The following is a 144,179-nucleotide window of genomic DNA, read 5'->3' on the forward strand; positions in this document are numbered from 1 at the left end:
GATGGAAAAAGTTGATGCAGAGCAGTGAGTTTCTTTTTCACTGTGCATAATAACCATATCTTTCCTCCCTTTAAATTCAGTGAGTTCAGTGCCAAACTTTGTAGCTAGGAAAAAAAGGAAATGGTGACGTGCTGAAAAAAATTGAAAACAATTCTCGAAGTTTCATAAAATTCAAGCTTTTTCTCAAAAGTAATGAGATTATGCCCTGGTTTTACACAAAAAACATAGGTTCCATTTATTTTGGTTTATTTTCATGGATTTGTGTATTTTTTGCAGCCTCAGCACTTCCTGAACCAAATCATCCATAAAAACAGGAAGTGCACATGTGACCAACAAAAGTGGAAAATTTTCCAAACGAGCTCCTAAAAGCTGGCCGAACTATTTTTGGCATAATATTATAAAGGGTATAAATATGTTTGAACATACAGTGTAAACTGTCTACCATCCTGGCACAAAGCTGACTGGCTTCTGAAGGCAATTATTCTATTTAGCTCAGCTCTATATTCTGCTCAGGCAAAGGCTGCCTTTGTAGTTTTAGGCTAATCATGTGTAACCTCCTTAGTTTTACCTGTTGTAAAACAGCTCACATTGCAAATGATTTGTCTGAGAATTAGGAGGGTGTTTGGTATATAAAAAATTTCTTATTATTGCTGGAAGAAAGATTTGGAAGGGAGTAGCTGAGCATGAACTTAACTGCTGGTTTGTTTATTTGGGAGAAGGAGCTCTTCTGCAGGCAAAGAACTTGAAGTGCTGCATTTTAAAAGGAAAGAAAAATTTTGCAGAGTTTATTCACGAGTCTGATGCCCAAGGTGGCCAAGAACAAGTCTAGTCCCTGGTGATAGTTTGAGAACCACCAACATACACCCACTTTGTCCTTTTGTTAAGATTATCCCTTAGCCCTAGAATCCCACTGGATCTCATCACCAAAAATACCTTGGCTAGTTACAACTAGAAATCTAGCTGGCTTCACCTAGCCAAGGCAGTGTTCTCAGGGAAAGCCTCTCGCTCCCTCGACATACACGATGTGAGGTAGCTAGTGTTAGTATCGTTGCTTTCATTCCCATAAAATAAAGTAAGCAGATGCAGACTAAATATTTCTCTCCTATATTCAAAAGCCAATCCAGCTGTCCTTGAGAAGCCAAATCTTGTGAGAGCCATGATGACTTACCAGGTGGGACTTACTAGGCCTAACTCTGTCTGGTTTCCTGACCTTAACTGAACCACACCACCTACACAGGATTTGCAGTCATTAACATACCTTCTGGTGAATCTACCAATAATTTTAATGCCATATATTCATCCTTTAGAATTAATTTAATTTTATGATAACATTAAAGAAAATACAGAAATACTGCATGTAAAACAAGTTATGTGGTCTAATGCACTGGTAAAATAAATTATTACAAAGCATATTTGTTTTTAATAATGTTAGACAGCTTCTACTATGTGACATGAATATTACATATAGTTGTTGAGCGGACTCTGTTAAGAAAGATTTAGCAGACATGCTGAATATATATTTTCAATAGACTGGAATGGAGTGTAGAAAATCAGAACTATGTTTTTCAGTTAAGTGCATCTTAATTAATACACTTTTCTGATTTCCTTCAGGATTTTTTGTGTTGTTTGAGACCTGGAGTTTTTCTTGTGCTTTCGGTTACAGGATAAAATCTGCTTCTTTATAGATTTCTAATGTGTAGTGAATGCAAATTATTTCAATGAGTTTGGTGAGACTATATTAGCCATTGTAGCTGTTACTGTCACTCAAGGCTCCCCAGGTTTTTCTTGGAGATTCCTCAGCTTCTGATCAAGCAGATCAACTCCTCAAAATCAGAATCACACGTCTCGTGCATGCTACTCCGTTTCCATGCAGGAGGAGAAGAACTTAGACCCAGGTCTCATCTCAGAGAAGAGATGTTTCCCCTATATGTTGAATAAAAATATCAGCTTAGAATAGGCCCAACTTTTAAGTAAACTCAAATAATTTATTCTTTCTAAAATAATGTACATTATCAATTGTCTTTAAATTTTTTAGACTTGAGTTGATATCCTAAAGAGTTATTGCAGTGAATATGTGCTTGTATTTGGTGAACCTTAAACAATTACATTTTTTAAAACTTATTTTAATTTTTTTTCTGGTTTTGAATTATAAAAAGTACACTGTATTCCGAATAATGGCTGCTTTGCTTTTAAAGCAAGATTTATGACAACAAGGATATTGTAATCCATGTAGTTATATTGTTAACCAGTAGAAGAAGATAGCTGACAAAATATCCCCTCTTTGTCATGCAATTCGAAAAGGCTTTTCTTAGCAGCCTGAGGGTTATTTGGTGTAACACCCTATTTACTAGGAAACTTCCATAATTTCCCAATATTTTCATTTCTAATAATGGCCTAAAACAATTATAGTTTTAGGAGTTCTATAACCCTCACTGCTCTAGAGGATTTCTAAATATTTTCATTATCTGATATAAAATGGCTTTCTGCTCAGTATACCATACAAATCTGACCATGAAGTTACTTACTAGGGTAAGTGAAAGGTGTTGGTCTGTGCTTTTATTGCCCTATTTATGGATTGATTGCTAAACCCGACAGTACCTTATAACCTCATGAATAAATCATGGAATCAGTCACTGTATTTATAAAAATGTCTGATACTTCTTTCCAGTTTCCAGCATTTGAACATTTTTGGGTGACTGAAATATATAATTACTACATGGTGAGCAAATAAAGTTATCAGGGTTGGCTTTTGTTGCTCAAAATGACTGCAAGCAAGGGTTCCCCTGAATTAAGGAACTCTGAATGTCAAAGCTAATTCATCTGTGTTTACACGTACACCCATCTATATTCTCGTGCACGTCTGACTAGGAAGAAGTTTTTTTCAAATGCGGACGCAGCCTTGCACTGAGGCAAAAATCTCATATTTGAAATTGTGTCACAGTGCTATGTCTCCTTTCTAACACTTCCCTTCCTGCACAGCCTTTTGGACCAGAGGAATGAAGCTTATACTCATGAGCAGTGAAGGCCGTTCCCTAGGCAGGCTGTTAGAGCAACAACACAGTACTACCATGGGGCAATGACAGCGCTGCTGAGTGCAACCCTGGTCCCACTGCTTGCTGGCTCTGCACGGTGGTCCTCGGCTCCATCCTGCTCCATGACATCAGGGGATGGGGACTAGCAGGGACAGCAGCAGGGCTGCTGCACAGCAGTACTGAACTGAGTTTCTGCTCCTCTTGCCTCACTGAACCTGGTTCTATCTGAGGCTTGAGGAGGTAGCAAGATCTTGTTAACATGTAAAGGCAGAATCAGAAGCATGGCATATGTGCTGGGAAATCTAATGGTGCTGCCAGGTCCTGAATGCTTTATCATGCTTCCTTCAACAGTTAGGTTGATATTGTCAGCTATTTCCTATTTCATGGTTGAGTACATCAAGAAAATGGCTACAGCCACTTTGTCAAATGCTATACAAAGATAATGCTGCATTAATGTTCCATAGACCCACACATTTGTTCCAAGCTGTATTTTGTATCTTTTATTCAAAATTCCATCACTCCTGTTGATGACTTTACTAATGTGCTCTAGAAAGCTGCGGCAATGATAGACAGCATCTCAATTCCAAACAAATTGTTAGTGCTACCTCTTCCTAGAAGACAAGCCCTGAACATTTAGTGGTCCTGGAGGTCTCACTGAGCCTGTACTTGCTAGTGAGTCCTGCAGATGGTTGAAAGGGTTCTGTAAGAGATGTCATTTGTACTTCAAATAACCAGTGGATCCTGGGGTCTGCATCACAAAGCTATGACCATGGCTGTTCCTCACAAATTGCATATTTGAGCCAGTCACCACTTACACTGTCTTTTTGACACCAAAGTATAAGAATATTGCTAGTGATTCAGTTCCTTCACATAACCCTGTTAACTCTCCTGTGCCTAGTAGTAGTTTAAACAGCTGATTTTGTTGATTGAAAGCAAGTGAAAAACTCTCATAACAGAGACTGTTGCTCTAAGTGGAGAAGATTTGAGCTGGTTAATTCTTTGTTATATCTTTGTTATATTTTTGTGTGGTACATATTTGGCTGTAGATAGGTACTGTAAACAGTAAAATGATAAGTTAGTTTTCATTTCAGTACAGTAAAAAATAAGTTTAGATGATTTATCTTGAAGGAAATGTAAACATTTCTATGCAAATTGGGTCGACCTGGGACTCATTTGAAAAGGATATGGGAACATTTATTTCTTTGAATGTCAAAGATATCTAACCTAACAAAATGTAGATTCAGTGCTTCTGACAGGCACAGACCGTTCCTTGGAGATCTTGTGAACAGTTTCTCTCTGTGTCTGACTTGCCAAGAATAATTCCTTATCTATCTCCAGCACTTGCTGCATTGTTTCATTCCTCGTGAAACACTTGCTCTGGTCCTATTTTGAATTTTTTTATATCTTCTGTATTATTTTATTGTAGGTTTCAGGTTGCTGAAAGTAAATTTCCAAATTTACTTAATATTAATATACGAAAGTCTGGATAAATAGATAGATAGATAGAGTTAAATTTAGATACACAGATGGGTAACTGAAACTTGGACTTTAACATCATGATATTTTTGTGCACTTCTGTCATTTTTTCAGTCTTCTCAGATACGATTCTCTGTATTTGTAAGTAAAACAGGTAGAAATTCATTAAAAAGTCCACATTTGCCATCTTTCCCTCCCCACACATACTGTAGTGCTATATGTGTACACTTTAATATTAAATCTAATGACTGATTATTTTTGGAAGCATTGGCAGCATTCATCCTCCACCTGCTGGTATCTTTTCAGTGACAGTTTCTGTGCTATAGGCATTTTTTAATAGTTCCTGATACATGAGAACAGAATGGACTTCAAATGTAGACAGTTTAAAATGTAAGATTTGCCTTCATATGTAACATTCACTTATAAAAACACCAGGATTATGTAAAAGGCACTTCTCAAGTAACTGTAGTAATATATATAGGCATAGTTTTCCATGTAAATGGAGAAAAAAATCCTTCTGGTAGTCTCAAGCTTATTCTCAGAGAACTGGAAGTCCATTTTCATTTACATAATTTCAATTACTTGTTAAGGTTCTGTTAATATTTGGTGGACAGAACCAGTATAAAGAACAAATATATTTTTCTTAGGGTTCTTCATTGTTACTGTTTTTCATCTGATACAAAACACCTATTGACAAAGGCAAAGGGAGATTCAGAAACCAAGCATGGTTTATACTGCATTTATCTTAAAAGAAAGAACCATTGTGTGCCTATATGAATTTTGTTATTAGTTTCTTCCAATGCTAGTGTCCACGCACAGCATTTGGGCAACCTATTATTGCTTTTCGGATGATGGTCACCTATATCTGCAGTGTCAGTGGAAATATACTAAAATTAATTAATTTAGGGGCTAAACAAGTCTGTCTCCAGTTCAGATTTAAAAGCATATCATTATTTAAAGGCAAGGTAATGTGGGAACTCCCTGAGGCAAGCAGAAAGTATGTATCTCATATGAGGAAAAGAAACTCCAGAAGATCTGAGTTTCAGATATGCATTCAGGACATTATTTGTACACTTAGACATAAGATTGCAATCTTTCAGGGGAGTTTTTTTCTGCCATGGAAATACAGATTCATGATCAGGTTATCTTACCTGTAATGTGTCTGATTTAGTCTCCTCTGAATGTGGATGTAGAGCTATGTGATTGCATAAGACTATTGGTACTCTCTGAAACCTCTCAACCTTTCTGATGGTACCAGACCTTTGGAATATTGGATCAAACAAGATGAATAGTGCCCAAGTAAAACTTATAGTAGGAAAATCACTAAGACTAGGGAAACCCAGATATACAGTAGCCTTGTTAAAGTTCTTGTTTTTCCTTCAGAATGATTCTGCTCAGATGCTCTGGTAAGAAAAAAACGTAAAGTGAGATTAAATTTGTGGTTAAGTTTTATTTTTGCAAATCTGTGTTATTTTAAAAATAAAATACCTTTCTATAGAAAGTTAACACGTGTTTCCTGTATTGTAAACTCCTCAGTATTAGCTGTAATTGAAAAATTGGTTTCTCTGAGTTTAACTTCTTTTCTCATATTTAGGGTCAATAGAAAGCCAAAAGTGTAGTTATTTTCCTAATATGTCTTTTTACTCTACCCTGCTCTCAAAATTTGTAATTCACATTCATTTTAAATAGCTAAAACTGAATAAATATATCTTCATGTGACTTAAAGAACATTAAAACTTCCATTACCCGTGATTTATGGGAGCGCTGGCAATCTACAAAACAAAGTTACTATAATGTGATGTGGTACTTCATTTCACATATTGAGAATATTTAATGAATAGCTTCATAGAAAAGAACTTTTACATCTTTTTAGATACTTCCTCTTGTGATGAATCTTGATTAATATTTCTGTGGTCACTGCAAGAGTCAAAATGGTTGTAAGGAAAAGCCTGTAATATATGTTTAGCTATCTTAATGCAGTGGCGCTGCAACACATGAAAAGAATCAGGCTGAAAAATGTAAGTTGTCATGAAATAGTATTTCAGGTGTGCAGTGGTCAATTATATTTACTTTAATTTATCTTAGAGCCACTTGACAATCTCTGTGAGCAACTTGCTTGTCATATGGAAGGGCTGTCTGTGCTGGAGTGACAGAGGCCCTCCACTGCTGGACCAAGCCTGCTGGCTACTGGGGTGGGTGCTGAACCTGGAACTAATGGGTGCTACCATTCCCCGTGTACTTGTGCATGTGACCACGGTTGCTTTCTGATCACAGCAACGGCTGCCTCCTTTGCTGAAACATTACTGGCAGTGTTTTATGCCTTTTGTTTTTCTCTAACAAGCCAGCAGACAGGTTTACAGACTGATCAAAACTTAAGACATGTAAAGCAGATTTAGGTAGTTAGTCAGTGGTCTCTAACTGGCTCCATTTATCAGCCAAATAGTAAACAAATAGCATGCTGTGGGCAATGTTTTGCTGATGGTTTTGGTTTTACCTTTTTAATATATGGCATGAAGCACACTAGAAGACCTTACTGCCTGCCAGACTGTGAATTACTGACCTAATGGTTATAACAGAGATTTCAGAAAAAGGACGTCTGGTGCTTCTTCCTACTATTTTCACTGGCTTTCTGTATGACCTTAACCAGATTGTTTCTCTCCTCTTTGTTTTAATTAACTCACCATCTCTATTATAAAGATATTCATTCCTATCCATCTTGGCTAAATATCAATTATTATTATTCAGTGGTTTCATATGAATGTGCATTTATTAAGGAATATTTCATAAATAAAATTATTTTAATTACTTCCTTTTGTTTTGTGCTATGTCAGTTAGATGCTCTCTTCAAATTTGAACATGGATGACTGTCTCCTATATCTTAAATAATTCTTCTGTCTGACAATCAAAAAGAGCTGTTTCAATAATGATAAGAACCCCTCCATTTATCTCTAATAGGACCATTTTTAAAATTGGAAAAGCTGTTAGTCCAATGCAATCAAACAACCTTTATATACCATTTTGTATGAAAAGTAGTGGTTTTCTTTATTTACTGGGTGCCCAGAATGCACCCAACATCTTTTAGTACAAGAAAGGAAGTTGTTCTGCCTTTTTCCTTCATTTTCTCTGCTTCATTCTCACTGAAGGAATGGGTGGGATATGCCCTTTTTCTCACAGAATAGGATGCTGTAGTGCCTGAACTTTTTATTCCTTTTTATTTACAGGTGATTGCATAATTTCTTCCATTCAACTAAAATGGGACAGTGCACTTAGGTTTTCATATGACCATGATATAGACTGGCAAATAAGCCACAGGATTTTTATTTTCCTTTTCCTATTTCAAAGTGATCAGATCATCAGAAACTCAGTTGGCAGATTTTGCAAGGGGGCTAAGAACATTTATCAGACTGTTTCTTCAGGAAGACAAAAGTTAACACCCATTTTTTTGTTTTGCTGTGGGTGGCCAATTATGAAGACCTGTTTTTGGATGAAAGAAATAGGGAGAGAGAGGCACCTGCCTACTTTCATCCATTTTATGCAGAAATATTTTTCAGTGTGGATCCTCAGCTAGGTGTTCGTTAGCTGTGCAAGTACCTAAGTTTCAGCCATTGAGCAGGGTGGGGTGCTGATGCCCCTGGGTCAAGACACCTGTCTAAATACCAACAGAATTCTCTATCTTGAGTCCAAAACACAGATTCAAACTTCAGAATTGTTCTCAGACCTTACAGGAATTGGACATTGCAACAAACAATATCTGAAAGATACGTTGACTTGGCATGTGTCTCAATGCACAGGGCAGAACCTCCTTAAGATCCTGTAATTAGTGTAACTTGAAACGGGAATCTGAAGCCAAATCTTCCAAATCTAATGCCCTTAATGTTCTTAACATCAGGCTTCTTGAAAGGAAGGCAGAATTTCCTCAATATTTCCTGTTAAGGCTATTAAATGTGTTAAATGACTAAATATGGATTAGAAGAAAGGTTAAAGGGAGAGGAAGTAGTATTTTCCTGGGACATAGTAAACTTATATTTACGTACCTGCTCCAAAGAATACTTAATTATTTATATGAAATGCTGGTCACTTGGTAGAGAGACTGTAACTGTCAGTTAAACATACAGAAAATGGGAAAACTGATTAGGAGACAAATACATTGCTGTTGTGACTTCAGACTCTGTGATATTTCATCTGATTGTTTGGTAGGTAATTTCCTTTTGATTAAATGGAGAAAAATTAGTCTTTTCATATTACTCATTTGAGATGGAAATGATTTATCCCCAACCCCTTTATAAAACAAAGTCGAATGTCATCCTGGTGTTGCATGGAGGGGCAGCAGGAGCTGCGATCTGGTAAACTAATTTTATTTGTCTAATTTACATTTAGCTGCAACCCCTTCTTATAGAACCAGCACTCCCAGTGAGTAATCAGGGAAAGATGGTTTACCTTTGAGTTTATACCAGTATGGCTTAGACTGAATAAATGCTAGGTGTGCAGAGTATCATTTAATTGTCTAGTTTTCCCTACGGGGGTCTACCTCTGTTAGGCAAACGCTGTGCCAGCCCAGCAATGGCTTGAACCTAACCTGGGTAATAAGTGCACGTGAAATTTAGTAGCTCAGCAGAACCCAAAGCTTTTGACAATCAAATGGTTAACCCTTTCACAGATCTGTTTCTTGGGAATTGAATAAATGAGGGTATTGTAATGTAAAGAACATTTGTTGGCTGAAGGCCACCATGAGGGAGATTAGTGGGGGGTATTAAAGATGAAATTATAAAGTCTCAGTGAAAGAGATTCAGTTGAATTCAATGATAAATGACAGTGAAAGGAAGAGAGGGATATTTCTGAGATGAGCTGTATTTCCCTAAAGAAAAATACTTGTGAGATCAGATTTTTAAAGAAGGAGTATTCTTTTTTTATTATTGAAAAGGTTAGATTATATCATTTTTGAGAGCTCTGTTCTACTGAATGTAATAAAAATTGGCATGAAATGTTTTAAGTTTGTTGATAATTCCATACTATTCTGACCCACTTTATCTGAATATCATAAATTCAATTTCACTTGTAGAAGGTATTCTCATATTATCCTGCTATATAGGCTACAAAAGGCTGGTAAATCCATAGATGTTCACGACCACTCATGCAGAAATGAAATATTTAACTACAAGGGTATCTTGTATTTCAGAAGTTATTTGCTGACACTTCATTTTCTGATCCTTGTAGTCCATACAAAATGATTGCACGTAGGAAATATAAGTAAGTGCCTTACAAATTGACTTTTTGAATATTTTCTCACTACTTCTAATAGATTTTATTAAGTGCTTTCTACTCTAAAATGTTTCAAAAGTTGGGGAGGGGTTTATCATTTGAAAGCACATTGAATGTATTAATCTTCTTAAAGGATTCTTCAGTTTTCCTCAACAAAAACAATGAGAAGATAGGGGTGTACATATGAAAGCTGATGTGTATTTATTATGTTTATTAATTTAAGTTTGTTAAAAGAAAGATTAATTATAATGATTTCATTATAGGAAAAAATCCTTACGTATTTCACCTAAGTCTAAGCAATCAGTGATTTCTAACAATCATTGATTTTTTTTTGCTTAGTTTGAGTGGTTATGAATATAGAAATCTAACTAATCTTCCTTCTTTAACATTTAGAACAAATTACAGTGCACATTTTATCCAGGAAAAATGCAGCCTCATGTCATTCTAAATCACATTAAGAAACAGTTGAAGTTGGGGAGGTGGATGTTGAACTGTCAGATTTTAGAAAGAGTAGAAAAACTTGAGATCAGATTTTCAGCCTACAGATTCGGATGGAAGAATTTAATCAGCCACTTTCCATGTGCTTCACTGACTATCAGAAGTTCTGTCTGTCACATACAGATGTGGATGTGAGTGTCTGATGTGTGTTTGCCAGCTCTACCTAATTGGATAACTACAGAACTAGTATTAGAATAGACAGTTAATAGTCAGCACTGCAAACTGGACAACAGTCAAATTTGGAAGAAAAATTATATCTTTTCAGTGTACCTTCTGTGATAATAAACTGGAAAAAATATTTAGCAATGGGTCAGCCTTTTCACATTAGATTTTAGGATACAGTTTCTATTATAGAAAATAGGTTTTGATTGTTTGAAAGAAAAATCTTCAATTTTCATGGTATTAAATAGCCTTTATTTTTATTTTTACACCCTGGAATGGAAGGAGAATAGAATGACCCTTAGCAAATATTAGGAAATGCCTATCTCACTCCAAAGATTTCCATTCTTAGTCACATGCCCAGGTAACCCATAGGGAGTCCCAAAGAATTAGTAGCCACTGTCATGGGCGGAAATGTGAGCATTACAAATTTTACCACTGTAAAACACTTTCTGAGCCTGCCTCTTGTGTTATGCAAAGGCTATTACCCCATCCAACTCTGCAAACAGACTGTCCTTTACTATGTGTGTGATAGCATTAACATCACAGACAGTGTTCATTTCCTTACCGATGCCCACTACAGCACATGAAGAAAAAAGCTTCATGATTGAGGCAGACGCTGTTCAGCAGAATTCGAGCATTGACAGAGCAGGTTAAATAGTAACATACATTTGAGACATTGTATTGTAAAATTCCTGTAACACATCTGGTCAGCGCTGTTGCTAGAAGTCATAGCCTGACTCCACCGGGCACACTGTTTTGCCTCAGTTCAGTTACTTCCATTTAAATACAGCCTAGGCAGAATGGAAAGGCAATGAGATTTTTGAATAATTTGCTGGAGGGCTTAAAATATCTTAGTAGAACAAGACGACTATCTAAAAAAAAATAATTCTCCTGGGTGGCACATTCACGGCTTCATGACTAATTTGAGATGGCATAATTTTAGAGATACTATGACGAGGACAGAGCTGCTGCATCCTAAGACTTCAACCTACTGTCATAATGTGAGGCTATAAGGACTCCTGAAAGGGCACAATACTTGTCATTCAAATTAAAAGTGCCAGGATGGTTGTCCTTGTTGTTGAGTTTCTGAAAAGGCAATATCTCTTGGTTTTTTTCAGATGTCACCAAAACTCATGCTATCATCAATTCAGCTATGGAGCATTTCATAGTCTCTCTGGGGAGATACATTTTAAATCAAATTGTTAAATAAAGCAGGATATTAATTGGTTTATGGTTCCTATTTAATTTTGAGTAGAATTTAAACTTTTTGGTTATGCAGATCTAAACAGTTTGAAAAGAAATTACTTGTGAGGATATTATTTCTCTGTGAGACATTTTGCCAAAACTGCAGTTGAAAGGATCTTTAAAAGTTTATTCATTTGAGCAGGGGCTCTGGTACATGGTATTGGAGAACCAAAGTGGTTCTTCAAACTAATTTGTTGCCTTGGTCTGAAACAGTGCAAACAGATCAGTTTACAGGGAACACAGAAAAATCAGATCTTAGTTAAGTTCTGAGGAAGGCAAATTATGATGTGAAATGGCACTTTAAGGTATGATGGAAAACTGGTAGGATTTTTCCCCCTTTTCCTTTTTTTTTGTTTTTCCCTATTGTAGAGGAAGTATCTAAAGAGTTTTTCCTTCAAGATCAAAATAAAAAAGATAAAGAAATGTGTAATTTAGGTGAGGCCCTCAAATTAATTTTTTTAGAAGTTAATTTATTAAGGGGAAGAGGAGTAAGAGGGCTGTGTGCCTTCTTCACACATTTAGTGTTCATATTCAGTGTCATGGCTGCGTCTTGAACATATTCACACTTTACTAGTTGTAAAACTAAACAAAGAAAGAATGAGTCTTTTTAGGAATTTCCCGGAAGCACGAAGTGTTTCAGATTCTGAACTTTGATATCATTTGAGAGTATGGTAGGTCTTATTAAACTACTGATATTACAGAGCATGTCTGAAATCTTGATACTGAGAACTTCCAAGCTGCAGCTATATTTATAGTGCAAGATAATAATAACAATAAATTAAAAAAATATTAAGCAGCATTGAAATGTAACTTCTCTGGTAAACAAATCCTGGGTTTCTGTTGGATTATTACAGCTGTTCTTGGGATGAATGTATTGTTTTACTGCCTTACCAACCACCAGGACACAGCAATGCCAGATGGTTGGGGTTTATAGCCAGCAATTTTTGCATATTAAAAATATCTAATGATACTCTAATCATGCTCATGAGTAGCCTGGATTTAGAAATAATGTCTCAGCCACCAATCACCTGCAAACAACGAATAACCCCTGAGAAAGAATGCCAGAAAAAACAAGAGAGTATGTATACTTTCCTGGAATTATGAACAGATTTCTAACTTGATGGAAATTCAAGTAATGTCAAAAGTTGTGCAAAGAAAATGTGTAGAAAGGCTATACATATAAAAACCCAGAAACACAGCTATATTATATTTCAGTTTAGCATGACAAGAAGTATAAAGAAATTGAGTTGAAGTGTAGCTAGATATGGAGATAGTGTCTCATTGAAATTTTTCACCTCCTGCCTCGAAAAGGAAATTTAAATAAGAAGAAAATGACACAAATATTATAGTGCTTGAGTCACACCAGATTTAAAGATGACATTTTCATGTTTCCTGAAAGTGTTGGAGATCTTGAGTGCAGAGAAGTAAAGACAGAAGAGTAAGGTAAGTACATGGAACATAAGAAATTAGGCAAAAACAGTTATTAAAAAAAAAAATAAATTCTGTCTACAACCTCTTCATGCTCAAATAGAGAGAGCTCATCAGTCATTAAAACTGATTCATGGTTCCCAAAACAAGAGCCTGTTTTCTTTACTTGTAATTTTGCCAAGCCTGAAACTTCTGTTCTAAAATTTCCCATACAGACTAAATTTTTGGAAAATTTCAATCCCAACAGATATGTTTCTTCCAAGAACAAGATTAGACTGAAAAATGTGATGATTTATCCAGGGCAACAATGGAAAATTGAAAAATATGAACTAAGCCTGCACCTTATTGGAGCACAGTGGCTCAGTCACAAGTTAGCTCTTCTTTACAGATCGACATGATATGTATGTTTCATAATTGTGTGATTTACTAAAAGTCTGCACCCCTTGAGAGAAGCACTTGCCAAAGTCATTTTGGCTTTTTTGTATTAACCTCTCCGCACTTTAAACATGTAGTCATGTGAAATTGCAAGAACACAACTAACTCTCATAACTAAGTGGTATCTCTTGGCTGCTATATGTTGCTACTTATCAGGATGTGATAATGTGGAAGCTATAAAGGAGGGAATTGATCTTGAAGGTTTTTTTTCTTCATATATTTCTCATTAATTACCATGAATAATACAAATGTGTTTTCAGTTGTGCAGTGTTGGAAAAATACAAACTGTGTCAGAACATGATGGAGCTGCAGAATTACTGCTGAGGAAGGTTTTATTTTTTTCACAAGAATGGTAGTTACACCAAGAGATTTCAGTTCAGTTGTCAAAAGAGATGACTAGAGTTCACTGCTAGTGGAATTGGAGAGGAGCCCTATGCAAACCCCAAATTTAGCCACCTCTGTTAGGAGGAAGCCTGGATCATGAATCTGGCTTCACACTTTGGGCCCATTTCCATAAAATTCAGAGGGGTTTAGTTCAACATACACTGTTTAAGATGCATCTAATTCAAATAGCCTTCTGTAGAGAATCTTCAGTGCATTCATTCTTCCACAAAGAGGTTCTCCATAAAAGCTCTCTCTTTCAAGCCATATAGCTCCTGCACATGAATAACTTTCACCATAGGAACTCACTGAGGCAGCAAACCCTGATCTTAGTGTCTTTTCAGAAATAACAGGCTCTTGGAACAATATTCTCTAAGACCCCTTCGGAAGCAATTAACTGCTTCCAGTACACCTGGAGCGTATTAAGCCTGAGAGAGGCTTTAAAGCTACAGTTCACATTTCACTTCAGCCTGGTAAGAAATCAAATAAAAGAGGGAATTTAAGAAGTCAGGTAATGCTTATTCCATATTTCTGGCAAGCTAAATATTCTATAGAAGGTACTTGCTTCCTTTGGCAAGAGAAACCCTATTTCCAGTCTAGGAAGCTTCATATTGTATGAATATTTAATTTCCCTTCACCTTAACTAGACAAAATATACAATAGGACAATTTAAAGGCTTTTCTCAGTTTCCAGCTTTTTGTGATCTATACATCCACAAAAGATCTATGGCATCTGCTGTCTGCTTTCAGAAATGACACAGGTGTAACTATGGTCATCAGCTTGTCACATATGAAGTTATTAAGTGATAATGATATTTAATTATATACATTAACTCAAACCACCAAATTAATGACACCCGTGTTTCTCTAAATATTCCCCCTTTGGCTTTGAGTCTATTCTCAGCACATGGATGATTTGCAGAAAAATATAATGAAATTATTTGGTAACCTCTGTAAAGTGCATGTACATTCTCTGCTAAAGTTTGTGTCCTCTAGACTATACCAATTCACAAAGGGTGGCCATTACCTGGATGTGAATTTCTCCTTCTCCGAGAAAGTGAAAAAACCCAAAACCAACCAAACAAAATTCTTTGGAGAGATGAAAAGCAATTAAAGAATACCTAGAGCTCTAGCCTTTTTTAAAAACTAGGATAAGGTGTTCCAAAGTCCTGATAGCCAAAGAGGACAAGAAATGGCAAGTAAGCACACATGTGTATGTGGCACTGAGCAGACAGTTTTCATATGCTGATCATACCAATCATACCCTTTAACGTTTGATCATGCCCTAGGTAAAATCTCAAAGATGTGAATGAGAAAACACTGAAAAACACTTTTTGCTTTGGTAAACTGCAGGAATCTCAGACAGCTAGAATCCATCTAATAGGGATCTAGCAGAAAAAGTAAAATACTGATTCCTAATATTAAAGAGCTATGACTTAAATGCAAGCACAATGCACTTCAGAATGAATGTGTTGACCCAATGTGGTTGGCTTTATTAGCTAATATAGGCTATAGACAGCAGATCAGCTTCTTCCTGGTGAATGGATGAGAACTGATTGGCATTTCATTCTTGTTCTGTAGCTTTCCTTGCAACTGGTTAGGAGCATTTATACCTGTTTAAAGACTAGTAGGGTTTTGGTTTTTTTTAGTTTAAAGGCTCCATGTAAGGTCCACATGGTGTTCTGTGAAGTGGAAAATAATACATGATTGAGAAGCCAAAGACACTAAAGGACATTAAACTGGGAGAAGCTGTTGACTCCCTCAAGAGCAGAGAGGCCCTGCAGAGTAACCTCAACAAACTAGAGAGATGGGCAATCACCAACCATATGAAGCTGAACAAGGGCAAGTGCCAGATTCTGCACTTGGAATGGGGTAACTCTGGTTGCATGTACAAACAAGGTAACAAGAGGCTGGAAAGCAGTACCACAGAAAGGGATTAGGGTTCCTGGTTGATGGCAAGTTGAAGATGAGTCAGCAGTGCCCTGGCAGACGAGGGGTGGGGGGGCCATCAGGCAAAGCATCGCCAGCTGGTCGAGGGAGGGGATTGTCCTGCTCTGCTCTGCACTGGGGCAGCCTCACCTTGAATATTGTGTGCAGTTTTGGGCACAACAATATAAGAAAGACATTGAGCTACTAGAGAATATCTGAAGGAGGACAATCAGGATGGTGAAGGGGCTGGAGGGGAAGCTGTACAAGGAGCAGCTGAGGTCACTTGGTCTATTCACCCTGGAGGAGACTGAGAGGAGACCTCACTGCAGTCTACAACATCCTCACAAGGGGAAGCAGAGGGGCAGGTGCCAATCTCTTCACTCTCATGACCAATGATAGGACTCAAGGAAACAGCATGAAGCTGAGTCAGGGGAGGTTTAGGTTGGATATTAAAAAAAGATTCTTCACCCAGAGGGTGGTTGGGTACTTGAACAGGCTCCCCAGGTCAAGTGGTCACAGCACCAAGCCTGACAGAGTTCAAGAAATGTTTGGACAACACTCTCAGACACATGGTGTGATTGTTGGGGTGTCCTGTGTAAGGGCAGAAGTTGATGTGATGATCCTGAGGTGTCCCTTCCAACTCAGCATATTCTATGATTCTCTGATACAGATATATATGAAATTTGGGTAGATGAACTTTCATCTGGAATTCCCTAATATGTAATCTTGTCTGAAAAACTGGCTATTCAACTTTAATGCTCTTTGAACATATTTTAAATAGGCACAATATAAATGATATTCCCTTCAATTGGCACTTCTCCTGGGATTTGCATGCCTTACAGCATTTTTAATAACTTACAGACATTATATGAATGTAATGGAAAACTGTCTATTGTTCTTCCACTGGCCAAGGAACATTTTACCTTTACAAGAGTACCAGGATATTTTGTGACTCTCTCAAAAAAAAAAAAAAAAAAAAGCAGCTCCAGAAGGCTAAGAGTAGAAAGAAAGATTAAAAAACCCAAATGGCATTGGTTTAATCTCAGGCAATTTTTCAGACTGGGCGAAGGGACACATCACAGTATGCACATATATGTCAACTAAATGAAACTATCAACTTAGCTCAAAATGAGACGTACCTTACCATTACCAGTAACTTTTCCAAGGCTGGCAAGAGGTTGCTCTGTGTGATTTCAGCATGCTCAGGAGAAAACAGAGTCAGTTTGGGAACATTGGGGAGAGTGAGTACCTGGGTCTCAAGGGTAAAATTGGGAGGTTGTTATCTGAGCATGACTGGTAGTTTGAAGAGTAACATCAGGCTTTTATTTAAATGTTTTCTGTTCTCATCTCTTTTTCTGCCTTTTTGATAATTAGCTGAACACTGCCATAATGAAAGTGTCCTGGAAGTAATGCTCTGCTGACTCTTCAACTCAAGCCTTCTCAACATATATTATGTCCTAAATTTAGAAAGGATTTTTTTCACTCAACAATCAAATAAAAATGCATAACAATTTCAAAAGGGGTTTTTCGTTTGTTTCTGATATATTGGGTAGATAATTTTAGAGACTTCCTGTAATCTTTTGGAAGTTCATACTTATAACGTAACAGGAATACAACTAAATAAAATAGGACTGGAAAAGAGAAGTTGTGTAGGAAAAAGAATGGTATATGAACAGCACAAGAGACATAGGAGAAACTAGAAGAAACTTGCAAATTCATTTCACTATGGCTTTGTGAAAAATGCATGTTTTTGTGGGATTCTGTATTTTATAACTGACACAGAAAAAGAGAGCCTATATATTTGACAATTAACTTTATCAGCTGTATATGTTTGCATTTATAACTTTGAAGAGAACTTCTCCTTTTGGAATTGTTCAACTACAATAATTGCTAGAAACTAGTTACGGAATAACTTTATGTTCAACTATAGCAATAATTTTACATTTCCCATGTAATATTTCTTTCTTTTTGCATTAGATTTTCTGACTCATTGTCTCCCATTCCCTCAGATTAGTTTATTTCTGTTTTTTAAAGAGACTTTAATAGAAGAGGAGAAAGTAGTTTAGATCTAGTCTCTGAGAAAGCGGTTTCATTCAGTAAGAAGTTGTCTTCTTTTAGCTTGTGTTTTTATACTTATGCCAAAAAGGAAAAGGATGTGGTGTTAAGGTTTGAAGATTATTGCTTTCATTTTGTCTGCTTCATATGATGTTTTGTAGCATTCTCAAAAAATCATATACAAAATAAAATTGCTTTAGCACTTATTTTGGGTACTGGTTTTATGCTTTAAGAGTACCTAGAAGACACTTTTTCAGCACACATGGATTTTTCACCAGTTTTAAGCTTTAATGCTTCTGGAAGATGGTCTCCAGGTAAGACTTCAGGCCCTGTTTCTGTAATTAGATTCACTGGAGTGAAATCATACCAGGCTTATTCACTTTAAATAACTTGCAGGTGCCTAATATTTTCTGTCAGATCTTCAAAGTTATTGTTCTACTACTGTTGTATATGTTCAAGGTGCTTCCTATAAAGTACTTGGACCACAACCAAACCAGGCCAAGGATTTCACAAATTTATCTTTTTTCCTCTTATATTTAATCATGTTGATAACCTCAAATTGTACTTACCATATACTTTCTTGCATGAAAAAGACCTGCAAAGAGGTTGGTTTTGTTCTCAGTTGCTCTAACAACTCCAAAGACCTGAGAGACCACAGTTCCTACCTCAGAGGTAGGATTCAAGTGTGAGTCTTGTGACGGTGAATGTTCTAGTTAAGTCTAGTGCATTACTTACACTTGCTAACTTCCTACTCCTGGCTTTCTGCTCTGCCATAGGGATTAACCTGTGTTAAGTGCCTAAAAACTGAAGGGAGTTCACATCTGAAAACCTGAGGAGGGAAAAGAGTCAATCAGTGTCCAGCCAGGAGATGGGTGTTCCCTGCCTGGGAGTGCTGATAGATAGCCTTACTCACATTTCCTACTTCGTGTCATTTCCCACTTTGTGTCATTTCCCTGCCTTCAGTGAATGCTATTCTCACAAGCCTCTTCCTTCAGGAGCTTCAAGGTACCAGGAGCCCATGTGCCTGTCACAGAGTTACAGATTCCACCGAGCAGCAGGGTAATTAGGTTCAACATTGCAACAATTTACTTTGAAGTCCATTATGTGGACATAGCCTTGTTAGTTTATCTCTGAAGACTGGAGAATGGAATACAGGGATAATTATCGGGAATGGTAGAAAAGACGACTCCAAGAAATACCATCAGGAAAATTAGGAGGTCTCAAAATAAAGGAATTGACCTTGTAATCTATAAATAATGACAAACAGTGGGACAAAGGTTGTGCTTTTATTTTGAAAAATGTGACAAAGGACCTGACAATACTCACAGATAAATAGAAGCATAACATCCACAGGAGCCCCAACTGTCAAAGGTCATTCTGGAGTTACATTTTACAAGTCATAGGCTTCAAGCCTTCTTTGGTAATATTTCACCAAATAAAACAAAACCGAACTTCCAAGATTTCTCACTAACCGTAGCAGCTATTCATCATTCTAAATCTCTGCCGGCACTTTCAGAGCTTTTCTGTCACAGTCACTGGAGTGGCAGGAAATTCCTGTATGGAGCTTGTCTTTTTACCCAGCAGTTCCAATTACTTCGGTCCTTGACTGCCGCTTTGACAGCATCAGTTCTGAGCCATCCAGCAGTGTGATAAAAATTAGGAAACAACAAAAACAACACGCGTCTTTTGAATAGGATATTTCTTTAAAAAGTGTTTGAATATGTGTCAGTTAATTACCATGCTCTGTGGTCATAAACCAGAGTGGATTTTACCATTTGTATTTCTTTCATCTATAGTCAAGCGTCTCTTCTTCAAGACCTGTCACAATAACTGATACAGTTTCCCTGTGTCTTCGTTGTTAAGCAGAGTTGGGTTTTTTAACTGTTATTGGAATTATCCTATACTTCATAATGAGAATAAATGGATTTTAAAAATAAACGAGTATGGTTAGAAATTCCTTGATGTTTTCATTCATCAACACTATTACATTTTAAGCGTGAACAACTTCAAGTACATGTATAAAACTATTTTTAAAGTATTAAAAATCTGAAATAGAAAATAATCTCATTTTCATGAGAAAATGCTGTAACTGTTTCACCACACATGTGCCATTAATTAATAGTCTGTGTTTTGAGTGTAATCATAACCTTAGTATTCCTTGGGAACAATTTTTGCAATAATAAAATTTATTCATGTATTTGCGTCCACTGGGCTTGTAAAGACCAATTTTTAGCAGAGTCTGAATAAGACAATGACAGTCCTACTGAATTCTGTGAAATCTTAAGACTGAGTTTCCCTTTGTTAAAAATCAAAATGTGTCAGAAATCTACTGACTCAGAATAAAATTGCAGGTTACAATTTCACCCTTGGGCTTAATCAAACATGTGGTGTAATATCAAATTTATTGTGTACTTTTGCTTTGAGCTTTGCTGACATTTCAATGCCATCAGCAGTAGAAATGTTGAAAAATGTGACTGTCTTTTTCTGCATTTGGATATGGTGCCAGAGTTCACCTTGGCTTTAACAAGTTTCATAATATTGTCCATTTTTAAGCTCATAGAGGCCATTTTAGAGATCATATTTGTGTATATAAAGAAACTCATATCTCACTGTTATCATCATGAAAAACTACAACACTACTTTTCACATGCTACTACATAGTTGATTTTACAGTCCACAGTCCTTGATTACCATATTTATGAATGCAAAGATTATGTGACAGAATATGATAAATATCTAAATAATACACTGGATACTTTTTTCCTTTCAGATATTCAATTTCTACATTTTAGACCCCCAAAGCACAATTTTTTTTGTCTTAATCAAACAAAGAAATAAACCTGTACAAAATGTATACATTCAGTATCACGTTGCAATATACTTTGTTTTTGAAGCAGATAAAAAGCTTTCAAGTGGCTAGGACACATGCATTATGCCCATGCCTGTGTGTAATGTATATATATTGTTTTAGTGTATGAACATAAAAATAAAGCAGAGGTTTGAAATCTTATTTTCTTTCTGTATTATTTATATTGTGAAAAGCACTGTTCTTCTATATCTGGAATTAGTGTTGAGTTTATTGCTATTAATGTCTTAATTTATTCAGGAATCTCAATTTTGTGAAAAGATCTTAATAGTGAATGACATCTTTCTTGTATAAATAAAAAGTAACTCTTACTCTGCAATGCCTTTTCTTCAAGTACCTCACATGCACTGGAAGTTAATTTTTGCACACAATGCTGAACTAGGTATTATTACTGTATTTTAAAAACACAAGAGGTGAGCCACTGTAGGACTACATTGTTAGATCCACAGATCTTGGTGTCTAACTGCATATCTGTGTTGAAAGCCCTCTCAACTCACATGCTCCCATGCTGTGGCAATTGCAGCTCTCCTCTGTATGGCAAACCTTGCTTGTCCCCACTGCCACCAGAACAAGAGACATAGGGGTGGCAACTCCTTATGATGGTTGTGTCTCTAAAGACCCTTTGTCATGAAGTCATTCCCTCATCTGCCATCTAATCAGGGTGGTGTTTGCACTCTTTCTAATAGAAACTTCCACCAGCTAAGTACATGTTTTCGCATAGGTCCAGACATGCTTGTCTCTGTGCTGTGACCTGGTGGACATACATCAGCTGCAATATCACAACTGAAAAATGGGTTCAGGCACAGTGTTAATGTAGAACTGATGCAAAATTTGCTTAAGCATGCACAGTGTCTTATGCCATAATAGAGAATAGCCAGGTCTCCCAAAAGCCAGAGCTAAAACTTCAGAGCTGTGGGTGTTTTTTCATATTTTGTTCCTGATGCTCTTTAGGAAATCAAATTCTTTATTTTCTTTCTGTAACTATGAAGTCCATATGAAATGCTACTTATTCAGTGTCGTGTGAATATCAGTGATTACCTCCAAACATAAGTGCAATTGAAAAGATTATTACACTCTGATTAAGGCTTGTTATTATTGTTTGTTTCTAGGCTCTTGTTTTTCTGTAGATCCTCAGCTGCTGCCTACAGAGAATGCTAGATAGAACATGAAACAGAAATGAGCTTTAAGTGACATTCACACTTCCTAATCTGAGCTATTTGCAATTATTTTCTAATCTTACAAGAGAAGTATTAACAGCTTGAGACTACAAATGGTGCAGGTAACAGCCACAAGAATGTCACTGTTGCAGGTCTGGTTGGGATCCTTCAAACTGTAAACCAAATGTTAAACATTTTCCATAACTGACTAAATTCTGAAATGCTTTTTGGCAGTCCTCCTAAATATGAAATGACTCTGTAGCAGTGAGCATTTAACACTATCACATCAAACAAACTCCTGTGTCCAAATTCTGTCTTAACTATTAGGCGAGTAAAATTTACCACTCTGTCAGGTACTACCATACTGTAGCATCCCTTAGTTTTTTTAACCTTTCTGTATAAAAGTCAGTGACCATCTCTGTCCCATTTAACATCAGTTTTGGCAGTGTAATCCTGATTTCCTCTTTCTAGTCAGTGTTTCCTGTTATATTTGGTTTAACATTTTGGGCTTTTCCACACAGTTTAATTTGTGGGGGTCATTCATCATCCCATCTAGGGGGGGCACAGGCTCCATATAGACTCTTTTAGGTTGAAGGATCATCTTGACATTTGGATGGCAGATTGACTGTGCTTGTGAAATGCCCAATACAATGGTTTTGGCCCCAACATGCTGTCCTTTATATCTTCCTAATAGCCATATTTTCTGCTCCATATGCAACCCACCACCTCAGCAAGTAGCTCTGTACAGGGACTCTGTCACTGCTCTTCACCACCACAGTGACCCAACTGCCTGAGCATATTGTGGAAAGACAGTACAGATCAGAGGAAAGTGTCAAAAGTGAAGTTCTGGGAAAGAAGTGAATGTGTTGTCATGTGAGGAAATATCTCAATGGTTGCTGTGAGGGCAATAATCATCTGTTCATCTCTGGTCCAGAGAATTGCAGACTGGTGCTGACAATAGTGCTCAGCTCAGCAATATGCATGGGACATTGTCCCACTGTCATTGGCTGGAGCTGATGTGGTCAGTTGCACTGGTTCATACCAGTTTTTGCCTACTGTCATTTTCTATTTTTGGAATGATAAAGAATAATTTTAAATTCCGGTATGCTATCCTAGTAGCATCATACCGTGATCTCCCACCATTTCCTTCCTATGAGCATGCCCTTTACTATGTATATCAAGAGTTCGTTAAATTTCCTCCATGTTAAAATAAAAGGTGTTAATGTAAATGTTATTGCAAGCAGAATTATAGCAGACTTTGATTTTTTAATTTTGATTTGAAGTCAACACAGGAAGTTTTGAATGACAGAGTGGTCATAATGTACCTAATTTCAAAATCACTGCCAGAAAAACAAAGCCAAAAAGCCACACTAATTTTCAAAAAAGGGAATTACAGCAGAATGAAAAAACATCTAAAAAAGAAGAAATTGGAAAGGATAGCCTTAATATGAATTAAAGACAAACTTACAAAAGACATAAAAAGAGATTTTTTTCAAACACATAACAAACAAGAGTCTTGCAAGAAAGAAACGAGTTTGTAGAGATGTTAGATAATCAAGGTACAAGAAAAAAGATATAGGGAAGATAAAGCTGAAACTTAAAGAATTTTCTTGTATCTGTGTTAACTGTGGAGAAACTTGGTTCCACAACTGTAGCCCTTGAAAAACAGGCTCTGACACCAATGAATCTGATTCAACAAAAGAGTTTATGGAACAAAGTTACGAAATTAAGATTAAAAGATAACTTAGTATGCAGAAAACCAAGAACTTTAGAGTAATTTTGGTATGAAGATGCCAGATTATTTACTACACTGTGTAACCTTTTGTTTTAACCACTTTGCAACCCAAGGAATGAAATTTACATATATGTTGCTGTTTTAAAAAATAAATAAATTCCAAGGAGAATCAATGAACCTACTTGTTCCTGTTTGAACTGGGCAATTACAAACAGAATAGAAGGAAAGTATTAGTAGAGATGTGAATAAATATGATATGTTTGAGGAGAAGTAGTGTTGCTTTTGTAAAGCAAAGTCACACCTAAAATCTTGCATACTGTTCACTGGAGGAGCCAGCAATCACACAGACAAGAACAATCCAGCTGCTGAAGTCATCTTGCAATGCCAAAAGGCTTTTTACAGTGTTCCTTGTCCTTTTTAGAATGTTCCTGTAAAACAGATTATGCTGTCATTAGATAACAGGGAAGGTCTTTGAATGGATGAATAATTGCTGAAAATTTGGAGACAAAATAAGTTTATACAGTCCATATAACACCACAAAAGTGTGTGGTAGACCTGTGCTCTTAAACACATTAGAAATGTGTAATGTCAGGGCCTAAAGGACTGGCCCTGAGCCAAAGCTGACCTATAAAATGAACTCTTCAACCTAGTATTGCATTTAGCCATATATCTGCTTATTTACCAAGATGCTATATAATCCTTAGTAATGTTTTAAGAATACACATTTATGCCTGTTACAACGGTATATTATTAATAATTAGTAAGGCTTGAGTGTGTTATAAATATGCCTTTCCTTTCCAACCAAAATGGTAGACCTCAAATAGCCACAGATTGCTCATATTTGAGATATCAATGTAGCCATAACTTCTGTTTTTAGAGACTAGTCAAAGCCATGAGGCCATGGGGCATTGGATAGTAGCTAATCCAAATTGACCCCCTGATTTTGCCTTGGGCCCTGGCCAGGCCTAAGGGGAAAACCAGGGGCAGAATAATGCCAGATTGCTTTGCCACACCAAAGCAATCTGTGATGTAAGTTGGTTTGTTTAACACTGTATAAGCTGGACTCTCTCACAGCAAAGATGGAGGCTTCACCTGAGAGTGGACACACTGTGTAGGGTTTCCCAGTTACCAGGAAGAGGTTGACCCAGCCAGCACAGCTTTAGGAAGGACAGATCCTGTCTGACCAACTTGATCTTTAGGACGAGGTGACCTGCCTGGTGGATGAGGGGAAGGCTGTGGATGTGTCTATCTGGACTTCAGCAAAACCTTTGACACTGTCTCCCATAGCATACTCCTGGAAAAGCTGGCAGCCCATGGCTTGGAGAGGGCGACTCTCTGCTGGGTTAAGAACTGGCTGGAGGGCTGGACCCAGAGAGTGGTGGAGAACGGTGCTGCAGCGGTGCAGTTGGCAGCCAGTCACTAGTGGTGTCCCCCGGGGATCAGTGTTGGGCCCAGTTCTACTTTACTGATGATCTGGATGAGGGGATTGAGTGTACCATTAGCAAATTTGCAGATGACACCAAGTTGGGGGGGAGTGTTGATTTGCCAGAAGGCAGGAGGGCTCTGCAGAGGGACCTGGACAAGCTGGAGAGAGAGTCTCATTCCAACAGGATGAGGTTCAACAAGGCCAAGTGCCGGGTCCTGCACTTCGGCCACAACAACCCCATGCAGTGCTACAGGCTGGGGACAGAGTGGCTGGAGAGCAACCAGACAGAGAGGGACCTGGGAATTTGGATTTACAGGAAGCTGAACATGAGCCAGCAGTGTGCCCAGGTGGCCAAGAAGGCCAAGGGCATCCTGGCCTGGATCAGGAACAGTGTCACCAGCAGGACTAGGGAAGTGATTCTTCCCCTGTACTCAGTGCTGGTGAGGCCACACCTGGAGTACTGTGTCCAGTTCTGGGCCCCTCAGTTCAGGAAGGATATTGAGGTGCTGGAGCAGGTCCAGAGAAGAGCAACAAGGCTGGTGAAGGGACTGGAGCACAAGTCCTGTGAGGAGAGGCTGAGGGAACTGGGGTTGTTTAGCCTGGAGAAGAGGAGGCTCAAGGGAGACCTCATCACTCTCTACAACTCCCTGAAAGGAGCTTGTAGCCAAGCAGGCATCGGTCTCTTCTCCCAGGCAACCAGCAGTAGGACAAGAGGGCATGGTCTTAAGCTGTGCCAGGGGAGGTTTAGGTTGGATATTAGGAAGAAATTTTTTACAGAGAGAGTAATTGGAAAGGGCTGCTCGGGGAGGTGGTGGAATCACTGTCCCTGGAGGTTTTTAAGATGAGACTGGATGTGGCACTTAGTGCCATGGTCTAGTAACCACGGCAGTGTTGGATCAAGGGTTGGACTTGATGATCTCGGAGGTTTTTTCCAAGCTGGCTGATTCTATGATTCTATTCTATGATTCTCCAAACATTCACTGTGACCGGGGCCTTCCCAGCTGAAGTGTGATCTGGATGATGATAAATACTTAGGGTAACTGGCGATGTATCTCTCTCTTAATCATTATACGACTTAATGATTAGATGCATTGCTAAGTGCATCCTTTCATACACCACTGTTTCTTTTGTAATTCTTTACTATTTTGCACTATAGTAAATTTATATACTTATTTGTTAAAATTGGTGTCTGTATTCCTTAAATCCATCCTCATTACCGGGCAGGGTGGGGAGGAGGGAGGGGGTGCAAAACAGATTGGTAAAACAAAAATGAAATGGAAAGGTAGGTGGAGAGTGAGATAATAACATTTGTTAGTATTACAAACTTATTCAGGGCAAGAAGGATGAGGACCAGCTGAAAAAAGTTGTAGAACACAATACTTGGTAATAAAAAACCAGTGACATTAAATGTAAATAAATGTTAAGTGATGTTCGTGGGGAAAAATAACTTCAGCTTTAACTATATATAAATCCTAACCAAACATACACAACCTCTCACTCAGGAATGAAATCTTCAAGTTATAAATAGTGGATAACTGTAGAGAAACAGTTCTATGAAAATGTCAGCTCAAAACAGAAAATATCATTACACCTCTCTGTAACTCCACAGTGTGCCCTCATCTTGAACACTGTATATACTTCTGGTTCACTTTTCTCTACTCCCTCCCCAGTCAGAAAGATACAGAGAAGACAACCAGGATGATCAAAAGCATGAAACAGTTTCAATAGAATTCTAAATTAAACATCTTAAGACTCTTCAGGTTAGAAAAAAAAAAAAAGAAAAGTGAAGAGGAATGTAACAGCAGTTTATAAAATTGTCAAGGTTATGAAGGAGTTGAAGAATTGTGTACTGCCTCTTCTAGTGAGAAAAAGCTATCAGATGAAATTTGAATATGGTAAGTTCAAAACAACAACAAAAAATCCTCTTCATGTAATTAAGTTATTACAGGACATTTGTCGTATTAAAAGTTGATAAACATTTGAAAAAGAACTGGAAGAAAACTGAAAAAAGCGACTGAATAGCTTTTGACTGGTTCTGAACTGCAAATATGTGTGGCCTGGAAGAGTAGACTTAGGAAGTATAACTTAATAACTTTCTCTGCAACTTTGCAGAGAAATACTTGTGAGATATGGTTGATGAAACACTCAACATGAGCTGGCAGTGTGCACTGGGGAGCATGGCCAGCAGGTCAAAGGAGGTGATTCTCCCACTCTACTATTCCAGACCACACCTGGAATACCGCATACAATTCTGGTGTCCACAACATAAGAAGGACATGCAATTGTTGGAACAAGTCCAGAGTAAGGCCATGAAGTTGATAAGAGGACTGGAGCACCTCTTCTATGAAGACAGGCTGAGAAAATTGAGGTTGTTCATCCTGGAGAAGAGAACGTTGTGTAGAGACCTCATGGCAACCTTCTGGTATCTGAAGGGGGCCTACAGGGAAGCCAAAGAGGGACTCTTCATCAGGAACTGTAGTGACAGGACAAGGAGTAATGGGTACAAATTGAAAGAGGAGAAATTTAGGTTAGATACTAGGAAGAAGTTTCTTTACTGTGAGGGTGGTTAGACACAGGAACAGGTTGCCCAGGAAGGTTGCGGGTTCCCCAACACAGTCAGTGTTCAAAGCCAGTTTGGATAAGACCTTGAGCAACCTGGTCAAGTGAGAAGCGTCACTGCATATGGCAGGGAGGTTGGGACTAAATTTTTAAGGTCCATATCAACCCTTAGCATTCTATTATTCTATGAAATATAATTGTTCTTGTGTAGGCATCTTCTCCTAGCTAACGTTTGATGATCAAACAAGTGTTTGATCTTGTCCTGCCATTTTTCCTAGGCCTTCTGCAGAGCTGGGTTACAACATGCCTGCATGCATTAAAGGAGATATAAAAGAGACAAGATAATGAGGTACATTGAACATGGTCTCACCTGGTACAGAGATGAATGGTCTATTATGTTCTCTACTTGTTTTATAAATTTAATTAAATAAACATTCCTTCCCTTATGTATCTCTCTAAACAGAATTAATAAGTGTTTAATTCTGCTTCATGTTGTATTTGGTATAGTTTTCATTCTAGAAAAGTTTATTTAATTTATTAAGATATGCAAAAGTACCTCAATTTTCATGTTATGGATGGAGCACAGGATATTGTTATTGTAGACAAAAAGAATAGTGACATTTTGAGTTTGAGGTATTCATTGCAATATTTCTATTAATAATTAGTTGGTTTTGTACTAAGATCTGGCTTAAGACTGGTTATGTTTGAGGAGGCACAGATTTCTAAGCGTTTCAAGGAGTCTATTAGCCCCCCAAATTAGAATTCAATAATAAAGTGAAACGTGATATATGGGCTACACCTATACAGACAAACTGATCATCCTTTGTTTTGCTTGAGGGTCAAGTTTGTCTGATTAACATCTTTCCATATACATTAAGTTCCAACCTGAGCTAAAAGTACTTTTGACAGAGAAGCCCAGGCAGGAATGAAGTAGAAATTTATGCAAGGCTCAACACCTGACCTTCCATAAGGACATGGAAGCAGTCTGCCCAAGTGTCTTCTGGCTGTGGACCACAGGGCATTTTTCTACTGTTGATCAGAAAGAGAAGGCCATCCCTGAGACCCTTTCCTTTCTGCCCTGATTTGTTCTGTGAGCAGTGACAAAGCAAGGAGCTTAAAGTCAACAGACACCATCAGATAGTTTGTCCTGGACAGCTTCCTAGCAGCACTCTATCTTCCACAACTGATATCTGTTACCCAGCATATATATCACATGGTACGCAAATGAATTAATCTTCAGAGCATTCCTATGCTGTAGGTAAATTTTGCTCTTAAATAAAAATAAACCAAAGAATGAGCCAATTCATCAAAAGACAGGAGACAGGCAGCAACAGGAAGGCTTCTGAAATTGCCTGGCGGCTGGGCTCACAATTCAGGAATTCTTTTCATTCCTGGTGTTGCGTAGAGGTCATCTTGCTCTTTGATGTAGCCTAGAAAATGAAATGAGCTATTAAAGTCTGGGTACATTTCCCCATTAGATTAGAAACATTTACAAGCCCAGCATTGCACATAAAACATAGATAACACTTCTCATGCCAAAACCATAACCAGACTTTGTTTCTTGTTCATTTTGGATAGTGTGACCTGTGGTCTCTCTTTCTCTATTTCACTTGTGGTTTACTGCATTGTGTAATTGTTACATCCACTTAAAGGTAAGCCAAAGTAAAAGTATATTTTGTTGGAGGTGAGATGTAAACAAATGTTTGATCTTGTCCTGCCATTTTTCTTAAGCCTTCTGCAGAGCTGGGTTACAACATGCCTGTATGCATTAAAGGAGATATATTTTAGAAACCAGATTGTATTGTTCATAAACACTTCAAGGTACCTGCAAACCTAGGTTAAGAACTATCATGTCTCAGGAACTGACTAAATAGGTAGTTATTGTATACACTCATTGAGTTCTTTACAATAGAACTGTGTTCAAGAGCAAATGGACATATATGAATATTTATTTACAATGTCAATTTTCACCACTACTTCCACATTCTAGCTTAAAAGTAATCACTTAAACAAAGACAGCAAGGAATTCTTACAAACCTTGCTGCTCTATATCTAAAATCTAAACACCAAAATATAAATTATTGAATACTGTTTTATAAGAACTTAAGCATTTTTTCCCTGTATTTTTACTTTAAACAGATGCTGTAGATATAGATGTAGTCTTTTTGCATTTATATAGGGCTGGTGTTATTAAGAATACCCACATGAGAGAAGGTTACAAAGATGATCCTTGTAAGAAGGTGAATCAGATGGCATATACTGTAATATAGGGTACTTCTTGCTGTAGCTGATTGACACATTTAGAAAAGCTGATACTTTGATGAGAAGATCAACTGTACAATATTCTCGCAGAATCTTCTCCAGAGTCTCAATGCAAACTAACATAAGGATGCAACGTCTGTGTCAAGAGAAATAAACACACACTAAACCAGACATTTATTTTCCTTAAACTAAACTCTGAAAGCATATGCAACAAAATGCTAGGAAAAGGTAGAAATGCCAACTTTACAGCAACAGTCACATTTCAGATAAAGAAAAGCTTTTATATGAAGTTGTATCCACAGTCCCTGGCATAAAATATAAATAGTTCCAGCTATAGCACTTTATAACTGAGAAGGAAGCATTCCTAGGAGCAAATAATTTGATTTAAAAAATTCTACTGTTCAACAAGCATTTAGTATTTGTAATTAAAAATGCATATCCATCAGCTAATATGTCGGAACACCGGTAAAATATGTTTGATGATTTTATTCAGGTGCATGGTCAGAGCTTAGCATGAAGACTGTCATATAAAATTGCAAAGGACTAATGTTGAGCTCATATACTGAGTCATTATTTTATCTTATTTTTAATAACTTGATCGACCTATGCTATTCCTGTTTTTCATGTGAGGAGAACTCTAGCTAAATGTTCTATTTGTTAATTCTCTTTTCTTAAAATAGTCTGGGAGGAACTGAATGGTATTGTTCTTCCCCTCACTGCATGCTGGAGGTCAGGGATTTCTGTTTTGTACAAGGCACCTTTGCTTTACTCTGCCTCACCTCTCTACAATGTCCAGAAGAGATGGCAAGCTGCTTTTGATCATGTGAACCTTACTACGTTCAATGGGAAAACAGAGCTGGTTGTGGTTAGATGTGGCATCAAGTTGTCATTTAGAAAAGAGTTCCCAACTAATGGATAAAGTATTTTTAAGCATGCTGGAATGGTTCCACAGCCAAGATGTTGTAAATGAATAGGACTTTCGTTATAAGCCTTGATCTCTTCCCTCCTTCCTCCCTTTCTACCTCCCCCCACCTCTTTGTAAGGATGAGTCAATATCCTTCTAATTGGGTGTCCTTTCTGGACTTTTTTTCCAGGCTTTAGGCATTAAGAAAGTTCAAATCCTTAAACACATAGCCCAAGTGACCAGAAACCATTTTTTTCTTTAACAGATTTATTGCTTCAAGAGGTTATTCATTTCAGAAGGTTTAAGTATTGTTATTGAATTTTTTGCTACACATAGAAAATGTAAAAGGAACTCAGTTGTGCTTCAGTGAAATGGCATTTATCATCCCAAGAATGAACAAGCTGATTTGTTATGTCCTTAACAAGAACCAGTCAACTTCTAAATAGTGTTGTGGGATTGTTCTCAAACCGTGGCCCAGTATGCTTTCACAGATAACTACCCTGGTATCTCAGTGGTAGCTCTGATTTTGTCATCACATCCTTTCTGACTGCCTAAGGAAAGCAAAAGTGCGTAAAGCCATCTCTGTCAATAATCAGACAGATGAGATGGGCCAAACTTGAATGCTGACAGTCTGGCAAGATTAAAAATCTGGTAATGGAGACTTCTAATGGAGACTCCTGACAAGGTCCTGGTGAAGATCACTGACAGGTGTGTTTACTGATTTTGCAAATTTTTGTCTTGAGAGTTTTAACAAATAATTTCTGCTTGGAATTCACTGGTACCTGCCTTCCCAGGATCTCAGGTGAATATAGGCTTCCTGGAAAGCAAATACTGCCATTCTTATTTAATAGATAATAAAAAGCAGGCAAGCAAAGATTAAGTGCTTTGTTTGTAGATATAGTGAAAGTTTGTGGTAGATTTTAGAAGAGAGTTGAGGTTTCCTGTGTTAAAAAAAAAAAAAAAGAAATTTATCTGGGACTCAAAATTTATATGCACTGAGACTACGTTCAATTTAAGGTTTGAGTGCTTTTTAGAGAACAAAAATTAAATCCCTCATAATATTAGAGTGAAATTTTATACATTCCTTTGTGAAGAACAGAATATAATGATTGAACTGTATAAGCCATTTATGTGTAGGGATAGTCTCTTATATGGACCATCTCTGATGTCTAGGGTAAAGAATCAGATTTGCTCTTTGCAAATTAGCATAAGATCTCTTGTGTGTAGATGTGAAGAAATTATTCCACACTTCTATTACTGAATTCTTGCACCTATCCCTGAAATATCTGGTGTTGCCTGCTCTCTGAGAGAGGCTGCTCTAGGAAAATCTATGGAGTGCTTCAACATGGCAGTTCCTCAGGTCTGCCCTCTCACCATGTGAGACCGCCTGTGTAATGGGAATTGTAGAGCATCTGTGAGCAAAGAGAAGTGAAAATCAGTGCCCTTCTGCAATGATGTGTTCCTTGGTCTTCCTACCTCCTTCTCCCCCTTCTGAAATTACCTAGGGAGAAGAAACTAGGCACTGAAATCAGACACATAGCAACTGTAAATAAAAGTACTCTTTTGCTGTTCAGTAGTGTCCATCTCTTACCTTTGCCAGAATGCTACTAAAAAACACTATTAAATATATTCACCAATTCAGATTTCCTTCCTGTTACCTCTGTGAATCATTACTAGTGGATATGAAATGAGAATGTCAGAAAATTGAAGACAGAAAACTGTTGGGGTAAATGAGACCTTCAATTCTTTTTCTCTGTAATGGTCAGTGAAAAGGACAAACATGCTATATTTCTTTTCTGACTAACAGTCAAGGAAGTGCTAGCTTTCCAGTGGAAGCTAAGTTATCCGTTTCCTGTGTAGTCTTCTCGGACAGATCCTCCAAACCTGTCCAGCTCTTCAGCATCTTCCTTCAAATTTCCTTCCTCATTTCTATTAAATGAAAGGAAGGTTGAATTTTATGCAGATTTAGACCAATGCATATGAGTTTAGAGGAAGGGCAAAGAGGAGAATGATGATCAGAAATGTCACCAGGCGTGTACAGATTGGTTTCCCCAGTTCTGGAAGTCAGTAGATTACAGACTAATATTCTTGGGTTTAAAAAAAAAAAGAGTTCCCCAAACTCTCAACTTGAACTTCCTCTCCAAGCTCTTAGGAGGGTTTTCCACCAGAATCTCCCTTCTAATTCTGCAGTGGCATTTTTCTAAGATGTCACTCCTTACTTCATCTATATCTTTGGAGGTAAAAATTAAATAGGCTTGTTCCCAAAAACTGGAGAATTGTAACCACTCTGGACTTGATTCCAACATGTGCTAACAGGTCAGTTTCACAGATGATAATTGTTAACCTTTTACAGTAGCAATATGAAAATGAGTCATAAATCCTAACTCAAATGACATATGTTCATATTGCAGTCTCAGCCCTCAGTTTCTATACAGGTAATTCCCTCACACAATTATTTGTCCTTAGCCCTGCTCTTAGGGAGAGGAACACATTCCTTCTGAATTCTATATAAATTTTACCTATGCCTGCCCTTCATGGGACATGAGCAGGGGCTCTCAACTGCTTTCAAACCTTCATTTATCCAGAAAAAACTGTCTTTTTAATGTTGTTTGTTAAATGTGTTTCTCTTACTGGCTGATGGGAAAAACAGTCATGTGGCTGGAATATTCCAGCAATAAATAGTTCTTGTGATTATCAAATGCCTTGGACCCATTTCAGCATTTAATCACCCTCAAAAGCCATAAATTGCCTCATATACTCCTTTACTATGAACATTGTCTCTTAATCAAACTGGACTAATAAGTTTAAAAGACATTATCCACTTATATGTGAATTTTGGTAGGTTATGAGAATAATGAGCCAGATGTACAGGAGATGTAAAGAGCAATATAAGTTGCAAGTTCATCACTTAGAGCTTATACAACCCGAGAAGGGTAGAAATATGTGATATTAGCAGAGAAAGCAAACAACGCATTCCTGGTCATTTACAGTCAACATGAAAATGTTTACATCTAGTCCTTAGCAGTGTCAAAGACAAGCTTAGACCTGTTGACAGGAGTAGGTTTCAGTACGGTCTGATACTCGGTACTGCCTATATTTTTACTTGGAAAGGTCTTTGTGTCCCAACCCAGAGATAAAACTTTGCTCCAGAAACCCTTCTTGTATTGACTTTATAGAATTGTGAAAGAGATTGCTTAAAAGGGAATTGCCGTCATTGTCACTTCTGAAGTTTAAATTTATGTATCAATTTTTATTATATGTTATTTATCCATACTTAAAGCAAATAGTCCAAATAATTGTTTTTTTTTTTCTATTCAGGTGCTGTAAGCATTCTTACTGATAGCTGTCTATAAAAGTCTACTGTACACACACCTTACCACTGTTTATTAACTGCATTAGAAATTAAAGTTTTTAACTGGTTCAACTACATGGTCTATCACAAAGTGTGACATAAGCAAACCTCATCTGTGCACAGTAGCATGGAGTGTGTGTTTGTGTGTTGAATCATAAAGTTGTAATGAAAATATTTTATGGTAAGATCTTCTCAGTCCCAGCTCAAGAGCTTCAGATCCGTGACCTATGATATAGGCTCTGCTAAGCTAAATATAACACTGACTTGGTTTGGTAGTGTGTGTACTTGCAAATGGAAATTAAACATCTAGATTTTGCTAGGGGATTGTAGGTATAGCCTGTGTTTTGCAAAGATAAGTGAGGTATCATAAGCTGAACAAGTGTAAATCTTCTGATTTTGCACAGAGTATAGCATAGGTGACAAGAGTGCAACTTTTCCAGTTTTAATAGAGACACGTCCCCTGTAATTGATCTAGTTATACAATCAATCTCCCAAATTGCACATGGCACGCAGAAAACTGATTCTTTCCCAATGGTGATATTTTATGAGATTGGCTGTGGATTTATAAGCAGGCAGAATATTTTAAAATGTAACCAAAATCCAAAGACAGAAAGACTTAAGCAGAAAGAACCTAGTAATAAATTAATGAAATTAAACATTCTTTATACATGAAAAAATAAGTTTTAGTATTGATTAAGGCAGTGAGAAGCACAATTCTATCCCATTGCTACCATATTATTGTCACTTCAACCTGAACTTGCAATTTTCACAAGTTTCAGCATTAATCTTTGAAACTGTCATCTGTTATGCTTAATGAAATTAAGTGACAATTGTATTTCTTTTATTACATTAGTATAATTAGAGTTTTTAGAAATGCACTTTAGGGTTAAAATAAATCATAAAACTTCATTAATTATAAGAAGTCCATCTTGCTGGTTTTTTTACTAAAATATTTTAGGTTTGTGTTACTGTTACTTTGTCTCTGTTAATAAATATTGATTAGGATTAAATACTTTATAACATATCTTTTTCCATTCATGAGTTCTGGGCATCCACCTTCACAAATGAGGATAAATGTATAATCTCATGGTCTAGTGTAGCATATCCTTTACGCATGCACACTGTGAGTGTAGTTAACTACGGATGTCTAGACAGATACTTAGACAGACATTAATGGATATGTATAGAAATCTGTTGTGTATTTCTTAAACACTAGCTTTGTTTTACCAAATTCCCAAATTGTATATTTCCCTGCAAAGTGCAGAGCAAATTAATGTAACAGTTTACAGATTGATGTATCCATGGGTCAAGATTTTAATTTTGTTTGCATCAATGTGAGGCCTAAGTCGTTCAATTGTTCCCAAGTTCACTCATTTGAGAAAACGAGATAAAATACTTTCTGCTTTATTTTAAAAAGTAATAATACAACTGAAAGTATTTTAAAACTAATAGTTGGTATGGTGACTATCCTTGAAATGGCATTGGTAATTTCCTCTTGTGTCTTTCTAGCTATTTCAGCAACTCTATAGGACGAGGAAGGGAACTGAGCAAAAGCCAAGTGCTCCTTAGCTTTTCTTTCTCTTTCTAGGGAAAATCCCCATCCTAACAGTGTAGTCACAGAATTAGATCAAACCTGGACCCAAGATTTGTATTCATTTCATTTAGCAAAGTAAGAAACTGAGGCAGATGACTATTTTTCCTTCATTCCTTGTTTTAGACAAATGAAGTGTCTCTTTCCATTTTTACTTGCATGGGTTGCAAGACAGCTTGTCTGTCAATGTAGACAAACAGTAACTTTTTGATCCAAATGAAGTTTTGTAATCATGTTATTTTGTAACATTATTTTTTAATTTTAGTTCTGTTCAATGTTGAGAATTGTATGTTCCTGGCTGGTAAAAGCCCCATTATTTTAGGCAAGTATACAAAAAAATAAAATCATGATAGCTAAAAATACTAGTAGAAATGACTGAGGTTTATTTTTATGTTAGTTTTTCCTATGACTTACATTTTACATGAACTATCTGAATGAGCACTTGATGATAAGACTTTAGTCCAGTCATTTATATGGATGCCAAAATGAAAAGCTAGGAGGATATATTCAGGCAATGAAAGAAAATATTGATTATGAGATAGAACAAAGAGAGGAAAAAAAACAACCTCATGAAATACTTCAAGAAAACTATAATTCCCAGAATTACTGTGGTACTGGTTACTTTTTTCCAGTTGTAAAGATATGAGTGAGAAATAACTGTATAAGATGGCACAGTTGTGAGTGAGAAGCACGAGAAAATAAATTCTGATTCTATGTGTAGCAATGACTTTTTATCAAAGATTTGTCAAAGGTTGTGCATTCAGTATTATGGACTCATAATATGCAAATGCATTCAGCTGTTAATACACATTCACAGAATACATGTTAGTGATTCCAAAGGAGCTGTTACAATATGTGCTCTGAATATGTATTAGGAATAATACACAATATGTAAGTAAGAGTATTATGAAAATATAAGATAGAATGCACAATGTTTTTAATACTCATTCATAGTGTACTCCCTGGCAGCTCATAAGGAGCAACCGTACTCTGTATTATGAATTCATATTAAAGATGCACAAAATTAACTAAATTTTTATAGATCTCAGGATGTGTTATCATGATTTCACAAGCAATATATCACAGTCTTCTGTTCCACTGCATTATTGATTCTATTTGTAAAACATGCTTGGTTTAGTATTTATAATTTTAAAATTTTTGGGAAGGATTCACTAGGTATTCTTTTCACATGGAAATATTTTTGGTTTTTTGTAGAATTCTAGATATGGTATTTTCCTAAACATCATTTGATATTGGTGATTAGTTTGATACTTCTGAGAAAAGGTAATGTAAATTTCATGAATACTCACAATTGTAAGGAATTTGCAGAAGCAAAAGGAGCCTTGTTACCCTGAAAAACATCAGAAATATTTGGCTAAATTTTTTTTTGTATGCTATAAATACAGCCTCTAGGATTATTAGGACTTAATGTTTCAGGTAAATTCATTACATGATTATAAATTTACTAAGTCTCTACATAGCTCACATTACAATATTCTGTGTTCAGCTAGCTTTTTAATCAATATTCCCTTAAAATTCCTGCCCAGTTAGCTCAAAAGATGCTGTTGTCCATTGCTTGCCTTTGCTGAGATGTTCTTTAATGTGAAGACAAGTTCCAAATAATCTTGAGTGCATTAAAAAATCAGTACTGAGTTTGAAACATTATTTTTTGCTGAATGTTAAGTTTCTTCTGAAATCCTAAAAAAGTTTTTTATTAATGAAGCAACAATATTAACTGCAAAGTGAAACACTGAATAACTGAAGGAATATATGCAAATAAATTAACTGTTGCAATCCAGTACACTTAGTTGTAATTGAATACTGAATACTTCTTCTTGACTTATTTGTAGGAAGGTAATGAATTACTAGTTGACACTTTGTTATGATGAAACGTCATTGTGCATGCCTGAATATATGATCTGTTATTTTTCATGGGGTCTATTACCTGCTTGAGTGAGCTACTTGTTTGAGCTTGCTAAGTAATAGCTGAAACTACCATAAGCCATGTCATGTGATGTGTTTCACCCTAAGCAGGACAAAGCTTGTCGAGCTGAATTGGTCTTCATGCAACTCCTAGGACTTCACTGGAGTTACATCAAAAATAATTAACCTCAGAGATTTGTTTTACTTAATCATTTATCAATTTCAATGAAATCTTTGCCACCTGTTTTTTTTACAGAAACAAAATATTTCTTACACTATTATACTTACTATAAACAGAAAAATAAAATGGAGAAAAATCCCTTTTCCTATTTTAAATTCATGTTTACACTGAGTTTAACTCACAATTGACAGCTTGAGCCAGCACAAAGCAGTCATTAAGCCTCATATTCCCTTTCTCCCCACTATAGAGTCCATCCTGTGGCAGGAAAACATCAAACCTGAAAAAGTATCATTTATGGTAGAAAACCCTCTTGCTCCCAGGTCAATATACAGCATTACTGGAACAAGTTGCTTCTCCAAAAGAGAATGCATTTCTTTATTCCATTTCTGGTTATGGAAGGAGTTAAGTCAGCATGTCTCTAGTTTCATTTTAGATATTCAACTATTTATTTGCTTCTATGGTTGTGCACTTTGGAGGTGCATTTTTCCTTGACCTAGAAGGGGTTGATTGCCCTGTTAGGACCAGCTGGTGTCTTAGTCACTGTCAATCCCACAGCACTTTATGCTTTATGAAGTACAAATCCTCATCTAGAACACAGCTGCAATCAACTCTGCTCTGGCACCCGAGAATTTATGTCTTTAAACAGGATGTTTTGCAGAAGGGTAGTATACAAGCTGGGCCCTGAACACCAGGCACCAAAGGTACTCCAAAGCAGGCACTTTTTTTCTTTTACTGTGCTTTTATGCATATACTGCACATATTTCTGCTTTTGATCTAAATTAAAAGAAAAAAAATAATTTGTAAGCTTCACTTGTATATCTTTTTATTCACTTGTTATTTTACAATATAATTTGGTTTTAACTCCACGTTTTTTATTTAGCCCTTTTAACTAAAGCAGTCCTCCCATTTCAGAATTTCTGCACTATCAAATATTTAGGACAGAGATCTTGCCATGATCCTAATACTGAAAAGAACAATGAAGTTTAGAATAATACAGATATGTTAAAAATACATATTGCAAAGTTGAAAGTCATATTCTCAGACATAGCAGAAGGCTAATTTAAATTCAATAACATTATTGTCCATTTTTCAGAACTATTTAAGTGATCTAGAGTGTTAAGATGGATGTAAAATGTTTTCAGCTTCCTCTGTTCCTGCTGACAGAAGGAAATCAGCATCAGTTAAAGAGTAGCCTTAGGGAGAAAAGAGTAATGTCAAGATAGGGAGAAAGTTTGGATACCTAGACCTGCATTGATCCCTAATTAATAGCTATTGATCATATTTTTTATTGGAAGAGTTATGCATTGTTGAGATGAGCATCTCTGCTATCCACAACTTCCTCCAAAACAAACTATCTGATACCCAAAAAAGCACAAAGACTAGAAGTCTGCCTTGGAAAACTCAAGCTAGAAATATAGCTCCAGATTTTAATAATGTAAGTAAACTTTGCATCAGTTAATTTTGTGATGTTGTGGGTTACTTTAAACAAACAACTTTTGTCTTTCTAAAACACTTTTTTTGTTCAGTGACAAGTCTATTTTGATTGGAGGTAATATCTATTGCACGGTTTGTGTAGGAACTCAGGCTAGGAAATGGTGATAAACAATTTTGTCCTGAAGACATATGACTATATTCTACATTTTGTGCGCTTCTAATAGAGATGTGTTTTCATTTATTTTTAACAGAGAAAAAAAAAATTGGAGGGTTTTTTGTTGGTGGTGGTGGCATGGTTTTATTGTGAGGTGTTTGTTTTTTGGTTTTGGGGGGGGGGGTTTGGACATTTTTACCTGCCTACAAACTGTACTTATTTTCCATCTAGAAACCTTTTGAGTTTCTCTTCACATCCACTCCAAAATCTGCCATTACTTGCCTATAAGACCTGAATTTTATGGTCTAGCAATGGAAGACTATATTGGAATACTTATGTGCAACAGCCTATAATTCAGTTGCTATAATAAAATACAGCATATCTCATATTTGTAGCTGACTTGAAAGACTGCTGGTGTTAATATCTGAAATGCTCACTTTCTGACAATTTTCAATAACATTTTAGAATTATACGTATTACACAGGAAAGTAACACAACAATTATTTTAGATTAGCTGAGTGTTTGTTAGAAGTATGTTGTACTGTCAGGAAGTGCTTATGCCAATGAGCTTTGCCCATCTGTGATATCTTATTAACAGTGACCGCACTGGACCCATCTTTTTAGAATTATCACAGTCTCTAGTATGTAATATATCATGTATTGTGCAATATTTTTATTGTGCTATTTCAGTGAATTGAGCTTTTTTGTGTATTGAATTCTCTTACCTTTTCTTAATCTGATTTTGTTTAGGATTATCTCCCACTACATCAGCTGCAATGTCTACTGGAGATCCTGTTAATTCATCTAGTTGCTGTAAATTCTACAATTGAACCTTGGGAGGATGAGCTCATCCAGTGATCTTTTAAATGATAAACTGAAAGTCATGGAGTTTACCATATGGTTTCATAGATAAGGTTAAAAAAACCCAAATCGCCAACCCTGCACAGTATCATCTTTTCACAGGCATTTATTATCCAATGAAATATTTTGAAGGCAGGGTGTGGCTGGCTAAATTACTGCTCCTCCCACTGCTCTCTGCTATGTTTCCAGTTTCAGAGGGAAAAACACAAGCTTGTATGTCGAGAGTGAGTCATAACCTCTCTTCTGCTACTGACTCACTTGGGAGTTTGAGGTAAGTCATTCTACCTTGTGTCTCAATTGCTCTGCCCTCAGGACAGCAAGGAGAGGACTATGGAAAGTTATGCAATGTTTTCACAGATGAGAAGTGTAGATATTGAAACCAATATTATTATTATTCCACAGTGCAATAATAACTTCATATGCCCCCAAATGGATTTTTTTACACAGCTTATTTCCTACAAAAAACATTCCTTTTCCCCCCATTTTGTTATATAAAAATTTAAAGAATGACTTAGGTTACTGAAATGCTTTAAAATTATAGTATTTCTTAGAGGAAAGTGTATGCACCTTTTGTCACAGTGTTCTCTTTTGCACCAACAATGTCAATAATAGTGCTATACAATGTGCAAAATTACCAATGACTTCTGAAGTCTGAGTTGGCCCTGAAGAGTGTGGAGTTACACGCAACACTGGCTTCTAGTCAGGTATTTACACGCTGTCGTGGTTGTTTTGCAAACATGGCAGGGAAATGCTAAATTTTAAAAAGTGAACTTTTAATACCTGAGCATATTCCTTAGCATACGTGATATCAGAATAAATATCCACCAGTTCTAATCTCATATGTTAGGATGCAGATAGTCTATAACTTGGCTGTCTTCCTACTTTTGTTTCCCAAAAAACATATCTATCTAAGTATCTCACGGTAATGAGATATATTAGTAAAGTGTATTTACTAAACCATAACAAAAAACCTGCTTGTAAATTTAAAGGAAAATACATTTTAAACATAGACAAGGTTTGATAGCTCAAGGTGACATACTGTGACAAGCAAGGCAAAGCATGTAGGTTGGGGACACCAGCACACACATGAGCGATAATTGCAGTACCCCACGGTGTGGGCAAGAACGGAGCATGAGGCTGATGATCACATCAGTCTGTGCCATGGGAAAGAAATGTATTTCCTATATGAAGAAAGTCCAGGTAACACTGCTTGGCAGATGACAGCACAGGAAGTAGTTTGCACTCTAGGGTTTTACTTTTGAAAACTGCTTGTTGTATTCTTCGTGTTCTTTAAGTATTTCTGTGTGCCCGCTGTGGAGTCCTTTTTATGTATATATGTGCATGTTACCAGACAGGGGAAGGTGAGGGGTGGAAGAGCAGGCGGGGGCCTGCGGCGCTCCACGTGCTGCTCCCCGCGCCGAGGCGCAACTGGTTGCGGGCGATCACAGCGCCGCGGCCAAGTCGGGAGCAGCGCTGCGCCGTGCGCCGTGCCCCGCGCCGCTACCAGTGCCGCACTGCAACCCCTGCCCGGGCGGGAAAGCCTCCCTTTCACAGTATCCTGTTTTTTTCCCTTCATGCCTATTTCTGCCTGATGGGTTTAGGTCTCTTGGGGGAATTTCCATGGCTGGAGGCCCGGCTGGGGGCAGCGAGGCGTCCCGCGGCCGGCCGGCCCCCCAGACCCGGCCCCCCGCAGCCCAGCCCAGCCCAGCCCGCGGGCCCGTCGCTGGCGGGCGGCAGGACTGCAGAGCCGCCGCCAGCCGGAGTGGGATGTTTCATTGTCCGGAAATGATGGAGAAGGAGTGACTGTGGCGGCGAGGGGACAGCGGGTGCGAGTGCCAGGCTGTGCGCGCCACTGGCTCGGGGGAAGGCCCGCGGGCGCGGGGCGGGAGAGGAGGCGGCAGCCGGGGCGGACGGCGCGGCGGTGGCAGCAGAGCGGGGAAGCCACGCGAAGGATCCCGCGGCCGGGGCGCGGGGGAGGGCCGGGCGGCGCGGCGGAGCGGGAGGAAATGCGGAGGTAGGGCGCGCCGCGCTGCCGGCCCGCTCCGCCGCGAAGGACGGGCCCCCCCGGGCACCCCCCGCGGCCGCCCGGCTCCGGGCCCGCGGCCGCTCCCGCCCCGCGGCCGCCGCCCCCTGGCCCCACGGGCGCTCGCCGCAGGGGGCGGGGGGCGCGCCCGCAGCCGCGCCGCGAAGTTGCCGCCGCTTCCTTGCTCCCCCTCCGCAGTCCCTCGCCCCGAGCCGTGAGTTTTCTGCATAAAATACGTTAACGAGCCTTTTCATTTGCTTGTTCCTTCAGGGTCGCGTGTTAGTTTTGTTGGAGAGGGGTGCAGGCTCTCTGTTATTCGACGCGAGAGCTGGCAGATGTCCCAAGTGAGAGAACCTCTTCCTCCGGGGCCTGGAGGGCCAACGCAAGCTCCAACTGAAAACAGCTCTTTGATCTCTCTCCCTCGAGGTAAGTTGCTTTAAAGTTTCTCTGTAATTGTTGCGCCTTTTATTTGAATGATACATTTACTGATTTGTTTTGAGAATTTTAACCCCTCTTTTCTTTCCCCTTCCCCTGCCCTCCGCTCTTTAGTGTGTCTCTGTAGCACTTTCACTTCACCTCTTTATTGTTTTAACCAGAAATTCCCATATATAAAGAAAAAAGAAGGTGCAGTGATCTCAGCACCAGTTTTCAGTACTTGAAAAACTGCAGTTGTTCAGAGGCAGATGCTGCTCCTTAAAAATCCCTTTCCTGTTTCTCAGCTTTGTGTTTATGTTTAGAAGCTCTTTGCTCTTTCCTGTAGAACTCTTCTTCCAGGTCTTGAAGTAAGTTAAGGAAGGTTGATCCAACAGCAGGAGTGTTGTTCAGGTTGGAGGTCACTTTGCTGTTTTTTTGTTGGATTACTCTGTGACGCTGCGGCTCAAGTCAGTTTCTGAGAATATAACCTGTTTCATTTCAGCTATTAAATAGATTGTTTAAAAGTACATTCATCTTAAAGAGAAATTCTTTAAGTTATGCCTTATTTGCATTTGCAGAAAATGTATTGGTACTCTGATCACCTTCATGTAGGGAAGTTTGACAAAGTGTATTGCAGGTTATCCTCAAAACTGGAAGTATATTTGCCTCTCAAGTCCTGGTCTGTGAAGATGAGGAGTTGTTTTTTTTAATTTGTTTACAGCTACAAACTTGTTTTCCATAATTCTACAGGAGTTTAAAAACTCTCCAAAGAACAGACAAATAAGCTTGTTGAAGAACTGTAACTTTCTTCATAACTGGTTAACTGGAGCAGAGCCTGGTAACACAGTTGTGCAACTGTGGATTAAGGATGTAGTCGTGTTTTTGTAACTTGGAAAATCGATAGCTATGTGAAATCAAAGCTGGAGACTCATTTGAGAAACCAGAAAGTATCCATAGCTAAGTAAAAAATGTTTTGGCAGGGAGACATAGCAAGTTGGCTTATGCTTATCTTATTGTTGGTTGTTTTTTTTTTGTCCTAGAGAATGACTCATAACTTCTAAACAGTAAAAAATAATAATAAAAAAGGATTAGATACAGAAGATCAACCATGCAGAACTGAACTGTTAGAATCATATTTTTGCCAGAACCATCAGTACCTGTGATATGTGTTTATTTTCAGTGTGTTGTTCTTATCTGTAACGTGATCAAGTGGCCACACTGGTTAAATTCTGCATATAGGCCATAGATCAAAGTTACTCAAGTTGTAAGTCAGTGTACTAACAAGCATGGAAAGTGGTCTCATTCTCACAGTGCCACTTTAAACTGAGTTTTTGCTATGAACTAAAATCTTATGTAAGATTTTCAATACATGCCCTTCTGTTTTTTTAATGAAAAGTAAGTAAACAAATACTGATCTGTTCACTGACAAGTTATGTGCAAAAAGTCTGAATGACACAGTTATAGCTGACAGCTTTCTTAGGGATCGGTAAGGTACAAACAAATAATGATTCAGATTTGCTCACTGGCCACACCTTTTAAGGCACATGCTCAATTTTAAAGCATGTACAATTCACATAAAGACAAGGTTGTTTTTTAAACAAAATTCAGCATTCAAATACATAATTTTTATTCTAATGAACTTAGATTTAAGGATAACTGTGGATATTTGTTGCTTTTTTCTAGCTTAAGTCTGTTGGGGAAATGGGGGTGGAAAGAGGAAGAGGTGAGTTCATAACATTTCCAGTCTATATTCCAGCATTTCTGTTGTCAGCTTTGCAGTGTGTGGTTACAGGGTAAGGTAGTTCAGATATTCCAGGGCTGAAGATCTAAGACTAAGTCTAAGACTTTCAACAACCCCTATCCTTTTACTTTACCCCCTGGACACCTGATATTGTGCTTTCTCTAGAATTTGATGATAATTTTAAAAGCTGTGGTTGAAATTCATATTATTTCTGGAAATGATTCCATATATTCACAGTGAGATACTTGAAATCTGTGTCCACCTAGAAGTACAGATTCCTTTATCAGAAGAAGGTGGCTTATGTTGTATGAATATTAAAGTATTAAGGGCATTCTAGTGGGAAGGAATTTTTGTTTTGTAACACCATACTTTAATGTGCTTTCTATATTTGTTAACTGGTATAGACACCTCATATCCTGAGAACAAACTTCTTCTCTTCTGTAGTTCTGTAAAGTATAGTCAAAAAATCCAGATATTCAGTGTTTCTTTTGCTTGCTATCATATGCATTCAGATGCTGAAGATTAATTGTATTTTTCCAGGAAAGGAAATGAAACTTCAATTGAATTTTGAATATTCAAAAATAGCTATCCCACAGCCTAATTGAAAATCAGACAAAAGTAATCAAGCTTAGGCAGATTGCGAGTATATTCATCAGGTCGTGGACGTGGTGAAAACTGTGGGTTTGAGACATAGTTTGGCCTACTGCATAGGTGTGGCATGCTCTGGCTTTCACAATTAAAAGAATTTTTGTGTGTTACTTTAACCAACATGCTCTCTCAATGTCTCCCCCATCACTCTTCTTCCTTGTTAGTTCATTTTTCAATGAATGCATAAATATTAGTGAGAGTATGGAACTTTGCCCCTTCATAATTAGTGTGCTGTGAGAGAGAGCAAATGGAATCAGTGTATTTTTTTGTGGCGATGTCAAAACTCAACTTCAGTCTTTAAACCATTATCTGTGTCAGTGGAGTCTGCTGCTCTAAGATACACACTACAGGATAAAAGGTTTAACCTAATTTCTGCAAACATGTTAGTTGTTGCTACATGCCTCCAAAAGTGTAGCTCTACTCATGCACCCTTGTTCAAGATCCTGGTCATGCCCTCTCTTCTTCTGTAGCTCATTGTCCTTGGAACCAAATAATGACTGCTTCTACCTGTATGATATAGTCAGCAAATAGTGTCGTATCTATGCTCAAACCGCTGCAGTTTGGCTGTGATCAGGTATTTTCTCAACTGGTACATACCAAAATAATGGTACTAAGGAAGGAATGTTACAATTAGTGACCATTGCACACTCTGTTCTAAGGAAAATGTTCAGTGTGTTAGAGGTTGTGGTGTGATTATTACCTGGACCGTGGGTAGACTTTTTAATTAAATCCTCTGCACTTGAATAAACCATGGAATATAAGAGAGAAATTCAGTGGACATAGAACTGCACTTAGAGAATCGGGCCACATTTTAGAAAAACTATAAAGTATTTGGAATGCTTTTACCTTTGCTTATTGTTTACTAACTGTAACCTAGAATAACAAATGAATAATATTTAGGTTTCTAAATTCAGAAAGAAAGTAAAAACAATAATAATAGTAATAATAAACAACTTATGAAATTGAGACTGATAATTGTACTTCAACTCTTTAGATGATGGAAATCCACTAGAATTTTTTATTTTAATGGGGGGTGGAGAGGAGGATGGAGATGTCTAGTAGAAATATTAAGGGTCAAGTTCTTTAAGTGACTTTTCTCTCTGGTGCAAATCATCTTGTGGTTGCTGGATACCAATGCAGCTCCAAGTTGGTGTCTGAAGAAACCATATTCACCAATACTTCCACTGAGAAAAAGTAAAAAGTACCCTTCTTCGAGAATGTGATTCAGATCTCTTTGTGTTTTCTATACTTAACTATTTTCATGATGGGGAGCACTAAAGGAACCTGCTGAGACTGGGTGACAAAAGACTTAATGCAGGGAAAGTTTGGATGTTCTTGAGGCAACAATGATTACTATCACCATAATTATTCCACTTTACCAGCAGTGTCTCAGTGTTATGAGTAATAGATTTTTATTTTAACCGTTAACCAATGTACTCAGATTGCTCAAACGTAGCAAATACTTCCTCTGTATTTGTGTTCCCACTTGCAATCTGACAAGAGTCAAGAGAATCTGTGTTAATTTGTTTCATTGCCGTGTGCCAGTACTGAGGCATTTATTGAATATTACTGACTAAAATATCTAAAACTTTGGTAAATAGGCGTCTGACTCTAGTTATAGTAGATATATATACTACTTCTGCTTTCAGTTTCACATGCATACTGTTCTAGTAAAGTGATTCATGCCCACATGGGTGTGATAGACTTTTACTTCATACAGTTGACTGTAAAGGTCTTGCATCAAATTTGAAATACTTTTTTTCCATCTCATAGGCTAATTTTATATCACAGTAATTCTTCTTAAATTCAACTCCAGGCCCTCAGAAGTTAGATTTCTCTTTGCTTTAAACTTTTTTCCCCTCTAATAAGTAACATCCAGCACTGATCGTGTTATCCTAGTGTTTTTATTTGGATCAGCAATGCAGTTTTGAAGTAAATCTGCTGTTCACGTCCGCTTTTGTTTATGTTGCAGAGTGATCCTAGGGAGTGACCTGGATTGAATTCCTTTTGCATAAAATAGTCTGAAAGATGCACTGTAGGAATGTGCCTAATACACTCTGACCACTAATAAACCTTGAGTTTTTGAGATTAATTCTGAGACCTAGTCCAAAGTAGAAAGTCCCTGGAACATGTATAATATAGAATGTGTCCTTAAGATTAACTTTCACTGTATAGGTCCAGTTTTACTGGCCCATGCTGTTGCTAATACAACCATAGCTACCAAGTATTGCTTAGCCCTTCCATGAGATTGTTTTTGTATGCATGTGAAACTTTGTTGGATGAATGACATAAATTTGTAACTGACAGCATAATTAGTGTGTTTATTTGTGGAAAAAAGTTTTCACTTATGTATTTATTTAATATTTCTAATAATGCAGAGTACCTATTTGCATATTGCTATTAAATTTTAAGTTATCATGACTGACTCAAATTTGGTCTAGGCTGTCAAATCTCTAGTACGTTTGTATAACGCTGCTGCTTCCTTTGAGAACGCACGCAGGATCACTCTCGAGGAGAAAAGACAACGCAGAAAGAACCGTGTCTTGCAGAATATACCACCTAAGGAGTCTTTCTGCTGTGCCTTTTGCAGTCGGACATGTCTGTCTCGTATTGGCCTTATTAGCCACCAGTGTGCTTGTAACAAATGTGTATAGAGCCTTTCCCAAATCTTCGTTCGTGAAGCCTGGCCATGAATGAATGTAGTTGCTCCATAGCTTGCACCTGGAAAATTCTGTGTAAGAGTTTTCCAAGAAGCTCAGTTAAATTGCTCTAATTTTGAGAGTCTAATTTTTTCAGTGGCATTTTTGAGGTCATTGAAATTGCAATGAGACATTTAAGTGAAAACTACTGAAATGAAATTAATCCAAATAAAGTGGGTTATGAGTTTTAAAACAATCAAACATCTAATTGGAGGCTTCTAGCTCCATAATTTATGGTTTATCAATATTAATTAGATGTTACAACCAGCCCTTAATGAAATTACATTGTTTCAGGCAAATCATGAACTGGAATAGGCATGCTGTTACAAGAACTGTTGAACTTAAAAGTTTTAGGCATTTCATGAAGTAGATGGTAAGTGTAACTGTTAATGGTTACACTGTGAAACCTGGTATTATCATGGTTCCTTTGTGTTATTTTTGCAAACAGTGGAATTTTCAGTAGGAAATAGCATCTCAGTGGTTCCTTGCCAATAAAGATATTAATGAACAAAGGAAGTGTTAGAAACTCGTCACATGCTCTTCAGCCCCTCCCAGCAATTGTAGACTTGAGACAGAGAACTGATTGTTATATTTCCTTTTGGAAACATTCTTTGACTTTTTTATTCCTCCTATATCTACTTTTGTGTTTGTGTTTTGGGGGGGGGGGGTTATTATTTGTTTGTTGGGTTTTTTTCCTTCTGTAATTTTGCTTTCCTTTGAAGGACAAAATTTTATTTGGGATTATTTGAGTTTTGCACATGTAGTTTTAAATCTGCATCTGCTTGTTCTAGGATAACTCAGGGCTTCTGAGGATTCATGTTTACATCCCAACAACTGGGTCAAATGTAGGTGCCTAAATAAGCTTTGTCCCGTGCTTCCATCTTTCCTCTGCCCCATAACAATAAAACTGCTGGACTGTTGAAGGTCACAGTGACTCCACTGTGCCAGTCTGTTTTGCTTATTCCTCTCTCCTTGAGGAGAATGATGCACCCACAAGTTGCTTTTGCTTTACTTCTTATTTGGTGCAGTCCACCACATCACTGATGAACAGAAAAGTAATGTGTCATAGCAGCAAAGCCTTCTGTCATTGCAGCAACAGCATTTTAAATTCGTTTTATATACAAACTCCTAAATTTTATAGGCAAACTCTAAACCTGTTTCTCAAGTCCAATTTGTCATTTTACTAGTCATGCACTCTTATGGTTCACATGCCTCTAAGAGATGGCTGAATCAGTATATAGGTTTGTGTGTCATCTAGTGAACAGAAATCATCTGTCAATCACACTCTGAGGACATACAATCCACTTAATGTGGGCACTTGTTTCCATGTATATGTTACGTAGTTACTGATGCATTAAGATATGATACCATGTTTGAACACAGACCCATTTCTGACTAAAGAGGTGTCGTGGGGCACGTGGGGGCAGCTGGGGTGGGAACATAGAAATGGACAAGCACAGAGAGTAGAAAAGTTGGTTATTTGTCAAAGACTTGAGCTCTTTGAGGCATCTTGCGAATGTACATTCATTACCTCTCTTTTCTGTATTTTCTGTCAGTTTTGTGTATTAATTTGACTTCCTCTCAATATGCTCTTTATTATAGCAAAAGATAGAATAAATGTAGCTCTGAAAAGAGAGATACTTCTGAGCAACTTTCCAAAGGCATAGAAGGCAAAATTGGAATGAATCAGGGGAGATTTCCTTGTATATCCTTTTTATTTAACTATACATAGGTCTTTCTTGACAGTTCTGACTATTTGTTAAATTTCCTTTTTGACAGGGCTTTTGTAATAATAGTCTTATTGTTGACCCAGACTGCTGACACTGTTTTGTTGGTGGAGTCTTGTAGAATGTATTTGTCATGTTGCAAAGAACTCTGTGTAACCAGAGGCATAGTCTCCAAACTAAAACAGAAGTTAAAAATCAATGTGGCAGTAGTCTCAAAGGTGAAAACAAGTTTTGATTCTATGAAATACATGTATTGCTGTGTAATTTAAAAATAAATATAATAAGATTATGGTAAAAAGTATGCATGTACTATAAAAGTGATTTATATATACTTCAGTAATTCCAAATTAAAAAAAAAAAATCCAGTAATTCCCTTTATTCACTTGCTTAATGAAGCACTAATTTTGAGATGTGTTAAAATTTTAATTTTTTTTCACTAAGTGGCTTATCGATAGTCTGTGTCATAGATATGATTTGGCTGTTAATCATCTCAATTCTATACTTGGCCAACATGTCATATCTCTTGTTTATTTAAACCTTAAACTTGCATTAATCTCTTTGCACAAGTAGAGTTTTTGCCTATGCTTACCTTCAGGATAAATCGCAGTGTGTTCTATGTGGATGTCACTCCCTGGGGCTTTTGACTAGAAGCTCTTCAGCCCCAGCACTGCTGTTAGTTTAGGGGAAGTACATAGCCACACAGGTAGCTGGTTTGGGACTGAACTGTGGTAGGTAAGAAGTCTGTGTTGCTTTTGTGACATGGCCTAGAGTAACTTACTGTAGTTTTAAAGAGAGATTGGATTTATACTTCAGCACTGCCAGACTCAGAACATAATGAGTCTTTTCCTTCCATTTTTTGAACTGCTAAGAAGAACATCTCTCTTTTTCTTCTTGGCTGTCAGTTTTGGAGGGTAGTTACATGAGAGTGGAAGGGTGTACTAAAGGAAGAAGAAGCTAAAGTACTAAGAAGTCTTACACAAAAAATCTTTAAGGGTAAGCTTGATTGAAACAGAAAAGTGTTATAAATTTACTTGAAGATGCAGTAGAAAAACATCATACTTGTCTATGGCCAGATCCAGTCATTAATAGTTTTGTCAGCTATAGGCTTCCACAAGCATGACACATCAAAGAAGAGTAAGATCTTTGTGTTGATTCTTCATAAACTACTGTTGTCATTATTCTTATGCACCTAACATAAAAGGAATGGCATCAACAAAAGACAGACTCAGGAATGTTTTTGAGGCTGTCTTCAGGTGTGATTGGTTATAGTGGGTATGTTGTAGTTCCACCTCTAGTATAAAAAAAAATTCTTATCCCTTCTTCAGCTGTTTATTATAAGGGAATAATTAATAAATTCCTTGGTACTAAAACTGAGACATGGTACGCATTTAAGGAAAAGCAGCAGAATCAAGATAACAGAATGTGTCTGTTTTCAGTATTCTGATGCATCAGAAGTGATGTATGAAAAAAGCTCAGATAAAGAGAGCTTAAGGTCTCTTTCTATTTCTAAAACCCCATTGAACTAAATTTGGCTGAGATGGAGTTAATTTTCTTCATAGCAACCCATGTGGGGCTGTGTTTGAGATCAGTAACTCCAACAAGGTTGATAGGACACCAATGATTTGGCTATCGCTGAGTAGTACTTGCACAGCATCAAGGTTTTCTCTTTTCCACTTTTCCTCCGTACTGGGAGTGGGCATGGGGCTGGGAGGGGACACAACCCAGGCAGCTGACTCAGGTTGATGAGAGGGCTATTGCATGCCATATAACGCCATGCTCAGAATAAAAACTGAGGGGAGGAGGTTTTAGGGGAGGTAGCCATTGCTTGGAGACTACCTTTTGTCTGTTTGTGGGAGATGGTGATGCATCGCCTGTTTCATTTTTCCTTCCTCTTTTCTTCACTTATTAAACTGTATCTTGACCCACAAGTTTCTTCCCTTGGGCTCTTTCTGTTCTCTCCTCTAGTCCTGCTGGGGGCTGGAGAAGGAAGGATTGGCTGTGTGGTCCTTAGCTGTTGCCCAAGATGAGCCCACCACCCTATAGAGCAGGATCTGTAAGGATGAGGTGCTCCAGTGGGCAATTCTGGAGTGCAAAATAAGATACCAAATACTTGTTTAGTGGTGTAGGTTTCTGTTATGCGCATTCATGGGGAAGTTTTCATGTGAATTCAATAGATCAAAAAAGAGATACTCAATGCTAATTGTTGTAAATTTTCTATAAAAATTTTTTGGTGCTTAATTGCTCCATTGTTTCTTTTTAAAAAACACAGCTTTTCAATAGTTCCTCTTACTTCTTTCTTGTTAACTGCTAATATAGTTTACATGGTTTTGACTGGCCATTTACTGTATCCAGCTAGAATAATAAAAGAGCACATGAAAAATACAGATACAACCTACACAGTAAAAAAAAAAGGGGGGGAGAAAAAATACTGAACTGAAAATAAGCAAAAGGATGAAAACTAAATTCATATGAATAATGACGACAGATTGTATTCTGCACTCCTTTTCAGATTTCTTAGATAAAACTGTAATCTAGAACACCGAGGGCCCCATATTATTAACATTATTGTTTCCTTAGAGCCATTCATTGTTTACTACATGAAATAACAGGGCTCTACAAAGTTGCATCCTATACAAGAGAATTGTATACAGTAACTCTGCAATTCTGTACTAACACTGCTGGGTGCATATTGTAATTTTGGTGTCACTACTGCAGTGAAGTAATTTAGGAGCAAAATCTCTTAAAAGAGCTCATTTAAGCTTAGTGTTTTTGGAAAGCAGAGTGCTTTTAAACCAGCTCTGTCCAGGACACTACTTATTTATTATTCGGTCTATTTCAGAGCACTTTTCAAACACTTTTGAAATACATTTGCACCTAGTACTTATCTTCACAAAGTAAAATCATCATACTTCAATACAGTCACATTTGTATTTGATAGACAGCAGGTAGAAATAATTCGTATCTGATGTGTGTCAAAGGGGTTGAAAAACTAGGCTTTTTTTGGTTTTGTTTTTGTTAATAGGACTAGGATGAGTATCTCAGTGAGATTAAGTCATCAGGGTAAGGGCAAAACTCATTGAAGTCAAGCAATATCTTCCCAATAATTTCAATAACTATGCCAATCCCAGTGAAACAGTTCCTCTCAGGATGGGTGTGAGGAAATATTGGTAAGTTGTTGAAGAAACGGTGGTTGAGGGAGAAGTACGATGGAGGTAGCTGGGTCAGACACTTCATAGGTGGAAGGCCAGCAGCAGTGCTTGAAGGCACATGCTACTATACATACCAGATAGCATATATTATTTTGAGTGATGTCCAGTGCCTCAGCTAATAGGGTGGATAACAAAGGCAGAAAGTTAGAATTTGAAATCAAACTGCTGTGGGTTACATGAAGAAACTAACCTTTACTATGTCACAGTAGCCATAAATGATTTTTCTGTGTCTCAGGACTGGAATAGTTGCTTTACTACAGAATATGATATCATTACATTGTGAGAAGGGGTTTATAAACATGTTCTTGTTTGAAACAAATAAATAGAGTTCACAGGCTTCTCAACAGTTGCTCATTTAAATTTACTGTAAATATACTAAAAAAAAATACATGAGACTGAAAATATTTAATGTTTTACAGGTCCCATGAGTAAGTGATATAAGCTGATAATCTGTTGCTGTGAATAATGAACAAAGTAATTCCAGATTTGAAAATGTTTCCTTGAATGCCGGCAGGAACAATCTGTAGCAATCAAGAACAAAAGGATCTATGTGTGTGAATTTGGTTATTAAAACATTAATGACAGTGAAGATGAAAACTGTCACTTGCCTTGGTTTGAGGAAATGCTGATCTGCATGTGTTAGCTGGCAAAATCATCAAAACAACAGAATCTGTTATATTGTAAAATAAGAATCCCTCAAATAATCTTACTATGGAAATTTCCCTGAATCTTGTGTATACTTGGAGAGAAGAAATACTTTTCATTATAGGCTAAATATTGACTTTATTCATCAGTGCTTTTAAAAAGGTTTTTTTTTCAATGAAAAATAGATACTTGTACTATAAGAAATTTTTTGAATTTCTGTACTAGTCGGTTTTGAAGTTTCAACTATATTTGTCTTATGTTTAATTGTAAACAACAGGGAACAGACTTTTGTGAAATTCTTATAGTTTTTATATGCTAGAGCCACATGTATGTGGGCAAAAAAATTTTATATGAAAATTTTGTGGAAGATAACTAAATATAAAAAAACCCTCAACCATAACTTGTTACAAAAGCTGCTGAGTATTATTTACTCCATTAGATACAATATGACTAAAAGACTTTCTTAAATAGATATTATTTTGACGTAGACCTGAAACCAAATTGAAAATCAAGTTTATTAGAAATTAATTCTAAGGAAACAAAATTAGATGCTAAGTTATATTTTATGCTCTCTTAATTTTCAAAAATAAGTTTTGCTCACACAGAGAAAAAATATAGAAACTAATATCTTAAAATTTCTTCTGACTTAGAAAAAACTGACCAAGAGAATACTGTGGCAGGAGATAAAGATATAAACCAGCCTTCCAGTAACCAAAGTATACAAGCAGAGATACAAGAGCAGTCCATCTGGGGAAATCGCACTGATGGTGACCTCATCACAAGTAAGTATTTCCAGAACAAATTACTGCCTTTTAGGCTTGCTTTTGCAGTGTAATGGGATACTGCTTGTTGACTCTGTTAAATGTGTGTAAATGCAATTGGGTTGCAACTGTAATGCACATCTACTGAATTTTTTTTTCCAGATTGACTCCTGTCAGCATGCATAAGCAATGAGTACAAAGAAAGGTGTGATTTGGGTGGTGCTGTATGGTATAGACCTCTGTAGCATCTACATTTTAAAACCTTAATGTTATATTCTTCCCTTATCATTAATAGTATGATTAGCAGGGACATGAGTTGTGGTGTGCAGCTGTGCTAGGTGTCATCACCCTCGATTTCCCAGGCTATATATTTAAGTGGCAGAGTATGATGAAAGCAGTTGTTTCCAGATGCACTGAGTACTGGTCAGGTGTAGATTTTTTAAGAGTTTTGAATACTAAAGTAGTTATTTCTTTCAAAACTAGAAGACTGCTGTAAGACAAGATTTTAGACTTATGCTATAGAACTGTGGAGGTTTTTAATTAGTTCTTATAGGTCCACAGTCCTAGTGTATGTTATGAATGCTTTAAAACATGTATGCAATATTATTCCCATTTTCCTGTCTTGAATTGAAGATCATATGCTGTCCAAATGCTCACTCACAATTGCACCCTCCTAAGGCAAAAATATTTCTGTCAACTGCCAGAGCTAAACGGCTTTAAAATTCTGTGAATGCTTGAACATTAGTTGCTAAAGGGAGGGGCAGCATGAGAAACTGTTCTCTAATTATAGGGTGTATTCAGAAAGCAAATGGACTAAATGCCGAGTGGTGCTCCAGCTCTCTAAGGTCATTGTCTGATCACACACTTCAGTCTGTCTTTACACTGCACACAGAATACACTGTTCACAGGGGGATAAATTCATGTTTCTGAACTTGCTGTTCTCAAAACTGGAATTTTTGCTGGAGTTATCTATTTCTTTTTAGTTTTGTTTTGTTTTTTGGGGGGGGAAGGAGGGTGTTTTGCTTTCTTGTTTTATAGTCTTATCTATACACTCAGCTTCTCCTGAGCTTTGTGTTAGTATTTGAAGTTCTTTTAAAATCTTAGTTAATCTTTTTTTTTCTAAATAATGAATCCCAATAAATACTTATACCCCTAACGTATTGAATAGTTACATAGATCCTTTACAGGAAACCTACATTTAGCATGTCAGATATTTATCTGACAATTTAAAATTAATTCTCAAATGACTATAAAGAGGGAAACTTGTCCTGCACAGATTGAGAGTTTACTTAATACCAAAAGATTAGTTTTTTAGACTTAACTGTCCCTGGACAAGCGATTGCTTTGCACTTATGTTGAGTATATGGAAAGGTGTGTGTGGCATCGTGTGCTTTTGGAATGGCCTCCTTCTCATTCCCTCTTTTTAGAAGCTTCCTTATTCCCAGATTCATGAGAAAGCAGATTTATTTCGTAGCAGTTAGCAGCATGCCTGAACTATGGAGGAGAGGAACAAGGACTGTAGGGTGGTGCTGTGCTTCCTCTAATCTGTTCACCACAAAGACATACTACAGTGGCTGCACTGAGGGAATGTGAGGGAATTATATGTTTTTTCAACACACAGTAGAAATGGACGCAGAGTGTGCAAACCCCTGGTAAAGTAACTTGATGATTGTATTTAGTTATATCTCTATGATGGGAGGGTTATTTGCTGCCAAATTAAAAAAAAAAAGTAACAGGAAAAAGGGCAAAGATAGGATAAAATTCAGAGGAAGGTACTGCTGCAGTGTGCACAACTGTACTCCTCCTGGAGTCACTGGTAGTTTTACCTTTGACTTTGTGAAAAGTAAGTTTATGTGAAAGCTGTAAGTTTCTAAAACACTTAGTCTTGATAATTGTGTAGTAAAGGCTTTATTATGGTTCATATTTGATTAGATGCTATGATGCAAACCTCTCTTTTCTTCAAATTAATGATTTTTTTAACCTTTAATTTAAAGTCTTCTACATGGAAGAAACAAAAATGATGAAATTAAAGCAAACTTTTCTTCCTTTTTTTCTTTGATAGATGAGTTATTAGTGTGGAAGTTTGTTCTACTTTTAAAAATTGAGGTACAGTGCTTGACTCAATTACAAATACTTCTAGTTTGTAGAAGTTTTACAGCTCGATATACCTAGTAACGAAAGTTTGAAAACTAGAACAAGTGGAGCAAGGAGAAGCTTGTTTATGACTCAGGTATTTCACTTTAAGTAAGTACTGGAGCTCAGAATGTTCTTGATTGAACCAGATCTATTACCCCACCAGACTGAATTTTGCAAATTATTGCATATTGAAAGAAACTTTCTTCAAATAATATTAGACAGGCCATACTTCAGTTCTCTGAAGTATTAACAGCTGTTCACCACTATCCTAATGATTCAGTTTCTTTTTTTCCCATACAGATTGTTTTCCGCCCCCACAGTTGATGCATACTCCATTTGTCTTAGCATTAGTTTTTACTTTATAAATGTTTCCAGCATTTAATTTCCAAGATTTTCCTTGTTTGCAGCTGTTTTATCCTGCTATTATATGGAATTAGATTAATCAGTCAGTTTTATTGGCACACCAACAACGAAGTCCAGTGTTGGAGCCCCTGTAATGACTTCATTATGTATGATTTGTCATTTGCACTTGTGAACTCAGTTTACCAGGCAACACCAATAAACTAAAATGCTGCCCTGGTTTTTCCACAGTGAGATGTTTTACGTTCACCTTGCTCTGCCCTTTCAGTCTGTTTTGCAAGGTCCCTCTTTTTAACCTCTACAGATTTCCTTCATATTAGCCTTTCCCCCACCTCCTTTGGAGCATCCCTTTTCCCCATGAATAAAAATGTTCATAAGATGCTGGTTAATCTTATGGCAAGCTTCAACCAAGAAATTAATTGTTTTCGAAGAGAGCTTACGAATCAAAAAGTTACTGTATACTGATATATAAACAAGGAAGAGCTATATAAACAGGAAACAGTTGTATTAACTTTCTGTATTAATTGTTAATGTACTTGCATAACTGTTACTGGAATACTGTGTTAGTTGGAGAAGGGTCAAGGGAGAACCACAAATATCTCAGGAATGATTGGAGTAGTTGAAAACATGCCTTATTGTGGAAAACCTCCTGGAATTCAATCTGTATAGTGTTAAAAAGGGGGCTAAAGAGGGCTTTGCGTAGTCCCTAAGAAGCATACCACAACAAATAGAAATTTGGTAAGACAGTTCTTCAAGTGTAGCACACAAAGGGAGAACTAGATATAATGTCTGGAGGTTCAATTAGACTAGAAATAAGTTGTATATTTTTTAATAGAGTATTTGAGAACAGGAAGAACTGCCAAATATTTGGTGTGTTTAGGTGTGTTAAATTGGCTTTATTCATCACAAGGTGTCCATTGCTATCCATATCTTTCAATTTTAAAACCTGAGTAAAGGAGAATATTTCCATAGTAGTTCCCCCAATTTATCTTTTTCAGTGCAGATATTTTTCAAGAAAATATTAAGACCTATTCCCTTCTCTTCGCAGACACACATATATTTTCTATTTTATTTCAGGTTGTAGAGGTTCTGCTTTTCAAAAGAACTTTTGAATAGCTCCATCTGCTATCTTCTTTTGCAGTGCATTTTAAATATCTGCAAACACCTTCCACCTCTTTTCATTGTCTGGTCTGGTGGCCTGTAATGGGGTGGTTCTGCTTCTGCTATCACTCACCACTGACAAGTGAGGAAGAGCATATGTTAAAACAGCAGCAGGGTAACCTGTGGCTGTAGGAATGAAGCCATAGCAGTTTTTGCTACTCCATATTATCACAATGCCTTGCTTTGTTCTCTGGAAGAGGTTGGGGATTTTTTTTCCCAAAAAAAGGCTATAAAGATGGATTTCAGAATATTTAGGGAGAATTTTTGCAAAGGGCACTAGGTTATCATCAATTTGTGCTGTTATGCAGGCAAGGGAATGTTTAGGAGGGAAGAAAATGCCAGTCTTGAACACTATTTGCTTGTGAGGGTTTAATCTCCTTTCTAGTACTCAAGCAGAACCTTAGCTATGTGATATTTAAGAAAACAAAAAACATCTACCATGGATTCAAATTTTCATGAATAATTGATTAATAATAATCCAATTCTCAAGATTAAATACCTAAAATATGCCCATGTTTTACAGATAGAAAGGTCATTGCTATCCATCATTTTCTAACTTCAATTGCCTCTTTCTCCTCCATGGAACACCCCTCTCATAAGTGTGATTCTTCAGAGAAAGGGATGCTTCAGTCAGCTTTGTGGGGATCAAACAGTTTTACATGTTCTTGTGCCTACTACTTTATTTACTATATTCTTCTTTATTTTGTTTTGTTTTATTGCATATAAACCTAGATATTTTTCTCTTTTGGTTTTCTATATTTTTATGTTGACATTTTACTTTATTATTTATGTAATTTTAAGGTCTGGAGATTCCCTTCATTTGGCTAAGTGAGTGACTTCTGTAGTTTAAATTATGCTGTTTGGGTTTAGGACTTTTTTTTCCAACAAGAAGAAGATAATCTGCTGTTAGAACTGTTCATTTTGTTTGATATTAATCCAAATTTTTTTTTTGCTATTTTGTAGGGCATGCTCATATTACAATTACTGTGATTTCAGATGATCCTGTTTATTCTGTCTATAAAATAATGCAGTGTTAGAGATAACATAAATGGTTCTCTTCAAAGCTAGAAATTATGATAAATACAGTCTTCTTGCAGCAAAATAAAGTGTGTGAGTACAGAAATTGTGCAGAATAGATTAATAGGAATTATCCAAAATATATTGCTGAGCCTGAAAGGTGCATTCTTTTAGTTAAAGAAGTGATTTATATACAATGTTCTAAGTATACCTAGGTATAAAAAAGTGTGAACCTATGAATGAACAAAACTTAAGTCAGTTCAATACTTACATACAGCAAAACAGTATTTGATATTTCAAACCTTCTTTAAAAAAGATAAATCTTTGAGGAATCTGGCTACTCAAAGTAATGGAGGAATAGAGGTTATCCCTGAAAGCTCCTTCCCCAGAGAGATTTTCTAATCCTCTCCCCAGCAGAGAGCTACCCTGTGTTACTTCTGTTTCTCCCCCCAACCTGACAAATCTTTTACTACTTCTGTTCCAAAAGTCTTCAGAAAACCTCTTCTCATGCCTATTGAGAGGCCTGGTGAGTTGCACAGCCGTAGCCTTTTCATTTCGTTTTCGTTTTCACAGAATCACAATATCACAGCATATGCTGAGTTGGAAGGGACCAACCCTTAGACCTGCAATGGACCATCCCCAAGAATCACACCATGTGCCTGAGAGTATCATCCAAAGGCTTCCTGAACTCTGTCAGGCTTGGTGCTGTGACCACTTCCCTGAAGAGCCTGTTCCAGTACCCACTCACCCTCTGGTAGAGAGGGATTTTCACAGATAGCTGTACCCTTACAGTTACAGTCTTCAGAGTTTAAGGCAGGGTCTTTGGTGTTAGGCTGGAGAAGAGGAGTTTAGGGGTGACCTTATCGCTCTGTACAACCATGTGAAAGGAGGTTGTAGCCAGGTTGGCCTCTTCTCCCAGGCACTTAGCAATATGACAACAGGATATAGTCTCAGGCTGTGCCAGGGGAGGTTTAGGTTAGACATTAGGAGGAATTTCTTCAGAGAAAGGGTGATAAGACATTGAAATGGACTGCCCAGGGAGGTGGTGGAGTCACTCTCCTTGGAAGTGTTTAAGGAAAGACTGGATGTGGCACTTAGTGCCGTGATCTAGTTGACATGGTGGTGTTTGGACTTGATAATCTCAGAAGTCTTTTCCCATCTAATTGAGTCTGTGATTCTGTGGGATTCTGTGTTTACAGAAGTCACCTGTAAAATGAGCCAAGTGTCACTGAAATTGTCCTTACTTATAGAGAGAGGTGCTAAGATGCAGATGTTTTCTGTGTAGCCTCTTCTCTTCACCTTTAGGTTGGATGCTCTAAAGCGATGCAGTTAATGATGGACTGAGATAGATGAGGAATTTGTATACTCTGTGGTGACTCCATGTAGAGAAATAAACTTATTACTATTGTTGGTCCATTTACAGAACAGTAGTTAAACTTCAATGAGAACTTTAACCTGCTCCAGATGACCAAAAGATAGACACATGTATTCTGCATATCACTAGTAGCCAGAATTTCCTGGAGCCTTTTGTTTTCAGTTTTACCTTACTTGTGACTCTCAAACTGTCATCTGAATTTATGGTCTGAGGCTGGGAAGTTTGGATGGCGGTAATCATCACTACAAGACAAAGGTGAAATTCTTTAGTAACGTCGAGGTTACTATGCTTGCTGTATTGGGGCCTGAAGTAAATTGTATCCTAATTTCAGAATATTTTTCTTTATTGTATTGGTACTGTCATAAGAATTAATGTGCTCTTATGCCTGGATGGGAAAGAATAGTGTTTCCTGATTAGTTCCACGTATAAGGGGAAAAAGTACATGCTCGTAGTAATTCCTTAAAGAGGAAGAGTAATAAAATTCTTGACTGCGTTCTATGTGAAAAATAAGATAGAAACCAATGAGTCAGTGTGGTTTTATGCTCTTATTTTCAGTACAAATGGTATTCAGTTAGCCATATTTAGCAAAGAAAACACAAAATTACAAAGTGTATGAAGGTATCATCATGCAAGTTCTACTTTTATGAACCTGTCTACTGGCAAAAATGTTGAACTTAAACCATGGCAAAAGTTCTCTTTTTCTCTTTTTAGATTTAATTTTGTATTCGTAGTCATGCTTGTGAAAAGCTTGGAGTAAGTTTATGAAGCTGAAAAGTAGTACTGTGTGCTGTGTGTACATCAAAATAATTAAATGAATTCTTCAAAATTTTAAGAATCAAAATAGTTTTTAATATTATGATTTTTTAAATTTACTGATAAAAAAGTGAAAGATGAAGAGGGACTCATGGTCACAGCAGAAGCCTTAGCTAAGTAATCATGGTTAAACATTTTTCTTCTTTATATAGCTATGCAGAGGAAAGAAAGGTCTGAATACTGTTTACTTCTTCTGCGTTCTGGCAATTTCTCTAGTGCAAAAGTACCCACAAGTACCTTTCCCTGAAAATATTTTTATAAAAGACAAGGAACAACAGGAGCCTCTGACCTATTTGTGTGTTGTTGTGTTGGTGGTTTTCTGTTTTCCCTTAAAAAATTCTTCATGATCCAAACCCAGAGAAGCCTTTTGAAAAACATTGAAATGTCAAACAGCTGTGGTCACTCAGGCTATTTCTAATACTGGTTTTGTTAAATCATTTTACTGTTGAGGTAGGCCTCCAGACATATTTAAGAGAATGGTGAATTTTTTGCCACCTGAGCCTTAACTATTTTTAAATTAACTGTAGTGCTCTGGCATGTGAGAAACATGTATGAAGACTGCTCTTCAACTTTGTCATTATAAACCTCAAACCTGTGCCATTCTAACACAAGAACTTTGAAATTCTGAGTTTATGTCTGGGCTCATGAATTTTAGAGTCTTAAATTTTACTTTTAAACCTCCTTCCCTCGAGTTCTGTGCAGTATCTCAATTATCGTGTTTTCACTTTGAACTATAAATATTATGACACTTGTTTAGAGAAAATTTGGCAATGCTAATGTTAATTACAGCAGAATCTCAACTAAGAGACTATTTCCTGTTGCAGAGCTTCCTCAAGCTTAAGTGAACTTTATTGATTTGTAGCTCAGACTTTAGATTGTATAATGTTTGCATAAAATGTTATGAAGTTTGCTTTTGAGACAAGTCAAGTAGAGCAAACAGTTAGGCAAACCTATAAAAAAAGTGGCCTGTGAGTCAGATTTGACCTTCAGGGCAAAATTTTGCCACTGACAGACGCATAAACCTTTTGCCAGTTCCTTGGTTGAGCAGGGGCGAGCCTCCCTTAAAGTATGGGTAGCTCTGAAATAGATCTTCAAAAATCAAATCTCTTAGCCCATTAGAAGGCATCTACCTTTCCCATCTCCTTTCTTTATTAGGGCAGGTGCATATTTTAACTGTATTCTCTAAGTTGTAAAATGAAATAAAATTCACGTTTTGACAGAAAAGCAGTGAAAGATTGTTATGCTGACCAGAATTGGTCATAACAGCAGTGTCAAACCAGAATGAATAACTTCTAGGTCTGTACAATTCAGAAATACAGATCAGTGAAGAATACTCTTTTTGCTTGAATTTCAAAATGAAGGAAACTAAGTTTTGGTGAGGAGATTTGGGATGAACCTGCCTGGAAAGGTTTATCTGAAGGATCGAACTCAGTTTTTCACAGAGATGATATAGAAAAATATTTGGATGATGAGGTAGGATGCACAGCTAACTTTGGGTAACACACATCTAGTTTTCTTATGGGTGATTTTATCAAATGACACCATTTCATTTAGTATTTCCCAGCTTACTTTGTAACTATGACTTTGTGAAGTTTTTCCCTACCTCGAGAGATATTCTTTTTACTGTGTGATGAGTTTTTAGTGATAATGGTCACTATCATATTTATAATGTAAAATCAGTATTGATAAATATTTTTGTACAGTAATAGATCTTTCAGTGGGACTAAACACTAATCACTGTGAAGTAACTAGCAGTGTACATTAATGCATCTGAAGTAGTTATAAGGATCTTATACATGTTTCGTAACAGTCTTCATTACAGCCTTCATTTTAAAGGAGGAATTCTAATAGAAGGTATCTTTTTTTTATCCCTTTCTCTTCTTGTTCCCTTCCTTTGACTGTTACTTTTTCTACTTCACCATCCACTTGATTTTCTGATTCCTGTCTATAGCAGTGTGTTATGCCTGAGGAATCTTTTCCCCACAATTTAATTGATAAACTCAATCATAATTGTAAGTAAATTACTATTTGGTTTTGACTCTTTGTGTGTTACAGAACATCTGCTACTCTAACTCTATGAGAAGAGCCTAACAGCAAGACCTCATTTGCTGTGCTGTGCTCCCTCGTTGAACAAGAGAAAATAACCTGGCAAAAGCTTTTGTTCGGTATCACATCCACACCAGGGACTCTGCTGGGATAGCTGAAATAGGGCAAGAAGTTCAGGTCATTAATATTTTGTTGAATATTTGTGGGACAGGTCCTTATGGAAAAGGAGAGAAGATTTGTTTAGTAGCACAGGGAAGGTTCCCATAGAATAATACACTTTGCTTTCAAAACTTAGAGATAGAAATACATTTCGCAATGACTGTAATGGAGTGGCACTTCAAAGTTTTGATTTAAAAAAAATCCTTTAGAATTTGGAGTAATTTTGGAAGAAAGTAGAGGTTATATATGAGTGATATGGTAGAGGGTGGTGTCTATCATGGTGGAGTCAAAGTTGGAAGACTCTTGAAAGTTTATTCCCATTTTTGATAAATTATTCTGCATCCTCTTCCCCATATTTGTTTTATAAAGTAAAAACAGAAAAGACTGACCCATCCCTATTATAATTCTGGCTCCAAGCCATTTCTCTTTTCTGTTTGCATTATTTTCTCTAGTGCCCCCTTTCCCTCTTGTTTATTTGTTTGCTTGAACAGTCCTTTTTTTCTGTTTACCCACTTTTTTCTCTGTTACAATGACATATTTATAAGCAAGGACAGTAAAGTTATGCTTAGAGAGTGACTGGAAATATTTTTAAAGTGCTTCAGTATAAAAGCCTGTTTCAGTATCTCTGTGTTAACATCAGCATTTAAGCTGTTTTGTAAGTAGCAATGAATCTTCTTATTAGAATACATATTCTGACTATTGGAGAATTAACAGTGAATTAAACATTAGGAAAAAATTCTGTGCAATTCAGGCAAAAGAACCTGAGTAAAATTTTACTACACACTATGAAACTTGGCATCTAATCATGTGATTATGTGAGATTTAAATTTTCATAAAATAAAAAAATTAACCTGGTCCTAGTTTGTAGCTACTAACAAAAGTGGAAAGTTAAAGACTGAAAATTGAGGATGCCAATAAAAAGGATGTATTTAAAAATAAAATATTGATGATTTTTGAGTATTTTGGCTTCTCAGTACTGCACTGTATAGAAACAGGAAATTTTGGCTAAATTGTCATAATGCTAATTCAATATAAGGGGGTAGGGAAACATTCCCACTGTGAGTTGTTAGTTACATCAGCCTAAGAAAATGTTATGGCACAATAAAATGTAGCCAGTTATGCTGAAGGAACATTAAAGAAAAGGGTGCTGGAATTAACTCCAAAGGCAGCAATGCAAATAAAATGGAAGATGTGACTTCAGCAGCGTGGACAAGGTAGTATTGAAAACAGTGGGGTTCTGTCCTTGTAGCAGTCACTTGAGTGTTTCCTAAACTTTTTTGTTTGGTGCTGAGAAATGCACGAAGTGAGGCTGAGATGTTTCCCAAGCAGAGAACATCTGCACAGCACAGAGGGATGGAGGCAGCAGTTTGGCTCACCCGTCACCAGCCTGGTCAAGCGGCTGCTGTTGCTGATGATGCCACGAATGCTTTTGTGGGGCTGAAGGCTTGTGTAAGCAGCAAAGGAAGGTTGTTTGCGTTTGATGTAGTTGCTGTCTTCGCTATAAGGTTGCTGCTGTATTTTGGATCTTTTTGGGTAAGAGAAGCTTGCCGACTCAACTGTGACTTTTTAAAGCTGTAGAATTGCAAAAGGACAAAAGAAAAGTATCTAAATTCTAACACTTTCACTTAAAATGCTGTTTCTTTTCTGTGAAATCCTTCAGCTTATTGCAAAGCCTTGTAAGAAAATGTTTTTAAATGTATAAATGGACATTTTTCAGTGTTGTGAATAATACCGACATAGCACAGATTTCATTGCTGTATCTGCACTCCATTAAAAGTAAATTGTGATTAATGTGCAAAAAGATTTTCTTTTTTTCTGTGAATAAAGGGAAGTATGTTTTCTAAATAAGACAAAAGAAAAGATTTTCATTAAAAAAAAAGATCCTTGTTGAATCCAGAATTCCAAGCATGGGCTTTATTCAAATTTAAATGCCACTTAGAGGTATTTTTTAAAAAAGGGTTAATTAAATAAACTTCAGTGGGTCAAATTACATAGTTTTATAAGTTGAAAGAAATATTTTTAATATTTTTAATAGAGACTGGAAATTATTTCAGGTGTAGTGCTGAATACTTTCAAACATATTGAAGTAAAAATAGCTCCCATCTGAATGTTAGAGACAAAAACTAGTATTTCACTAAAAACTAGTATTCAGTCACTTCTGCAGTTATAAGGACTTGCAGATGCTACTGGCCTCTACTATGTTAATATCATTTAGACACAACAATTTCATAGAGAATTGTATCTTCATGAACAGAGTGAAGAATCAGAATTCTTCACTCAGTTGTGGAATGAAAGAAAAATGTTTTACAGGTGATTTCATTCCATTAAGACAATTTATCTGTTACTTCAGCTAATCTGATGCTTTCTTCTTTGCATTAATGCATTTGTTTCTCTGAATTTTTGTGCTTGTAGCTGTTGGTCACTGATGTGACACTATTTTTCTAGCAGGACAGATTTGTAACTGTGTGGCTCAGATATCAGAGCTTTCTTGTGAATTGTTTGAGCTTCTGCTTTGCTTCCTTTCAGGAAACTGAGTGTATCATTACTACAGGAAGTTTGGTCTTCCCCAGGCACTGTCAGCAGTCTGACTTCTGCGCTGCTTGAAGGGATATGCCTGTGAGCAGCAGAAAAAGCTCATTTAGCCTTTTTTTTTCCTTCTTACTATATTGAATTCATGTAATGGAGGTTGTGTATGAAAACACAGGATGAGTGGGTTTTTCCAGCTGAGTCAGAAAGAGGTCTTCCTAGATCATTTTGGTATAATACAGTAAATAAGCAGTGAAGTAAAAAACATTTGCCTTTGTGCTAAATATTGATGACAGTGATTGCATGCTAAGTGCCTTCAGTTTGGAATTTAGCACACAAATCTCTTTGTTGAAGTTTATATTCTGATATATTCCACTGCCTTTCCCTTTAGCATACAAAACTAGCATTCTTCAGTAAAACAAAGTTAAACTGCCTGTGGAGTGGGGAAGGGAAAAGGCAATGAACTGTGATACAGAAATGCAGGCTTTAGTCCCTGGTTGCTTGCGGTTTTGAATCTAGGGAAGAAAAAAGAGAATTTAGGTTTTTCAAGGACTCTGTTTTCTCAAGAATCTTGTTTGTACAGCTTGCAAAAAACCATTTTGATCAAGGGAAGCCAGTTGATGTAATCTTTTTAGATTTCAGTACAGTTTTCAATACTGTCTCTCAAAGTATCCTTCTGGACAAATACATTATGTGGTGGGTAAGCAGTTGGTTCACAGGTCGAGCACAGAGGGTAATCGTGAATGGGGTAACCAGACTGGTGACCTGTCACTAGTGGGGTTCCTCAGGGCTCCATCTTGGGCCCTGTGCTCTTCAACATCTTCATAAATGACTTGGACACAGGACTAGAAGGGATCCTAAACAAGTTTGCAGATGATACAAAACTGGGAGGAGCTGTTGACTCCCTCAAAGGCAGGGAGGCCCTGCAGAGAGACCTCAACAAATCAGAGGACTGGGCAATCACCAACCGTGTGAAGTTCAACAAGTTCATCCCAGATTCTGCACCTGGCATGGGGGTTTGCACAGACTGGGGAATGAGATGCTGGAAAGCAGTGCCACACAAAGGGCCCTGGGGGTCCTGGTGGATGGCAAGTTGAAGTTGAGTCGTCAGTGCCCTGGGAGACAGGAGGGCCAACCATGTCCTGGGTGGCATCAGACAAAGCATCACCAGCCGGTCGAGGGAGGTGATTGTCCTGCTCTGCACTGGTGCAGCCTCACCTTGAATATTGTGCGCAGTTTTGGGCACCACAACATAAAAAATATATTAAGCTCTTATAGAGTGTCCAAAGGAGAGCAAGGAAGATGGTGAAGGGCCTTGAGGGGAAGCTGTATAAGGAGCAACTGAGGTCATTTGGTCTGTTCAGCCTGGAGAAGAGGAGACCAAGGGGAGACTCATTGCAGTCTACAACTTCCTCATGAGGAGAAGAGGAGGGGCAGACACTGATTTCTTCTTTGGGGTGACCAATGACAGGACCTGAGGGAATCGCCTGAAATTGTGTCAAGGAAGATTTAGTTTAGATATTAGAAGGAGGTTCTTCACCCAGAGGGTATTTGGGTGCTGGAACAGACTCCCCAGGGAAGTGGTCACAGCATCAAGCTTGACAGAGTTCAAGAAGCATTTGAACAACACTTTCAGGACATTCTTGGGAATGGTCCAGTGCAGGGCCAGGAGTTGGACTCGATCCTTGTGGATCCCTTCCAACTCAGCATATTCTGTGATTCTGTGATTTTGGATTAGATTGTGCCATATCACTTCAAGGCACACCAAAACAGTTAGTTCAAAAGAGGAAAAAGAGCTCTTGTTTCTAGGTCATCCTGATGCCTTGAGCTAGTAGCATAGACCAGCCCAAGAGACAGCTTTGGTGACAGTAGCTCTGCCTGGACTTTCTGTGTGTGACTCAAAATCTGGGGTTCCTGGAGTTCTTTGGGATGGGGAATCCCCACTCATCCTGCCCGCGGTCATAGCAGCCACGCAGATTGGTGAGGAGGGTCCTGTGCCTATCTGCTAGATCTGCTTGCCATGAGAGAATTCCTGTAGCTGAAGGACATCCATATCAGAGACTAACCCTTCTCAATGTGTTTAATGTTATCTGTGCAGATACATGCTGCTTTTATTTCTCCTCATACTTTGCTTTTTCAGGATCAGGAAACGGATGGACACTTGCTGTTCTCTTTACTATGTTTCCACATCTTTTTTCTCCTACTGACAATCACTCTATAAACTATGCAGTCAGTAGTAATGAAAAGTCAGGTCATGAAGAGTTGTTGGTGTGGACCTCAAGTCCTCACCCTGCTCTCTAACACAGAATTTTCATTTTCCATTATACTGCTATTGCTGAATGTGACTGATTTTTAGCCTGGGCTCCAGGAGCCTTTCTGACCTCAAGCAGAAGGGGAGCTATTGCTTCAGCACTAGATCACGATATAAGCATGACGTGTTTATCTTTGTTTTATTTCACTGCTTATCAACTAATGATTTATCATTTAATTCTTTTCTTACTTATAAAATTTGTAGCAAATACTTCAGATCTAGTGGGATTTTACTTGCGATTTTTTTGTTTCTTCTTCTATACTCTTTTGTGCCCTCATAGACTGAAGTGACTCAGCTCACTATGTATTTTTCCCTTTGTTTCCTTCCCTTCCAGTGCTGTCTTTTTCTGGGTGGTTGCTGTCTGCTCTTTTTTCTTTTGATGTTTTTGCGGTACTATTCTTTTAATAATGTAAAATCCTGAGTTTTAGACTGTTCCTCATAGTTACTGTCCATTTGCTTCTCCTGTTCCATTTTCCTTGCCACTGTGCTTTCTTTCTTTCTTTCTTTGGTTTTTTGGAACTTGCTATCAGCTGATGCAAACTTAGCATCAGCTATAGATTGCAAGAAAGAATATCAGAGAGAAAATAAGTGCAGCAATGGAATCAGAAACTCAGTTATCAATGTATCTGTTTCTTGTTTTGTACTAATGTTCTGTGTTTTCCTGCTACCTTTTTATATTCTCTCTTTGTTGCTGTCATGTCTTTATTTCTATTTTTGATTTCTGCATCTAGTTAGTATTGTTAATAGTAACATTGGGTATTACTTACAGTTAAAGAGATTACAAAAGATAGTGCACTGAGAGCAGGTGGTCACACTTGAAATGGAACAGTTTTTGGGATCTTCTGAAATTCTGTTACTTACTTGAGCTGAGGACTAGAAATCAAGGGAGCAGTGAACATAAAGGGAATTGCTCATTCCAAGCATTTGCCTTCATGTTCTTTTTAAAACCACAGCCAGTTTATATGCATTTTTGTATGAGTTTAGCTGAGCATTGTAATCTTGACATCTGAAAACTCAGTATATATGTTCAGTAGAAAATAAACCTGACCTCTGTATATTTTTTCACTCAGAGGCAAATGGTGAATAGGCTAGCCTTGAGAAGCTGTTTGCCTCACCATCCCACATTCTTTCCTGTAGTGAAACAGTGTCTAGTTTGTCAGTGGTTGCTGGGGTTTTGAGGAAGGGAGCAAGAGATGCTGTAGGCAAAAGGACCTGTTTGTGTACTTTCTCAAGTTATGGCTGTTAATGACATTGAGGTTATCTCTCCTGTCTGGTACATCCTGCTGTGCTGCTTATGAGGCAATATCCAGCAAGTGATATCCTGTTGTTTGTACCTTCTCTTTGATGTTTATTATTTGATTTGGGAACAAGTAGCATGATGGTGAGGGGCATCAAAACTGTTTCAAATATTTGACTTAATGTCTTAAATTCCATGGGATACCAGGGTGTCTTTGTACAGTGGCATAACTACATGTTGTAGTAGGTACTAATTGCATAACTACTGTAATGTCATGCCAACAGCTTGGATTACCTTTTTTTTGTGTGTGTGTGTCTAGTGGTTAATTAACCTTCCTTTTAAAATTGAAGCTCCAGAAGCAAAGCTTTCTGTTCCTCAATCAGATGGGATTGTATTGGGTTTGCACCCCTTATTTCCCATATCGTTTCAGGGACTGTCTTCACATTTATGAAATTACTGATTATTTGTGTTGGAGAAACTTTAAGAATTAAAGTGTTTCATCACTTTAAGAATTAACAAAAAGCTAATTCTCTGATTCTTAATTAATTGATTATTTTGTTCTCAGATTCAGTTTCTACAAGCCACTGTGCATTATAAAGCAAGATTTAACAACAGACAAAAACCCTCTCAATTAGATTGATTCCTCTTAATAAATTACTTATGTAGAAAATATGTAACAAAATAACTAAGCATTTCACCTTTAATTAAAAAAAATTAAATAAGTCAAAACCCCAACAAAACCCCACAAACAACAAACTAGCTGCAGTAGTAATGAATATGCTAAACACCATAAACATGCCCTAGGAGTGTTGGAATGGTGACCATGAGTAAACCTGCGATTCCACATCTGTGAAACTTTTACCACTGCCATATATAGTTGTAATGCTATGAAACGTAAGAACAAATACAGTGCAATTCTTTTCCAGTCCTAGCAGAATGTATGAGAAGAAAAACAGATAGATAAATGTTGCAAGTGGAAAGCTTGCAGTAAAATTTCCCACTTCTGAACACAGCTTTATAGAGAAATTTATTCCCCAAGTTTGTGGGTGTTTGTTACCTATAATGCCCTGGTTTGTGTTTGGCTCTTGTATTTTTTTGTGGTGAATTCCTGCTGTTTGTTCTCAAGAAGTGACAAACTCTATGCTACAGTAAGAACTATATTCTACTTTACGTAGGTGTAGCTTCACAATCATTGCATTATGTGAATTATCTTTATTTCTAATTCTATTATGATCTACCAAGAATTTCCAGATCATCTGCAAAGTTTATCATAGATGCCAGTATTTGCAGTCTCAGAAAAAGCATTGTTGATAACAGCAAGATATCTGTATGATAAAGAAGGAGAATTTACTGACAATCTAATGGTAATTAGAAGCCAAAGGATATTTCGATTCTGAGATAACTGTTACAAGATAGGTAACTAAAAATATTAGGGATTTACTCAGTTTAACAAAGATTAAAAATTTGCCGTTGCTATCATTAAAGAAAATCAGCAGGCATTTATTCATTTTGCAAAATCACATCAGGAAAGAGGATTTGTAAATAGACAAACTCACTCCATATTTTCAGTGGGAATATCTATCACCTTTGTAAACCTCTGGCTACCAGCCCTTTTCATGCTTCCCTGTGGTAACTGGATCTTCCTGAGTATGTCAAAGACATCTTTATATAATTCCTGCAACCATTCAAACAGTGTGTAAGGTCCTGCAGTGCTTCCAAAGGAAGGCTTTGGTGTCTTTGCACACATTTAAGAGTACTTTTGGCACCTTCTTGTGCACTTGTGTTGCCTTCTCAACCTATAAACATGCATGCACACGTGTTTGCCATTCTTGTCCACCCTTCACCAACTGGGAGCTAATGGGATAAAATGTCTTTTCCCTTTGTCTTCTATCAGCCTCATTGCTGTTATACCAGGTGTTCCCTGGATGTGTTCTCAGACGTACTTTAACAAAGTGTTCTCAGTGTGGGTCCTGTAAAACTCATACCAGCAATTTTACTACAGTATTTTCATTACAAAGGGCATCTTGTTTCATAATAATATGTTATATTCATTTTGAAGATGTCCTCACATCTTGCAAGAAGCAATTCTAAAAAGGTGGCTGATGCTGTTAGTTGGTACTTTGTTTTCCTTGTAAAGTCAGCATGGTATAAAAAATTCAGTGTAAAAAAATGATTTTAAAAGATAGATTGTGCCTTGATGGTACCTTGTTATTTAGTTAATGTATGCCTTCTGTGATATGGTAGCTGCAGTATATGCTATTTATGTCCCAGAAAATATTCAAAAATAATTGCTGACAAAAGCTACTTCACAGGTTGACTCAGAGGTACATCTTGTAATCTGAATGTTAATATTCTGAATAGCTAGGCAGAGAAAACTATTGATGTGGTTTGAAGATTGTGTAGAGACTAGTCAGGATTTTAGTTAGAGAAGTGGGGATGGAGAGGGATTGAGATACTTGAGTTCTCCCAGCTTCACTGAAATTTTATATCTATTGAGTGTATAATTCATACAATATGTAATATTTTTGAACAGGTAAGATTTTTTGCTAGTCGGTTGAAAATGTTGACTTTTATATCTCAAGAATTTATGTCTTTTCCAGAAGCAATTTAGAATCACCTTAATTTTACTCTAGAATCCAGGCAGCCCCTGGTTTTACTGTGCAATTCTTGACTATCTATCGTCTGCTTTATTTTTTGCCTTAAGCTTGGGTTGGTGTTACAAAGAAGCACTGATAAAAAACAGAGGTCTGAATCTTACGTCCATTACATATGGTCTATTCCCGTGTGATCCATGCAGAGGGAGTAGGAGCAGCTACCACTGAGATCAAACAGTTTTTCCAGCTCGAATTATCATGTAGGTCTTGGCTTTAAGTTTTAATGGACTCAATCAGGACCTCTGTATTTCCAAAAAGGAGATCATCCTTTTATTGGTTTCGCAGCTGTTTTGGGAGCAGAGAACTGTTGAGAATATTGACAAGTGAAATGATATGTTGTATTTTTTCAGTAATAGAATTTTTACACCCAGGAGTTGAACATTTTATTCCTCCCTCATTCACCTGCAAAAATATTGATTCTGTACAGGCCTTTGTTATCATAAACTATTGTGCCATAGACAAAGGTAAACAGCATTCTTACCTCTCTGGGTGTGTAGCCAGATAACCCAGGCTGTAAACTGGAAAGTATTTTTCCTATCAGGCTCATTGGCCGGCCTAGCAAACTCCACGGGTATCTGTATCAGCTGCCTTGGAATTGCTTTTGATGTGATTAGGCTACTAATTAGCTGTCTCAATTCTTTTCTCCCTCCTGATGTTTTCTTTTGATTCACATTGACTCAGAGGAGTCTGCATTCAGTGTATGTTTGTTTTTGTGTTTTGTCTAAAATCCTTAATGATAGCTTAGACTGTCCTCTTTTGGTTCAGAGTTTCCCTCTGTAGACATACCTTTTCTGTTAAATGGGTGCATCTGGATTTTTCTCTTAGCTGGTACTTTGCAAGGTGTAAAAACAATGTATGGTCAGGGTGCATGTATATGTGCATATTCATTTAAAGTGTGCTAAGGGTTTTACAGTCTGAAAGAGAATGTGCATAGTTACTTCAAAACCATCAAAATCATAATACATGTTTACTACTCATATTCACCAAATAGTAACCTTACAATTAAATTGTTATGTAAAGTTAGTTAAATAACAGCAGAAGTTATTGTATTAAGACCCACTTTGCAAGGAAACCAATGACAAGGAAACCATGAAACACACTAATAGATTATATGCCATAGCAATATATTGCCTTTTTATTACTTTTCCACAGGCAGCAGATTCCTGTACAGTTATTATTACCTACATTATCTGCTAGTTTTCTATCAAAAAAGCTTCAGTCTATTGAATCATTAATCTAATATTTATCATTCTTATTGAAAATCCACTAGTGTTAGCACTGTATAAAATATTGACTCAAACCACGACAACTGGTTTTGCTAAAGATTAAAAACATATTAACCTGAAAAGCACAGTATTTCCTAAGACATTTTAAAACTACTCATTGTGGATATTTGAAATGACAATTTTTCTGTGTTGTCTGAGGAATGATTTTTTCTTAAATCTTTAGCATACAGTAAGTGACCAGTCCCATCCTGATTTGAAGATGCTGAGTGTTCATCCAACACATATTTGAAATTTTGATGTGTATTGCATTAGTTACTGAATATCAAGAATAAAATTTTTGCTCATACATAGAGTGTAAAATGGGATCTTTTGTAGCAGCGCACGGTCTGTTTAGAATGATATAACAGGTGCTGAATGTTCAGATATCAAACAAAATGCCATCTTTCTGTAGAAAAGAGGTGTCAAAAAGTTTCTTTGTACCTTTAACGCATGTGATTATGTAGTACAAAATGCAGAGTTTGTAAAATTTCTTGAATATACAGGCAAAAAATGAATAATTCAAAACAACTCATAAGTTCTACATTCTATTGTATCTTTTATAACGCAGGCAGAAGATAGCATTGTGTTCCCAGTAGAGCTGAATTTGCACAAGTTACACCTCGGAAAATGCCAGATGGTCTATGGTCTACTTTTGAGAGCTGTCACATATGTAAAGATTTGAAAAAAGAAAGACAGCTGAATGAGAGCAGTGGATCATTAAAGAGAGAGTGAGAGTCCCTGGGTATCACTGTGTTTTAAGAAGCATTGTGTCGTTCCTCATATTACACCTTTTTTTTTTTTTAAGATATACACAACCTTTAAAAAATAAGGTAAAAATATTTCTGTTTTAAACTGAGGTGGTTGTGGTTTAATCTCAGAACTGTCAATTGCTTTTGTTCTTTATGCTAGAATGCGGTCATATGGTTCCTAATTGGTTTCAAGTGTGTTTTAACCATAATATTCAAGTCTCCCTAGTGCAAAATTATCAATAAAGTTAAAATAAATTTAAATTGAGATAACTAATCCATTTGGGGTTTTATTCCATTTTGATTTGACCTGCATATAACATTTGAATAGTGTAAAGCCAGTCAGCTAAAAAGTTGTATGTTAATGCTAGAAGACTCGAGTACTTTGGGAACAGGATAAGTTAATAAAAAATTAAAATTAAAAAAACATAGAAAACTCCAAACCCTTAGTAAAAATAATAATAAAATCAAAACCATAACTGTTTAGATTTTCCAGGACTTTTCATTCACCCACAGTTTGACAGAAACACACCTAATTTTGCAGATTGAATTTTGGATAATTTGTCAAGTTATTGTATCATAGCAAAGACCCAAAAATACACAAACAATTGTAAGCTGCCACCACCAATTTAGCTGGCTTGGAAAAAGTCATAACTGTCAGTTTTAGAAACTGGCATCAGACACAGAGAATTTTAGAATAGTTCTTTAGAATAGTTTAGAATAGCTTTTGTTTATTGAGGAAGGTTAACCCCTCCCCAGTAATTCTACTTGATTGATGCAATTGCACCACTTCACACTTGGAGATCATAGGCAGTGCAGACTGAGGAAACATCATTACATGGACCATGAAAAACACAGTTCCTTAATTATGCAATTAAATTTAAGTGGGATAATGAAAATAAACTTCCGGGGTGCTATGGACATAATTATTGCATTTTGATTTCTAATATTGACAGATATTTTTGACTGTGGTTAGGTCTCCATTGCCTATTTTTAAAATGGAAGGAATTACTTGATTTTTAACAAAATTAATTTTGCACATACATGGAAAGGGAATCTACAAAAATCTATGTTTTTAATGATATTTATTCAGATAGGGAAAAACTCCCTAAAAATTTGTTTTGGAACCTTTATATAAGTCTGGAGAAGTTAACCAAATATATACTACAAATTGAATTTCAAAGTGAAGAAAGTGCCTTGCTTATGCTTCTGTTTGTAGATTTTGCAAACACTAATGCAAAATTGAAGAAGCATTGTCAGAAGAAGCTTTGAAGAAGCATTTTCAGCATTGTCAATAAAAAAGTCTTTGGGCAATAATTAATTGTTCAGGTATCAGATAGTGTTGTGCTCTGTTGACTTGGAGGTTTGTGAGCAGTTACTGCTGGTAAAGGAAGTGAACAATCTTTGATCTTTGTCTTCCCTGTAAAATCTTTGGGGAGGCTAAAACCTAAATGTTTCCCCCAACCCTCTCTTTACTTCCAGCAACAGAAAATTATCACTTTGGTAAGGTAGGTTCAAGCATGGTTACTTTGACCTGGATTGATGTGGGCAGTCAAGTCAATTTGCTGAAAATCTTAGTGGCAATGAGCGAAAAAATCGAATAGCAAGAAAAAAAATGAACCATTTCATATTTAAACTATTCGCCTGTGACTAGCATGTAAAGTTTAAGATTTATATGAAGTTTAGTCTGAAAAAGTTTATGATAGTTGAAGGAAGCAATCTGAGAATGGCGTCAGTGTCCTGAATAAAAGGGAAATATTGAGGATTTATTAGGCAAATTTAGAACTGAGAGTCTTTTTAGAGACCATGTTGGTCTATATGACCCAGTCATATTTGTCTGAAAATTTGGTAACTTGTACCTGAAGTGATCAATGGAGATGTTTCTTTTTAGAGAAAGCTAATTATAATTATCTATATGTGTTGTTACCTTGTACACAGCGTAATATGTATATGAGTGTGTACTGTGAAATCATCTGAAAATGGATGTGAACCACCTGAAAAGAGAATGAACTGCAGCACTGTTTTTCTTTACCCCTGACACTAATTTCTCTTCAGTTGAGTCTCTAGTAGAATCTGGACTTTCTCCTTGACATAAAATTTATAAATTGTTGGAGATTGGACTGTCTGAAAACTTCTTTATGTCCAAGCATGATGCAGTGATGTTTTGATTAGGAGAGGTGATTGAGCTTATGTTTTTTGATTGTGTAATCTTGTTGTGATACTATGTGTATAGTTTAATTAGTTTTCCAATAACGTCTGCATTTTTTTCTATATAAGAATTGTTAAATTGAAATGACTTTTGTATTACAAAGCTTTACATAAAAAAAAAAATCCTACATCTTTTCTTTAGTTACAGACTTTAAATACATAGGCAGCCTCTTTTCTATGTTATTATAATTATGCTTCTGTATGATACAGTAGCTCAACACAGAACGATAAAGTTTCGTGCTTACTCATTAGAATGAGTTTATAACGTGTACTCTCAGAGTCTTAACTAGGTCACTGCAGATTCTTGCCTTGACAGGTTCTGTATTTTTTTATCTTTGACCATTTCAGTATGTTGCCATTAAATTCCCAACCAGCCCATTACAGCTATTTCTAAAATTGTGATTCTGAGTTGAAAAATATGGAGGGGTGAACTCTGGCTTGCCACAACTGTTTGAATGCATGTGCCTTCTGGTTACCTCCTCCACAAAACCAGATTTTGTTTGGTTTAGTACTTCCCAGCAATCCATGATCTTTATGAATTAAGCTCAAAATGTTGTTAGTTACCTGGATACTCCTCTTCTTCTTTAATATACTGGTCTGTGGTGGCTGTGTATCGGGGGACCCCTACTGTGTCACGAAGGTTATTTTCTGAAGACTTGCAGGTTGGCCAACCTGCAACTGAAATTCTGTTCTGCGGTCTGTATGTTCACTCCAATACCTTTTTCTCTCATTTGATTGCATTTCCCCCATTATTCACTTGGTTCCCTTAGTACAAGTTTATCTCAGTTTTGCTACTTTGTTTGCCATGCTTGACTTTTTCCTTTCTTCAAATTGCTTGTCTTATACTTTCCGTGTAATTCACAGTCTTGCAGTACTGAATGGGGAATCTAGGCCTCATGCATACATGATGTGCTTTTTGAATACCTAATAATTATTTTTAATTTAGAGATATTTTTTGCTCTGTTGCTTTGCTTTCTTGTCAGTCTGTTATTAGATCAATAAAAGAAATGACAGTTCCATTCCTGGTCTAGCCTGAAGTGTTCAGTTATCAATTTACAATTTAAATTAACCCTTTCTTTCTTTCAATTTAAGCACAACCTCAACGTTTGCCTCAGCCGAATACTTCAGCACTGGAAAGGGGTGAGGAAGAAAGTGGCAAAATCCAAAATGGCCACGTGGGTCTGGGTAATGGAAGTGGACTTCACAACGGGGTCAAGCACATACCTGCAGACAACAGAACACTTTCAGCTCCCGTTTCAGAAAAAATGCACAGAAAAATTCAGTCCACCTTGTCTGTCAACAGCAACAGCAGCCAAAAGAGTAAAATAAGTTCTGTGTTTTCTCAAAAGCCAGGTACTTCACCAGAAGGTAAGCTGATATTCTTAATTTTAAAACCCCAAACTGAATAAAGACCAACCAAGCACCATTCTCACCAAAACTTACACAATTAACAGAAAATAATTGAAGAGTGTGAACTCATGCTCTAGAAGCAAATGGAAACCATTATGATAAAAGACATGATTCTTTCCCAGAGGAAAATATTAAGTATTTGAAGGAAAGGAAAGCAATTAGAGAGTTCTTGCTCTCAAACATTTGATCAATATAGTCTGATAATGCGTAAGTCTCTGTAGTTAGTATCCTGAACTGACAGAAACTCCTGTCAACATTGTCACATATGCACCAGAAACAAACATTAAAGTACTACTAGTTTAAAGCATAGTAAGTATTTAAATCCAATAATGGCAGGCTCCATGAGGGTGGACTTTGCTTTTGAAATATTCTGTTAACATATATTCTGACTAGCCATGAAGTCTGAACACTAGATAATAAAATTTCAGTGTTTAGCATGCCTTATGCTATATTTGAGCAGTAAATAATGTGCATGAAAATGCTTCATAGTCCTTCTGCACAGCTTAAATAAGCAGAAGTAAATAATTTCCCTTATGCTTTAGCTCTGTCTCACTGCTTGCAATTACACTCATGGTCCCAGAGTTCCTGACTCTCTCCTTGATCCACTGCCTTCCCATTAGCACTAATATACTTGATGGGCTTTGCTACTACCCATTACGAGAAGGGTGCAGGCACGTTGTAAATTTTATTGGTTTGAGGCAGGCATAGATGTGACTGGTTAAAAAAACCCCTCCAGTTGTTTGTACTGTGGGTACAAACACAGATTCTTAGAGAAATGGGAGACAGTACTGTTCAGTGAAATGGGGAGGATTCTCGGCCTAGATGAAAGGAAGAGGGATCAGAAGGACTGCATGTAGTGGCCTGAACGAAGCCTACTGATGTCAGTGGAGTGAGTTCTCTTGACTTCAACTACTTCAGTCAAACTTACTCAGTGAATCTATGTAGTGATATCAAGAACGGCTTCACTCAGACTATTCCATGGGCTGGTCTCCCTTACTGTTGTTTATTTTTATATTTATCTTCAAGAACCTACTGTTATTTTTCTGTTGTACTTTCAGTCCTCTAATTTTTCTTTCCAAAATCACAACATCATACTTCCTGTATTCCTTTTTCTGTTATGTGAAATACAGTTTACCCTCCAGCCTGATATTTTTCTTATATGTTTTTCCTCAGTGCACTTTCAAAAAACTAACTTACAAGACCTAGATCTGTTCATGTGACTGTAGAAAGTCAGTCTTTAAATTCAGGCCTCTGAATTTAAGAAATTCAACCTCTAAAAAAGAAGCACCTACAGAGTTCTAAAGGGACAGTGCCTTCCCTGTCCTTTCCCCTATACAATTAATTATGGCAAACACTTCTTTTTTTCTTCTAAAATTATATTGCAATAAATACAGTTGCTGGGATTTTTTTTGTTGTTTAATAACCATGAAAATAATTATATCAAGTTACTGAATAATTTAGAAAATGGATAAGATACCTTCAGATTTGGCTTTAAATTCTAATATCTGATTTTAATATCCAACACATGATTGTGTTAGTTGCCTGAAACTGCCAATATACAGTATTTTTATATACAGTCAGAAATGTTGTTTTTTTTAAAGGCATATATGAGTACAGTTTAGATAATTACATAGTATTGTTGCACTGTATTACTTGCATTCTTTCAAAGTACAGAAGTACAGGATAATCCTTACTGTTACATGTGGTTTCTTGAGTCACCGTAATAGCTAAAATTAAATATAGTTAATATTGTACATCTAACTTTGTACTGTTCTCATTTTGGATGTGGGAACTTGGATATATGCTCTCAATAGCTTGATCGGTGCTGCTGATGTCTGTAGCTCTAAGTTTTCTGTTAACTAATCTGAGTGAAGCACAAGTTTTATTGTGCAATGATTAAAGTATGTCTGGTGTATTGGGATATGCCAATAAGAGAATATCTGTTTTTTAAAATAATTTTCTGGTTTTGAAATTTATTTTACTTTACAGTTCTTTGACAGACATGTTTTATATTTGTGTAACCACATCTGCATGCACACATATACAACCCTTCTGACAGTTTCTTCAGCTTTTCAGTGATGTACCCTGTGGGGGACTTCATGGGGGAACTAAAAGCTATAAGTAATACTCGTAGCAAGCTTTTGCCTTGCAGGAAGTATCATTACATACTTTATTTGTCCTATCATCTCACAGTCTTTTTTATAAGATGCACAGTCAGAGACTCTAGAAATGGTCAGTTGAAATATCTAAATATTTATATAATATAAATATAAAATGATATAAATATAAATATAAAATGATTTATCCATAATTTTAAAATAATTTTGTTATTACTATAAGTCATGATAACCCCTTATGACTATTTCTGGAAGATTTGCTCTATGGTATCTGTTTCAAAAAACTTATATACTTAGCCAGGTTATTTTTTCAAAGGAGTTTAATTTCATTTAAACCATATATTTGTGTATATATATGTTTGATGAATGCATCTAACTGTACTAAGCCAGAAGAGTATATCAGGAAGCTCAGTGACTGAGAATTGCATAGACACTCTTTCAAAATGGTATACATAGTTTAATTTGAACATAACTTCTATAACTTCACTGTATGATGAATCATACTTTTGTGGGCAAAGAGACGGTTTTCTGAGCCGTTGCCTGTTCTGATCCAATGACGTTTCTGTAGCAACTATTGAAAAGACTTACAGGAAGATGGAAAAGATAGGAAACTATTGGAAATTATTTGCAACATTACTTAACTGATTGGCTTTGATTTAACTTGTACCATGTTAACCTCATAAGCCACTGGTTACTGCTGAAGAGCTGCTGGGTTGAATTTCCTTGAAGGTGTGTGTTTGTGTTTGGACACATCTATATAGTAATATAACTTCTATGCAGCATCTTATGTAGCCTTATGGAGAAAGAGACAAACTATATTTATTTTGTACTGTGAGTATCGAATAATGAATCACCTGAACTAACTCACCAACTTAGTTTACTGTAGTATCCAGAAAATTTTAGTAGAAAAAAGTATGGGTAAACTTGTACACTTCCAGATATTTAAATTAATTTTATTTTTGCTATTTCTTATGTAGTACCTTGGATTTTGTAATCTAATTAATAGATTTTTAATAATTAATTAATAGATTTTCTAATTAATAGATTAATTAATTTCCAGGTTAAAACCTGAAAATACGCATCCTGTATTTTTACTTCATCTGCCTTGTCTTCCTCCTTGAGTGTTCTGCTCTGTTGTCAGACAGGAGAATAGCTGAAATCAAGTAAAGGAAAGTGGCCAGAGAAAAGAAATGTTATGTCCTCAGAAGGAAGAAAAGTGAGAATTCTGAGTTTAGACTATAGAAAAGAGAAAATATTTTTCACCTTTTCTTATTCCCTCCCAAAAGCTGCATTCTTCTTGATTCTTCTTAAAAGACAAGATATGAATATTTCTGGAGCGCCACAGCTATTTGTAATGCAAAGGAAGTCCAGATCTGGTACTTACTTTACTCTAAAATATCGTATCTGTTGACAGAACAGAAAGCCTGGAAGGGCTTGAAGCAGGATCGAATCAAGAAGCATTTGGGCTTGCCACCCATTCTGTTCAGGAGTTTATTTGAGCTCTTGCTTATTTAAAATGTAGAATGCTGCTTCATATACTGCACGTTTCTGTATATGCACTAGAAAGCTAAAAGAAGTTCAGTATTACTTTACGCTGGATATCTCATCTTCCCATGAAGATCAGTAGTGCTCCTGTTGGTCTCCAAAGTACTAGACAGTCCTAATGCAAGCTGTGAAGCCCTCTGTCCCCCCAAATTTCCCCCACCATAGTTAAGAACTCTTATTAATTGTTCCAACTGCAAAATCCACTTGTACTGTGGGTCACATCTTGTGAGCTTTTGGAATTGAAGTTGCATTGGAAATGCTTAAAATGTAGCAGAAATTTTGGTAGCAGTAGTATAAAAACATTAAAAACTCTCTTTTTCAAATGAGTCAGTAGTATATATGACCCTGGGATTAACTCAGTTGGTTCCAACATGGTGCTAATAAAGCCAAAGTTGTGGGTTCAATCCCTATACAGGCCATTCACTTAAGATTTGGACTTGATGATCCTTGTGGGTCCCTTCCAACTCAGAATATTCTGTGATTCTGTGATGTACAATTGTGTCAGCATTCCAGAATATACTGTTTAGAAACACATCCAAGGAGACTTAGGAGGGTGTGAGTGCACTCACCAGTTCTGCTTTTCCTCTACATCTATTATTAATTCATATTGTCCCTGAAGAAATCTTACTCAGCTCCATTACTTACACTACAAAAAACCAAAGTATTTATGAAATAGTAGGAATGTCTTTCTTAAAAAGCAGTTTTTAAACACTGTTTCAGTTCTAAAGATTTTTCGAAGGTACTGGGTAGGTTTCAGTGCATATTGGGAATTAAAAAAAAAATTAACTCAAAGAAATTTTAATAATATTTTAAATTATTGATGCCATAGATGTCACAGTTCGTCCAAAATTCTGGTTGGTAGACCACTAGCAAAGAGAATTGTTACTGTCTTGCACTTGTTATGAGTAGTGGAGAAAAACACCTTGGAAACATGAAAAAGCAATTGTAAATGAGTAAAAAGGAAGACAGTCTAGCTGCTGTGTTCAGAAGCATTTGTATGTGTCCAGAGCAACTTAAAAAAGAGAGGAGATCTAAAGGAGACAGCAGTGAGGCAGCAGAGCAGTAGATCTTGATGTCAGGAAACGAAGAAAAATGAGTAACTGAATGCCTACATATGTGTATCAGAGTAGTGGAAGGTATGTAATAATGACATATGCAGATTTGGAGGAGGAAAGGGAAGAAGTTGGACAGGGGAAGGGATAGAAGAGGAATTTAATTAAGGGGGTGGAGGGGGCCAAAGTAGGTACTTATTTTTTTGTAAAAACCAAACTGAGTTTTCCTACCAATTAGGAAACTTGATGTTATGAATATTTTGAATCAGAGCAACCCTTTATGAAAAGTTGAGGATGGAGAGAGGGTTTAATTCGGTTTTGAAATGGAGCTCTTGCTCTTGGTCAAGTTGTTGGGACCTCCCAAGTTACTATGTTTGTCAGGGAAGTTCCCACACTTTGAGTGATAATTTGAGTTTAATGCAGTATTTCACATATTCAAAAGGCTTTGAGCATACACAATTGCTGTATTAGTTTGAAAACAGTAGATGGTTAAACGATGCTAAACAGATCATGAACCTGCCTCCTCTATGTACAGTGAGATCTACTCTTTATTCCATCCCAGGCTTTTGAAACCAGAAAGACACTAGAAGGCATCTTCTTTGCAATGTTTTGTTTTTCAGGACAGGTCTTTAGGAAGAGTAATAAGGCTAGATGCAGGAGTGAGGTAGGTAAAGCCTACAGCATAGAAGTGAAGCTTTGGAAAAGGACAGGCAATGCAGGCTTGCCAACACATTGAAGTTACCACTCATGCTTTTCCAGAAGAAAAACCTGAAGCAAGCTTCCTCAACTTTCTGGACTGTGTATCTTGTGCTACTGAGCTTAGAGATATGATGAACAATTTCATCCAACGTGTGGGTTTTTTTTAAATCCAATGTTTAAAATTCAACATTTCAGGGTGCGTTTGGATGAGAGTTCCCTCACCTCCTCCCTCTTCTTTTTAGTATAATGCAACTTCATCTGTTCTACGTGTTGAATGCAAGCATGGGGTTCATGGTCACTGTTTAACTCATGCTGCTGACTACATTAATTTATTAGAGTATCCCAAGTGATACTAATGGCTTAACTGAAGACAAAGCAAGTCCACCAAGTACCCTTTATGTTAAGCTAGAGTCTTAACAACCACTAGGTGCATATACATGGAAAGTAGTGAGTAGTCCTGGCACAGTAGCAGACTTTTATTTGAACTAAGAGTGTTTTTTCTTTGGTTTATATAATTTTATATAAATAGAAAAATTGTTCTCAGTAAACTTTCCTTTTGGGAACATGATTTTCAATAGGATTGGATTTTTTTTTTTCCTCTTGAGTGACACAAGAGCAGCAGTAAGTTTTCTTTTATAAACTCTTCAGTCATTTGATCAGTATTGTTTACTGACATTTGGTAAGAGCAATGAATAGCATAACGTTGCAGAAATATCTACTGACCATCTCTCTCTCAGTCTTTCTTTTTTTTTAAGCATACATGCACTCTGAAATCCATTCCATAGCATTAGATAGCATTTGGGCAGCTACTTGTTAGTGTCCTGCCAATCGCTCTACTTGGGCAAAAATTTTCATTAACTTTTAGAAATTGATTGAAAGTGGATTTATGTCTGAGCAGGAATTGCTAAACAGAGGGGTTTTTTGTTAGACTAGGTTGTATCAGAACACAGTTGTCAATCAGGCAGTGAGCAAATAACATTATCATATGGTCAAATGTGTGTTTTTTTAAGAAGGCATTTTGAAGAATGTTGTGTTTTAAGCATAGTTTACTTTTTTTTACACAGAAGTCTTGGAAGATAATTTATATATTGTTTAAGAGCAGTGAGTGGAAAACAGGGCCTGTAACAAAAAAAAGAGGTCTTCCCATGGCATCCATTTTACAAGGTCATGGCCTAGCTAGCATCTAACTAGTCTCAGTATTTGCAGTGATGAGCAGTGGCAATGAAAGCTTCAGATTCTAAGGAAGTCTTAGGTATTGGAAATTAGGAGATTTCTTAGTATATATTTATGTTTGAAATGGATAATTTTACTCCTTGGGTTATATATGAAGAGTTTAGAATATAAACTGTGATGAAAGTTTCCATGTGTTTTGCAGTGTGATTTGCCTGATCAGGCAACATTTTAAGTTTCTTGATCAACAAAGATAGGTTTTTATTTGAAATGCTGAAATATCACATATACTAGGCTTTGTAACTGTGTTTTCCCCTGTCTAAAAAAAGTCACTCTGTTATCTAGAGATAACTGTACTCCTTGCAATGTGTCAGTTTATTTTTGTACCTTTCTTATTTTTCCGTGAGCATTTTCCTGGGTGCAGTGAGTTTTTTTGAAAGAAAGGTGATGGGTAGCAGAGGCTGCACATGAACCCTGTATGCTGCAGGATCGGTGGGAGGCGTGAAGGCTGCGTGCCACTGCTCGCTAGTTTTACGCCTCACCTCTGTGCAATGCCCACTCTTAAGAAACCTGTGCCGGGGTGGTTTCTCGTTGGCTGACTGTGCTGCTCTCGCTGCCGGTTGTCTCAGCCGTTGGCGCTGTGTATTCATCCCTGCCGCTGCCAGCCCCACACTGCCAGACTGCGGGATGCCTGTAGCACCTGCTGGGGCTTCTGTTCAGGGCTCTGCAGGGGCCCGGAGTAAACCCCCGCTGAAGACCTCAGCTTCACTTTGATTGCGGGTTTGCCCTTTTTGATTCTCTCTGTGAGACAGCACAGTGCCTGGAGATTTGTTTTGAGTTGTCTGAACTTGGTGAATATAGTTAGTAAGAAGCTGACCAAGGTGACCATCCTGTAAGTGAGTTTATTTACCATTGCAGACATGAAAACCTTTTATCATATGTGACCTGCCTGCTTAGTATGAAAGCTTTTTGGGTCAGTTTGTGACAGATTGGTGTCAAACATTATAAAAGCAGGAGATATCAGCCTGCCACGTGCATTTCTCTGTACATTTTTCAATTCTCCTTTTGTGTCCCTTGTATAGTTTCAATGGTCTCTTAAAAGCCTGTTTCTTAACTAGAACCGCACCTTTTCATAAAAATGAAGTGATAAAAGGGAAATTGAAATAAAAAAATATTTACTTCAGTATTTGAAAGGAATTGGATACCAGGGTATGCAAAGATTTTAGAAGTAAAAAGTGGTATGTGCATGCAAATATTTAAAGACATGGATAAACATAAAAATAGTTTTATTGTTGATATTGTTTCTTTTCCTTTAATGAGCATAGCAGTTATAACTGGAGTAAGTTATAAGTGGGGCCTTCTGGGCTTTGAATAACAGTGTGTAAACAGTTTGAAGGGATTTTAGGCCTATATCTTCTCTGGATATTGTCTGTGGTAACATTTCTAAACCCATTAAAGTAGATGTTATATGTACTGTATACAATCTTTGGTTAGATCTGCACAAAGTAGCTGAATGTATGCGTACCATATAAAGCAGCAAAAACTTGGATGTGTTGGTTGTGTTTCTCTTTGTCTTGGCATTATTTAACAGTTTTGATGAAGTTTCATAACAAATCTGTAACTTTTGGGGATGTGCCAAAAGACTAAAAAACAGCTTTACTTGTTTTGGTTTTTAAAAATGCCGTATGGGATGATCCTTTTAGCATCAGGTCTAGCTTTCATCCCAGGCAAAATGAAAGAATAATTGAAGATAAGCTTGAGTGTCTGAAAGCTCATCTTTTTTTCCCAAATGTGACTTGGTCTAATAAAGTATGCTATCACTGCCTACAGAACAAGTCTATTGTAATTTATGCCATTTAACATAGCTTTTGGGAGCTTGGATCATAGTCAACAAATGTGATACTGTACTTTGATGAAATCAAATGCATTTGATAAAGGAACTAAGGTAGATATACTAGTTCAGAGTATTTATTTTTTTTTCCTTTCAAAGTTTACCTCTATACAGTGTTTGCACCCCACATCCTCACTTTTGTTTAGTGACAATCTGTAGTGCAGCATTTCTCCATTAATTAGAAAAAAGTGTAATATAAGAATTGAAAAGTTATGGAAATTTGAGACTGCTGTGGTGTAGTGTGGCAGTCCTAAGGAAAAGATTATCTTCATTAATGGTTGACCTATGTAATGACACTTAAATACATTCACAGAAAAAGAAATTAGTTTAATGAAAATTCAAACCTCAAGAAACTTGAGAGTTAACTTATTACCAACAATACTGCATCCTGAACATCAAGGCTGATGGAGTTTGGTCCTCAATAAAGACATGCCGCTAATTCTTAATTGCATTAATATATCTAATGGGAAAAGAAGAATGAGAAAACCTCTAATTCTTAAAAAAAACAACCAAACAAAAACGAAAACAAAGAAATAGATAATTTTAAGATAGCACCAGTGTCATAACTGATACTACTGTATCATTTCGTCATTAGAAAAGACTAAAATATACTCAAAAACACATTGTCAGACATTAAAGTAATCCAGTTTACAAATATATAAATTATGAGAGGAGCCCCGAAGAAAAGATACAAGGACTCCCTGAAACAACATCTCAGCCTTGGCCATATTGATCACCATAACTGGTCTACTCTGGCCTCAAATTGGGAGGTCTGGAGAAACACCATCTATAACGCAGCTGTCTCCTTTGAGAACACACGCAGGATCACTCTCGAGGAGAAAAGGCAACGCAGAAAGAACCGTGTTCTGCAGAATATACCATCCAAAGAGTCTTTCTGCTGTGCCTTTTGCAATCAGATATGTCTGTCTCGTATTGGCCTCATAAGTCACCAACGTGCATGCAACAAATGTGGATGGAGCCTTCCCAAATCTTCGTTCGCGAAGCCCGGACATGATGAAATTATGTTTAATTCTGGTTAGATTAAAGTGTTCCACTCCTTACTCATCTGGAAAAAAAAAAAAAATAAAAAAAAATTAGGATTTTGATGTGGTAAAGTCAATGAGTGGAAGTTAAATATAGTCTTTATTCTTAACGTGTTGAAAAAGTTTTGAAATTTGGAATAATGTGTAATTTAAAATAGTCTCCTTGGTCTTGTAATCACAAAAAAAGTATTGGAGTGTCTTATGCAAGCAGTGAAATATATTGTAGTAGTCTCCAACATTGTAATGAAAAGCTTGTGGTCATCTCTTTTGGAGTGAACTATATATATAACACCCTCACGGCTGCATTCCACAGATCATGCCACCCAGCAACAGCAGTCTAAGGAAGTGTTTTTTAGCTGTAAAATGTCTTCTGTGGAACAGACAGGTTGCTGTAGGAATATGGGTATTAGAAAAGGATGTTTTGTGTGGCATGTAGGTTTGTTATTACTACAAAAACACACTGTAACTATATTTTTATCTTATAATTGCATCTCTAGATAAGAAGCTAAGAAAGAGGGGTAATTTATGGAAGAAATTATTCTTCCACCCATTTTATCCAACAGTATTACAACCCTTTAGAGTCATGATTCTGAACTCAGCAAGTTAGGTAGGACTAGGTAACAGCATGCTTTGTCATGTGTTAAATAATTGCTACCTGGATAGCTATTAAAAGTCAATAACATGAAGAACATAAAAGCATGATTATTTCAGATTTGTCCTTGAAATGTGGATCAAAGTTTATGATCATTGTACAAATGAGTCATTGGAAGAATAAAGAGAGCAGTAAAGGATATCTCTACTTTATGTTAATTGTTTGTGGAGATTAAGTAAAATTGTTATATAAAGATTTTCTGAATGGAAAATTAGTTTTGCCATCTGGGGAGAAGGAAATAAAAATAAAAAAGGGGTAAAAAAATCCTTTTAGTGTTTCAGTCAGTGAAGAAGAGATGGAAAAAGAGACCCTCTACAGAGTTTCCATAATAAAACTAGTGGCCAAAATTTCTTACCGGGTCTTGGACGATTTTTGAGAATTTTTACCTTTGAAATACCTTTATTTGAATCAACACAGCCTCTTCTTGTAAGTCTTGATTTGGTGGGTTTTATAGATTAGGAGGGAAAAGTTCTTTTGTGGGTCCAGAAAGTGCTTTCTGAATGTAGTCCCTTTTGTTTAACCTATGAACTCTGTCTCTTGCCCATCAACAAGTACGTATAACATCTGTGAATGTTTATTTCTTCTCCTGCAATTTTTCATATGCTGCTTAATGCAGGCAAGATTTGTTTGAGTGTTTTATTTTTCAATACCAAAACACATAAATGTTGATTATGGTGTACTAAAACATTTGTAGAAAAACATTTGTTGTTGTATTAGCCTCTTTCAGCTGTATTTTAAAGACGCAAAATAGTAAAATCTCAATTCCTCAAATATGAAGGCTTCTTAGATAGAACTCTTGGCTTCTTTATCTTTTCCCTTCATATTAAAAGAAAATCTGAAAGGAGATTGTACCTGAACAAATTTAACACCATCTCCATGACAACCAACTGATTAATCGCTATCGGACTGGCTTTGGTCCTCTTCAGTGAACTGATACTCCCCAGTTTTTTTTTAAGATATCCTCTGTACTTTCTATGAAGGTCATTTATTTAGTAACAGTATGACTTCATGAAAAACAGCCTTTTAATGCAAGCAACAACTTTCTTTAAAAGCAGGTTAATCTTACCTGTGGTTTCCTCTCAGTTTTACTTCCTGCACAGTAGTAGGGAGTTTTGGAGGTTACGGGTTTTTTTCCCCATCTTGCTTTTTCTGATATTTCAGTTTTCTTTTGAGCATAAGTGTTCATTAGTACATTATGAGTGTGACTAGTTGAGGCTTAGGACCTTTTGGTAGAGGTATATCCAAGCTAAGTGTTGTATCTAAGTAGTATAGTAAGCTCTGAGCCTCTTTTGCTGCATTGCTGAAGTATTCATACTGTCTGGTGTTAAGTCATCACTGCACTACCCTGCAGTCAGAGTTTCTGCAATGTTAGAGGTATTTTGAATCAATCAAGATACTTGTCATAGCTACTGCATAATTTTTTACATTTATAAATTTGTTTAGAAGGCCTGAGAATAGTATAACTGTTGCAAGTAATTGCAAGTTTTCCCCTATGACAGAAGTAACAGCCTGTGAACTGTAAGAACATAACATCTATAGAACATAACATCTATAGGTGATCAGACAATTGCCCATGTGGCTCAATATCCTGTCATTCCTAACAGCCTCTCACAGAAAATACTAGTGATAGACAGGGAAAGGGTGAGATTGTGCAGGATATTTTCCCCAGAACATTTTCCCAATCTTCACCTGTCTGTGGCTAAAGAATTCAAGGTTTGCAAGCAGTAAAAAGAAGAATGAAAGCTGAGGCTAGGAAGGAAGTGTTTCTCCATCTTCTTCTATTTTTAAGTTTTCACATGTTTGATTCCAATCTTTGTGTTTACCTGTCATGTCTCATGGATATATTAATTGTTTGAAGTTATTCCATATATTTACTCTTTGGGTGCCATATTTTTTGCAGATGGTTTGTGGGACACCTTATTTATCTCATATAATTTCATAGTACTTATAAGACATGGATATTGATGTTGAGGTGTAGTTATGAACTCTGTGGAAGATTAAAGTAGTACATTAAAAGGTTTGCCAATAGATTTGTATAAAAAAGCAATAGAAAAATCTGTTTTGACTGAATATTTTACATACTGTTGAAAGTAAGAAATGCATATGACATGCTATTATGCTGCATGCTATTATGACATGCATGCTGCATGCTTTTATTTTCCTTCCTAATCACCAAGTCAACAAAACAGATTTAGAAGGGTGAGATGCACTGGGAGAGGCTGAAAATAATTTTAGGTAATTTCCCTCACTAACTGTTTTTCTAATTTTATTATTTTCAATCACTGTGTAGAAGAAGTTAAAACTGAAGATAATAGATACAGATATTTTACATAATAAATGACTGGAGCAGATGTTTTGTACTTGGGATTTGCATAAAGGGAAGTGATGACAAGAAACTTGCACCAAAACCAGTCCTGAAAAGATGGGAAACATTTTTTGTGGTGTTAGTTTATATCTAGTCAGAATAATTTTCATTCAGCTACTTATTTGACATAGTGATATATCTGGATTTACAATAAGATATTAATTATTTCCTCTTTTTTCTTTCCTTTTTTTTTTTTTTTGGGGGGGGGGTTTTTTTGTTCATGATGTGCTACTGAACTATTACATATGAAGATTGCTGTGTTCACTGTATCCTGGCTTGCTTGTTCTGTGAATTTTTCACCCTCTGTAACATTGTTCTGGGACAAGCATCCTGTGGCATCTGCACATCAGAAGCCTGCTGCTGTTGCTGTGGGGACGAGATGGGAGATGACTGTAACTGCCCGTGTGATATGGACTGTGGCATAATGGACGCATGTTGTGAATCTTCAGACTGCTTGGAGATCTGCATGGAATGCTGTGGAATCTGCTTCCCATCATGAAATATTTATCCCTTTTTATTTTATTCTCTGTAAAACTGGAGAGCTTTTCTTTAAAAGCATTTAAAGAAAGACAAGGTAAGATTTTCACACAACCAACTGGTATTGCACTGCTAATTCCCTTTATATAAATGTTTTTTTAAAAAGCAATCCTCAAATCTGTATTCTAACGCAGGTTGTATAGTTTTGTATGTGAAACTAAAGCTACATTCCAGCTTCCTTTTGTCTTTGCAAATGGAAGACTTTGTTGAAACCAATTTATAGGCCTGATACCACAGGCTGTATGAAGGCAAAATTACCATTTGAATTGAGTGATAGGTTTTGGTCAGAGAACAGACTTCAGAGCAAAGCCTTAAGTATTTGCCTTTACCTACTTTAGTGTTTAAACACTCGAATGCCTCCATGCATAACGTACCTTTACAGACTTTCTGAAAATCAAAACATCTTTATTTCTATCTCTTTGGGTTGAAAGCAACTTTGCTCTATTATTTTAAGCTTAATTCAAAAGCCAGCATCAGAAATCTATTGTTGGTTTTGCTACAATGGTCAAGTTAGCAATATTTCTTTTGTTTTTAATATCTCTTTGGTTTGAGAGAGAGATTCCTGGTATTTTGCATTGTCAATATTGATACTATCAAAAAAACTGTAGTCAAGTGTAAGTTTTGCGATGGACTAGAAGAGTACCAGGATTTCTTTGTTATCAATCAAGACAGAATAGAGAACTTATTTTTTACTTCAGTACTATTATTACTTGAAATGCTTCTTTTTAGAAAGAGACTTTTGAAATCTGTCTAGACATGACATATATCTTTAGAGTAACAAACTAATAGACTAACAAATCTTCAAAATTTGGTTGTAAGGGGGAAATTATTAGAAGTTAACTCAAGAATCTCAACCTGTGCATTAAGTGGCCCAGTCAGTGTTTGTGACCTTAGAGCCAGTGTCACAAAAGTTAGTATTTATTTCTTCACTGTGTGAGAAAGATCCACAGAGGGTAGCAGAATTTAAACCAAATATAAAGACCAAATTAAAACTCACTTGAGTAAGGAATTCTGTCATTGAATGCAAAAAGCAAGTGAAAAAATGTTTATTCTCAAATACATTTTAAGTGTTATTTTAAAATAACTGTATAAAAAAGGACATTTTAAAAATGTGTGATAGCCTTTGAAAACAAAAGGACTGGGATTTAAAATGTTTGAAACATAGTTAGGATCTGTTGGACAACCTTTTCCCTATTATACCATCAGGGTTTTCCAAGAAATACCTCTCTTTGTAATTGTAATTGTGAAATGAATTTTTTTCAGCACATAAAAAGGTTTATCACATTCTCAGATTTAGGTAATCAAGATACCCATTTTCTTTACCACCTGCTAGTTTCTTCCCTCCATGTCTGTAGCTCATAAAGTTTTCTGTGTAAACCACCTACACATCTTGATCTCACGTACTTAAACTTTCCTATCCACACTTCAGAATTCCCATTTGTAGGTTGCTAGATCTCATAAATTTAGGCCTTGTTACAAGAATCATCAATAGCCAATAGCATATATGTGTTGAGTGAATTGACCATAAATGTCTCTTTATTCTATAGTGAATTCAGTTTATGCAAATGTGACAAGCTAAAGATCACAGGAGTGTGAAGCTAAATCAACAAATTGTCTGATATTAACCAAAGCTTCTTCTTGTGAACACTGGCTAGTAGTGCCTACTACTGCAAGTTATCACTGAAGGTAACATAACCAAACCCTCAACTATACTGGGGAGCTGGGAATTGTTACATTTTGCCTTAACATATGCAATATTGTGGTGTATTCTGATGCAATGTGGATTCACCTGCAGAGGGTGTCCTACTCTGTTTTTTATGGTTACTACAAGGATTATTTCTTATTATGGGGTTTTTTCCCATATATTGGGCCAGATTCTGATCTGCTTGGCATCAACTACGCGCATTTCCATTCATGTCAGAATTTTCCATTGGTTTAACTCCAGTTAGAGAGCAAAAAAATATTATGGTAATAGGCAGGCTAATAAGGAATCACATAGTTAAACTGATAAATTCCCAGTGCTCAGAATCTGACCTATGGGGCTCAATTATTACTCCTAAAAGTCTGAACCACATTGGGAGGGGGGAAGAGGTGCCTTGGCTGAGTGGCATTGCCTGGAGCCGTTTTACCTTTGTAAGACATAATGCCTCTGGGGAAATTGGGGGCATCACAGTAAGCACTGGGACTCAATGCACCTTGGGAAAAGTCGAGACAGTGCTTTGTCCATTGTAGGTCTATAGTTGACACCGTCATGGTGGGACATGTTCTCTGGGGCTAACCACCACCATGAACTGTCTTTCCTCATGTCCTTCTGGTCGCAGAGAGGTGAATTATGGCTGTTTCTTGTCTGAATGTGCCTTTGGGGACAGAGAACTGGTCTTCCAGTCTCTTGTCCTACCCCAATATCCATGCCAGCTGGAGCAGTTCCAGTTTTGTGCTTGGAAAACTGCACATTTGTATATGATGCTTTAAAAATACTAAATCTTACTAAACGTTACTTTTACCACAGGATGATATGGTTTAAAAAAAAAAAAAGGAGAGAAAATACCTATCTAGGGAGTCCTTTTCCTGTGTAAAAGTTATCTGTACAGTTTGGCCTGTACAAACCCTTGTTTCTACTTATAGGAACTCATAAGGGTTTTTGATCTGTCGGAATTATGAAAACCTGGGCAATGTATTTTTTTTTAAGCATTCACTTCAATTACTGTTAAAATACAAATAATAATTACAAAAACTTGGTTCGTGCATAAATGCATATGTGTTCATACTCTGTCACTCGCATGGATGCACATATGCAGACATGTCTTTTCCCACTTCATTTGTGAAATACTAGGAAGTGAAAATAGTGTTACTAAACCTCATAGTGATTAGAAGTATCAAAGTATTACAGACAGTTGAAAAAAATAAAAAATTGTGTGTTTTGTTTGACATTTAAATGCAATCTGCTACTGTTTGTCATAGAGATATTAGCACTTTTGGAAAATGTATCTTTGTAGCAGAGAATATTAGCATGTAGTTTAAGGAATTCCTTTCTATATTTATATTCTTAAATTCTGTTTTGTAGTTTTCACTCTATAAACAATCTTGTAAGCACCTTGTGTAATTAAAACAAGCAGAATTAGGAGTCAAATGTGAAAATAGAGTTTAAATAAAATTAAAATATCAGAACTTAATTGTCTATTTTATAATAGTTTTTGTAACTTGTACAGTTTTTCAGTATATAGTTCTGCAAACTGGCCCATTTGAAAAACTTGCTGTTTGTATTTTATATCAACTGGATGTGCTACTTACAAACACTATTTTGAAATAAAGATCTTTATTTTGAAACTTTGGGATATCTTTGTCTTCTAATCTTGCATTGTTACTCCTCTGAACATTAATTTCATATAATTTCATGTCTATTTGTGGTTTTTCTTCCATTATGACACTTCATGAAGGTGTTATGTTGTTCTTTGAGTGATTTACACAGAGGGTGAACTAGTGTACACAAGTTGTCTTACAGGTGGAGCTAAGCCAACTCAGATTCTGAAAACAAGCTGAACCAAGAGTGTATTTGGTTCATAGTATTGCAGAAGACATACTACGGTCTAATTGTCTATGTGGCCTGGGAAACAAAGGCTTGCACACAGTACCACTATTTTAAATTAAGGTATGTTTTTAAAATCAGTTAGTTTAAACACAGATGGAGTAGACTTCCAACTGTGATTTAACCAAAGATTTTTTTTCATGTTGTCCAAAGCTGTGTGAACATGCTTATGTTACTTTAAAACTGCAGAAACTGCATGTCTACAGTCTTTTACACTAATTTTTCTATGTCTATTTTAAATTTATTGAAAATTCTACCATGTCTGTGTATATGTGGGCCTTTGGAGGGTCTAAGAATATTGCTTCTCTGGGTATTGCAGAGGAAAGATAATAAAACTGACAGAAATTATGCTGGAGTGTGTATCATGAAGTCTTGCCATTGAGACCATTTGCGAAAATAATTTTTTTAGTAAGAGAAGTAATAAAAACATAGACAAATAGCATCATTTGAGAATTATTACAGGTGTTCTAGCCACTAGCTGTAAAACATAATATTTCTAGAAAAAAATGCCTGTTGTGAAGAAGGATCAGGATCATTCAGGAGCTTTTTGATTGACTAATTACTCTATTTCAGCTGTAGTACTCAGGTTAAGAACTGTTTGTTGACTTTGATGAATCACTGTATTTATAATATTCTAAATGATAAACTTTTCTGAGCTCTTCACATATTTAGGTTTTTTTTAAATTGTCTTAATGGTTGCAATATTTGATATATGTTCTTGGAGAACAATGCCAATTGCATCAATGTATCTCCAGATAAATCTCCTATTGTCTGCACTCTTGTAACTTTCTGGAAGGCAACATATATATCATCAAATGAATCATACATCTGAAATCTTACTCTTGGCCCCAAAATTAAGCTAAACCTTAGAGAAATATCTCCCTGGTGTCTTTTCTCTGTTGTCCTCCCTGTCTTTATTTAAGTGCATACACCATGTGTTGGAAGACTCCATATAGTGTTGATGGTGACACTAGTAGCTCTAGAATCCTACAGGCATTAATCGTACTTTTTCCTCTACCTTCTAACCCTTCTGCCAGTTCTTAGCACTCCCAAAGAGAGCAGGGGGACCTTAACTCAATTTCAGTGTCAGGATATTGAAAGAAGTTAGGTAAAAATAATACTGTGCCCTCACTTCCATGATGCACTTGTTGAGTGTGCTCAGTACGCTTGAATGTGAAGTTGGTTGCTTGTACAAAACACTTGCTTATGCTATTTACCTATGGTTTCATGGCATAAAAGGATCGCTCTTCTCTTCTTTAGCAATCTTTAATATGATAAGCTACTTTTACTATAGTTGGAAAGAGAGAACTTTCTCCGAATCATAATTCTGCAAGAGTTTCATTAGGTCATCTTAATCTCTATATGGTTTTTAATAACAGATTCATAGAATGGTTTGAGTTGGAAGGGACTTTAAGCATCATCCAGTTCCAACCCTCCTGCTGTGAGCAGGGACGCCTTCAACTTGCCATCCAACCTGGCCTTGAACACTTCCAGGAATGGAACATTCACAACTTCTCTGGGCAACCTGTTCCAGTGCACTGCATACAATCCTGTTTTCTTCTTTTATGTATGCATGTTATAGCATTTGTTAGTACATAGCCATCCAGTATTCATAAAAATGGGATGTTAGATGAAAGATTGTATAATACCTTTATACCTTTAATACTATCTTACTAATTTTTATTCTGATATGCATGTGATATTTTAACTGACAAAATACTCCACCTTAATTGAGGCTCTTTATATCATCTCAGTAGAGTATGTGATTGGTGCCCAAGCACTACACAATCCCTCTTCAATCAGTGATGTAGGATTCAGCAATTTGTCTCATCTCCAAGTTGCATGAAGTGACCACACTGTGAATAGTCTGTACTCTAACTTGTATATGTTTCACATTACAATCCTGCTTTTTTAGGCACCAAATCCACAGTGTCTACCTTAGTCTCTTTAGCTTTATCACAAGGTGGTATATTTGGCTTTGTTTTTCTTTTAAATCTTTGTTGTTCAAAGAGAACAGAAAGGGCCTTCATTGTGGAGGTCTAGGACAATACCACAATACATGTTACACTGTAAGTTATTTCATCATATTTTTTACATTCACTGCTATATGCAACTTCTAGTCAAACAGACTTGTAAAAATTATGTCTTTGGAACTCTGGACTTCATCTAAGTAACTGTAGCTCAGTAGTTGTTTATGTTTAAAACATATGGAAATCAAAATGTGTTGATTCTGTCTTGCTGAAATAAAGAACCAAAAGTTCTGTTGAGTTGGATTCTGCAGAGTCTTGCAGACTGGCAATATTCAAAATAGTTCTGTTCACAAGAATAAGGCTAGTACATTAATTTAAAATTAATATATTTTACAGTAACAGATATATATATATATATATGCTAGTTTTTACATTCTGTGCTACTTTCAGTTACTGAGGACTAATAAGAAGAAACAGGGAAGAATAAATGTATTAAAAAACATGGGTTTGCTTTCCTCCCTAGGAAATGCAACTCCATTTGTCTGTTTCTTCATGTGAGGAGGAGACACCTTGATTACATATTTAATGTAGACTAATAGCAGCGATTTAGAATCTACAGTAACTTCAAGGTCATTAGAAGTAGCATGTGAAGGATAAAGGGAAATGTGGTGCAAGGGACTCACTTCTATTGACCACTGCTCACTCTGTATCAGTAATCTGCTTTGCAACTACCAAGCTTTCGTGGGGTTAAGTTTAAGAAAATTAAGGTATCCATGACTGAAATTTTATATTGTCTTGTTTCTTCAGAAAGAATAATTAGACATATTTACACAATTACATTTTAGTAAACTATTATGTCAGCCTAACTGTAACACATATTCTGGTTAAAATACATTAAGCAGCAATCCAGAAGTAATTTAGCTGCTGAAGGCATTATTTTCTATCTAATTATTCACAAATTAATGAATAAAATTAAATTCCAATCACTGAAAAAATGAAGCAATGGTGAGAATCAGAACTACAGATTAGTTAAAGGTATGCAATGCATAACAGAATTAAAGCCTTCTTTTATTCAAATTCAATGCTTAAAAAAGAACAAATCCATCATCTTGAAATTTGACTTGTAGCTTGACATTAAAAATAATATGAGTAGAATTTTCAGTGGGGTAAGCACAAAACTAGTTCAAGTAGTGTCACTCTCAATTAATGTACTCAGGTGGTGTGCCCATTAAAATTCCCACTTGTGGGTTCAGCTCTCTATGCAAATGGGGTCATTACCTGGAGAATTTAATTGGGTATGACACTGGGAGTAGGAATTGTCCTTTCAAAATAAACCTTCTTGCATACATTTTCACTAGAAATTTGATTGTTACATATACTTCATATTGTTTGGCTCTATAAATATTTACCAAATTGAGAATGTCCTCACTTATTTAGATTTTTACAGGTGATTCATAATGCATCAAAATGATTTTTAAATTGTTCCATGTATTGCATATGCAAGTCTTGTAACAAAACCTGTGGTGAAAATGTATTTTTTGGTGTTTCACATCCTTTTAAAGTTGATAGTAATTCTTATAGCATCTGAAAGCAAAACTGTAATATTTTTGTAGTATATGTACATGTAAATGAAAACAGGTTACTTCATACTGAACTCCTATCTCACAAATTGTTTGGAAAGGACAAAAACATACTGTGTTTCTAAGTTATATTAACTGCTAACTTTTGCTGGAAATTACTTTTCATAATCATTCGTATAAATAAGGCTAGTACTGAAAGAGATTAATCCCCAAATGTGCACACGAATCTTGTGGAAACACAGGAGTACGTGGTTGGAAAAGACTTCTAGAGAACTTCCAGTTCAGCACTCTAAGCTGAAAGAATATCCAGAATCATGCTCTTGGAAACCTCTGATGGAGGGAATTTTGGACACTAGAGATAATTGTCACCAGTGCTACAGTTTTATAGATAGAAAGCTTTTTTCTAACACCCCATTTAATCTTATTTTCATTTCTGCAAGTAAGACTCATGTACCTATGTTCCATTCCCAGTGGATGTGTAGAACAATCACCGTTCTCTTGTATCACTTTCATATATTAACCTTTCATATAGTTTATATACTCCTATCTGGTTTTCTCTTGCCTAATCCAAAGAAATCTAGTTCCATTTTCTTCAACCTGTCTTTTTCAGTACAACATTAATTTCAGACACTAAAAACTGTATGAGCTATGCTTCTCATTTCAAACTATCACAAGACTCAGAGAGCAGGCATTTTTTTTCTGCTAATAAGAAACAGAGATGTTGGATGGTATATTGAGATAAGAGATATATTCATGTCTAGAAACATGCATGGATTTCGGTAGCATGAAAGGTGACAGTATTTCAGTTTCACCTTAACTTTTGTAAAGGGAACAGTCCAAAGAATCAACATTGTGATCTTCTACATAAACCCTTGAAAGATTTTCATGGGGTTTGTAGAACACTTTTTAGAATTTCCGGGATGGAGACCTACAAGTACTGTCTTAGCAAATAAACTGAGAAAATGATTCTACCGTGTCATTAAAGCTTATCTCCATTTGTTACTTTTGTATTTTCACTCCATCTCAGCTTTCAGCTGCTTGCCATTTCTTTTCAGCACTCAGTTTACTAATCCAGCATCCTCTGTGTTTTCACTAAAACTTCCTGTCCAGTCCTATTGATTCTCACTGCTTCTTTGATGCTTAATACATATTTATGAATTAAAAAAAAGCTACTAAAGACTGATGTTTTTCTTATTAAATTTACCTATAACTTTGTAGTAGCCTTGCACTATGGTTTTAAGAGCATGAGTTAGTGTGGATTTTAACATAAATAACTGTATTTCAAAAGGTTGATGCTACCTTACTACTCCTCATGTTCAAAAATGGTAATTAGAAGCTCATTTCATTCACAGGCAAAATCATTGGTAACTTGATCTGAAAATAATGACAAATTAAACTATAGAAAAAGTACTAATGTATGTCAATATAGTTTTATGGAAAATACTTCTCAATTATTCATTAATGAGAATAAAAGTTTGTCTCATAAGAATAGTTGTATAGCCATAATGTACTTGATTTCTTAACACTTTTGACTGAGGATTTATATGACATCCTGATTTGCAATATTATACTTTAATATGTGCAGGTGATGTAGACTAAAACCAAGTAACTGATAGGTCTCAAACAGTAGTTGTCAAATGAAAATATTGTTAAAAGGGTGATTTTAGAGAGGTTCTGAGGAAATTGGTACTGTACTCTCTTCAACATTTTAATCACCGATCTGGAAACATTTCTAGCAGAATTTGTAGATGAATCAATAGTTGACAGAACAGTAAATTAAATATGTACCTTTTCACAAGGTGCTTATTTAGAGCAATCTGAACCTGTAGGATGGACCTCTTCTGAGAAAATGTTTTTCCATGCTATGAAAGGGAAAGGAAATATTTAGAATTTACTTCATAGAAAAAAAAGATTAATTTTCAACACTTTGAAAAGATCAGAGGGTCATGGTGAAGAAGGTACTGAACAATGGTTTTCAACTGAAATGCTGTGGCCTTTTGTGCTGGCCTTTCAATATTTAAATGGATCATGCAGTAAGTGGAAGCAGGGAAGAGCATGTGCTAAGGAAATCAGTTTCAGAACTCTACTTTCTGTTCTTCACATTTTGAAAAACAGAAGTAGTCCATAACAGAACAATAAAAATTACTTAGAGACATAAAATCACTTTAAAATAGAGAATTGCATAGCTTATTCTACTTAGGTTTATCCAGCAGAAGACTGAGATGTGACTTCATCACACTGTACTGGTATCTTCACAGGCACAAATTACAGTGCTTTGAACCTCTTATTCTGCCAAAGAAATGCAAAAAGAGCTAAAATGTAAAGCCAAAATAAAATTGATGTCCAATTTCTTACCTGAATGTAGCTGTGAAGATAGTAATGTGTTGAACAAACTATCAAATTCAGCATTTGATTACACACCTCCTGATAGTCTTGGCCCACAACTGATGCTTTTCTGAAAGATATGCTTACCCTTAAAAGTCTGTGTGTGTGTATGCATACATACATACATACATACATATATATACCATATAGAGAGAAAAAATTATAATGAATAAATGCTGAACTGGATAGAATTTTACTCTTTTTCATATTAAAGAGGTTAAATGAGATGGTGCAGTAATACCTCATGGATTTGTTTTCTAGTGGCAGGAATAGATTATCCTAACTGCAAATGGGGTTCATAGAATTCTTACTTATGTCAAACATTAAAATAAATAGAAATAAATATTTTTCAAAAAAACACCTTTATTTGCACAATATCTATGTATTTTAGGTGTGTAAGGAAAGTAGTGCTATTCTGTACTTTTTATCAACTGGGCTCAGAGAGATTATCTAAGTGGCGTTTTCTGACCTGTGCTCTGCAAGGAAGATACATGCATCAGATGCAGTTCTCCTGGGTCCACAAGGTGGATTGCTCCTTGACTGTCTTCCCATAATAGGTTCTACAGCATCTCTGTGGGTTGGGGTTTTATTTGCTGGGATTTTTTTCTTGCTTTTCTTCTTTACCCTTGCTGGTGGGAGCATGAGAAGTACCAATATCTAATATTGTAGTACCACAATCTAATCTAATAAAGTGGACTTTAAATGGTGCTGGGGTTTTTTTGCCACTGCAGGATTTCCACAACACAGGTATGTATGTCCTCTCTCACGGAAGCTGTCTGGAGTAATGTGGTGGTCACAGATGATTCCCATACCAACATTCAAATATAGGTGAATGTAGGTTATAATTCTGGACTAATAATTCAAATAAAGATTAATTTCTATTGCAAAAATGTAAAACACATTAAATGTTAATTTCAAGGGCAAAATGAAATTGAAGTCCCTAAGAAAATACCTTAAATTGGATGAATTACCTGTAAAACAAACATCATAGATAAAAAGCGAATTTACTTAATATAAAAAAGGTTAATAAAATGGGCTGTGAAAGGAAGATAAGCACCAGTGCTAAGATAAATAGTCCACTCACACTGAAATAAAGCATGAAAGTTCATCTATGCTATAAAAGTTTATGGAAAATTTACAAGATAAAGTGTATTCCGGTGTATTAAACAAAGGGCCAATGGGATTTGTGTGTTGTGAGCTGCCAGTAGGCTCATCATAACTGTTACAAATCTACTCTGAAATGTTAAAAGAGCAAAAATACAGAGCTAGAAGGTCTAATTCCTCTGGGCTGGGGAAAGGAAGTGGGTACTGACTCTTTTCTTTGTACACTATCCTTCCACACGTTGCAATGCAGGAAATTATAGAGCAGGTGGAGAGGTCAGATGTGTGTAGAGACTTAACTGCATATTTCACTTCCCTACTCCTTAGTTAGAGGTTAATATAATGCTGTGTTACATTGATTCAGCAATACTTTTGCATTCCCCTACTCCAGGAGAAATTTAACTCACAAACTATACCATTAGGTTTATTTATTTATTTATTTCCCTCAGGTTTCCTTGGTCCCGGGTTATCCTTAAGGGAGTCAAATGATAAAATGAAAATTGACCCCTATGGAAATTATTAGTAGTTTGTTAGACTGTGTTATGAGACATACGGGGATTTCTCCAATGACCAAAATGAATTTTACACTTTTCTTATCCTGGTTTCCAGAGAGAAAAGGGCTAAATAATCCACTGTGATGTATATACTTGCATCTGTGTTTAACCATTTTTTTATTCAGTACTAATAACTTGTAAGCCTGATGGTCCCATTTAAACCAAGTGTAAGGTGAGAGCAATTGAAAAAAAACCAAAACCCAAAAAACAAAGGAGAATGGTCTTATTCTTACCCCACTGAGAGGACACTTGCAGAATTCGATCAGCTCTTATAAGCCATCAGGGAATCCATGGAAGGGAGACTTACTAAAAATGTTTGATTGTGGAAAAACCTACAGCTGAAATTCACATTTTATTAAATGCACAGGAGTCAAACTGAGTGACTGAAATCACACAAATGAAAAGTAATTCTGCTGCTCATGGAACAAGCCACTTTGCATAGTTTAAGCTTGACTCTCGTAAATATGAATTGTGTAAATTACTTTCAAAATAATTCCTACTTCTTTGTCTCCGGTTTTGTAACATTTACTTTTGGAAAAGTTATGGTATTCCCCTTTAATGATTCAGGTTCCCCCCAGGCGCTCTCCCGTGCAAATAGCTTTCTAAATCCATTGTTCGAGGGTAGTCTTCAGGAATAAAACTAGAAATTACCGAAAAAATAATTTGGTTGTGGCTAAGAAAAAAAGCCCGAAGGATTGAAAAAGAAACTTTGTTGTTATTAACACATTTGCTTTTTTATTTTCTTTTTACCAATAACAGTTTTTGACTCAAGACTAAATTTATGAAATTTTTGATCCACATAGCATGCTGAAGCAAGTTTTTGAATTATATGTCTTCTACTTAAAACAATAAATAATATACTGCATAATTGTGCTCACAGTTAGCATTAATAAAATATTATATGTGTAATTTTTACGACTAGAAGTATCGCTGTGGTTGTCATATTTTACTGTACACATAGCTTGATTGTTGCAGAGTAGACATCTGCCAGAAACATTTCAGTTTAGCATGATGAATTTACTGTAACCCTGTCAAAAATCACATTGCAATGCCAAAGTATCGCTTTGAATATAGGTTGAAAAACAGAAATAAGTGTGTTGAGGAAGGTTTTCAAATTCTCTCAGAATCCAGTCATTACTGCTGTTATGGCTGGGCACGTAGGAATGCTATTGCTCCATGGGGGATTCCTGGGAAGTGAGCATTCCTTACTTAATCAGGTTAGTGCAAAGCAAGGTCCTGTTGACTGTAGATGCCCTGCATAGTCTATCAGCACTCCAACGAGGATGCTGGTGCACAAAGGGCAGGCAATTTGCAAAAAAGTGTAAAGACTTTTTGAGGTCTTTTGTGAAAATTTAAATGGAATGAGCACAATTGTTTGTGATATCTTCTGTGCTGATTGCATTTCAGATACTTTATTTTTTTACTAATTATGTATGAAACACTTTATCCAGTGCTGCTTGGGTTAATATACATGTTAAACTGTTGTGTTTGAATTATTTGGGCCCAATTCTGAGCTCAGATAAGCAGCAGAAGAGACTAAGAAAAAAGCTGGCTGGAGGCTTAATGGAAATTCTCTAGGATCCTGACATTTCAAGAAATAGTGTATCAAGAAAGGTAAGTACCTCTGCATCTTTGATAAAAGATGCTTCAGTGTTGTATGTGGTTTAAATAAATGCAGGATAGCTCATTTTTTTTCTCAGGTTAGATCTTTTTGTATTTTCAATAGAGGCCAAAGGTGTTCTAGCATGTTTCAAATAGAAGCTAAGATATGATCCTGGGATGTAGCTCAAACACCACATTTGTATATTTTATAAAACTATTATTTATGAAAGGGAATTATAAATCTGCGTCTGCGTAGGCCCACTGTCTGCCTACCTGTATGAATATTACCATAACCTTCAGGCTTGAATTAAGGGGATCATGCCAATATATAATCTTCTTTAATGGACTTTTAAACCATGGACAGCAAAACTGATTGCTCACATGTAGATACAATTAGTGTAAATGACTATTTCCTGACATTAATATACTAAACAATAGACATGCATTGTTTTCTTTATTATAATTTTCTATTGTTAAGCTGATTTCAAACACTGAATATAAGGGTCTGATGGCAGAGTAGCAAGGGGAACTTCATATAAAAAAAGCTTCACAGTTGAAACTAACATTAAATGGAGGAACCTGTATTTTCCTCTTACCTTTCCTTTCTCAGAAATGTGCCTCAGGGTGCTGGGACAGATGGAACCAGGCAAGTGGAGAGCAAAAAACCCCAAAATCCAAACCAAAGTGAAATGAAAACCAAAACCTCCTGAGAGGTAATAGCCTGGAAAACTGAAAACTGTGTTCAAAAACAACCAAAGAGAAAATTTCTTTGTTCCTTCAAAGTGCTTTGGTGAGGTATGTGGGAAAGTGCCTGTCTGTAAACTTTCCTTTCAATATCTACAATCACTGTATTTATGTCTATACAATGTATTGCTATGTGCCTGTAAATGTTAATATTTATACTCATGTACATATACATGAGTTCCTCTCTAACTAAATATTCTTGCTTGGACTGTTTATGGCTCACATCCTACTCTGCCTTGCTCCTGTGAATAACCAGCCCAATGTACTGACAGACTGACAAGACACCCTATTCTGCTACAGCTGAATTAGGGCTAATACACATTACGCACAGTGCTGCCTGACAAATTGAATCAGCTGCTCTAAGTGATTTTGCCTGTTTCAGAGTACTGGGAAACTCAAAGGGCATCAAGTCAAATTACACATTGATCGCTGTTTGCCCTGTAGCTTTTGCACACAGAAGGAATCACATACAACACTTAGAAGATTAGTGGAAGAGACTGTATCAGGGGAATATCCCATGTAAGCGTGTACAAGTTGGACTTCTCTGGTTGGTAGTAACATTGCAAGTCTAGCCATCCAAGAAAGAGCAAAATTGATGTTAATGTGTGCCTCCCATTTGACACAGACATAGACTTCATCATCCCTTCCGCAGAGTTTCTAATTTCCAACTTAGCCATACAATAATTTGTGTTTCTTTTAGGGTTATTTTTCCTTCTTCAAATAAACAAAATGTCAGAGTATCACAAATTAGAGGTGTGTCTAGATTTTTTTTTAATGTAGAAATACAAATCCATATGTATTAATGTTTATGAGCTGCTCTATATTAGAATATCTTTAAAAACAGACATCACTGATCTACAACTGTATGATTTACAATTATACAGAGTCTGGGTGACAGCGTAGTAGTCAGATGCTTGAGAACACAACTTTTATTTTCAGTCTTTTCTTTGGAACAGCAGAGGCTAAATGGTTCCTTAAAAAGCAGTAGCAAAAAAGAAAAAGTCAAGAAAGCAAAGATTCTCATATGAAAGGAAGTTGTAGCCAAATGGGGGTCGGCCTCTTCTCCCAGGCAATTAGCAACAGGACAAGAGTATATAGTCTTAAGCTGTGCCAGGGTGGTTTAGGTTAGACATTATAAAGGAATTCTTCACAGTAAGGGTGATTAGATAGTGGAATGGGCTGTCCAGGGAGATGGTGGAGCCACTGCCCCTGCAGGTCTTTAAGGAAAGACTGGACACGGAACTTAGTGCCATGATCTAGTCGATATGGTGATGTTCGGTAAAAGGCTGGACTCCAAGATCTCAAAGGCCTTTACCGACCTAATTGATTCTGTGATTCTGTGAACTATTTATTCCAATAGCTGACATTTAAAAGAAACCACTAAACCACATCACCCAGCGCCAGATCCAGGCATCTCTCAAACAAAACCAGCTCACAGCATGTTTCTCAGAGGAGTTTCATAAATATTACTAAAATAATTTAAATAAACCTCTGTGTACTGGATTTCAGTTTACTGATTTGTTATTTATGTAGAGTAGGATAAAGTTCACCATGAATCTATGTGTTTCAGCCTTTCTGGATGGTCTTCCAAGCATTTAGTCCACTAAATGATCATGAAGTTTCTAATTTCTGTATATTGCTGTGTAAATATTTGTTCCAGTTTTCTTACAGTTAGTTATTAAAAGCACTAACACAATTTCTCTAGAATTTCATTTCTATTTCTAAGAAATGAGTCATTTCATTTCTATTCCTGCTGTACTTTCTTGCAGTCATAGACTTGGTAAACATATCAAGAAAACACGTTCTATCCCTGCTTCTATGAACTGAGGTTGCCAGTCAATGAGAGGTGACAGCAAATGAAGCTGAAGTGTATGTACACACTTCAGGGTTGCTTCCTGTCACGTTCTGTGTTTTGGACACATCCTTTACTTCTTTCACCTAATGCTTGCTACTCAGTCATGATCAATATTTTAGGAAGAATATGCTGCTCAGAACTCTTCCTGGCACAATTTCTGTTTGTTTGCTTAGGTTGAAAGCTTTTTTGTTTGGTTTGTTGTTTCAGTGAATTCCTTCCACAGAAGGAAAGGAAACTTTCATTTTCAGTGGCGTTCTTCACTAGATATGAAGTGGTTTGGATTCAAGGACTAATAGTCTTTTGACTTGACTTAAAAATCTACTGTATCTGTTGTTTAAGGTCAAATGTCTCAATAAAACCTTCCATAGAAGTGACTCGTTATCTTGTACTTTTATCAGGTCCCTTCTGCAGTTTTTCCCCCAACTTTCTTGATTTCAAAAATGACAATGATGGTATTTGAGTTTTCTGGAAATGTCTGCACTGTGATGCATGTTGTGAACAGAGGTGGTTTTTTTCTAGTTCTGCTTCTGGGCTTCCTCTGATCTTTTTAATGTACAGTGCAGCGCTGTCTTCCCTAGGCAGTTCTCTTATCATTTTCTTAACTTGTTCTGTTCCTCATGCAGAGGTAGCTTGTGGAGCTATGTAAAGGAATCATTCACAATAGTAGCTAAACTGCAGAAAAACATTTCTAAGGATTCAACAAAAATGAAGAATTATGAACATTTGTCCTTTTTTAAGCTCAAAATGAGGAAAAGTGAAGGTCCCACAAACCTCCAAAAAGCCCTGCACCTTGACCTGTCAAGCCAACAAAAGTTTTATCCATTATAAATGCAGCATTCTTCTCTAGGAATTGCTTTGCTTAGGATTGTATTAAGGTCATAACGAGTAAACAAAAAGACTTGGACCAAAGCTAAACATTTGTTGATAAACACATATTTTAAAAACTTAAACACCTTTTCTTTCCTCCCCCTCCCTGCATGCACCAGCAGATCACCATCTTTCATACAAAGCTAATACACAACAGGAGTAGATTGATGTTCTCTCTAGAACATATTTCATTTTTGAATAAAAATCCAATTGTAGGGGTTTAAATCTGTTTTTCAGTTATTGGTACTATATGAATTGCTGAATTTGATCTTCTTGATTTAAGTTTGGAGTTTTGCTCCCTGCCTTAAATCACAGTTGTGGGTGCTAGAGCTCCTGTGGACCAGACAGCCTGCCTCCTCGTGGGGCTTGCAGCATGCATCCTGCCAGCTGGCACTGAGAGAAAATCTACTTTTTATCTTCCCCCCATTTTGGCCTCCCTGGTACATGTGTTGTAAATATTTACTTTTTTGTGTTGATTTGATTTCTTGTTGCAGCTACTTTGGTCTTGAACCAGTGTTCACTAGCAAAGCAAGAAAGAGATATTCAAAGAGATTATCAAATAGATAATATTTCATCTTGAAAAGTAGCCGGTGCTTATCCTGAAGTATTTGAATCATATGCTTGAGGCCACAAAAGACCTTGCTGGAGCAGCTTATAGTCCTACATCTGTGTGCAGGTCTGTCCCCATAAGCTTGATCATACACTAATTGTTCAATTTGTTTTCTGCTTAATACCAAGTGTTTCTTACTTATCATGAAATTATTAGACCCTTAAACTGAACCTGCAGCTTTTTTATTTCTGATTTTTTTTCTTATAATGCTGTGTTTATATATTAACTGTCTCAATTTGGTAGGACCAAATTAACTGATTCTTAAAGAAGCATTTTTAACCTGCTACCTGGTGTTTTGTTATACCTCAAGATGGAGATTTACGATATAAAATTTCCAGAAGAGGCAGCCAAACTAAGAATCCTCTAAAAACTGGGAAATTGTCTCAGTTGTCCTTTTATTCTACTGGTGATTTTAACAGGAACATTGGTGCTATTTGGAAATCAGAGAAATTACAGCACTTGTGTAGCAACCGACTACACCTTTCCCCATCATACAAAAAGCATATTTTCCCACAGATGGTTCAACAGTGATTTGGGATTTGCTTTTTCCAGTGTAACTTTGCTGTGTTTATTTATCTTAAATGTCTTTATTTATTTATTTTTCTTTCCACGTTATTCCACTGTGAAGTGTTTAGGCCTTTTTCATGGCTGTTCATGACGGTCTTTTGTCTATTTTCTGCCCTTATTCTTTTCATCGCACCATGGCCAGTCAGCCAGTCTCTCAGAAAGGAGTTAACTGGAACTTGAGTACTTTTCCAGTCAAAGGACAAAACTATTCTTCCTGCAGCCGGTATTTCAACAGTGAGTAAAGTGAAGTTTTGTGGTCAACATTAAATAAAAACACATGGTTTCCTGCAGTTGGATTCTTCTCACAGCTGGTGCTGCAAGTGGCAACTTTTAAACACTGGTGGTACTGCAGCCCATGGTTTTGCAATTGCAAAACTCTCCTTTTGGTTAAATTTGAGTTTATGGCTATCATTACAAAACCATCAAAATAAAAAGCCCTTTTGCAGCTTCTTGCTTTTGGAATTGCTGTTGGGAAATCAGTGGAGCCCAGTCTTGTTATTTTATATGTATGGAAGGCAGAAAACCACTCAACATTATTTAGCAGCACTGCTCTCCATTTCACTAGACCTCCCATCCCCCTGTCCTGGAATATCTTCCTTTCTGAAATTAGCACTATTAGTTCTCTAATAGTGGAGTTGTATAGCTTGTAAAAATTATGCTATTCTTGTTGTTTTAACAGCTGCATGTGTTCATGTTCACTTCCTATGTTGATCTTGCAGAAGGTGCCATAATCTTAAACCCTCATCTGAAAATGTTATGAGCTTGTCACTTTTTTTTTCTCTTGACTCACATTTCAAAGAGATTTGCTTCTTTTTATCATCCTGTCTGCCTTCCCATTACAATTTTACATTATGATATTGAAGCAGTCTTTGATCGTTTTGTAGTTTGTGTAGGTCCTTGTGTAATATGTTCACTTGCTTGTCTAGTAGCATGTTCACTTGGCAGTCTAGAAGGCTGCATGTCAGTGGCACAACCTGCACAAGCATAATCTCATCTGCCCTGGTTTTCTGAATAGCTGGTGTATTTTGTCTGATGTGCTATATAAATTGTCTGAGTGTTTGGCTGAGCCCCTTTTGATAATTAATATATTATTCACCTGGGATTTTTATAAATATACTCCACCTTCCCCTACTTTTCCTGAATAGTAAGAATTGGATATGCACAGAGTACTGTCACTATATCTTCCCATTTTCTTCCCACCCCCTACACTGACATGATTTTACCACAATGATAGAAAAATTGGTGTTTGTTATGCTACTGGTAGTTAGCATATGATAGTTTACTTTACTGTTGTCAACAATGTTCACTCTCTTCAAGCACTTGTGTTAAGTTTCAGTATCCTTGTACAGGGACTGTTCTCTCAGAGATCTTTTGAAACAGAAAATGTGCTTGTTATATTGGTAGAGGTCAATTACATTTAAGTTATACATTTGACTGAAATGAAGAAGGTTAGTGAGTGAGGAACAAGTGTGACTATGAATCTGTGTGACAGAATCTGTTTCACTGGGCAAATACTGTTTTATGGGCAAATGCCACAGACTGTCTTCCCATTGCACCCATTAGACTGAGTTTTGGAGGTTGTTGATTTGTAAAGTTTATTTCTAGTACCACAGAGTGATGATTTTGGGACTCATTTTTATCAGGAATATGTGTGAATTTATGTGTATTTGCAGGTGTATTCAGAATGAATTTAAGAGTAATATAAATAAGACAGTTCTGCAAGCTTCCATGAAAATGTTTGGGGTTTATTTTATTTCATTTTATTTTATTTTATTTTATTTTATTTTATTTTATTTTATTTGTTATATTTGGGGAGGGGGGTTTTAAGGGAGGAGGTGTATCCTTTTGGGGGAGGAGGTTTGGGGGAGGTTTTTTTGTTTGTTTTATGGTATTACCTTACAGAAGAAAGGGTAGAATTTCTGGTTGCTGCGTAATACTTTGGACTAGTCATGGGAAACAGGGAACAGCCAGCAAAGTTCCTCTAGAGAGAGGAAGGGGAAGGAAAGGGACCTAAACTTTCAGTTTGGCTGCATTCTACATAGCTTGAAGGCCTCAGGGAAACTTCCAAGTGTTATGGTAGGTATGCTACAAAGTACTGATCCAGTCGGAAGATAACCAAAGTACAGCTGAGGGTGGGGAGTCTTGAAACTGATTAAAAGTAATCACAGCCCTGTGGCCTGAGGCATGCAGAAAACAGAACCATTAATGCTATCCGGGAATCCATATAATGTCCTACATAGCAATTGCCAGTAAAAGGAAGAATAAATTTCTCTAGCACTTCTTCTTGAAGCCAGGGAATTTCTTATTTCTGCCGGTGTGGTGAATGAGAGAATTATCCTGAAGTGTCTCGAGTGTCAGCCCTGATGCTGGTAGGGAGGTTAGAGCTCTGTCGCTCAGAGTGAGCATTCCATATCCAAAGGGTGCCTTAACTTTTTGTGTTTCCTAATTTACAATCCAATTTATATCCATCTTAATTTGTAATCCAAGTTATACTGAGAGATACCAACATCTTATTTTGTGCGCAATGTATTGTCATATATAGAATAACAGTGGGAGGAAATTGCTGAAAAATAGTTGCAGTAAGATATTTCAATAATGGCTTGTACAGAACCTGCTGGGAATACCCATATAATGTTGATTTCAATAAGAATATTTACTGTAATAAACACAGTAGAGCTCTGTTTTTAATTTGATATAAAGATTTGTGGGGGAAAAAAGATTAATTACATTACTCCATTCTATCTCTTGAATTATCTTAACCCTATGTGGTTGCTCTTAGAATGAACCAATTTATTATTTTCTAAAGAGCAGCTGGGGAACTATTACATATATATAAAACTGAAAGCAATGTAATTACAAACAGAGGGGCAGAAGTAATATTGTATAGTCACAGTTTAGAAACTGAGCCTTGAGTATCTTAATATATGCCTACATAAATGATTAGTATTAGTTTGTTTCAGCATTTATCTCAATGGGATGTTTTTGCCATAGCACATTTATTCCACCTGTTGGTAAACCTATAAATCACTTCATTCATATTTTTTCTGTGATTTTTTCCTTCTAATATGTACCAGTTTTCATGCCTGCATGAAAATAAGTTCCTTATTTTCATGAACATATAAAAATAGAGCAAATCACAAAGGACGTCAAGAGCACTTGGAATAGATTTTATGAAATGTAATCATTAAAAAAAACCAAAGATGACATTTTAGGAGTTTTTTCAAGCTCACGTTTTTATGTATGCATTTGAAATATAAAACTAAGTTAGTCTTTGTGAAATATGTTTCAGCACTGAAAGATGTACATATGTACCCTTTGAATAACTCTATGATTTTTGTGCTTGGTACACAAAGTAATTATGTGTGTGTTGGGTAACGATGCAACCATTGCCACTGTGTCTAATTAACCTACATAGATACCATATACAGTATCTGCCCATGTATTTTTAAGGGTTAAAATTATAGAGAATTGTATTTTTTTACTGCAGATGACCACTATCTTTAAAAATAATGGTCATTGTTTAAGAAATCAGGGTGTATTCACAATTCTTAGCAGAAATAATTCTGTACAAGTGTCATAAATTGTTACTCTTTTGCATTATTTAGGGTAGCTCAGATAGAGTGCTTTGAACTAGAGGATTTTTTTTTCACTTTAATAAAAATACTGAATTTTCCTTATTTTTCCAGTGTCATACATTTTATAGTGCTTCCTTATTAATGCCTTTGTTTTAAAAATGGGGCAGACAGACTCCTGATCTCAGCAAATATCTTAGTGAGTATACTTTTGCTTTGGGGCAAGCACAACTTAATATTCATAAATCTTGAAATGCAGAGGCAAAACGTGAAGAGAATCAACGTAGATTCTCAAGCATTAGGTATTGGGGCTAAATATCTGATGTGAACAACTTATCAGAGGATTGGCAACATTATTAAAGCATCATGTAAGAACCAAGCTATTTCTAAGTTTCAAAAAAACTATGGAAAGCTCCCTAGTACTAGTTGACATTTCAATAAAATATGGCTAAGAAGAAAATACCTCATATAAAAAGATCTCAACAGACTAACATAAAATGAAACAATAGAGTAGAAACCAGTGCAATAAAGTAAAAATAGTTCCTTGTAATGATGCTTGAAATCTGAAAATCAATTAAAGCTGTTTTTAAAATTGGCAAGCAAATAGTTCATACCATAAAAGATATCAAATCATATGTTGTATGTTTAGTTTGAAAATGTTTATTTCTGATTGATGAAAAAGTCTCAATAGGTGCCCATATTATGTGGTACTTGGTCCATAGCCATGTTAATATTACAAGTCATTGTCTCAATTTGTACTATGGATAAAAATTTGAAGGCAAGTATAATAGAAAATAGTCCATAACAAATATCCATCCCTCTACCTGAAGCTCAGAGTTGCGCTAAAGATGACCCAAGAGAAAAGCAGGCTTTGTTACATACTGATGACTAGGAAGTCAAGACTGTGACAGATCAATGGCAAAAGCCCATATCAACATACCTTTGGAAAAAGCATTCTGCCAGCAGTTCTCTCTCTTTGATACTAAGGGGAGTCTGCATTCTGCATTACAGAATCACAGAATATGCCAAGTTGAAAGGGACCCACAAGGATCATCAAATCCAGCTCCTAGCCCTGAACAGGACCATCCCCAGGAGTCATACCATGTTCCCAAGAGTAATTTGTGGATTATAAGGACACAAGATGGTATGGAGATGGTGGGGGGCAGCATAGATACCAAAGTCTTATCTGGAGTTGTGCATTGATTATGGGGTTGTCTCAGCTGCTTCAGAATCAGTGGGATTCTGGTTGGAAAAGTTCTGTGATTACACCTAAGTGACTTTGGGAATATGAGCTGTTTTTCAGTGCACGATGTGTGTCCCCTTCTACATTTGATTTAGGGAAAATATGTATTGCATCCAAGTCATTTATGAGGCACTTGTCCTGCAAACCTATTTGCAGGCACAGAATCCTGCTTCTTTAGCACAGTTCATGCCTGGGAACTTCCACATTTAATGACCTATGTCCACTAGACATTTTTTCACTATCACTTTAAAGAATTCTATTGAGGATGAACAGGAAGGAATGGCATCCATCTTTCTCAGCTGTGATGGTTTTGCAGGTCTAGCTGCAATAAAAAGCATTAAAACTTTTTATTTCCTTAGTGAAGTCAGCAGGTCCTGCTCAGAATGCTCAAAAGGACTGGCTCTGTGGAATAAAATCGTGCTCAGAAATGGTAGCACTTCAGAATAGAAGAGAAGAAAAAAATGTGAGAAGTGCAGGACTACTCCATTTTACCTGTGGCTCTTTGATGTTAGTTAGTGTAGTTTGTCAAATTCCTATTCCTTTGGTGATCACTAGTGATATTTTCTGGAACATACGGCTATAATATCTTTTCTGTGTGTAGATATTTCCTTTTATTTTAAATTTATTTGAACTTTATAGAATAGTATTTGAGTAGGTTGATACCAAATGATAAACTAATTACACTAGTGAAAGCTGTAAATCTCTGAAAGCAGATAAGTGAAACATGACACTGAAATGTGCATAGAGAGAACCATTTTACAACTCTGGTAAAGGTCTCTTTGTATTTATCTTATAACAGGGAAGGCAAAACCTACAAAGTTTATGTCCTCATAGGACAGCTAATGGTACCAGAACCATTGTAATGTAATGTTTTTGCAGCACTCTAGGAGTATGACCATCCCAATAAACACTGAAATTACTTTATTATTACTACTATTACTTATTATTATTATTATTATTATTCCTTCTTAGAAACTACAGCTATCTGTATATGTGAGCAGAATTTTGCAAGATTTTTCAGTGTTAATTTCGGAGTTGTGAAGATTTTATTTTTTTATTTATTTTGAGCAACAGAGATTTGAAATGATCTCTGTTATGTGTGCTGTGAAAAACACCATGATCTAGTAGATAAAAGATTTTTGTGCCTCATATTTCCTCTACATATTTTTTATAGTTTGTTTAAACTTTTGGGGTGTGCTAGTGTGGTTTGGCCTACCAGCAAAATTCACAGCTTAATTTGTGAAAATATGCTTTAAGTAATTCCCTGGCATTTCAGCATCAGCAAGACAAGTTTATGAAAAACATTAATCTTATTCTTGGCAAAAAAATATTTTTGTCCTTAAATCCCCAGGGATGAATGTATGTTATTTAGCATATAGAAAAGTGTAGAAGCCTTTCAGAACAGAGTTAGGCAGACAAGTACTGTAACAAGGAAAGCTTTTGGCCTGGGGAGTGCAGGAGAATATGAAGACCTGTCAGTCAACTGCGGACTGCCACCTGGTGCTGGCAGGGGTAGGACCTGCCTGCTTGGGCTCTTCCTAGCCCTCACCTTCCAAATTAATTGAAGTCAGCAAGACAGCTTGCCCATTTCCTTAATTGTTCATAACTTCAGAACTGCATGATCCGAATTAATACATTTCTTAGCAATGTAATAATGTAAAATGACAAACTTTGTTAAGATTAAATTGTATCTTTAAATTATTTAGAGGTCTTAATTGTCCCTTAAAAAAATCACTTTCATAAAGCACATAATTGTGTTTTTATAGAAGAAAATATATATATTCTGACTGTTGCAACACTGTAAAAGTTTATCTAATTAACTGTTTCTAGACAATCCTTTCGAAAAAATATATGTGGGCATGATTTTACTTGGCATGAGTTGTCTCAGATTGCTTCTACAAAAAGAAGTTATCTGAGACAACTCATATTACTGAGACAACTCAGATTTCAGCTCAGATTCAAAAAGAATGGCCGAATACAACGAATCCTGTAAATATTCAAGATGATTCTTTAAGTGTGTCAGAATCCCATGGGTTGGATGGATACATCACATTTTACTCTTCATATAACTTGGGGTTCATGTTGTTTAACTTCAGCCATTACAGTGAGGCAGCTGGGCTCCTTCTATGATCTGCAGAAGCCGAGGACCACTTCCAGAGAGCAATGCATCTTATATGAAATTGGTCTCCTAAGACAGAAGAAAGATGGAATCAACTCTAGAAATGGCCATTTCTCCCATTGACTATAGCCCTAGAAGTCAGATTAGAAAAGTAAAGTTAATGGGAGGAATTTCGCTTAGTCTATCTTAGTTGGAAAATTGTACTTTTTGATACGAAGAGCGTATCTCAGCTATGAGCCATGACTGGATGATGCTACACATTAATTTTCAATAGATTTCCCTCCATGCTGTGAAATAATAATTTAATAAAGCTTTCAGGGGCAGTGTGAACCTTAGTAATATAACTTTAATAGATCTGTTACCTGGGAACTTAAATCAAGGCTTATGTCCAATGCCAGTATTAAGATAAAGACTCCCATAGGCAGCCTTTTCCCTTGTGTAGGTCTTAGACAATATGAACCAGTTTTGGTCATATTTTTGTCAAGGGGAATGTTTACAATAGTGCTCAGTGCAGACCTGTGATGGAGGAAAAAAAACAACATCCCAGTTTAGAAGATATATAAAAGTACCAAATAATAATATTTCCACTGATGAAATCCATCTTGTATGATCTGATTACGAACCTTAAGAGGAATTATTGTGATGCCTAAAGGAGCTGAGGAAAAAAATATTGTGTTACTTCTGCTCCTCATGTTGCTTAACAATTTTGAAAGTGGTATGTTTTAATGCAGGAAATACTAAAGTGCTTTTATGACCTTGTTATGTGAATTACTGTTAAGTAAGTTATGACTTTCTTGCAGTTTTTAGCCAGGGAACCAGATCTTCCTATCAAAAGGGGCTGGAGACAGGTCACTCCATTGGAGCTTTAGATAATACAGCACGAAAACAGCTGTATAAAAGCACCATACTAGGTGTTGATACAATATTTTTTCTACTCTCTACTTACTTAGTTCTAAGAGCTGTATTGGAGAGAACTTTTACATCACTTCTTCTCTGTTTAGAGACAAGAAAAATAGTTGTGTCTTTGGGCTCCATGAACATCAGCAGTCCCTTTGTGATGAGATTTTGTGCAAGGTCTGCAAATAGATTAGTAAGATGCATATGAGAATTATTATATGTTTTCTAGTACTTCTGCTGTGGAAAGTGGTAGCCAAAAGGTTCATCACAAATTCTTGATGAAATAGGTTCTCTCATAATGAGGCTTTGAATCAGTGACTGGATCCACCTCTGCTTAAATAATATTTTGTATTACAAGGTGGTAATCATCTTTAAAATCTTTAGGTAATACATATTTTTTAAATATGTTCTGTGTAATGTAAATAATAAAAATTCCATGAGCATTTTTAAGACAATTAAATTCTGATTGGATGAGACTTCATTCTTATTATGTATAAGCAACATACATATGAAAGTATAAAAGCTTACAAAACTTTACTATTGTCATTTTTAATAGTATATTTAAAAATACCTGGACAGAACATTGCCTAGTCATGCACAACACTAGATTTGAGCATGTAAACAGATGAAGGTTCAGCATGGTGTCTAGAATCCCCAGTCTGAGACTAATGTATAATTAACATAATTAGTGTTTTATTTTTCTTGTAGCAAAACAAATTCAATAGAAGTGGTTGGAAAATTGTAAAATTCGAAAGCAGTTTCCAACAGGATTTAAGATTTGATGATGACATCTTAAAAGACTGTACAATTAGAGGATTAGAGGTGTAGGACTGTCTCATAGTTGATAGCCCATCAATTAGCAAATGCTTTAATGACACTTTAATCAATAATAAATTTTTAAAATGCCTATGACTTTATTGGTCTTTCAAATCTTGGGAGGGAAAAAAAAACTAATCTCAATCCTTGATTTCCCTTTTGGCAGCTTCTGCAAGTGAGCTGGAAAGTGTCTGTTAAAAAGGAATATTTCAACTGAAACAAATTCCTCTTGCTTTTGTCTCCAAGTGAACTGCACTGTGAAAGGACATGAAATGTGAATGCACTGCCTGAGAGGTTTACTGTAAAAGATAATGTACAATCTGAGGGTAACTATTAACATCTCCAGTGTAGAACAAATACTCAGAATGGTAAAAGGTTGTTGTTCAAGAAACAAGAAGTAAAACAGAGCTTTAGTGTTTTTTAAAGGTTCTCTGTAGGTATCTAAATTTTTCATGTGAGTTGTCTTTGTTGTCCTGTTAAGAGCTGTTATTAGAGCTGCATGAAGAAACTCTTAGTCATTCAGGTGTATGAAGTTATATGCACCAAAATATGTGAGAAGAGAGGAAAATGCCCCTACATTCATTAGTGACTATATTAATTAATATATTCTGATTTTTAAAATTATGCTTCAATTTAGTAAGAGAAATTTTCTTCTAACAGTTTTGCTGATTTGAGCTTGCGTATGGACCAAACTTTCAGGAAAAAAATTTTTAAGTAGTCAAATTTGTATGAAGCATTGTATGTTTACATTTGTGCATGTAATTTTTCCACAAGAGGGTCCGGATAGGAGGTTACTTCAAAGTTCATGGTAAAGTAATCCACATTGATTTCAGTGGATTAGTCCAGGCCTTATATGCACATATAGATAATTGCTAACAGGAATTTGAACATACAAACATTGAGGTAACTAGTATTTCATTTACCTTTATATATCTGGGCTCCTGGACCAGACTCCTGAAAAATATCAAAAATCTGACTTTCTTGATACCTTCATGTTGTGATAGGCAAAAAAGAAAACTGTATTGTGTATCCTAGTTAATCTCCTAAGCGCTGACCCTTCCTTTGGGATAGAGGATGAACTGAATAATTGCTCCAGATCTTCATAGTTGTTTTCTATTATTTTGATTGTATAGGTGTAAGAATAGTTGATTAGTGGTGTTGAAAGGATGTAAAATATATGTGCTAATTTATGCTTTTTAAGTTTGATTCATTCATCCATCTCTTTTTTATGAATTTTGGTGGCAAAGTAACCATAAATTCTTTCATTAAGATAGCAGTTTAAAGAAAAAAATTCAAAGTTCAAAAGTGGATTTTTGCAGCAAATTTTTATGCATTCAGTGTAATGTACCATAAAGTATGATTACAGATGGAGTCCTTCTACTAGGAGAAAGTTAGGGTCACAGAGTAGACTGTTGTCATTTACTCTGGACTGAGTCCATTGACTTTGAAGAAGTCCATGTAAATTTAAAATATTGTACTTGATATGTGATTACAGACCACAAACTAGCATTTCTTGAAACTGTTATTTCAAAAATATGAATATGGTTAAATTAAGTAGAATTACAGAAATATATCAAAAGATACATACTATATTTTATTATTTACTTCACTGAACAGAACGGGGAAATTAAACCAAAACCCCTATTCAGAACAAGGATGTTTTGTTTTCTTTTACAAAACATAAGTGTAGCTTTGATTGCTGAAATTTTGTGTGAGGTACATGGAAGTAGAGAGAAGAGATTGGACTGAAAATTTCTGTTTCACCACTCTTCAGAAAATGGTGTGAAAGTCTCCTAAAATAGATCCATGAAATAGCAACAAGGCCTGGACAAAAAGAGCACAGAAGAGATAGAAAAAGTAACTTCTTAATCCAAGGAAAGTCTTTTTTCCATTTCTTTTCTCTCCTGCTAGAACAGTGTGTGGTTGAAGACCAGAGCCAAGACAGATCGCACCTAGTGCTGTAGATCCGTGTCTGATTGAGTTACCCCAGCAATTCTGGGAGTCCATAGAGAGAAACAGGCACTTTGGGTGAAATTTATGTGTCCTGTTTTAGCAGAATTGTTGCTCATAGGTGACTGCTGCTCCCAATACGAAGACATCATGAAGACACATGAAGAGAGTCTTGGGTCAGAGGAGTGTGAGAAGTTCTATTTCACTATTTGTTTTTGTTTTCAATGGCCAGCTGAGATAGTGTCCTAAACCCATTTGTTCATTCATGGAAGAGATCTGGGTTTTGTATTAAAAAGGAATGTAAGAATCATGTGTCAGAAAGCTGGGATGCTGCTACTCCAGCGCTTTTAGTACGGAGATTAGAAGGGCGGTAGGTCATCTTCCCTGTCTCTCTACTAATAAATGGATAGCTGCATTGCCTAGCTATATCACGTCTTCTGGGGATTTTCTTCAGTCATTTTAGCTAAGAAAGGCTACTATTGTATGTATAATGTCTTGATCATGCAACACTCTCCCAACAAAGGAGACTTGGAGGACAACTCTCGTCAGACAGTACGGCAGGATTTCCATATGAAAATATTTCCACTTCTTACATTTTGTTTCCTATTTGAAATTTTCTGCAGGATACATTTTCTGACTAATTCTGACTACAGATATATTTCAATGAATTTTTTACAGTATTCTAGCCTGTATCCCAATCCCAATGGGGAAAATAGTAGTTGTCCAAAATAACCACAATGAATGGAACTTCAGGCCTAATTAGGATATTAAAAATGCTAAATTCAGCCAATATAAATTATTTTATTTTAAACACCGATTGTTTTGTACAATTTTTTATTCAATAAAAACAACTGTTATAAGTAAAACTGAATATACTTACTCAAAACTCATTTGATGGAAAAAGCAAAGCATTGTTTAGGTAACTTTATTTTCTGCTTGATAGACAAAGTTTTGACTTCATTTGACAACCAGGATATTTTAACGAAAATTGTTCTCCCCAGGGATGAGAAACATTTCCCACTTGTATGTAAATTTCTATATTCTAAATAAGAAAACAACCACTGTACAGCTTGTAAGAACTGTGAAACAGTTTCATTCTTTTCTAACCCACTGCAGATTTCACTACTGGAAAGTAGTGAACTTATTACATTAAGTTAATTTAGATTAATCAGACTATTTTAAAGTTAAAGCTGTAGAACATATTACGTATCTTAATTACACCTCCTGGTTATCATAGAATAGTAACAAATTTGAAATTATTAGCTCTCTCAGGAAGTGTCGTCTCCCCAGCTTACCACCTTGGAAGAACAGCAGGATGTGAATGTTACATTCATAACTTGAGGGGATACTTCTGGCTTGAGTTACCTTATTTCTACTGACTGCTCTCCTTCACAATCTTCTTGGGCCATCAGGCCGTGTTTCACCATAAACATGTTGTAGGGTGAAGGTGTTTAGAGGCCTTGTGCTGCTCAAGTTAGCACACACTGCACTTTCAGTTCATCAGTAAAGTACCTACTGTACTGCAACACTGAAAAAGCGGGCAATGATAAACCCACAAATTGCAGTGTTCTCAGGGAGGAAGGAAAAAGGTGGATCTGTAGTATAAGAATGAAGGATACACTGGAAATATACAAAAGACATACTCCAAGAAATATGAGAACAATGAGAAAATAACCATGGATATCAGTTTCTTTTGGATATGGCTCAGGAAGATAACACAAAATTAATACTATGTAGAACATGATTTACTGCAATAAACATGTACTTTAATATAGAGAACATAAAAGTAAAAATGTTTATCATTGACTGACTTTGGTTTAGTTTTTGTTGGTTTTTTTTCCTTTGGATGACAGCAGTATTGCTTTTTTTCCCTTAAAGCTGACTTCTAATCACTAACGTGTATGTATTTTAAACAGAACTGAAGTACATATCAAATCTAGTTACACGTGAAATGTAAAAATCTTATGTAGTATTTTGAGCATGAGGGTAGAGTTTGTGGGAACTTTCTATTGTCAAAGTGTGCAAACAAACACAATTGTTCGAAAAAGCCTTTGAATAAAAATGCTATAGATAATGCTTTAAATTTTTAAATAGTTTGGGGTGATATTTTTCTTTGCTAGTTCTATTCTTTTTGATGTTAGTGATAACATACATTCTATTGATCTGCCTCCCCAGTGAACTATTGAAGTTTGGTGGTATATCTATTAAAATGTTGCTTAAGTTCATCCACCTTGTTTTTTCTACACTAAGTTATCCCTTCACAAATTATCCCATGTTGAGAGGCAGCAGGAAAAAACCCCAATATTTTCCACTGGTCTTGAAAAATCAATGAAGAAATGTTCCATTTATTCTTCCAAAGCCAATGTTTACCTGTTTGGATATTTTTTATTATTTTTTCTCTCAACTTATAGTATTGTTCAATTTTGCCTATTGCTTTTAAAGTATTTCTATGCTCACTTGTGTTAGATATTTGTCATTTCCAGTGAATGATAGATTATACATGAAATTGAGACAAATTGCTGGAAAAAAGAGAGGAAAAATCAGGATCAGCAGCATCATTCACATTTTCGTACTATGTCATCTATTTTTTAAGACATTCTTCTGAGAAAAATACATCTATGAAATTACATTATTCTTTAAAAAGTTAAAGTATTATGAATCATTTTTTTCTGAAATCAATTAAATAGTTTAGGATAAATTTGCATAATCATTAAAGGAAAAGGAGTACAGTCTTCGTTGCATTTTTATTGTATATTTAATTGTGCTGCAGTAGGTCATAAACCTCCAAATCTCTTTCAAAAAATGTTCTAAAATACCTACAAATTGTTTCATTTTGCACTGTTTACCCTGAATACACAACCACTTACTCTCACTATGTGATATTCAGGTAGATTTTTGCATACTGTACTCAGATTTATACAAAGTGAACATATTTGTTGTACTGCAAACGAAAAATCCCGTTGAAGGTTAATCAACACTGGAAACATGGTAAAGATTCATTGAATGAAAAAAATAATTTCTACTGTAATTTAGGCATGAACACTTACATTTTAAATTATACTTATGTAGGTGTGAATTAACAGTTCTATAAAATCCTTTGGTACGGATGTATTGCAATAGAAAATATTATAAAGCTTTAGTTACAGACTATGTAAAGTCGATATTTCTTAGAAATTAAGATTATTAAAAAAAACCCCAAACATAAAATGCATACATAAGAAACCTTTAGTATTATAAGCATTATAATAACTAAATTCTGGAAATTCAAAGTGTCAAACAGTTCTATAACTCATCCTATTCAAACCTAATGCAGCACAATGCAATTTTTACAGTGCCCTTTGTGCTAGTATCCTGGAGCATTTTAAAATGAATAAAGTTAAAATTAGCAATGTAGCACTCGATTTCCTAAAGGAGTTACTTTAGAAAAACTAAGTAAAATTAATGCCTTAAATGTTTGGATTTAAAACACTGCCAATTGAAGCTCTTTTTATTTCAAGCAAAGTATTTCAAATCTCCTGAACAAAATGTCTGAAGGCTCTACAGGTTTAGGATATCAAAAAAAGTCTTTAAGAATTTTAAAACCATCATCTATTAATCTCTGAGTGCATACATTCCATAGGCATGGAAAGTACATGTAATGGTTAGGTAGATCTATGCAGCAGTCTCTGCATCAAATAGTAAGCTAGTAGTTTATTTGCATTTCTATCACACATTTCACCTGAAGACCTCGAACTGGTCCCTCTGTTAATTCCAGCAGAACAGTATAAAACACTTAAAAAATACCACAGTGAACTGCAGTACTATGCTGGAAAAAGGAGTTTTGTATGAGCAGCAGGTGAGGTGCAACCCTCCAATAGACCACAGGGTCAATTGCACATCAGGTGGCATCACTTGTGTAATGGGCCTCTTTGTAAATGTTTTTATTGAACTATAGTTCTGAAGATGATTATTGCAGGTCCTGTATTTACATATAGAACCATCATTTACAAGAAATGGTTTTGTAGAAAGTTGCTGCTACAATTGCAGTTGTAGCATGCTGCAAGCCTTTCTTAATTTGTTGGGTGATGAAAGACCACTAAAATTTTGGCACTCTGAAAAGGTAAATATGAAAACCTTTGCTGATGGATCTTAGTCAGGGAGGTGGCAGGAGGGCCTGGGAGGGAAAAGAAGTCAGACAAAGACTTTTCAGGAGAAAGAAGTTGTCTTTGCATTGGAAAGAAATGGAGTGTCAGAATATTTCATGTGTCAGGAGGAATGAAATACATTGGTGTTGCGAAAGTTACAGATCCAGAAATTATAATCTGCAGATGTTTTGTGTAACGAGAGGCTGCAGATGAACTCTTGGACTGTTGAAGTTCATAGCAGTCTTACCACTTGCTGCTGTGTGACTCAAAGTTTTCATACACTTCTGAGGTACAAAAAGGTGTCTGAAATTTGATTTCTTTTGTCATATTCTGAATGACCAGAAAATAACCCAAGGAAATATCTAGCAGAAACTCAGCTGCCTCTACAGCAAGAAGAGGATTTTAAAGAGGGGCCCTTATTAGATGGTGCAACCAGGAAGAAGCACAAGGAAAGTACAATACCCTTCTTCCCTACCTTCCTTGTGCAACTGGGCTCTACAGAAAGGTGGCCTGGAGGAGGAAGGAGCAAGTATAGTCTCTGTTACAAATGGAGTCTCTAATGAGTATCTTGTTTCTTATCTCCAGACTTCCCTCTCCAAGGGTATTTTGGTATTGTGCTCTTTTTAAAAAAAGTTTCTGTATTAGGTTAAAATAACACAAAAGTTAGCTTATAACTTTCTGCTACATCTAGCAGAAGCACACATATTAGCTTAACAAGAGAGTAAGCATGGGCACTTTCATTCCAACTTCCCCAATAGGGAATTCCAAATCTTGTTTTAATGTTTTAGGCTTTTTCCAATTCTCTCTATCCACAGTGTGGCATCTTTCAAATGCAGACCCTCTGTCACCTGTTCTATATCATTAGTGTTTAAGTGAGAACACAGCTGCGATGGGCAGGGCACGTCTCCAGGATGAAGGACCACTGCCTCCCTAAGATCCTCTTTATGGTGAACTTGCCACTGGCTGCCGCATGAGAGGAGCCCCGAAGAAAAGATACAAGGATTCCCTGGAACAACATCTCAGCCTTGGCCATATTGATCACCATAACTGGTCTACTCTGGCCTCCAATCGGGAGGCCTGGAGACACACCATCTATAACGCAGCTGTCTCCTTCGAGAACACACGCAGGATCACTCTTGAGGAGAAAAGGCAACGCAGAAAGAACCGTGTTTTGCAGAATATACCACCTAAGGAGTCTTTCTGCTGTGCCTTTTGCAATCGGATATGTCTGTCTCGTATTGGCCTCATAAGCCACCAGCATGCCTGTAACAAATGTGGATAGAGCCTTCCCAAATCTTCGTTCGCGAAGCCTAGCCATTAATGAGTGTCTAAGATGATTTTATGTGTCCGGTTGTATGGGTTTTGGCTCATGAGAAGAGGTTATTTACACTTCTCCATATAGGCAAAGATGTAACGTAGTCATAGGAGAAAAGGATTGACAGATGGAAAAATTATGAATATTTTGAGGCAAGTGGGCTTTCAAAAGTGATATATTTTCTGACAGGAATAATTTTCTGACATTGTCATGAGGTCTTTTCTTCCAGTTCTTGAAATTTCTGTATTGATTGCTGCTCTTTTATATAGTTCACCTCTTTTTCTGAACAATTCATAAAACAGCCATCATGTTTTCATGGTATGGTTGGCCATATTCCTTGGTTGGCATGTCCTGGTAATGCAATCTGAAAATAAAGCTTCTAGTTAAGAGGAAAACTCAGTCATTATCTCTGCTGACTTTGGTGGGATTTAAGACATGCTTAACATTTAAGTGCAGGCTTTATATTTTCCAGAGTGGAGAAGTCAAGGAAGAAAATGAAGAAAACAATTTCAAATTCTAAATGCCAAAAACAAGTAAAGAACTGTTTTCCAAGAAACAAGGACTGGATAATTAGTTGTTTGATGTGCTTTTTTGTGCTTACTAGGAAGGAAGAGGTTGAAAAACAATGGTAGAAAACTATGAAGTACTTGACAGATGCTCTTTAAGTGATAATAATATCTACAGTAAGGATAAGATTGTATATTGCTCAGGGACGTTTACTGAACTACCAGGTATTCATTTGGCTATAGGCAAACACAGATCAATGGCAACTGACTGAAAAGGAGTAGGGGTATTATATTTTTTCTCACCAGTTCTTCTAAAATAAGTCTCTTTAAATTTGTGACACAGTCGGTCATGTGCATCATATTATGGCAGGTTACATCACATGATTTTATGTAGCCTGCTGGTAACATCACTTTGCATTATACATTTAAAGAAATATCACTTCACATAGGGTAGAAGACAGTAATCAACTGACAAGTATTCTCCCGCTACCCATGAGAAGAAACCAAGTATCAGATCTAATACTTTCTACCCCCAACAAATAATTTTCTGTAAATGCTTGTGCATGACAGAATGCCAGCAGATAGTGGGTATTTCACAGCTGGTGACTCTCTTATTGTTTAACTGTGATGTCTGCATCTTATCACTCTGTGCAAATTATTTAGCAACTGCCATATTATTTATAGGTATGAATTGCAAAAATTAATCTCATAAATAATTCATTTTTTTTGCTCCGAATTAACATTCTGCCACAGTTAAAAATATGAGTTTTTTTTTAAATAGTATGAATTTCTACGGGTATGTTGTGATTTTTCAAGCCAATGGATTTTGAAAAACAAGTTTCAGTGAAAAGAAGAAGTGTTTTTTTCTTGAACTTTACACACACTTGGCAGAATCTTTCAGGTTGTGAAAAGTACCACCATGGTTTTTAATAAGAATTATGTCATGTTCGGGCATTTACAGGAAGAGGAAAACTATTGGATTTCATCCTAACTGTATGTCAGTCTTTCATGACGTGACACCAATTTGTAAACAAAAAAATAGCTTAAATGAATAATGATCCATTTTTATAACTGAAACAAAAAAAGAAGAACATTGTTTTTCTTTCCCCAGTAAGACATAAGAATGTCATTGTGAACCTAACGGAAAGACAGTCGCAAGTTTGTTTGCTAGTAGACTCCTAGGGAGCTGAACACAAAAATCCAATAAATAATTAGCTCTCATGTGACAGGCTTCTGAATTACTGTGATACATTAATTGGACAAAATTAGCATGAATTAAGGCAAATAAGTATAACATGTAATTTATTACTTACTAAGCACGGTGCTGCGGTGCAAGCCTCAGATTTCCCTTAAGATTGCTTTAACAGCTATAATGCATTCCTTAATTTACTCTGTGGAAAATCAATTTTTTCAGAGTTCATTAAGCACCAATATGTTACAATGCAAGTCCCTAGAGCATAGCACTACAATACGTTATGCAAATTCATACCAGTGTGTTACCAATATGTAAATAGCAATAATACTATTGTCAGCTTTCTATTGATAGACATACTGAAAAGGATAATGCTTAAAACTTCTTCAACTCTTTTGACTGGTTTCTGATATTAATCGCTACTCCTTTTAAATGCTATTTCTTAGGAGAGCTATTGTTTTAAAAAAAATCTGTTTCATTTATGGTTCATTAATGAAAGTGTTCTGAAGTCTCTGTTTGCAAAAAGTGGCACATAAAGCTATTTTACATGTTCATAAGCATCAGCCTTTCTTTAATGAGAACTCAATATTTCCAGTAGATGCATAAATGGGCAATGCTGGCTGATAGTTATGGATATACTATACAATAAATGTAAGAGAAGGCATTCCTAAACTACAAGCTCTATAAATAAATAAATTTATTTAAGCCTTTTTCTTCCCTTTTTTAAGACAAAAAATGAATATAAAATCACACATAGTAATAATTCCAACTCTTGTGGTTTAACCTAGCAGATAGCTAAACATCACATAGACACTTCCTCCCCCTACCTCTACTGAGCATGATGTCATATGGTCTGAAATATCCCTTTGGCCAGTTTGGGTCATCTGGCCCAGTTGTGTCCCCTCCCAGCTTCTTGTGCCCCGCAGCCTCTTTACTGGTGGGGTGGTGTGAGAAGCTGAAAAGTCCTTGACTCAGTGTAAAGATTGCTTAGCAACCACTAAAACATCAGTGTGTTATCAAAATTATTCTCATCCTAAATCCAAAACACAGCTCTGTACCAGTTACTAGGAAGTAAATTAATTCTACCCCAGCTGAAACCAGGACACCAGACAGTCAAATGTGAGCCGCAGGAACTGACATTAAGAAAATTAAGTCCCAGACTGTTCGATATTCACCTAATCATATGACAGACTCCAAAGCAATAACTGCCTCCGGAGCTCTTTGGGGAGACAGATGTCACCAGTGGAAGGATGATTTCCATGTCTTGGCACTCTGCAATTGTCAAACTGAGGGAGGGAAAAGGAGAGGAGGATTCTGCAAGGGAGGATGCATCCTTTGTGGAAGGAGGAGCCAAGTCTCATTCCTGTCATTCTCCCTTTTATCAGATTTGTTTTGAATAAAATAATTTCTGGTTAAGTCTCACTCTGAGAAGTGAGGAATGACTCTGTCCTAAACTATAAACGCCTGCATTTAAATCCACAATTTGGCCCTGACTGGTAACAATCAGGGCCAGGTCAGAAGAGCTGGCTTAAAGGTTTGGACCTGTGAGGGCAGGGGGTTTCTTCTGAGTATATAAAACTGATCCTTTGAGTTATGGTGAGACTGGTAGAAGAACAAGACATTTGGTTGTGATCTTTTCAGCCTCAGATGAATCAGCAATTGATAAACCAATTTAGCTTCTAACTATTTCAGGATTTAGCCCCCAGAAGAACTTGTTATTATTGTCTAGGTCTAAAGAAGCATAAAAGATTTAATTTGTTAGAGGATCCTTTTTTATGAAAACAACAAAGTCCATGTAAGGTGAGGTTTGTATGTAATTTTGTTTACTACAATTTTTGTAGGTTTTTTTACTATAAATATAGGAAATACTGTGTAATAAATGTCCAATAATACACAGTGGTAAAATATATTCAGGACTTTATTCAGTCCAACATTTCATACACTGTGATTATGGCACCCCACACCTCGCAACTGTAATCAGAACGATCACAGAACCACAGAATATGCTAAGTTGGAAGGGACCCACAAGGATTGTCGAGTCCAACTCCTGTCCCTGCACGGGACCATCCCCAAGAGTCACACCATGTGCCTGAGAGTATCATCCAAATGCTTCTTGAACTCAGTCAGCCTTGGTGCAGTGACCACATCTCCGAAGAACCTGTTCCAGTACCAGTTCGAGTACCTGTTCCAGTACCCAACTACCCTCTGAGTGAAGAACCTCTTTCTGATATCTAACCTAAACCTCCTCTGACACAACTTCAGGCTGTTCCCTCAGGTCCTGTTACTAGTCATCACAGAGAAGAGATCAGTCTCTGCCTCTCTTCATCCCCTCACGAGGACGTTGTAGACTGTGATGAGGTCTCCTCTTAGTCTTCTCCAGGATGAACAGACCAAGTGATCCCAGTTGCTCCTTGTATGGCTTCCCCTCAAGGCCCTTCACCATCTTCCTTGCCCTCCTTTGGATGCTCTATAGGAGCTTAATATCTTGCTTTTATTGTGGTACCCAAAAATGCACACAAGATTCAAGGTGAGGCCACACCAGTGCAGAGCAAAGTGGGACAATCCCCTCCCTCAACTGGTTGGTGATGCTTTGCCTGATGCCCCCCAGGACACAGTTGGTCCTCCTGTCTGCCAGGGCATCTTCAACTTGCCATCCACCAGGACCCCCAGGTCCCTCTCCGTGACACTGCTTTTCAACATCTCGTTCCCCAGTCTGTGCAAACATCCAGAGTTGCCCTATCCCAGGTGCAGAATCTGGTACTTTCCCTTGTTGAACTGCACATAGTTGGTGATTGCCCAGTCCTCTGATTTGTTGAGGTCTCTCTGCAGGGCCTCCCTGCCTTTGAGGGAGTCAACAGCTCCTCCCAGTTTTGTATCATCTACAAACTTGCTTAGGATCCCTTCCAGTCCTGTGTCCAAGTCATTTATGAAGATGTTGAAGGGCACAGGGCCCAAGATGGAGCCCTGAGGAACCCCACTAGTGACAGGTCACCAGTCTGATGTTACCCCATTCACTATTACCCTCTGTGCTTGACCTGTGGGCAATTGCTCACCCACCACATCTTGTGTTTATCCAGCTGTGTGCTGGACAGTTTATCCAGAAGGATACTGTGAGAGACAATATCGAAAGCTTTACTGAAATCCAAAAAGATTACATCGACTGTCTTCCCTTGATCATCTAGGTGGGTTACTTTGTCACAGAAGGAAATCAAGTTTGATAAACAGGACTTTCCTCTCATGTAGCTATGCTGGCTGTGACCAATCACTGTGTTGTGTTTCAAGTGTTTTTTAATACTTCCCAGAATAATCTTTTCCATAACTTTACAGGCACTGAAATGAGACTGACAGGTCTGTACTTTCCAGGGTCCTCCTTCTTGCCTTTCTTGAAAACTGGGACAACGTTCACCAGCTTCCAGTCAGTGGGGATCTCTCTGGATTCCCAAGACCACTCAAAAATCATTGAGAGCAGTTTTGCAATGACATCAGACAGCTCTTTGAGGATTCTGGGACCATCAGGCCCCATAGATTTGTAGGGTTCTAGTTGGAGCAAAAAATTCTGCACAATTTCAGGGTTGACTGGGAGTTGATCATTCTCGCAGTCATGGTCTTCCAGCTCAGGGCACTGAGACACCCTTGGTCTGTTATCTGTGTTGAAGACAGAGGCAAAGAAAGTGTTGAACACCTCTGCCTTGTCTCTCTCTCTGTTTGGAGGTGACCATCCTTATCCTGGAACAGACCGTTAATATTTCTATACTGCCTATTGCCATTAATATATATGAAAATACTCTTTTTATGTCCCCCACATTTCTGGCCAGTTTCAACTCCAGCTGAGCTGTGGTCGCACAAAGTTTCTCCCTACAGTGGCAAGCAGCATCTCTGTATTCTTTCCATGTCACTTGACCTTGCTTCCACTGGGCATACACCTTCATTTTTTGCCTTATTTCCAAGAGAGGATCCCTGCTCAGCCAAGCCAGCCTTCTACCTCCCCTGCTTCACTTCCAACATTTGGCAATTGCCTGCTTCCGTGCCCTTAGGAGGTGATGTTTGAAGAGTGACCAGCACTGATGGATCCAGGAACCTGGAAAAACATCTTCTCCAGGTACCTTACAGGCCTGAAGTCTGCTCTCCTCAGTTGAGGTTTTGCTGACATTTCTCCCCCTGTCGACAGAGATTTTAAACTCAATTCCTTCATGGTCACTGTGGCCAAGGTGACCACCAATCTGCACTTTGCTCATGAGATCCAATTATGTTGACAAGTGGCAGACCTAAGAGGGCATTTTTTTGAGCAGCTCCCTTAGGACCTGTTCCACAAAATTGTCATCATACCCGTGCATTGAAGAGCACTACTGTATTCTTCAGAAGACAGATAAAGCAAAACCAATGCATCCTAAATGTTTTCATATGTGTATGTACTCTGGAATAATTTTTAAAATAAATATATATTTGAACCTGAGCTTATAGTAGAGATGAACTCAGTCTGTCAATTGAGATTTGCTTTAGATTTAAATCTTACCCTTTGATATCCCCAACCATTCAACATATTGTAGTGCTGGTACTTGATGCTATAGTTCGATTCCAACAGAGACTGGGTCCCTCTGGAACTGAATCAGGTGCTTGCAGACTCTGACCCCTAAGGACAGAAGGGGAATGGAAGAATCTGAAAGTATTTACCTTTTTCTTATGTTAATGGCAACTTTAAATAAGGAGCAGAGAGCATGTCTGGCTCCATCTATGCAAGGATTGCACACAAAAGACATTCTGAATTTGTGCTTTCAAAATCCCTGTGATCATTCGCAACAGTATCATATATGTTCTGGTAAAAAATAATTTTCAAATAACTGTATGTACCAAAGCAGGTGGACAGTTAAAATCAGATTAAGATTGTATTTTCTATGGACTATTAAATATCATGCTTTAAACTAGTCTCTGAGAGGCTCTTAAAGAATCTGGAATGGGTATGAAAGGTGAAAAAGCTGTGGAAATCCTATTATCCTTATTGTCCATGTAAACTGAGTAGCAGAGAACACATGCAGAGAAATTTTGTGGTCCATATATGCCACATGTACATATCTGTTTCACTTTCTTTTCAACTGAGATGGTGTACAGTATTGTAAGACAACTTAAAAAAAAAGCCTGATGAAGAAAATGTGTGTTTAAAAAAGAATACAAGAACAATAGTTTTTTTCTAATTGAAAAAACACGGGATATTTTTTTGTGGATTTTTTTCCTTTAAAAAAGAACCTACTAAATGCACAGGGCACATGTGTTTACAGATAGCATGAAAAAGAGCAGCAGCTGCAGTGTTTGCTGGCTCCAAGTCAGACCAAGTTACAGTGACAGAAGTGTGAGAGTTTAAAGCTCTGAGGCTTCTCTTGCCTTGCTGCTGTACTTCACCACTAGTTTCAAGTCTCCCGGAGGCCTGCCCTAACTCACTGCCGGGTGCTGAGGAGTGGAGCAGTCATGTTTGTGACATTTTCTGATTGGGTTTGGAAGTTCGTTGTTTTAATACATTGCATAGGGGCAGCAGTGGCTCAAAAATAATGTGTGTCAAGGATTATTACTGCTGTACTGACTGTGAATCTGTGAAAAGTCTTCCACATTTTACTTACAATGCCACAATTAATGCTGGAAATATTTCTGTCAAAACTAGTTTTCAGATGTCGTGGTGTTTTTCTATTCTGTTCATTCTTTAACTACCTCCACATTCTTGTCTACAGTTGAGAGTGAAGGCATTTTTTTTGCCATCCTACTGTTTATCAATTGAAAATAATAATAAAAAATAATGTACAGATAGCCTACCGAAATTTTATCTAATTTTATGCAATTTAAAAACTTTTAATTACCAAATACTATGAATTTATATAATTTTTCAGAATAATTTGTCCCAAACTCTGGGCATTAATATGTTACGTGAAGTTTTTTATCATCACTTATGACTCAATAATGGAGAAACAAAATGTCAGTTTGACTAATTTTCTAATCATATATGTTTCTTTTTGTCATCTTCCATCTTGCAGAATACTGAAAGCTACAAGAATGAACATTAACTTTTCTATCTTTATCCACCATATGTTTCACAATTAAATTTTAAAAAGTGTTACAAATGGCTATATAGTGGACTCTACCTATCTATACATAGGTGGACCTATCTCCACCTATCTATACGTAGGTGGACCTATCTCCACCTATCCACAGACTTCCAAGTTAGATGCTCAGTTGTGTATTGTGTTTTGACTTCAAGATTTTTACTCTTTTGACTGCACAGTGGCCCAGTCTGGAAAGAAAGGTTAGAGAGAATCTTCTCATTAGCCTCTTTTACTCTTGCAGTTAGCTCTAGTTTGATTGTAAGGCACTCTTGTGCACTCCTTAAGCTGAGGAGAACCTGGAACACAGGTATCTCTTCTCTGAGTGCTCTGGTCACTAAGATGTTTTACAAAATGCCCATGCTTAGTCATGTGTCGGGTCTGGGGCTGGAGCCTGAAGGCAGAGCCACAGCTGAGCTTTTGCAAGAGGCCAAAGTTCAGACACAGCCCTGATCCTGGCCAACTCTAGCCAACCTTAGGGTTTTTGATCTTTCTTCAAAGTAGTTTCACTCTGTTGATTGTAGAACATGTTGTATGTTGGTGCCAGGTAACGCATTCTGGATGTCCTGATTGGGATCAGTTACTTAATTTTTGTAGCACTTTAAGTGGTTTAATATTATAATTAAGTCACTGTGATCTGGATTAATCCAGCTCTTATTGGTTACATAGCAGCTGTGTGAAGAGAATACAAAAATACTACAATACTTCCTTTTCACATAAGACTCATTTGTCACTTCTCTTGTTGAACTCAAGTATTTAATAACTGGCTACGGTGATAAGAAATTTTCAGAACTGTGCCAGGAATTTATTCAGTGTATGGCTTCATGTGGAAATCAAAAGAGGGGTATGGGGTGTCGAAGGTTTGATTTTTTTGCTCCCTGTTGGAATTACAGGTCATTATTTTTCTGCTTTCTTTTAGTATTGAGAGAATAGTGACACATACTTGATTTTATCCTTTAATTTCCAATCACATTCTCTCCAAATGTAACAATTCCCTTCTGATCTTTGTTGTTACTAAAATTGCTATAATATGTCTGCCCATATGTGTGCCTAATGGTCCCTCACTTAACCCACATCTCTAACAGTGGCTTACCAATATATGTTTGTGTAAAGAGATAAATGTCACCTGCATTCTTCTCAACAAAGTCAAAACCAGTGAGAGATAAGGCAAACAATTCAAATGCTACTGAACAGTGGGGGAAGTTGGCTACCCACGGGTATGGCAAGGTAATTATCTATCTGCCCACAATCTGTCCACAGCTGGAAATTGAGTTAATTTTATTTACTCTTGCAAAGAAAAATTGAAACCCCAAGAACAGAAGATTCTCATAAACCTCTCCAAATAATTAAAGTTAAGGTCCTGCTTCAGGGTTCTCTGTCTTTATTATGCAGTATACTCTTCTGCATCTAACTCGTTAGATCAAGATTATTTACATTTGCAAGGGAAATAATCATGGGCAGAGTCATCAGCCCAATCTCTGAAACCTGTCTTTTTCTTTAAGAACTCCACCTGAAGGTATTTTGATAGAGTTAAATAAGAGGAATAAAAATATTAAAGAAATCTTATGTTGGTGGTTGTGTTTAGGAAAGTGTTTACCTGGTACTTTTGGTGAGAAAATATTTTTTGACTCTTTGAGAATATTTCAGGTGTCTCATTGTAGATGTCAAGTGCCATTTGACAAATTCTAAGGTAATCTGTTTGACTTCATGGTTTGGAGTCTTCTGCCAGAAGAAGATATATTATCCCAGATATTCTAATGCATTGTATTATCTAATTATCATTATCTAATTGTAGTATTTAGGGTACTGAAGTTGCCTTTAATGTTTTGTTTCAGTTATTTATGTTTTCTACCTTTGCACGCTGAAAAGATGCATTGGATGAATTAAGCAAAATGAATAGATGGTCCTTATATTACTTTGTCACTCTAGTACATGTGTTTGCCATGCTGTAATACTCACTAAGCTCCCTTTGACTCCACCCTCCAATATTTTCATATTTCCCTTAGGCCTATGTAATTCTGCTTCCATTAAGCTATTGTCATTAATGTATATTTGGCCATTTTTCCTGTTCTACTGATGAATTTAGCATTCATACCACACTTTACTACTGTTGTGGAGTACTTTTGGCTTGGCAAAAGGTATCTTCCTTTGCAGTAAGATACCTACAAGAAATCTGTATGAGGAGAGGCAGCTGAAAGTTGTTTCTGTACAAGACTAACACTTGAACTTTGTGTAGTTAGACCTCTTAAAAAATTGGTACTGTTTTGATTTGCAGATGATTTTTAAGTTTAAGGAAGAAAACAAGATGCAAACCATTGCATAATCATATCCAAACATATTTTAAATTGGTAAGACACACACCTATGTTTTGTCTTTGTTGTTAAACTTTTAATCATTGCCAGGAATGTTTTGTTTCTGAATAAATTTTATTGTGTCACTTGATCCTGCCTTTGGCCAAACTCATTTTGGCATCCATTCCTTCTTGTAACCAACAAACCCTTTTGCATGCTTGCCCTGCCTGGAGCCTGATAGGCAGATGGTGGCAAGCTCTAAGGAAGTAGGGAGAATGTTATCTACTCAACACTATCAATCCATTTACTTTCAGATATTATTCCCCTTGTTTCTAATAATTGCCTTTGAATCTTTCTTTCTGATTACTGTTTGTGCTTATTTTCCTTCTGTTGGATACTAAACACTTTTGAGAAAGGATTTGGGGTTCTGGTGCTCTGTACTCCATTTCTTCCTTTTAGGTACAACTGTAATGTAGAAAATATCTCTAAGGCTGCCAACAAGGTTTGCAAGTTCTGAATGTCGGTTGCTTTCATTCTTTTTTTTTTTTTTTTAAATGGGGTATTTCTATTCCAAATAGAGTATCATTACAAAAGTAACTTTAAGGCTTCATAAAGCCGAAACACTCTTCTTTGCCTTCTCTGCATGGTTTCCAATATCAAAAGCTTCCTTTCTTGTATTTTTGTCCCCAAAAGGTCTTTAAGAATGAGACCTCTCTGGATCCCACATGAATTTCTTTTTTCAACACCCAGAGTTGGTTAATAACCTGGTCAAGTCTTTCTTTTGTGACTACTGTTTATTTGTTCCCACATATTCTATATATTGATGGGAACCTCAATATAATTCAGGCTGTGCAGCATATGATTGTAACAGATTGGTTTTCACTCCCAGAAAGCAGCACATCAAAGCAGACACAGATCAATAACGCTTTCCCCTTCCTATCTGTGGATAGTGTTGCAGGTTTCTGTTCAATAGCCATAAGAAAATGCCTACAAAAATCCAGACAGTGATCACTAAGTAGTAAATACAGAATCAAACAACTGGCACAGTACCTGGCACATGAAGTATCACCTGAAGTGCAAGTTGTTGGTTCTTAGTAAAAGAAACTTGAAGTGTATATCGTTAAGAGCCTTTTTTCCCCCGTCTTATTTCTTCGCTTTTACTTGGCCTCCTTCACACAGTGCTATTCTCCCTTTTTATACCACAGCTCTGAAAGTAAATGCTTCCAGTCCCAGCTAGTCATCACAGGATGCAAACATTAAATGAAAACTTTTTCAATTAAATTTTATGTTGGTTGATCAGCCAGAAGTGGGAAATGTTTAGGTGAATGTGAGTAGTGGGTATCTGGATGGCAATTAGTGTCAACTTCCAATACCCTGAGGCAGGGACTCATATTTCACCTGTGGAGGAGGGGGTCAGGGCTTTTTCATCCATTCTTTTCTTTTTCTTTTAATTCCCTAACTCCCATAATCTGGCAATGTATTATGCAGCACAGACCAGGAAGGTGGGCTGCAGTAAATGCTGCTTTATGGATCAAGCAGTAGGAAGTGCTATACTCTTCCCCCCAGAGATTGAAAGCTTTACATCAATCAGCATACTGACAATGACTGCTTTTGAACTTACCTGTAGTATAGCAGTGTGGAAAATCATTATCCAGCATTCAATTTTTTTAAAGAACACACATAATTTGAACACTGAAGCACCATACAGCCATTTTGTCTGACTCTGAGCACCTTTTTGATTGATCACCTCTCTCTGTGCCACAAGGAGGAGACAGGATATATTCTTTGCCTTTTGCGTGTGGTGTCCAAATAATTTTGCATACTATAAAGAAGTGTGAGAAAATTTGTGCCATCAACATTTCTGTAAATTTATATATAGCACGAGATGTTCCAATTCTTGTTAAGCACGAAAAGTGAAGTTGGGAGCTCTGTACCACACAAACTCAATGGGTGGCAAATAAAAAATGTAGTGCTGTGGTATAAATTCAGATCTTAATCTTATTTTGCTGTGCATGATGGGATGGGATATGGTCTTGGGAATGATGCAAGGGTACAAATATGGAACCTAGTGCTTATTAATCAGGATCTTTCATAACAGATATTTAGTTGCAGATCCAAGAATGTTTTCTGTCTATGTCTGAATCATTTCATTGCAGGATCAAGACTGTCATAAATAGGATCAATAGCATAGAGAGCTCTGTTTAGCTTCAGTTTCTTCATGTGAAATAATACTGCATGGACTTAAAACAGTGGCAAGAATCCAAAGGCAATTACACACTGATCTGATCAGAGAAAATCCAGCTTCAATCTTCATGGCAAGTAGGCAGCTTCTTCTTCTTTGAAAAACAGATTATTTAACATCCACTTTTTAAAATAGATTCTCTCTTGCTAGCTATTGGATCTGTATTTGAGATAATGACAGTGTTGGCTGTAGTCACCCTTGATCCTCATCCAGACCAAGATAAGAGGTTCTTAATTTCCTATCTTCTTTTCTGGATGTGGTGGGTTAACCTTGGCTGGACACCAGGTGGCCATGTAGCTGCTCCATCACTCCCCTTCCCAGCGGGACAGGGGAGAGAGTAAGATGGAAAACAGCTCGTGGGTTGGGATAAGGCAGTTTATTAAAGCAGAAGCAAAGCAAAAGCTGGTATGTGCAGCATGCACAAAAGCAAAGCAAAAGATAGCATGGTTTATTCTCTACTTCCCATCAGCAGCGATGGTCAGCCTCTTCCAAGAAGCAGGGCTTCAGCACCTGTAACAGTTCCTCAGCCATTGGAGACAATGAATGCCTGCCTTCCACTCCTTGCCTTAGCTCTTATATCTGAGCTGATGTCACATGGTATGGAATATCCCTTTGGTCAGTTTGGGCCAGCTGGCCTGCTTGTGCCCCCTCACAGGATCTTGCCCTCAACTGAGGAAGGAGCGTTACAGTGCTGATGCTGTGCTCAGCAATAGCCAAAACACCAGTGTGTTACCAATGCAAAAACACAGCACTGTGAGGGCTGCTATGGGGAAATGAACTCCATCTCAGCCAGACCCAGTACACAGGGACAGTCATTGTATTTCTTCTTCTATTTTCTTTTGTTTGTTTGTTTGAAAGCATCTGTTGACATGACTCTATATTGTTGAATTTCTCTATATTTCCTTAGTTAATTCAGTGCTCAGGTCCTGCAACATTTGACTTTTCATTGCTGGACTTAAATGTGAAGAGAGAAGAAATGCTAATGCTTAGATTTTAAAAATAAAATACAACCTGGAAGCATGTTTTATTTATTAATTTCATTTATTTCTGTGGTTGGAGTTAATGTTTTTTTCCAACAACCTCACTCTAATAGTCCAGGACTATGCCTTCCTCTCAGTATTTTGTATCTCTGGTCTAAAGCTGTGCTTTAAACAAGACATCATTTCTGAGACAAATCTCCTAGTGGCAAATCTTCTAGTGGTCTGCATTGTTCTTTGAACTTCACCTAGGCAACTGTTCAGATCAAACTGCAAAGCCTACCTCATTACTGATACTTGCTCCACTCATCTTGTAATTATTTCTTGGTTCTGCTAGAAATAGGAAGGCTGAGGGAAAAAACTGAAAAGGAAGGAAAGAAAGGTTGAAATATTTCAGAGCAGTGAGTTGTGAATCATTTGTATCTTAGAAGGTAATTTCTGTAAGATTTAAGTTTTTGCATTGTATTTCAATCCGACAGTTTCATAGGCTAAGATTTCCCCAATTCAGAAGAGGCTCCTGGAGGAATCAGTTCCATACAGTCCTGAAAACACCCTTAAAGGTATACTACTCAGTAACCCTCCTTTTGACTGAGGAGACCTTAAAATTACTATTATGCAGTTGTCTGTCAACATTGTTTTTTGTTTCAGCCAGAAGGCATCATCCCAGAATGACAATAGACTTTGTCCATTTGCGGTCTTCTTCTGTTGTCTTCTTTGAAGGCAGTGGCAGCACTGTCTGCCTAAGGACTACAAGATTTTACATTCCTGAAGTCTATGAGCATTAGCGAGTTTTGATTGTCTTTATCACATTAGATCAAAACTTTGATCAAATGCAAAGTGCCAAAAAATATCAGAGGTTTTCTACATATAAGACTCTTGGTTGACATATAAAAATTAGGTCTTACTTCTTTCTGTTCTCACTGTAATGCTTTTTACCTCAGAGCTGAATGTGTGCACAGATGACATCAGTATGTATCTTATTCTGTCCTCGCAGAATAATGACAATGGTTTTATTTAGTGCCTTTCACTCTGTGCTCAGCAATGCTGAGAATCTAAAATAACAGAAATTTGTTAACAAGTGCCTTTCTGTAAAACGTCAGACACAATTTTTCCCACTTCATTTTGCTGGGAAGAATACCAGCCTTTTACAAGGTATGTGTGTTCTGTGTGTGTTGCTTTGGGGCTTAACATTGTTTGGCTTCATTTCAATGTGTGAACACTGAAACTGTAGGAAATAGAAGAAAGACTATTCTGTCCTCAACCTTCTTTTTTTTTTTTTTAGTACAAGTAGCAGGACATCTAATTGTTTCTTGAAGGACCTGCAAGCTCTTTGTGGAATGAGATTGTTGTCTTCTGTGTATAGTAGAACATCCACACTCTATTCAGTCATTATAACTTGATTATAGGATGCATGTAATAATTTGGAGACAGTCAATGAATTTGCTTCACATGCAAGTCACCACAAGACTGGGAAACAGATGCACATGTTCATTTATTGTAAAATACTCAGATTAACTATTTCATCTGATATTTGTACTTGTAAACTGCCAGTTAAAGCTGAGGAGGACAGAGAATGAGCCACAGATGACATATGTTAGGTACTGTCTAATATTGTACTGAAGGTGTTTTGATAGTATGTGAGTGGAAGCTGTGTAGAATAGTTAGAATTAAAGCCCATTTTATGCTTGCCAGTTATTGTGTTCCTCTCTTCCGTGATATGTTAAGCTGTTTTCCTTGGAGATGCTTTTGGTCACAAGTGATAACATACACTCTATAGTATTTCTCTGTTGCTCCTCCCTGTAACTGTAGTTGGGTGAGACAGAAGAGATATGTTGGTGTCTGTAGAACTGTTGCATTTCATTTCAGAAGTATGTATTGTCTCACTTGATATTTTCTGTAAAAAGCATGATTATCTCCACATTTTTATGAGTTATTAGTAATGTAATCCTGCTCCACTAGAAGCAGTCAGGAATGTGTTACTGCTTTCCATAGGTGCAATCTTGCCTTCATGTAAAATGACTATGTTATGGAGTAGTGTAGGGTCTGTTGAAGAGCCCTTTATCTTCTGAGTATTTGTAGTGCTTGAAATTACTGGAGGCTGGGCTGGTTGTTAGTTTTTAACAGTTGTTTTATTTGTGGATTATGTAAGAGTTGTACATGGTTTATATATTATTTAGTCTGCAAAGAATATTAAATTTAAGTATCTCTTTAGTGGCTCTTTAAATGCAATTTGATTACTTTTTGAAACTCAAAGTAATGTTTAATAACTGTTAGTTTTCTTTTAGAGAGTTCTTACCAAAGAAATAGGAGTTCTTACAGCTACATGGATAATTAACTTGAAGCTTGTCTGCCTCTTGGGGAACATCAGATATGTAAATGAGGAATTTAAATCTGAACAGGACATGCCAGGGAATCACTAGAAGTTTTATTGCACTAAAACATTGGTATTAAAGTCCTAAATGTTATAATATACTGTTGTAAACCACTGCATTTTAAAAAGCAAATATGTGTGTTTTTTTTTTTTAAATTTGCTCTATAAAATCATAAAGTATGTAGCTCTAATTTTTTTAGGTGATTCAGTAAAATTTTGAAACCTTTAGTAGAAAGCATGTACTGTTATGGAAGAAATTATAAAGTATAATAATACTTTCAGTATCAAAATTTTAAAGAAATAAATATATACAACAAACAGTGATCTCCCTCCCCTATTCCAAAACTGAAACTGGTTGTACTTCAATGTGTCGTGCCACATAATGTGTTGTGCCATACTGAGAACTATCCCTGATAAGGAAACTTTCCACATGATTGCCCTGCTGAGAACAAAATGGAGGCTATTATTAGTCAGAGAAGTTGTTGATACCCTTTCCAAAGTTACTTATTTATTAACAAACCAATTCAACATCCATCTAACAAAAGCATAAGGAACTTCACTGATTAAGCTTTTGCAAAAAACCACATTTCCATAGAATCTGGTAGTGTTTCTTGGGATTAAGCAGTAAGTGGACATAAAGATCATCTGGCCTTCCACCTCTTGAGAGGTGGCATCTTTTTTTTGGACTGCTAGTATGAAGAACTACTATGGGTGTTATTTCTACAGTATCCTTTCTAGAAATAGGGAGCATCCACTTTGAATGACTCAAGTGTAATGTCTCTTGTACATGCAATTCATAAATCCCACATATTCCAGATCTTAGGTAGGTTATTGCCTACTATTAATAGGTTGTTTTCTTTTTGGTGACCTAGATGATCTATGTGCCTGCAATGCAACTGTGTAATTCAAGCATACAAACAGTATTATTTTTTTTAGCAGGGCTATTTGTGTGTTTAAAGAGATGTGCTGCAATGCTTATTTGAACTAAGACCAATGCAGCAGGGAAGCAAATGTTCTAGTAGTGAAGTCATCACTCCTGTCTACTGATTCACCACCGCTCCTTAAATCTGCAGTGAATGAAAGATTCAAAATCAAATGAAATTTAAAAAAAGGTTCTGAATTTTCATGTATTGTATTTATTTTCATTTCATCCTATTTTCCTATCAGGTTTTATCTTCATTCAAATTAAAGCGACCATGTCTGCTTTCTACATGACACTGTAATTCAACCTATCTCTACTCCAAATGCAGGCATAATTTTTTTTAAAATTTGGCTTAATGGGCTACCTTTCCCCTTTTTACCAAGTAGTACTTAATTATTTTTTTTCTTGTTTGTTATTATTTATTGCAACAAATGTAGTTCAATAAGATTATAGGGCATGTTAATTTCACGTACTAGAGACCTGTAAACACTAGGAAATCTTCACATTCAACTGCATTTAAATTCATTGGGAAGAAAGAAAATGATTACATGTTTGACTGTTCTAGTTTGGACTAAGATTTGGATCAGATTTGCATGTGTCACTTTCTGACTAGCTCTCTAACACTTTTATTCTATAATTTGTCTGGAAACATTAGGTCCATTTAAGAAAATTATGCCCAGTGAGTTTGGGAACCCTTGAAGTGAAACATGCAATAGTAGATCATAAATTGTTTGCAATATTGGTGAATTCCAGGCATGCTCTGTGTAAAATGTGAATAAATTTCTTTACACAGTGTGTGAATTTTGCCAGTGGAATTCAAGAAAGTAAAAGTATTTGTTACATGGCAAAGTACATACTAAACATAGATTTGTATAGGGTTGAAATGCAAGAGCCATAATGTCTGTAATTTATTTAATCTTGTATTCAATTAATTTACATCAGCTTTCTCCAAACATGAAAAACATTGTAACAAGTAAAATAGAAATGAACTCAAGCAACTGATTTATTTTTTATCCCTCTTGTTTGTAAAGCTTTCAATGAAAAATATTAATAAAGTAAAATGTTTAAGTAGTGCTAATAATATTTATAATAAACTAAGAAAAATCAAGTGCAGGGCTATTTATTACTTTTATGCTTACTGGTAATTTGTAAAATATATTTATGATACATATTTTCAATCATATAAGTTGTTCTAATGTAGTGTGACTTAACTCTGTGTTCTTTAAATTTTGTTTTAAAGCTTGTTTTTTTCTTTTTGTGAGAACGATCTACCTTTGATTTAATTTTTTCTGACACTGTGCCCACTGCACAGTAGAAAAAAAAAAGTGTAATTGTAGTTTTGTCCTTTACAGCACAGGACAAATAAATGTCAAAATCAAATGGTGGTGTCCCCCAAGGGAAAATATACTTCAGTTATGAAATATTCTTCCCCAGCTCCCATTGCTATTCCTATGAACACCTAGGTGAAGCTGCCTCAGGACCTAATCAGATGGTGATCATTTGCATATAATGAAAAATTGTGCAATGAGGTTTTAGCCCATTCTGAAAAAAAGTGCATAATATCTCTTTAAAAACTGGTGTAATTCTGGTTCTGAATGAGCGGTTTGAATGGGATAGACCTGATGAGAAATGAACATCTGCTTTATTGTTTGTGTCTTGTCATCTTAGCACTGTATTTAGTAAATCTGTTTGGAGGTGGCATGGTGGTATTTCTTGATATGAATCAAAATATAATAAATATTGAAAAGGGGGTGATATTGAAAAATTGCCAGGCTGTCTCAGGAATGATAATAATAATCATATATACAAAAAATCATTAAGATATCTTGAAGATGAGATGGTTTTAGGATAAAGACTCTTCTTGGGCTTTATTACCGCTCTTAATTATGTTATTACTCAGAACAAGTGAAATCTATCACTGTAGGTTTATAAATATATTGTGCTCCCTTGTGATATAAAGTCCTGAACAGCTCGAAGTTGTGAACTTCAACTACTTTTAAATTCAGGAGACTTGATAAACCCTGGAGTTGAATAAAATAGCGATTGAGGTAAAATTAGACTGGTGACCTGTCACTAGTGGGGTTCCACAGGGCTCCATCTTAGGCCCTGTGCTCTTCTTCATAAATGACTTGGATGCAGGACTGGAAGGGATACTAAGCAAGTTTGAAGATAACAAAAAATTGGGAGGAGCTGTTGACTACCTCGAGGTCAGGGAGACCTCGACAAATCAGAAGACTGGGCAATCACCAACCATATGAGGTTCAACAAGGGGAAGTGCCAGATTCTGCACCTGGGATGGGGCAACCATGGATGATTGCACAGACTGGAGAATGAGAAGCTGGAAAGCAGTGCCACGGAGAGGGACCTGGGGGTCCTGGTGGATGGCAAGTTGAAGATGAGTCATCAGTGCCCTGGCAGACAGGAGGGCCAACCGTGTCCTGGGGGCATCAGGCAAAGCATCACCAACCAGTTGAGGGAGGGGATTGTCCTGTTCTACTCTGCACTGGTGAGGCCTCACCTTGAATATTGTATGCAGCTTTGGGCACTGCAATATAAGCTGTTATGGAGCTTAATATTATCTAATTAGTAATTAGATAATATTAAGCTCTATAGATTAATTATCTAAATAATCTAATTATCTAATTAGAGCTTATATTAAGCTCTATAAGATATTATAGCTTTTATGGAGCGCCCAAACGAGGGCAGTGAAGATGGTGAAGGGCCTTGAGGGGAAGCCACATGAGGAGCAACTGAGGTCACTTGGTCTGTTCATCCTGGAGAAGAGGAGACTGGAGGAGTACTCATTGCAGTCTCCAACTTCCTCACGAGGGGAAGAAGAGAGGCAGACACTGATCTCTTCTTCGTGGTGACCAGTGACAGGACCCGAGGGAATGACCTGAAGTTGCATTAGGGGAGGTTTAGGGTGGCTATTAGGAAAAGGTTCTTCACCCAGAGGGTATTTGGGTGCTGGAACAGACTCCCCAGGGAAGTGATCACAGCATGAAGACTGACAGAGTTCAAGAAACATTTGGATGATACTTTCAGGCACATGGTGTGACTCTTGGGGATGGTCCTGTGCAGGGCTAAGAGTTGGACTCGATGATCCTTGTTGGTCCCTTCCAACTCAGCATATTCTGTGATTCTATGTAACCTTTTCAGTTTATCACAAAACTATTGATGTGATACACAACCAGTTTGGATTTCATTTCACATTTACTTTTATTAGGAAAGTAAATGTTGAGAAAGCGTGTGGGCCAAATCAAAACAAAGATGGAAAGACAAATAAACAGACAGCCCAACATGTAGAGAGACAGACAGACAAAAACTTTCATAATGTCATAATAAATTTTAGGTAATTTTCTTATGAGAAGACAGGCCTACAGGGAGGGAAAAGAAAACTTTTTGAAATGGTGGAGCTCCCTTTTTTCTCTTTGTCAATTAGCAAATTATTTACTTTCAAGCAGTTTTGTTT

The 144,179-nt window shown here is 36.6% G+C and overlaps 1 protein-coding gene and 2 long non-coding RNA genes across 3 annotated transcripts; 1 reads left to right on the forward strand and 2 right to left on the reverse strand.

Moving 5' to 3' along the window:
- Window positions 1–23,608: 23,608 nt before the first annotated feature.
- LOC127474602 (uncharacterized) lies at window positions 23,609–24,871 on the reverse strand. The gene is made up of 2 exons (XR_007905917.1): window positions 24,750–24,871; window positions 23,609–24,085 (listed from the first exon to the last, which is right to left on the reverse strand). It is a non-coding gene; the product is annotated as an uncharacterized LOC127474602 (long non-coding RNA).
- A 75-nt stretch (window positions 24,872–24,946) lies between these two features.
- On the reverse strand, window positions 24,947–40,522 carry LOC127474593 (uncharacterized). Its single transcript, XR_007905907.1, has 5 exons — window positions 40,169–40,522; window positions 37,062–37,102; window positions 29,847–30,040; window positions 28,013–29,072; window positions 24,947–25,130 (listed from the first exon to the last, which is right to left on the reverse strand). It is a non-coding gene; the product is annotated as an uncharacterized LOC127474593 (long non-coding RNA).
- Window positions 40,523–41,435: 913 nt separating this feature from the next.
- MDFIC (MyoD family inhibitor domain containing) lies at window positions 41,436–93,988 on the forward strand. Its single transcript, XM_051795980.1, is given in 8 exon segments — window positions 41,436–41,504; window positions 41,656–41,820; window positions 41,906–42,133; window positions 42,135–42,318; window positions 42,598–42,753; window positions 54,061–54,192; window positions 77,278–77,553; window positions 90,381–93,988. Coding segments are annotated over 8 exon segments (1,458 nt in total). The 3' UTR covers window positions 90,629–93,988.
- The last annotated feature ends 50,191 nt before the right edge of the window (window positions 93,989–144,179 follow it).

The sequence above is a fragment of the Manacus candei genome, unplaced genomic scaffold (assembly GCF_025592945.1).
Source record: "Manacus candei isolate 608988 ecotype Guabito, Panama unplaced genomic scaffold, ASM2559294v1 h1tg000043l, whole genome shotgun sequence".
NCBI classification, from domain to species: domain Eukaryota; kingdom Metazoa; phylum Chordata; class Aves; order Passeriformes; family Pipridae; genus Manacus; species Manacus candei.